Source organism: Sycon ciliatum, chromosome 7, assembly GCF_964019385.1.
Source record: "Sycon ciliatum chromosome 7, ocSycCili1.1, whole genome shotgun sequence".
NCBI lineage: Eukaryota > Metazoa > Porifera > Calcarea > Leucosolenida > Sycettidae > Sycon > Sycon ciliatum.
In genome coordinates, this window is record NC_088649.1 from 16,036,845 (window position 1) to 16,161,551 (window position 124,707).

General features: G+C 46.9%; 3 protein-coding genes across 3 annotated transcripts; 1 reads left to right on the plus strand and 2 right to left on the minus strand.

Annotated features, from left to right (window-relative positions):
• Positions 1 to 6,856: 6,856 nt before the first annotated feature.
• Positions 6,857 to 14,812, minus strand: LOC135821647 (disintegrin and metalloproteinase domain-containing protein 9-like). The gene is made up of 5 exons (XM_065334646.1): positions 14,692 to 14,812; positions 12,783 to 12,872; positions 12,368 to 12,457; positions 10,436 to 11,143; positions 6,857 to 7,598 (listed from the first exon to the last, which is right to left on the minus strand). The coding sequence occupies exons 1-5, from the start codon at positions 14,810 to 14,812 to the stop codon at positions 7,489 to 7,491; spliced, it is 1,119 nt and encodes a 372-aa protein (XP_065190718.1). The 3' UTR covers positions 6,857 to 7,488.
• Positions 14,813 to 29,793: 14,981 nt separating this feature from the next.
• LOC135821648 (uncharacterized) lies at positions 29,794 to 77,340 on the minus strand. Its single transcript, XM_065334647.1, has 22 exons — positions 77,248 to 77,340; positions 65,349 to 65,435; positions 63,435 to 63,554; positions 58,757 to 58,837; positions 58,300 to 58,386; positions 56,190 to 56,582; positions 54,743 to 55,069; positions 53,059 to 53,142; positions 50,458 to 50,544; positions 49,759 to 49,839; positions 49,082 to 49,168; positions 47,272 to 48,033; positions 45,684 to 45,998; positions 42,862 to 42,948; positions 40,167 to 40,247; positions 39,688 to 39,774; positions 37,016 to 37,387; positions 35,383 to 35,706; positions 33,741 to 33,824; positions 32,379 to 32,465; positions 30,250 to 30,330; positions 29,794 to 29,900 (listed from the first exon to the last, which is right to left on the minus strand). The coding sequence occupies exons 3-22, from the start codon at positions 63,481 to 63,483 to the stop codon at positions 29,794 to 29,796; spliced, it is 3,663 nt and encodes a 1,220-aa protein (XP_065190719.1). The 5' UTR covers positions 63,484 to 63,554; positions 65,349 to 65,435; positions 77,248 to 77,340.
• LOC135821650 (uncharacterized) lies at positions 70,625 to 75,733 on the plus strand. Its single transcript, XM_065334648.1, has 2 exons — positions 70,625 to 73,516; positions 75,641 to 75,733. Exons 1-2 carry the CDS (start codon positions 70,625 to 70,627, stop codon positions 75,731 to 75,733), a joined length of 2,985 nt encoding a protein of 994 aa, XP_065190720.1.
• Positions 77,341 to 124,707: the final 47,367 nt, after the last annotated feature.

Genomic DNA, 124,707 nt, shown 5'->3' on the forward strand with positions numbered 1-124,707 from the left:
AGGTAGGTTTTCAGCGGAATAATAGCGTTTCCTGCTTCATCGCTTCACTGGTAGCAAGAGGATGGTTTTTCTTTTCGTCATGTTCGGGCTATGCGCAGTGGCCGCATTAGTCGCCTATGGTATATTCGAGATTCAGAAGCGTCTGAATCACCTTATCGCACTCGGTCAGTGCGATGGATCAGATCAAACGCCAAGACGTGCTCAAGCTCCCAGCGGAGAGAGGCCACGCATGCGCCATGTTAAGTCTCCGCCTGTGTTTCGTGGAGATACAAGAGAGTTCAAGGAGTGGGCCTTCGCCATCGAACTCGCCATGAAGTCCCTGCAGCTGGACAACGCGGAGGAGCGCTTGAGCTACGCGGCGAGTTTTCTGGAGGGCAACGCTCGTCTTTGGTTTACCGCCTCTCAGGAGGCAAACACGCTGTTTTCCGACTGGCCAGACCTGAAGAGCAAGCTGGGAGAAGTGTACGGCCCGGTTTATGACAGGGAACAGGCGCGCATCGACTTATTCGCTCTTCACCAAGATGAGACTCTTGACGAATACATCAACAAATTTTCGCGGCTTAGCTTACAAGTTCCCGAGCTTGATGACCACTCAAGAGCTAATCTGTACGCATTCGGGGCCACTTTCTTCTGCACCTTGAACGGCCCATACCACTTGAGCCTTAATGCGTACAGATTAGCTCTTCCAAGAATCATTCGGGCCCATCCAGTGTTCAATATTGCTGCCCTCAAGCTGTACCATGGCAATGAGATACCGGGCCGTACTCAGCCGGCACCTCCACCCCTAACCGATGCGGATGGCCATACGCGGTACATTGTCGAAAAGGTGTTGTCGCACAAGAAGAGAGGACGGCGCACGCAGTACCTAGTGAAATGGAAGGGCTACCGAGATGCCACCTGGGATCCGGAGGAATACTTGATGGATGAAGCAGGAAACGCTATTATTCCGCTGAAAACCTACCTGGACCGTTTTTCATAAAATTGCTATTAAAATTATTGGCAGCCACAGTTGTATTGCTAGTTTCTACGTGTTGCAATAGAAATGTAGCATTCTGCATGATTAGGATAGTGCTTCCCTGCCAGCCAGGCGTTATTTGCAGAGGACAGGCACTGGATCTTGAGTTCATCAGTGTTGTTTTCGGCTACCATGCATTCCACATATCCATGCATGATCATTAGTTACCATAACTGTTCCTTCGAATTGGTACTGTTCTGACAGTTGAGAGGGGGGAATGGTGTAACAGATTCACTGTTACTACTAACATTAGGAATAGGATACACTTATCACCTGCTATTATCACGCTGCTGCTGTTAGGTGTTAAGTCCATCATTGCTTGTTCATGTATATAAGAATGCATTATGGCAAGGATCATTGCTTATTCCAAGAATGACTACTGAAGTTAGTTGGACTGTTACAACGCCCAAGATTGAAAAAATCGTCAAAAGGAGACCAAAGTTATGACCAGAGAATTATGGAATTTGAGGTGAGTCGAGATCAAATTCAGTCTGCGTACATTTTTCCGTACATAAAGGGCTAAATATAAGGTCTATAAGCTAGTAGTGCGTTGCTGTTGGATACCTGACATGCCATGTGACTGACCGCCAGATAAACGACATGCGATTGTACCGGTCACAGTGTAGCTGGGTTTTCACGAAAAAATGAAACTTATACGATTGTGAGAAAAATTCAGAAACCACACTTACACACACACACACACACACACATGCGCGCACGCGCGCACACACACACACCTGTCCTGTTCTGTGGAGCCACTACCACAACCTGGGACAAGGATCGCATAGGTCCCAAAGGTGCAGTAGAGCGAAAGTGAGAGGTGTTGGCTTCGAGTTCACCTATCTCTACGGTGACCTCAACCTCGATCGAAAGTCATGCCAAATGGATTTATCTACCACGCGTGCGCGTGCGCGTATACAAAACGGAGGAGGGATTACTTACTCTCCCTGTATGATGTATCTGTTGTATTCGTGAACAATGTCATTGATGTTTCCCTTGCATGTTTTTGAATATGCGAGCATAACTTCCAACATCAAGAATATTTACTATTTTTTATTATATCAGAAACCAGGGGGATGCGGGGAACAGGAACAGGTACTGCTCAAAAGAAGACTGGATGCATTGTTTCGGAAAGAATTTCTACGAGGTTAGGTTGTGATGTCGATAGGGAGTGAGTTGTAGATGGTAAGGGCACTGTTTGTATTGCTTTGTATTGCTTTTATTTTACATCGCAAGTCAAACTGGCAATCATGCCCACTGTTATGATGACGATGGAAAGGGAGAAAAGATTAAGAACAAGGTTAGTTATTTTGGTTTTTAGGGAGTGAAGAAAACGGTGCGTCTAGGTATCTCTCCTTAGATCATCAACATTGGTCATGAAAGTAGACTTTCAATGGACGTGAGAGTTGAGATGTGCTAGGTCAGGCCAACTAGAGGGAAATGCTAGGCTGTGAGATTCCGAAGTACATCCATTCTAATCATATCAAATTTTTCACCCCAGTGTCCACTTCAATCCATGCTCCCCTCGGGCGTCCGATCATGCTGTAGTTGTCTCTAACTTCCAAGCTGTAGACCCGAGGCGGGAACCTACCACCTCCCGCAAGGTTTGGCGCTATGCCTATGCCGACTGGAGCCGGCTGAGGGCACACTTCCGTAGGCTAGACTGGCATTCACTGCTATCCGATGACCCCAATCAATCGTGCGAGAGAGTGACTGCTGGCATTCTTTGCGGAATGGAGCAGGTTATTCCCTCCAAGGTACTCGTTACCCGGCCATCCGACCCGTCTTGGTGGACACCAGAATGCAGCTCCGCTGTCGAGGCCAAGGAGAGATGTTGGAAAGCATGGAGGAGGAACCTTGCCAATAACGTCCTGAAGGCCTCCTTTATTGCCTCTGTCGGCAATGCTGTTCACACCTTGCAGTCAGACCGCACTGCCAGTGACGACCGTGTTCGGCGGCAACTAAGCTCCCGGTCCCTCAGTGACAAGCAATGGTGGTCCAATGCTAAGAAAGCAGCATGAATCTCCCGATCTTCAAACATACCCCTGCTGATCGATAGCGACGGAACATAGTATCACTCAAGCAAGGACAAAGCTAACGGCTTTGCACGATATTTTGCCGACAAATGCAGCCTCGGTCTAACCGATCTACGTCCCGAAGATCTACCTGACATGCAACACCCTGCGTACGAGGCTCTATCCAACATTTGCTCCCGTGTTCCAGAGGTTCGCCGCCGCCACGCCAAGTTGGATACCTCCAAAGCAACGGGCCCAGACGGGATACCAGCTCAAGTCTTGAAGCATTGTTCCATCGAACTGTCATCCATTGTCGCGCAATTGTTCTCACTTTGTTATCGCCATGGTGTCCAACCAACAATCTGGAAGCTACCACACGTTTTCCCTGTTTACAAGAAGGCCGCGCGGTCAGCACCAGCCAACTATCGCCCAGTCTCTCTCTTATCCGTACTATCCAAGGTAATGGAGGCTATTATCAACAGTCAAATCACCAACTACTTGGAGAGACACTCCGTACTTGCTGACACCCAGTATGGTTTCCGTCCGAACGGGGGCGCTGCTGATGTCCTCACGGCGCTGCACAATTAATGGGTCCGCACAGTTGCTGCTGAGGGCCATGCCCAGGTGATATTGTTTATTTTATTTTATTCGTGTTCGATATTGAATTTTAATTTTAATTTTTTTTTTACAAATATTGTTTTTATTCCATTTCACATTTTTCGGTCGGTTATTAATCCCTGCCTATTGAGGAAGCTGGTGAGGTGCTCGGCGATGATGGCGTCCAGAATCTTGGCTACGGCCGGCAGCAGGGAGATTGTATTGTATGTTTTTTATTTGAATTCGCAAGTACACATGGGCTACAAGCTCAATTACATGGAAGCGAATGTGATATTTAATGGGGTGTAGGAAGGAGGAGGAATGTTGCAAAGTAACAAGGAGGACACTTCAGGAGCAAAATTAACAAATGCGCATACAAACATACAAAACCATAAAAATTCAACTGGATGAAGAATGTGAAGAAGAGGTTGGTGCTACCTCGGCGACAATTGGGGAATTGTGTGTTGCTCCATACGTGGGAGCTTGCGCTATTCCTGCCGACTTGAATTCTCACTTGACTAACTCACGACTACCATGCAGAGCGCACGAGAAGTCCATCGAACCGCCCACTTGGCAAACCTGCAAGAAAGCACCACTCCCTGCTCAAAAAACAGTGTTTTGGGGAATTCATCCCTCATCATTTGCCTAGTGGACGGTTCGATGGATTTCTCGTGTGCTCTGGACTGGATGGCAGTCGTGAGGATGCCGAAGTCGCACCAACCTCTTCTTCACAGAGTTGTCCCCGGCGCGGGCATGCGAATTAGATGGTTTGGAGGCAACAACGTTGTGAATGGCAAACGGTCCTCAGCGTCTGTTCAGCACCTCCAAGAGCGACACTGACTCACGCTGCTATCTGGTGTTCACGAGATGTTTTTCGCGCTGGAAACGGAGCGTCTCTGTAAGTTTGTATCCCTGGTGATGTCGTTGCCTAGAGAGCACTATATAAGTCGTGCTCTTCAGGCACAATCTTCCTCAGCCTACTCAAGCTCAACTGATGAGGGGTGAATTCCCCGAAACACTGTGTATTGAGTAGGAAGTGGTGCTTTCTTGCAGGTTTGCCGAGTGGACGGTTCGATGGACTTCTCGTGTGCTCTGGATGGCAGCCGTGAGTCAGTCATGTGACAATTGAAGTCGGTTGGTTGAAGAATGGCACAAGCAAACATTTCCTGACAACGAGAGGGACTGTAACGACAGCCACGGCAGTAGCACCAGCAGCAGCAGCAGCAACAACAACAACAACATCATCATAAAGAGATAGGCCTGCAGGCTGTAGTTAGCTGGCCACGCATGTTTGCCGTTCTCTTTGTAGATAGGTAAGACTGTAGCCAACTTCCAGTCACTAGGTAGCTTCCCGAGCCGGAAACTAGTGTTGGCACAGGGACTGCATGATCATGGGTGCCACTTCTCTCAATGTGCCGTTCGTGATATGCATACCCCCGCCCACAGAATTGTGCTTGAGCAGAGCGCGCAGCTTGCAGAAGACTCCCGTGCTGGGTTGTTTGGAAATTGAAACTGGAGACCTGGGGTAAATTTTGCTGGCTTATAACAATAAAATGTTCTCATACTTTCTGCCTTTCTTGTCATTCTTGCTTCTTGAATTTGTTTGTTTTCCTCTAGTTTTCTTGTGTTCGCGGAGAAGGCGGAGAGCCGGAGCGCAGAACCATTTTGTTTAAAATGATTTAACGGAGAAGGCGGAGATACCGAACGTGCCGTAATGCGGTCAAGCACAATATGTGTTTGGGTAGCTCAGGGGGAACGCCAAATATATGGGTACATGTGACTGTTTTTTTCTCTCTTTTGTTCTTTTTTTGGTGTTTATTGGAATTCGGATACATGTAGCTCAACATGAAACAGTACAGAAGTACAACTACAAAGAGCACCGAATAGAAGGCCCCGGGAACGGGAAACCAAAAAGAAAAAAGAAAAAAAGAAAAAAGAAAAACAGCAACATCAATTTACTGATTATGATTCTCCATGGCAGCATGAATCCCAGCACCATTGCTGGTTTGTGGCACGGGTGGTCGAGGCAAGGCTTCGGCTTTTCTCAAGCGCATTGCATCTTTGCTTCCCAAAACCGTTCTCCGTGGCGAGGGCTCATCTCCTGTTACATGGTATTCTTGTCGCAGTATTAGTTAGTTAGTTTTTTGGTTTGTTTGTTATATTATGATAACTGTCCACCAACGTAACCAGATCTTTATACAGTCAGCGTGTGCGACAAAATGGCACAAAACTGACAAGGCCGGGAGTACTGAGACATTCAGCGACCTGACACCTAGGTCCAACACTTCTCCAAGGCGCAAACCAACAACCTTCCAACTTGGAAAACTCGGGTTCCGAAAGGTCCCCTGTGTAGGCTTTCCCCAAACCGGCCCGTTTTTTCCGCTTGTTCGGCTTTTCGCTCGGGTCAAAAATACATCAGATTCGACTGCAAAATCAGTTGATTGTTTGACAATTGGCTGCAAAACTGGAATATATTGGAAAATCGGCTAAAAGAACTGTTGGCATGTTGGCCTCAAAATTTGTGAAATAATTTATTATTAGAAGATTTGGTCGATTTTCGACGATTGTCAAAGGAACCCTCCAAAATCGGCGAAAAGCGTAGCGATTTTCGATCAGCCTCATTTTCGGCGAATTTTTCGCAGCCTGATTAAAAGGGATTTTACTACAGTCCATTCATCGGAAACAGTCCCGCTGGCTTTTGCAAGTCCAATTTGGGCCGAATTGAGGATCAAAAACCCACTTTAAATCTCCAAAACCTGGGTTTGGGATCTGCTTCTCCACACATTTTGACATGGTATACCTGTCCTAATTTTGTAAAACCTGGCTCAACCAAGACCCTATCAGTATCAGCAAGAGTCCATAACCCCCAGGGGGTTATGGACTCTTGGTATCAGGGACTATGCAGGGCTGGAACAGGCGTTGCACACTCTGGGGGGCTATGTACTTTTGCTAAGCTTTGTTACAAACAGCAATCTGTGTCAAATTTAGCGCGTGCGACACCTTCGAGTACTTATTTGTTGACCCCGCCAATCAAAGTGAATGGCATGTAGGCTGGTACGCGCCTGATACGCGCTGCAAATTCCAACATGCTGGAATTTCCATTTGGGCGCGTTTCCGTATGCATGGCGCACCAAAAGCCAGCAAAATACGCACAAACGCGTGGTTTCACGCGGACACGCACCAGTTGTGACCAGAGCTTAAGTCCGAAGATTGAGAACTTTTCCTCAACTTAGAAACAAGAGTTAGAAATGAAAAAAGAAAAAAAACTGGAGCCAAATGACTTGAGCCCAAACTGCCAGATTCTCAGTCAAAGAACTTGGGGAACACATTAAAAGACTAAGTAACAACTGAGAACATCTGTTTATAAATAAGTAATGTAGACGACTTATGTATATACTATGTGCTAGTACAATACACAACAACAAAGCTAAACCAGTTAAGGTATGCTATGTCGGGATCAATCTATTATTGCCCTCATCATCTTGCAAATAATAGATGCATAATTACTAATTAAAATACGACATAATTACTCAGCCGTTGTGGGTTATGGGATATCAGTCTGCCTCAGATTTTCACTGATCTGAAATTGCAGATTTGAAATTTACAATGGGAGGAAATTATCAGGACTGGAAACACACTTGGTTAGCCAGGCTCTTCACGTCCTGGAAACGTTCCGTTGGAGTAACACCGATTGCATGTGCCTGTCGAGTTTCCTGGACCGAATTGTGGATGCTATGGAAGATGGGTGGGTAAGTGGAAGGGCACCAGGTTAGTCCTGTCGGTAGTATTCCCCCGGTTTATGCGTGACTAGTTACAATTACTGACACTTCATGCACTGCACTGTTCATCACCATCACTCTATTAGACGACTTCGGTTGGAGTAGTTGTGGCTGGGTCGCTCGTTGGTTTGGTTATTGAGTAACTGGTCGTGGGTGTAGCAGCCTGGGTAGTGTTAGCGGACTCGTTGCTCTCTGTAGCGGAGAAACAGAGATGACCCACACAAGCATCTCAGCAAAGCAGTCAACAGCATACCATCCCCTCTTCGCAAAATCTGATTTCAAAAATTACTATGGAAACCCACCAACATTTTGACTTTAGATCTTCACTTTTTTTGTTCCATATTGCTCTCCTGAACTCATAGTGCTCAGGGTGATATTTGAAAGGGGAACACTTAGGGCCCGGTCCCATGTGCACTGGGGTTCGCTTCAGCGTGGAGGTTCTGCAACAGCGAGCCTGGTGTCGCTCCAGCGAAACCACGTGTGTATGGTCACGCATACAAACAGGGCAAACTCCTACTTCGGCGGAAAATGAGAGTAAAGTGGGCTGTGGTGCATACGGTACGGACAATAGGCGAGGTCAATGACCATCTTGCACGCATTTTGTTGCATGGGCATCATACGCATACAAATTTCTTGTAGTAAGTCCTTATACAGCAGACCGTGGTGCTTTCCGCTGAAGCGAAACCGCAGAAGCGACAGTCTTGGTTCGAAAATTTTGGAGGAAGCGGATTGGAGTTTCCACCGAGGCGGAAGTTCTGCTTTTCGCCGTTGCCATGGTTTTGTTCGCTCCTGCGACGTCGCTTCAGCGGATCCACTACTTCCGAGTGCATGTGTGACCGGGCCCTAACAAATTACGATACAGATGGCACCGAAAATTAGGAATTTCCTCAACTCTGAGGTCACCGGTGCTCCTGCCTATGCAGTCAGCTCAAAACCCGGAAGGTTGTCCCGAGCTCGGTCCGCTTGCCATCAAGAGTAGATAAACAAGTGTGTGCAACTCGCGGATGGGTAGGCCCACGGCAGATTTTTTTGTTGACGTAATCTTGTCGACGACGCTCGCGCTGGGAGTCTTTCGGAAAGTTTTCCCTCGTGCTCTTGGCCGGACTTACACTACAAGCCCAGTGCCCAGCACGTGCCCCAGACTAGGCATAGCCCGATTTTGCTAGCAATTATGCTAGCAAAATATCGAAGAATTCTGAAAGGGAATTTGCTAGCAAAACGGAGCAAAATATCGGTGTGTTCGCTGGAAATTTGAAGATTTTACACTTACACGGTGCACGTGACTCAATTTCGCACAGTTTTAGCAAAACGTGACTCACTTTTTCTCATTTTTGCCAACACTTGACCCACTTTCGGTCACTTTTCCCACATGTGACACCATTTTTTTTTTTGGGGGCAAAAAGGGAGCAAAAATATCGAGTGGTCTGGCAAAATGAAAGCAAAATATTAACGATGAGAAAGCAAAATGTTGCGGCAAAATATCGAAGCTTCACTGGCAAAATCGGGCTTTGCCTACTCTACCCTGCTCTGCGGCAAAATGGTGACGCCCACAAAAATTCTGCAGTGGGCGGGGGTATTTGCAGATTGTGCAGGAGAGATCCGGAGTTGCGCACTCTTGTTTATCTACTCTTGCTAGTAACTAGCAGCTACCACCATTTCTCTGGTTATTAAAGGTATGTCTTCGCCACCGTATCATTATTACTCAAAAAACTCTTTTCAGGAGCTGTACTGAGGCTTTTAAAACTCTTGTGAAATTGCAAAATCTGGGTTTGCGTTAGGGCTGAAAACCCCTCAATATTCGAACCTCTGTTCTTCTGCCTTCCCAGCTCGAACATCCGCGATGTGAGGAAAATTCAAACTGGAAAACGTGATCCAATCCGCACACAACTTCCGGTCCTTCTGCGCTCGCACTGCACATGAACCATCCTGACAAACAGTCCTACAGCGCAGTACCACAGGACGTGCTACGAAGTTGTTTTGCGAATTCCGTGTATCCACACGTAACCATATCCAAAGCTCAGTGGTTAGTATACCTGGCAACCATACCGCTTTTGGCCGGGCCTGTTTCAATTGCGAGGACAGTAATAGCGCGAAAGAGCGAACCACAGATACGACCATTTTTTTTACAAATTGCGTGTGAGGCGAGCACGTCTGTGAACAGCATGCCCAAGAAAGGGGACGTTCCCTGTAGGTCATAGTTGCATGGCTCGTGCAAAGTAGAGGTCAGAATAGCTTGAGCCTCAGGAATCTGAGGACTTTGAATGACCATTCTACGTTGAGCACGTGAGCCGATGAAAATTTTGGTTGGAGGATACAGAGTTTTGCTCACACGCAGTAAGGCAGCTCTCAAAAAGGCGTGACGGCTATTTTGTTGCTTGTACATTGCATGTAGCAGCAATAGTTTGAGAGCCAAGATCTGTAGCACATCGCATCCATATGCCAACTGGGGGCGCATTTGGTTGGTACGAGCTAGAACAGGATTCACCAGAACAGCGCGTTTGGTTGGCACTGCACCTGTTCTGGGTCGGCCAGAACATGTTCTGCTTGCTAAGGCCTCAAGGCCAGAGCCAACCGAGCAGTTTCACTTTTTCACTGTGAAACCTGGCGGGAACATCGATTTTGGTCCCAAATGATCACGTGCACACACTTTGGGGTTGGACTCTTCGTACTGTACACAGTCACCATGGTGACACATACACATTTTGAAGTATGTACTAAGTTTGGCATATTTTTTCACAAAAATGAGCTCTGTTTCTGGAGCACCGTGTAGTTGGCATGGGGCTGCGCCATGTGCACCAGCTGTTCGATCCTGTTCTTGATCATACCAACCAAACGCACCGTGGACGTACAGAAACTATAAATGAATTGAAAACGCACACTATGAGGGTAACTTAGTAAAAATGATTCGGAGACCTTTGGTTGGAGGAGTTACTTTTGCCCCGCCCCCACTTCCATCCAATATGTCACCGCCCCCGCTGTGCAGCATCTGATGGTTCTGTGGTATTCAGTGAAAAAATAAAAAAACTTACCAGGTGTGGGTTGGTAAAGGCAGGTTGTTACATTTGTACAGACACCGACTCCACCACACTCTTTGCCGCTGTCAGCATCGACCGAACACTGACTGGTGACTCGAGACTGGTCCACGCAGCGTTGCTTGTGGCACACAAGGTCCTTGTTAGCGCCGCTGGCATCACAGCGTGTTCCGTCCTTCACGAGCGATGGGTCATCGTGGTTTCTTGGCGGGGACGCGTACAAACCATTGCACCTGAGTACACCGCCAACACCGCGTACGGGAATAGTTTGGGACAGAACGCCACTACTGGGTTGGTTCTTTCGAGCAACTGGAAGGCAGAACAAACTACCACATAGGGCATCTCCAGCCGCACAGGCTGCATAGGTTCCTGGGGTGGAATTGGACGATTTGAAACCACAGTTACCCGTACGTTCTCCAAAAACGTTCATGATCGCGAAGCAATCCTCAGGAGCTGACCCTTGATCCATATCGTTCCAGACACTCTGACACTGGCCAGTTCGTGATTGGCAAACTCCACTCCAGCAGGATGCTTGACTATTGGAGCAAGGCCAGCCGTTGCGTGCGGTCAGGTCCTGTGGACATGTGGCATTCTCGCCGTCGCAGTACTCCGCCACGTCACAGTCGCTGGTGGCGGCGCGGCAGACCTGATCCCGGCGTGTCACGATGCGCTTGTTCACGCAGCATGGGTCCGTGTCCGCACACCCTACATTAAACCAACACACAACAACAACATTGGTCAGTATGCCAGACATTGGCATAACAGTAAGAAATCAGTCTACGAACCTCCCAAAGAAAAACGTGTGCAGCATGCAAATTATGCCCGCAGCAGACATCGAGAAAAAAAAGATGTGAGGTACTATTTAGGGACTTTCACAGTCTTTGAGGGGCACGGCATGACAGATGGAGCAGACTTTTGGCTTGTAAATCCACGGCCAATACTGGTCTTTATGTCGAGATGCTGGACGGGCTTGAGTAGGAGCTGATTATTTCAATCCATTGGACCAGAACACATCCCATCCAACATCTACAACGGCCTGGCAACCCGTTCTATGGGGTCTGGTGATGGCGAAAACTCACATCAGGCGATGTAGTGTGCCTGTAGTTCCAACCTGTTCTAGTGACCACTGGGGAAAGCTTAATTTCTTCACTCCACTCGGCTTACATCATCGACAAACCATTCACGGCGGCTGCAAGGAAGGTCAAACCATTATATCAAGAATCCATAATCCTCCGGAGTGCGCAACTTCACTGATCAGATCTGGGACGAAATCCGTGTTGAACGTCATAGTGTGACATCATGAGTAGGGAAAGTGTGAACCGTGGTTGACCGCGTCGACGCAATGACGCAAGTCCGACCCAAACATGACGTAAATCACGGATTACGCCGTCCCACAACCCCATCCTAGTTGCGCACTCTGCGGGATTATGGACTCTTGATGATATTAATGAGGCAGGGACACTCCACTTCTCAAAATCCACTGTGATCAAGTCCCGCTTATGTTTCCCGGGTGACACAAAATGGGCATTTTGCAACAAGCCAGGAGACCAGAAGTTGCTGGGGCCGATGACCGGCATTCATGCATGCAAATTGGCTCAACTAGTCCAACCGACGACAGGCAAATCAACTACTACAATGTACCATACTTTCCAGAGTAATCGCCGTACCTGAGTATTATCCGTGCCCAGATTATACCCATCCACCCTTTACATCGCGGTGTATTTAACCACTGGAGTGTGAGCAGCACAGACCTTTTATTTTTTTAGGGGGGTGTAAATTAGGAGTGTGTGTAAAATGCGTACTGTAATCCGAACACATGGCATTACTTTCACTGGACATAGATTTACAAAGCGAAAGAAATGTAACTGCAACATGCAGTATGCACGCCGAAGGAATGCAGCGTATTCGCTTCATTAAGTAGACACTTACGAGTCTGGCACCGGTCACCAATCCATCCTTCAGCGCAGGTGCAGGTGCCGTCTTCATTACAGCGACCCTGGTTCAGACATGTTCTGCACTCTGCACCAGTTATTGTGTGCAGTGCATGACGCACATATTGTTTCAGTGCACAACAAAAATAGCAACAGAACAGCACAGCATGGTTAGTACATGATTCATGATCATCATCGGGTGCGACACGTCAAAGCAGTTTTTTTAAACATCCACATTACACAACACCCCAGGTGCACTGGGGGGAGATCCACCACATTCAAACGGAATGATTATAGTAGTAGTGGGTCTGGATCTGTATCAGGGTATGAAGAAACTATCACAACCTCAGCCTTATATGCAATGAGTGAAAATAACTGTTTGCATTGACAAAAATGAATATCTTGTTACCTACCGAGTTGGCAATGTTCTCCGTAGAATCTTGTCGGGCAGATGCATTTACCCTCGTTGTCACACTGACCCTGGTTCAAGCACTTGCAGTCGTCTGTAGAGATACGATATGTTCATGCATGCGCAACAAGAGCAGGGAATGGCAAGGAAAAGCATCACGGCATGCTATGCAATGAGAAGCATGACGGGAGCAATTGAACCACAAACAAGTTACCAGTGGTTGAGCCAGACTGTCCAAGCACCAGATTTCCCAGAGTATAAAAGACACACATCACTAGTTCAACCAAAAAAAATTAGGGGTGAGGCCTATTCTGCGTCAAATTAATTAACGGCGATAGATAGGGTAGTAAAAGTGGGGAGGCTTCCTGTATTTTCATAAACAGTTGAGAGTAGAGCCCACACGCTCTCTTCCATTAACACTGCAATAGTTCAACTCATTTCACAACAATTATTCCAACGTTTCGGCAAATTGCCTTCATCAGGTTCACAATGATGTGCAAGCTTCCAAACTATAGGGTAGGTAGCTGCAATTCGTGGCAAAAAATCTGGGTGTGGAAATACGGTCGTGATATCAGCACATGGTTATGTACAGTATTTTCCAGAGTAAAATCCACATTCGAGTATAAAGGCCGATTCACAATACAACTTCTAGCAACGCGACATGCGACTTGTGACACCTGCGACGAGCTGCGACAAGCCGTGACAGCGACACACAGTTCACAATCTTTTTTTCATGTATGCGAAATCCTTATGCACTAGTGTGCAGAGGCCACTCGTCAAGATGGCAGCAAATCCGAGAGTACAAAAATTTCGACTCTGGCTATGTGCGCGGCGGATGCGAATCTCGCACGTGCATGCAAAATCTAGCCTACTACAGGTAGAGCAAGTGTGTTGGAACGATGACCTTTTCCGAGAGAGAATGTGGCTCTTTTTATCCTAACATTTTACTGGCCACGCTCTCCCTCCCAGCTTATTGATACGAGTATCTGCTACCGAGTAGAAGTCTCCATCTTCACAGCAGGCCAGGCAAAAGCGAAACATTGAAGTACTTTGCTCACTTGGTTTTTTGGTTCTTTGAGGTGTTGATGTGGTTGTTGTGTACAACTCAAAGTGACAAACTTGAGACCCCCGCGCCACAAAGTTTCGTTTGGCTGTTCAATGAAAGGACATATGGAACCAGGGATAAAAACTATCGTGGCTGCCGGCCAAACTCCTAGTAATGTAATAAACGGGGGTGTGACATTGGTAATTCCAAGGAGAATGTACGCACGGCCATTCCACAACGAAGACGAAACTACGAGCTCAAAAACACTAAGATTTTCAAACAAAAGACGCAGGAAAGAAGACATGGCCGCAGCGTTCCCGTGTAGCCTTCAAAATGCCTAATTTTACTTCGATAGCGGCTGGTTCAGGGCAAATTCAGGCCCAATTCGACCGCGTTGTACCTCTCAGATTCGCCCAAAACACGAGGAAATGTACGGTAGATCCGAATGCGTACGCATTTTGCGTACGGGGACGACTGGCCAGAGTTCATGCACTGCAAACACCCGTGTAGTAGTACTATGCACGTGCACTGCATGAGCATCCAGGGTAGAAACTGTACTCCATTTGTGCATGTCGAACGTCACATGTCGCAAAAGTTGAACTTTCTTCAACTTCTGCGACAGGTGCCTTGCGACTGTACACGACAGCTCGGGACAGACAGTTTCTAGTCGCAACTGTCGCAAGTCGCGTCGCAGAAAGTGGTGTTGTGAATCGGCCTTAATTAAGCTGCACTTGAGTATAAGCCACACGCGGATTTTGTTGGTCCTTAAATATAGACATCAGTATACCCCGTTCACCAGCGGGTTATTTCCATTGTAGTACATGTATAATCCACACAGACTTAGACAGTTTTTAACCTGCAGTCTTACCCTTTTCACAGTATTCTCCATAGAAGACAGTGCGGTTGCACTTGCAACTCAGGTCCTGGGCCAGAACGCCATTAGCACAGTGCTCTGCGCAGAAAAGACAACACAAAAGGCTCCATTGCATCACTCGCTCACAGTTCGCTACACTTGAATGTTCGCAGCATCACAACACACTGAATTGAGTGGAAAGTCCGGTTAAAAAATTATATCAGGGCATGTCGGACTGTGGGTGTTGATTTGAATGGTCCATATCAGTGGAAGCTGCAGGTCCATCGCTAATCGGATATTCCTTATCCAACGTCAGCACCCAGTCAGCTCGGCAAGCATTCGGCAAGGACACTAAAATTAATATGTTGCCACTTCTTCCACCACCGAATGTAAAGCAGTTTGTACAGTGGTCCATGCTTCATGTGCGTGACGAGGTATCTTGTCATTGTCGATTTAAGCTCATTTGCTGCTAAGCCAGCGCTGTAGGTGATGCCAATGTATATGATACTCTCGGTAAGGCTCTCAGCCCCATACTATCACATAATTCTACGTCTGCAGGGTGAATAGCACAGAAATGTTTTCTCCCAGAAACAAAAACACAACCTAAATCTCCTTTCATGAAGTAGTGCCAAAGTTTGAATATATTGCTGGGACAGTCAGACCTCGCTTATCCGGTCCTCTTTTATCCGGATCCCTTGCCATCCGGAAGAAAATCGTTGGTTACCGATTTACAGCATATGCAGTGCATACATACAGTAGGTGTGTTCGATTATCCGGTTCCCTCGCCTTGTTTGCAACTATTCTACGCACATACGAAAGTCTACATGCCTCCGGACAAGCAAGACAAAACAGGCTTCGAGGATAACCAGTTTTGAAACTGTCTTAGGGCATGTTCGTTTGGTAGGATCGGGATCCCGATCCACCGGATCCACTGGACTCGCACCCTTTCGATTGGTCGAATCCGGATCCGGATCCTTTGGATTTGGATCCGGTCAACCCACCTCGGGGAGCAGGGTTGACCGGATCCAACGGATCCTTTTTCGCCAATAAACCTTTCTTGGCACGACAACTGCACATTTGGCAGGACCCAACCCGCGGGAATGCCTTTCCTCACGCCTTACACAGCATAAGTTTGGTTGTTTCATTCCTTTGTTATTTTTTGGTTTACCGTTTCAACCATTGAGTATCCTTTGCTGGCAAACAGCCCTGAGTGGCAGCGAAATTCAACATATGGAGATGCGGAACCCGTTGGATCCATGTAGCTCTTTTCCCTCGGGCCACCAACAGTCGACGGGGAAGTTTTCTTCCATTTGTGCCTCGTTCCAATTCAACTCACTCCAATTTTGGCTGTTATTGCGGCTTCTACCACTGCGGCTCATTATGCGGCAACTAGCCCACGTTTGAAGCGGAATTCAACACATATGGACATGGAGATACGGAACCCGTGGGATCGGGAGCCCTTTTCACTCGGGCCATCAACACGTGGAGGTTTCACATTATTCCGTTTATGCTTCGTTCCGATTCAACTCACTCCAATTTTGGCTGTTGCTGCTTCTACAACTGCGGCTCATTGGGCGAAAAATAGCTCACATGTACAACGAAATTCAACATATGGAGATACGGAGCCTGTGAGCGCCCTTTTCACTTGGGCCATCAACACGTGGAGCTTTCACTTTCTTCCATTTGTGCTTCCTTCCAATTCAACTCACTCCAATGTTTGCTGTTACTGCTTCTACAACTGCGGCTCATTGGGCGGCAAATTGCCCAGATTGGCACCGAAATTGCAAACATGGCCGGACCAGACCGGAGAGATGATCCTAGTATGGCGAGAATGACGTGAGGGACAACTTTTCCTCGCATATAAAAAGCATTCAGCAGGAGTAGTATTCACTATCTCCCTCATCTTTCTCGTTCCTGACAATGGCAGCTGAAAGTCTTGCGTCAAAGCCCCCTCAGCCCAGTGGCCAAGATCGTAGGCCTGGCTTCAAGTGGACAAGACGGCTGACGCTGGAACTAATTTCGGCACGGTCTGAAAACGACGGCTTGTTTCAAGACATCAACTGGAGGAAAAAGAGTGTGTGGAACCGGATTTCCCAGCAAATTGCAGTAACATTCCCGGACGAGGAACTACATCCGTCCGCAGAACAATGTGAAAACAGATGGAAAAACCTGATGAAAGCGTACAAAGCCTATGTGGATTCGCAGCAAAAAACTGGGGCTGACCGTAAACAGCCGCCTGCTTTCTATGATGAAATTAATGCTACGTTTGGTTGGAAGCCCAACATCCACCCAAAATGCTGGTTCCTGTCACCAGACCCCCAAAGCGTCCAGTTGAATTGTCGGATTCGGAGGACGATCAGGATGGTGAAGCAAGAGTATCATCCGCTCCGACCACACCGCAAGCTACTCCAGTCCGTCTCAATGCTACAGCAGGTGCATCAGCAGCCGTGGCAACCCCTGCCGCTAATGATGAGGAGAAGGGCGTTTTTGTGCACACGCACATGTTGTCCAGGCGTCAGGGGCCCAGCCTCCCTGCCCATCCGACCCGCCACACACAACAACGAAACTGAACTAAGAGTTCTGCATACTTTCTTGACAAGACGGAGACGGACAGACAAGAAGACCGGACACGACGAGGCAAACTGAAAACTGAAGAAAAAGACTAACATTTATGGCAGCATATGAGCATGCGTGCAACAAAACACAACGTATGACAATGACGTAACCGTTACTTGGATCATGTACAAACTATACATGCAACCAAAACCAGTCAAAGCAGAACGCAAAACAAACCAAAATAAACGAAAGGACCACAACAAAAAGAGCCACGAAAAGTCTTTCTACCGATACACAACAGGCGTAAAGAAGAGGAGAAAGCGGTCTGGAGGGCAGTCCAGTGACGCCCTGGAATGGCTCAAGCAGAAGAAATGTGAAGATCAAACCTGGCAAGAGCATAAGCACAACGACCAGATGGCAACACTTGGCGACCTTACTGCAGCTGTCAATAGGCTTGCAAAGCAGTAGAGGCATACTTCGAAGTACTATTTATTTATGTATCTATTGTGAGTTTGTGAAGAATACAGCATGTGTTTCTACATAACATCCAATGCTACATGCACAGACACACACACACACACACACACACCCACCCACCCCCCCCCCCCCCCACACACACACACACACACACACACACACACCAATGAATCGGTGATGATACTTTGCATCTACAATTATTATGTATCCCTCTCTCAATGATGTATCATTCAAGATACTCGAGTTTGTGCTTATTTTACAGTCTATAATGAGAAAGTACTACCTACGCAATATCGAGTATCATCTTCCGGTTGCGTGTTTGTGTGACGCGGTTTGCGTTAAAGCATGGGGTGGCAGGGAAGACTACCAATCACACACTACTGCCTACTTGCACGACACTATTCCTTGCCATTCTCTGCAGTCAGTAGCTGGCACCCAAAAGCTTTTCACACATGCTTTGATTTGAGAACAGTTGCATGGAAGGTAGAGTGTGGAAAGAAATGAGGACCCTACTCAAATACAGCAGAATTATGCGAAGTGAGTAGTAGAAAGTCAATAATTGTGAAAGTCTGCCTTCCTCTGTTAAGCAATGAGATCCACAATTCGGTTGCGCTTGTCTGCGGCACCGGTGTTTGGTTGAAAATACTACGTTGGATTAGGTACATCACCATCAGGTAGGTCTTGAAGAAAGTCACTGACATCGTCTTCGTGCATGATGGCCATATTGTGAAACACACAGGCGGCAATGGTGATATGGGTCGCGTTCTCAACATTCACAATATTTAGATACTTGAGTTGCCTCCATCTTCCTTTCAGCAATGCGAAAGCTCTTTCAATACACATCCGTGTTGACGAGTGCCTGAAGTTATAATTGGTCTGACTTGCTGTGAGGTGACCATCATCCCTGAAGGGAGTCATCAGCAACGGCTGTAATGGGTACGCAGAATCTCCAACGATAAAGGCTTCTCCAGAAAAGAAACGATGAGCATCTTCAGTGACCAACTGCTTCAGGGGACTGTTTTCGAATACTCTGGCATCATGCACAGAGCCAGGCCAGCCACAATACGCACCCGTAAATAGCAGGTTCCTGTCGCAGACTGCTTGTAGAATAACGGAATGGAATTTTTCCTGTTCAGGTATGTCTCAGGTGCCTCATTTGGTGCTGCAATCGGGATATGGCAACCATCAATCGCCCCCATGACGCCGTGGATGTGCTGAGCTGAATGAAATTCTGCTTGCGTCCTCTCTGCACCTTGCCCCTGGGGCCATTATATCAGTAACGGAGCCATGTCCTGCAAGCCAAAACACACACGCCGTACGCTGTGCCATACTGTCGATTTGGATAGACCAAACTTGTCTGCCAGCTCTCTGATGGTGCTCTTACTGCCAAGCCACCAAAGAGTAACCAAAAGCTGCTTGCGCACGGGTATAGGCTTTCCGACCTCCATTGCCCTGCACAGCCATGTGGACAGAATGGGATAGCTTTGTGCATACAATTTCTACTGTTGCACAGTGCAAACGGAAGTGTCCACGAAAATCTGCATCAGACTGCAGAGGCACAACAACTTCGACGTAGACCCTCTGCCGCGGAACTGATACACGTCGAGGTGTTCGAAATCCAAGGACTCCATTGAAGCCAGGTTGGTGCGACAGTACACAAATCTCATCAAACAAATCAGACGGTATCTCCTCACTTTGCAGGATTCTGGCAACTACCACAGCTACAAAGCCAACTACGACACAGATTTTCCGTCGGCGAATCTCATTATCTCCTTCGTCCATGATGCTTGCTACCGAAAAATGGAACTGCACAAGACCTCACGAGGAAGGAGAACAACAGCTAACTTCACAAGCTACACGCGGAATGGAATGGAAGTGGAACAGCGGCTTTTTATGGACTTGAAATGGTCCTATTATGGAGGCGACAACATGATCCCAGAACCCTGCTTGCTCACGCTTTTAGATTTGAATTTCAAAATATATTACAAAAATTGATCTGTACCTTGACAACCTTGGCAACTTTCAATCGCCATTTTTGTACGTCATCATTACGACGACCAACTGTGCTAGCTATCGTTCGATTGGAGCTGGGAGGATCCGAGTGATCCAAAATCGGGATCGGGAACCGGATCACATCAGTCGAACATGCCCTTGTTGATAAAATATTTTAGGATATTAATACTACATTAGAACAACAACTCTGCAAAAGACTCAGCTCGGAAGCCGAACTTCCAGGCCAGACGAGTATGCGCAATCAGCTGGTAACACTGCTCGTACAACAAAACACGTGATATAATCACGACACCCGTATCCATAAATTATATTACATGGATGCGGGAGTGGTGCCATCACACGAATAAGAGCAAGAAAAGAACCATTTAGCACGTGTCGCACACAGCAGACACTACTGTACAGTGTAATGCAATGCAAAGAAGTGAATCATGCCATGACAATACAAATTAATATAAATTCAGAGAGTGCAACATACATTCTGAACACGCCTATCCGGATATATTTTTGTGGAAAACGGGTGTGGCACAGTTCACGTTGGCACATATATGTTTGCACAGGACATGTTGGCACAGGACATGCTGGGACAGGACGTGTTGGCACAGGACATGTTGGCGCAGGACATGTTGGGACAGGACATGTTGGGACAGGACATGAGGGGACCGGACATGTGGGGACCGGACATGTTGACGCAGGATAATTATGTTGGTGAAGGACGTGTCGGCACAGTTGTTGTTGACTTATATTTTACTTCACCAATTGCACAGGCATGATTGCCTTCTTACCGCCCTATGGGTTCGGTTCTCACACAAAGATGAAGGAAATTATATGATATTAACTGGTTTGAGGGAAAGAGACTATATGAGGAAATGTATAGAGATAAAGACATGCAAGCGGTATAATTATTATTATAGAAATGTTTGTTATGACATTGTGTGTATGCTGACACTCAATTTTTGTGAATTTTTTAAATTGTGATAACAAATAAAATGTAGTGGAAGCATTTCATAAGAATATATGTGTGAACAGTGGCAGACTTAGAGTTTACAAGTTACTGTAAGACATGTATATATAACGAGGAAGCAAATCTAACGTTTTAACGGATGACATTTCTTCGTTATAATAAGATCCGTTGAGGCCGTACTGCTTCATATCTGGTGTGTGTGGATATGGCAGAATACTGCAAGATCGTTAACATATCTTCTCGTTAACCTGTGAATTTTGGACAATCGTTAAATTTGCGACTCATTATAATAACATGTCTTACCGTAAGTACGTCAATATCAGATAGGGCTCTCTTGAATTGATCGGCAGCAGTTATCAATCTTACATCAGCCGAGAGGGCGTTCCATGCAATACTGCCGTGAAACATCATACTCGAGCGACCAGCAGGCCCGCGAAGGAAAGGGACTTGGAGCAAGTTGGAAACTTGGCCCCTAGTGATGCGCTGATCGTTTAGCAAGGTGTTTGGAGCAGTCGTTGTAAAGAGTTGCTATAGGAGTGGGCTACAATATCCATTGATACAGCGGTGTACAAAAATTAGAACTTTCTGAGTGTATGTGTGTGTCAGGCTGACAATAATAAGAAGTGCCAGAAGCGGTGCGGTGGGGGTGAGAAAGCGCTGTTGCAAGGTTGCACGAATGCCTGCTTTGAAACTCTTCTCCAGACGTCCAAGCAACTTGGCAGAAAGCCCAGGAACAAAACTATTAGAACCATAGCATAGCTGAGAGAGGACCATGCTAAGGAACCAAGTGCGTCGTGCGCGCAAACTGAGTCATTGACCATGCCTCCAGAGCTGGCCAATGGTCCTAGCAGTCTTGCGGCTCAGGTGTGCAATGTGGGGCTTCCAGGACAGCTCCTCATCGAGTATTACCCCGAGATACTTAGCCGAAGGTGTGACAGCAAGTTTGTCAGCATGGCAGAACACCTCAGGCTGTGTGTCATCTGCGCCACGGGGCTTTATGAAGAGAAGCTGAGTTTTTGCTGCATTCAGCAGCAAACCAATATCTTCTAGCCACGTGGCAAGGCTTGTGATGCCGTGGCTGAGGGTTCGGCATACTTCAGTGGGGTCGGTGTCTGAGCAGTCGAGAGTAATGTCGTCCGCAAATTCTTGGTGGTTTACCGCCGGTGGCAGGATCGTGCTCAATGTGCTAGTGTACAAGACAAATAGTAGGGGACCAAGAACGCTGCCCTGTGGGACACCACGAGAACAATAAACGGCAGAGGAGAGATGTCCTTGAACTCTGATCTGCTGGAAGCGGCCTGAGAGGTTATCGGCAAGCCAAGTGAGTGGGGTACCAGATATGCCAAGAGAGAAGAGTTCAGTCAGAAGACGCTCGTGCTGAACTCGATCAAACGCTTTCGACATATCTACGAACACAACTCCGGTGTACTCTCGTCGAGATTTGGCTAGAGACCATCTGTTGACTGCAAGGACAAGTGCATCCTCTGTGGAGCGTTGTTTACGATAGGCAAATTGGCCGGTGGGTAGAAGCAGGGCTGATTCGAGATAGGTGGTGAGCTGTTTCTTTACAAATGCCTCCAGAATACGGGAGATGATGGGTAGCAGGGAAACTGGGCGATAGTTTGTAGGTGAGGTTGGGTCGCCATCCTTAAACAGAGGGGTGACATGTGAGGATTGGAAGGTGGAAGGAAGTTGGCCTGTTCTGAGCGAATAGTTGATAATTTTGGTGAGATTGGGTGCCAATATTGAGGAGAACTTGTGTAGAAGTAGGCCAGGCACACAATCACTGCCAGTCACCTTACTTGGGTCCACAGAACTCAAACAGGACTCGACGGCAGAAACTGCGACTGGCTGGAAAGCAGAGAAACCACATTGTTGGGTTGGTCCCAAGGGAGCTTGAAGAGTGGTGGGACGCGCTGGGTCATGTACGACACTACCAAATGTTTCACTGAGATCCTGTAGGGATGCCTGTGGGACCTGGGCTTTCTTTTGACGGCCAGTTACAACATTCAACACTCTCCATAGTTTGCGCTGGTCGCTCGTTCGGCATTGTTCAGTGAAGAACTGGTTGCGCAGTTTCCTGTCGAGTCGACGGGCCATGGCCCGAGCTTCTCTATGCTGATCACGCAATTGTACATTCGCTTGATCTCTCATGAGGAGCCGGTGTAAATGATTACGTTTACGAACTGCAAAAACTAGCTCATCAGTCAGCCAGGGGCAAGGGCGGCGTGCGCGTTTACGCTGGGGTACCAATGGTGCATACTGGTCTAGTGTGGACATGATAGAAGAAGTGAAAGAATGAACCATATCATGGATATTGCTGTGGCTTCAAAGTCTTGCTGCTGTTTCCTCTGGAGGTCGATACTGAAACTGCCCCAGTTTACTCGATGGAGACCTCTGGTGGTTTTTACTGACGATGACACGTGGTGGTGTGTGTGAATGCTCAACCGGGCCAGCACAGCAAAGTGATCACTTATGTCTAAGTGTTTTGCTTCACAGGTACCATCCAATGGGGAGGATGAGAGGAACAAATCTAGCATCGTGGATGATGTTGCCGTGACTCGGGTTGGAGATGTAACATCATTGCAGAGATTGTAGTGGGAAAGTATGTTGTACAAAGGGGATGCAGATGGAGAAGTTGGATTGCTAAAATCAACATTGAAGTCGCCAAGTACCACAGTGGACTGCTGACATCCCTGAACAGCTTGCCCAATGTTCTGAGCCAGTGTGGTCCAGTAGGCAGCAGAACTATTTGGCGGCCGATAACAGCAGCCGAGGAGCGTTCCATGTCGACCAGGGGCTAGAATCTCCAGCCACAGCATCTCTAGCTCGCACTCTAAATCGGCCCATTGTTGAACAGCCAGTGACTCCTGACAATACACAGCAACTCCGCCACCTCGCTGATCAGGTCTGTCTCTTCTGTATAGCTCCAAGTACGGGATGGACAACTCCTGATCGGAAACATCCGGGGTCAACCATGTCTCGGCTATCGCGAGAACGTGAATGCCTCGTGTTGAGATGAACGTTTGAACTTCTGCTACCTTCCGCCGAACACTACACACATTCAGAAATCCCACACTGAGTGACTGGGTCGAGGAGGTAGGTGGTGCTGTGGGTGTTACATCATAGTTATATTTCGGCACAGCAGACATTGGCATAGCAGATGTTGGCATATGATATACTGGCACAATTACTGTTGTCCCAATCTGCATTGCCACAATGCATGTTGGTATAAGTCATGATGGCACAGATATGTTTGGACAAAACCTGTTGACACTCAAGGCATTTTCATAAGGACAGATTGCATGCCTTTTCACCGGCCGGTTGTGCCCAATAAATCGCTCTGCAAAAGTGATTTAGGTTGGGAATCTTCTTGAAATATTTGTTGGGATGAGGTCTTTCATTTATAAGGCAAATCAAAGGCGCAAATGAAGCAATGTTTTATTCCTCTGTGTCCGCAACCAACATGATATGCTATTTCGTTATGTTGGTTGCAGACAGAGTAGAATAAAATATTGCTTCCACAGGGGCAGCCATTGATAAACCCACTCTAAAATATAATTATCACTTACTGACACAGAAGATGTTGGCGTGGCGATTGATTGTGGAATTTTGAAATGGATTACTGCGATTTCTAAACGTTACAGTTATGTAATGGGAGTTGCCATTCACTCGGATTGGTTTGACGTGGTAAGGTGCGTGCCGAAGAGCCAATCTATCTAGCCAGCGCTCTCTTAATACATGGCCATGTGCTTGCAGCCAGTCATAGGTTATGAGGTGAAGTCCGTACTCCTGACATGCCTCCTCTGCAAACTGCTCAGTCACGTTGGGTTTCAGTGATGGCGTGGCTGCGGCGTATACCGAGTCATTGTAATGGAGCCACTTGGCTGCAGGACAAGGGCACATACAGTAGTGGGCAGATAATAGGTACATTAGTAATGAAATATACTCGAATAACGGGTGCCCTGGACTCTATAGTCGTACTCAATGAAACCTTGTCTGATGGCAGTGTCAGTGCAATGAACTAACAAAAGAAGGTAATCGATAACCGCTTTGCAGTGATCGTTTCAGCCCTACCCTGAGTATTAGCCGGGCACACACACACACACACACACACACACACACACACACACACACACACACACACACACACACACACACACACACACACACACACACACACACACACACACACACACACACACACACACACACACACACACACACACACACACACACACACACACACACACACACACACACACACACACACACACACACACACACACACACACACACACACACACACACACACACACACACACACACACACACACACACACACACACACACACACACACACACACACACACACACACACACACACACACACACACACACACACACACACACACACACACACACACACACACACACACACACACACACACACCCAAGGAGAACGATGTCGAAAGAAGAAGAATGAAGGTTGCTGCTACTCAAACATCCCGATGAGCAGTATGCTTGCTATACCTAAAGCTGCATGTGGCTGGGAAGACCTCAGTGACCAGCAGTACGCCACTGTTGCAAACCACTCAGTGGTTCTACCTAGTACAGTTGCTCTCGGTGAGACCCGGCCCAGCGTGCAGATTTAGTGCCTTCAACTTGCGCGGCCATTGACGCTGTGGAAGTGGGACAAATGCGGCCGCGTACGCATGTACAATACAATGATGTAATCGGAACTGGTCCAGGGCAGCCAGCTTTGCACCTTGGGTCTATTTTCACCGAGCGCAACTACACTTAAAGCAGTGCCGGAGAAAGAAGTTTTAACCAAGCTATGAATAAACCGTACGATGCCGACATAATAATGTGATGAACAAATTAACTTTGTATCTTTATAGTTGTAGTCTCTTGGGGCGCGTTTGATTGGTCGGATCCAGAACAGGGGCGTTTAGAACAGGGCCGTTTGATTGGTCTGCACTGGTCTGCTCTAGGTGTTGTGAACCCTCTGGTTCTCTAAAGTGTCAGGAACGAACGACCCCACACGGCACGAGGACAACTATTTATTCTCAACAATATCTTTCACTTCCATCGACTAATAACAATGAACAATGAATGGAACAACTGAATGAACTGAATAACTAACACTAAAACCACCAGGTAGTTATAGCGTGAAAATGACAGCGTATATGAGAAAAGCATACACATACAACATACAACTACAGCGCACTCAGCAAACCGCACATAGCGCATGTAGCGTATACTACGTCGTAAACATCAACGGTACGGCGGAGTCGGAATACAACTGCATTGGAACGAACACAATGTCACAAGCGAGAAGGCCTTTCACTCTCGAGAACTTGTGGTTTCACAACATTCTCCCCACCAAGGGGCTTCTCACCGCCGTACAACAACTCACAAGTCAAACGATTTGGGGCTTACAACGCGTCATCTTCTGCTGCGGTGGTGGCCATGGTAGAATATCACTAATGCCCACCAATTCAGAAAACTCGACATCGCGAAGCTTGCCGCTGGGGACTGTCGCACACGACACTGTCACCGATCCACTTCGACATGGGGTAGACGCTGGACCAGACAACACACAACCGATAATGTCATAAAGCTCGACGATGTGGGCTGTCACACACGACATGGTCACCGGTACACTGCTTCGACCCGGGGCGGGCGCGGAATCCGAGGACACACATCGGATCTCTGTGTTCCACACAGTCTCGCCGCTTACTTCTTCCGTGCTAACCAGTATCGCCCTTCTCATTTTCTCGGCTTCTACGCCTTGCGCTTCTAAGTCTTGCGCCTCTAAGTCTTGCGCCTCCAACTCTTGCGCCTCCAACTCTTGCGCCTCCAACTCTTGCGCCTTCAACTCTTGCGCCTCCAACTCTTGCGCCTCCAACTCTTGCGCCTCCAACTCGTTCGGCCGAGACTCCAGCTGCTTCTGAGCGTCTCCGACCGATGTCGCCATGCTCTGTACCGACGCAGTGGGCCTTGGATCTGATCCTCCCGCTGGCTTCAAGTACTCTTCTGACCGCTGCTTGTCTGTAAGCAAAGTCTTACACGCCTTGTTCGGCGTCCTTCCGGGCGAGGCAAGCAAATCTGGCTTTGCTTCCTCATAATATGTACTGACGGCGATGCGCTCGGCCATCTCCTTGAGTTTTTCGTTAAACTCTGGGCGGAGCGTACACTCTTGCCGTCTAGCACTGCGCTCTTCAAACTCCTCGCTCTGTCGGAGCCTCTTCTCCACGTATTCTCTCAACCTATCGACTTCAAATCCATACCGAATTCCGTTGGCGATAAAGCTGGCTTCAATGATCCATAGTTCGTGTGCCATGCTCGCTTCGTATCCTGGCGTGGTCGCCAAATGTTGTGAACCCTCTGGTTCTCTAAAGTGTCAGGAACGAACGACCCCACACAGCACGAGGACAACTATTTATTCTCAACAATATCTTTAACTTCCATCGACTAATAACAATGAACAATGAATGGAACAACTGAATGAACTGAATAACTAACACTAAAACCACCAGGTAGTTATAGCGTGAAAATGACAGCGTATATGAGAAAAGCATACACATACAACATACAACTACAGCGCACTCAGCAAACCGCACATAGCACATGTAGCGTATACTACGTCGTAAACATCAACGGTACGGCGGAGTCGGAATACAACTGCATTGGAACGAACACAATGTCACAAGCGAGAAGGCCTTTCACTCTCGAGAACTTGTGGTTTCACAACACTAGGTTTGGAGTGTTCAGAACATGTTCTGACCACTCCGACCCCAGAGGCTGGAGCAGCCAGAACTTGTTGCAAAGCCCAATGAGAACCTTACAGGACTACGCAATGAGTTTCGTTTTTTGTTTTGATTCGAATAGATTTTGGCATGTCAGTGATTACGAAAGGGCGTGGTGATGTACATGGAGGTCTAAGTATGATTTTGCACATTACACGGCGGTCCCCACGTCCATGATTGATTTTTTGGCTGTCTTCGAAGCTTCTTCTCCGGTTGTAGTTGCCTTTCAAGTTTGTTTTGCCTTCGCATGTTGAGCAATGTAAACATCTTTGAACTCTGTGGAAATTTTGAAGTTCGCGGCATGGTGAGCTATCATGAGTTCTACAATATTTCAGGAAAAATTTTCGCCGTTCTGTTTGATTGGTAACTGGTGGTCTGACTGCTCCAGTGACTCTAATCTGAATCCGGATTCACCAATCAAACATGCCCTTAGTTTATTTCCTTCTTATCCTGTAGTGTTTTGAGAAGAAGGGAACGAAACTGGCTGATGGTATGTTCCCGCGTAGATGCATACGACGACATGTTATTTTTCTAACGAACAAATGGAATAAAATATGCAAAGAATATTTCATGAACGTCCCAGTTGTCACCGTTATGCCGGGTTATGACACAAGCATAGACATGAACTGTTTCTTAGCAGATGGGGTGAATTGGTAACTCGCGTCTGGGTCCGACGCCGGCTAGATCGGTAGGTTTTCCCATTGGAGTGGGAAACCTAAATGTAGGTTGTAATCACTCTTGGCATCGCCTCTCTGTGTCAGTCCTCTAGCCCTGTCAATAGACATGTATAGCATTTTACCGTTCACGTTCACTTTGACCGTACGTCGGCCTGTACCATTTTGTGTGTGTTTTCAAGACACTGGTTAGCATTTCGGTTTCTGACACAACGATCGACTTGTGACATACCCTAGTTGGAATCTTACCGTTTCGCTCTTCCGCTAAACACAGCTTTCTATCGTCGAAACGGTACCAAACCAACGGTATTTTGGGTGTTGGGTACGAGTACGGTTGGATTTAGAGTGAACGGTTAAATGCTAACCATGTCTACACACACAACAAACCGGTACAGGCCGACCGTCGCAAATCGCGTGAATGGTAAAATGCTAACCATGCATAGTATTACTTTCTACCCTATGGTTGCTGGCTACTGAGCATCTCTCTCACGGGTTCATTTGATCACAATCCAACAGCCTACCTTCGCAGATGACATCATGATGGCTTGTTCCATCACTATCATACAATTCTTTAGTCAAACTGTTCTTGCCCTGCTGGTATATGAGATGTTGGTCATCCTTCTCGAAAGATGTCCATATTGAAGTAGGGTTGCTGTAACCGCTCGTCACCATCTCGTTGAGCAATGCTCCCATGCAGTCGCGCACGCCAAGCGTCTGATTGGTGAAGGAATCATGGTCTACCACGTTGTATCCTCTTCTTGTGCACATCTGGCGGGCATGCATCAAGTTCGTTTTCTTCTGGCAGCTGTCACCGTCGAGGTGTGAATGACACGGCAAGCTGGCGAGAGCCATCCAGGTGTACGTTGCGTTATCTGTTCCCAGGCACTTTGTCTTGAAAGCTGAACATAACACAGTACACATGCAAGGCACAGTCAGGTGAAGTAGAAAGCACACATAAACAAGATGTACACTTCCTAGGTAGCGGTACCATAGTTCAATTGAAAATTATATACCTATGCAAATACCACTCACCCATTTAGCTCCATTTCCTCCAGCAAACTGACTTTCCAGCGCACTTTCTCTCCGGGTATCGTTTGACCCACAGTTCAAGACGAAACATTTCATTTTGTCCTCTCATTTCACCTAGATAGACTTTCATCATCTTGACCTTGTTGGAAGGATCAGACCTTAGCATATCCATTCTAATAGCTCTCAGCTAAAAACTGCGTTCGATTTTAGCTACGTGGTAATGTAGAGTCACTCTACCGATAGAGGAAGAAGGTAGAGGTAAGTGGACGAACGCTATTCTACCGGATTTATTAGTTTACACGATATGTACGTGAAATGTTTCTATTTTGTATGGAGGTGTACAAATCCTTGATCTTGCCGGAAATCCCGTAGCTCTACCAATTTCTACCGGTTTCCACCAACTTTTTCCTGGTAGAGCCGGTAGAGGAAAGTAGAATCCACACTTTTGACTTGAAGTTTTGACTAGAAGAAACGAACGCCTCTACCGAAAGAAATAGTTTCTACCCAAACCTGTAGATAAAAAAACCAACGTCTCTTTAATGTGTACAGGTATTCCCACATTTCACAGAAATATGCCAGCAAACTGGAATTCACTTCATACAGCATAATACTCACTATGCTGACACTTGTCTCCATGGAAACCGTTCCGGCAGTTGCAACTGCCATCGTCAGTGCACTGACCCTCATTCAAGCAATTACATGCTGCAGCAGTGATTGGGAATATTCACGCATTTTCCAAAAAAGCACAAAGAGAGGAACAGAAAAGCGGGTTCTTGACATGTCCTTGAACATGATAACATGGAGACGTTAAATTAACTCTTGACAACAAAATAGCTCAACTCATGAGAGTGACCAACTCCCCATAAATATGCATTATTTATTCCACATGAATAGAATAAAGAGGTAGAATTGGTTGGAGGAACTGGCATGAGGACACGGAAGTTATTTTCTTCTTCTCGACTCCGAATACAACATTCCAGCATGCATGAACCCATGGATCATACATTATTTGACACGCAGGCATATTACAGTAGCTTTCTTTAGCCCTTACCTTCTGTGCAGTTGGGTCCATCTAGTCCCGGTTGACATTCACACACTTTGCTCTTTTTCACCCAGGGTTCCTCGCACACAACTGCATCCATCACATAGCACACACCGAAGAGGAAGAACACGAGAGAGTGAATCAGCCGGAAACGGAGTCAGGCAGACTAAAGACAATTATAAAGTAAAAGAGGCTGGACCAGGGAAACTTGGATAAATCTGGGTTTCCATCATAATGGCCTTCTTCCAAAAGATAGAATTGCTGCTGGAAGGTAAGCACTCTTAAAGCAGGAATGACAAGCAGCAGTTTACAAATCAATGCTATCAGTAGATAGCGTCAATTATCATCACTGCTCTGCGGCACACTCAGACAATTGAAACTTAGCTAACAAACAAAATGACGACAGAAGCACAACGTGACATGACCAACTTAAGACAGAGGGTGGTAATAGGTTTTTCATTTGACAAGACCAGACCAAACCAGAGCACTTGCAGACGACAGCACGAACAGTTCACAGTTCAGGAGTAGCACAAATTGCTATTTTGGAGTGTGGCCGGAGAACTGTTCGTGCTTTTTTGTTGTGTCATTTAGGAGTGAAACGAATTCTGAATATTCTGGAATTGTTCCTTTGGATAACAATTCCAAGCATTCGGTTCAGATCTGAATACATAGTGTTTTGGTTTTGGACATTTTGCATGTGCAAGTAAGGCTGCATTTACACGACAAAGCTGGGGGTGAAAACGCAACAAAATCCTTTCGGATGCGTGGTTCATTTACACGGTTCGAAGAGCATAACGTAAAAGTTGTAGACCAAAATGGAAGAAAACCAAAACGCTGGCCAAGGTGGAAGAATTTGAAAACGGAAATGTTCTGAAGGATAAATTTGAGTGTGTAAACAGTCGAAACGGTATGCTGGCCTCGTTTTCCATCACGTTTTTTTCGTTTTCGGCCGTTTACACGGATCCGGCAATCCAAAATATTGTTTTTACAATTTTCGTCATGTGACGAGTGTTGTTTTGTGGCCTATTCCTGGAGTGTGATTGGTGCTTCCACGACAACACTTGGCACATGACGAACGTTTGCGGATCCTTTGCTCCCGTGTAGACGCGCGAAAACGATACAAACGGAGACCACCTCGGATCAGCTTTGATCATGTAAACGCACGAAAACGAAAGAAGAAATGCGGGACCGAAAATGGAAAACTGGCCGTGCATTTTCATGTAAACGCAGCCTAATATTGCAGTCATTGACTTGGTCCGTGTGAGGTTATAGCTTACAACATTAGAGAGGTTCCGCGCAACATAATTAGTCGATGAATGGAGAGTCCCACTGCATGCGGACCTGTGTTCCGCCTGATGGAGTTTTCGAATCACGTACCTGCCCTTGGCAGCTTGGAACGCGGCAGTTTTTGACCGGGTCGACCTGGCTAGAGAGTCCTAAATATGTACCACTAACGTAAAGTTGCTCAGCTTTACGTAGTGCCGAACTTCTCTATTAGGGTGCTGTAATTTCACAAATTTTCTGTGTACTTTTATTTTCGGAACTTTCGGTGCGTCTGTTTCATACATAAAATTTCAAGACACCAAACAAACACTAACACACATAATCCAATAGGGAACTGCTTCTCTGGACCGAAAATTTCTGTCCACCTAACCTAGCCTGTTGCCCTCATGCCGAAAATATTGAGAACCGAAAATTTCTGAAATTTTGAGTAACCTCGAGTACATGGCAGTAGAATGCGGTGGTTGGCATGCTGGGAAAGGGAACTATGGCTCACAAGGCTGAACCAGACAGAACTGTCTACATATTCTTCAGTGATGTGAGAACAAACAAACTATAGAATATCCGGTATCCAATTTGAAGAAAGGGTTGGTGCTACTTCGGCGATACTTATTCAATTCTTTTACAGAATATTCGGTACGCTTTAGAATATTCGTTTCACCCCAACACTCCTATTTCAAGCGAGCACTCAAAAAGACCAGTATACATGTCCTAGTTCTCTGTCACCCCTGTTAAAACTACCATGAAGCCTACTCGTACACGTAAGGTAAAGGGGAGCCCACTTTTACATGGATGTACGCTCTAAAAATCCCACGCCAGCCATATGAAATGAGTAAAACGAATTCACTTCTACTTACCGAGTTGGCAATGGTGGCCGGTGAATCCCCTAGGGCAGCTGCATTCACCTTTGTTATCACACTCACCTTGGTTCAAGCACTTGCATGCTGCGACAGGCAGGGAAAAAAGCACATGCATGGAGTGAGTGACGCAGAAATAATGCACGGGAGGTCACTGTGTAGTAAGTGGCCCCCGGAGGCAATCACGCACAAACTCAAGTCAAAGCACTCACTTTCTAGCTTTACAAGTAATCGTCACAGAAGAAATATTATATACACACTTGGAAAGCAAAGAGAGTAAAGAAGCAACAATAAAGAAGAAAGGAAGGGAACAAAAGTTCGACAACCTGCAACCATGTTCTAGGTCCTTAACCAATAAGCAATCTACGAAAACCGGTTGCCAACAAAATTCTAGAACCTTCTGGAACATTAGTATAAGTAGCCAATCACATTTCACAGCTCAAGAACACAAACAAGACACAGGGGATGTAGGGATGGCTTCTTGTTAGTGTTCATCCCTTTCTCTGGAAGGTGTGTGTTCTGATAAAAACAACAAAAACCTAATGCAGGGCGGTAGCGACCACTTTTGGACTGGTCTCAGTTGGACATTTTACCTTTTAAAACTTGCAGTTAAGATGATATGACCTAAACTTGGAGAAAGTACTTTTTTCTCGTCCGTCTTGATGATACTGCAAAACCATTAGATGATGGAGACGGCCTTGTGACGTCTTCAGGTGGCGAAATGCACGGAAAAACCTCTCTAATGTGGAGTTTGTGGCCGGAAGAATAGACAGTCGTGTGGCAAAGCACTGAACCTGCACCCTTATCATAATCCAGGAAAGCCAAGATTGTGAACCGTTAGAGCTTAGAAGCGCACATTTCAGGCTTCGTTTCCTCGCACAATTGTTTTGGAAACTAAAAACATTGCTGGCTATGGGAATATAAGAAATCTCAGGAACAGATGCCTTCAGGGTTTTCGCAGCCATCTCCGACTCTCGATCAACATGAAGCAAAAAAAAACCCTGTGCCGCCAGTCTGTCCCTGAGAGCCCTACATATAAGGCACAGTACATGCAGGTCTCCCTAGACGGTGCTGTGTACATAATGCACATGGCACTGCGCCCAATCGATCGCTGAACTCCCATCAGCTCTCTAGAAAGAGAAAAGGAAACATCGGCCCGAAAAGTGGTCCGGTGAAAGCAGGACCAACCGGACAGGTGGCTTTGCCCCCTGTAATCGCTTACACACACATACACGCACCTACACACACATACACACACAAGCACGCACATACACGCACATTCAGATATGCATATGCGCACATACAGACACATACACACATATACACACACATGCACACAAACCTAATGGCTTGCTGTCTTACCCTTTTCACATTCTTCACCGTAGGACATAGTGCGGTTACATGCACAACTCATGTTCGGTGCAAGAACACCGCTCCCACAGGACTCTGTGCAGAAAAAGACAATAAAAGTCAATATTGGATTACTCTTATGCAGTCTATAACAGAGCTGCCACACTTGGAGGGAGAAAAATCTGACGGGGGTCTGGGGGTCCCCCGGGTGAAAATATTTAGGAAAATGGCTTGCTGTTGGGGTCCCAGAACACATTGTTAACGGTCAACACATTTGCATTTTACAGCTACATGTACATGTACATGTACAATGACTGGACAAACGCGACCTGGAAGCGCCGAATGGCCAACTGGACTAAAAAGTGCTCAAAATAAAATGGGTCGGTTTGTCCAACAGGGGATCAAAAATCGGACGATTTCCAAAAAATCGGAGCAAGTGGCAGCCCTGCTATAACACTAGAATGGGGATAATAGCTTATCTAAAAAAAAACTGTCACGCAGTATTGAAGGAACAAGACGAGTTGTTCTTGGGCTTTTACACCCACGGTACCATAGACCGGGATGCATGACAGCAAGGCACGGTACTATAGAACGGGGTGCATGACAGCAAGGTACGGTACCATAGAACGGGATGCATGGCAGCAAGGCACAGTACCATAGACCGGGATGCATGACAGCAAGGCTCAGTACCATAGAACGGAAGCATGACAGCAAGGCACAGCACCATAGACCGGGATGCATGACAGCAAGGCACGGTACCATAGACCGGGATGCATGACAGCAAGGCACGGTACCATAGACCGGGATGCATGACAGCAAGGCACAGTACCATAGAACGGAAGCATGACAGCAAGGCACAGTACCATAGAACGGAAGCATGACAGGCACGGTACCATAGACCGGGATGCATGACACCATAACACTTCCAACACGGTTTCTGAGCTCTTGCTGTACGATAGATACATCCGTATTACTGTGCAGTGCATACTGCAGATGCTCAAATGTTCGGAACTTGGCTTTCCCTGAATGGAATTGAGCAATCGAAAGGTCTATTTGCAAAGGAAAGTTCTCAGCTCCGTCGGCAAATAGTAGGGTTACAGCCCTCGCCGGGGATTTCACGTCAAGTAGTAAACTTTCACCTCCTCATGTGGTGACAGTCATGGGAATTCCCCCTGTTTCTTGACAACAAAAAAAGTTGTCTGTAAATTCTCTCAACCCTGGTGGCATGTCGAACTTCAGCTTGTCATGCTTTTTGATTCCTCGCAATTGGAATCCAGGGAGTAAATTCTCCCCCGTCTCTGCCACAAACTGATATTGCGCCAAACAAAACCTTAGAATCAAAACATGCTGTAATGACTTCGGAGTTACCCTGGGAAGACACCGAAGAAACACAGCCTGAATCTCAGTTCTGGGAGTGTTCTCAATGTTGTGATTCACCGTGGGTGCAAGAAAGGCTGGGAGACGACATGTTTGCACATTGCAAGTGGGCACATTGTTGGCATAAGCCCTGTTCATACAGTGCACGTAGCGACGGGACACATTTACACAAACGCACAACTATATTCATCACGTTAGCGGCACAAACAGGGACCAAACACAGCTTGTGCATGGACAGCCATTGCAGAAGACAGTCACTTATTATTCTCTCACTTACTGACACAGAGAATCTTTGCATCCTCATGGCTTGTTTCGTTCTTAAACGTCACATGTTGTCTGCTAAATTTTACTGTTCTGTAAAGGGACTGACCATTGACCAGGATTGGCGCGACGTGGTAACCTAATCCGTCGGACTTATCTAAAGCCAATCTCTCTAGCCAGCGTTCTCTTAACACATGGCCATGTTCTTGTAACCAGTCTTTGGTTATGAGGCGAAGTCCGTACTGCTGACATGCGTCCTCTGCGTACTGCTCAGTCACGCTGGGTCCGAGTGCTGGAGTTGCTGCGGCGTATACAGAATCGTTGGCATGGAGCCATTGAGCTGCAACACAAGGGCATATACAGTTGCGGGTAGAAACAAAAATAGGCGGAAGAGAACTAAGACAAGCGGCATCATTATTGCTTTAACGCTGCGTTTCGTGCAAATAGCAAGGCCAAAGCTGTGTTCGTTTTTAGCTACCTAGTAGAGTAGAGTCACTTTACCGATAGGCCACACGTTTTTATTTCTAGTTTTCTCGTCACCTGAAAATCTAAAAATGTTTGCGAGAGGTGGAAAAATAAAAAAAGTTTATTAGACCTTTGTTCACACTAAAATCCACCAATACACCATGCAAAATAGCATCCATAGTTAGCAACTAGTATGTGGTAGGCGCTTCTATCACAAGCTGTGCATGTGCAGCTAGATTGCGCACAACAAATGCCGACCTCGCATCATGTGTCGCGCAGGCCACGCCACATGATGTACATGTGCATGTGTGTGCTGGTCCCCACATGCACAGTCAGTGCAGCACAGTTTTTTTCTTTTTTTCTTCAAGACTCCTAAATCGTATGCGCGTGCGTGACGAGAAACATAGAAATAAAAATGTGTGGCCATAGAGGTAGATGGTAGAGGCAAGTGTACGAACGCTGTTCTACCAGATCTAGTAGTTTACACAATGTGTACGTGAAATGTTTCTTTTTTGTATGGAGTTTTGTACAAATCCTTGATCTTGCTGGAAATCCCGTGGCTCTACCAACTTCTACCGGATTCAACCAACTTCTTCCCGGTAGAGCCGGTAGAAGAAAGTAGAATTTACCCTTTTGAGTCGAATTTCTTTTCAAAAACGAAAAACTCTACCGAAAGAAGTAGTTTCTACCCAAACCTGTAGATCAAAAACGAACGCCCCCTAAAGCAATCCTCAGACAACTGAAATTCTCGCTATTGTGAATTTAATATCGTGCTTGATGACACCCGATCTCTTGGATACGGAAGTGCCCAGAGCTAGTGAGTAGTTCAATGTTCACAGGCCTGGGGCTCGCCAGACTTCATAGAGCAGTACCGTGTCACATTTGCAAACCATTCAGCGGTTCTACCAAGGGAGTAGTATAACACCGGGTTATGACACAAGCATACGCATGAAATGCTTCTTCGCAGGTGAAATCAATTGGTTACGCATGTGTGGGTCTGACTCTGGCTGTAACGGTAGGTGTGCCATTGATGTGAGAAACCCACGTGGCTGCACTCTTGTTGTCTCTTTGTTTCATACTTTCCTGTCCCGTCATTATCATTGGACATAATGCACTGTGTGCTACTCAGCATTCTCACCATTTGCCCGCCCAATGATATCGCTTTAAAACAAGCAATTGTTTACCTTCGCAGATGACATTGTGACGGCCGAACCCATGAACACTAAATATCGCACCACTCGATTTGTTCTTGTCCTGCTTGTAAATAATACGCCGACGATTGTACTCGGATGATGTCCATATCGTGATCGGGCTGCTGTTACTGTTCACCATCATCTCGTGCAGCAATGACTTTACGCAGCCACGCACACCAAGCTTTGAGCCGAGCAAGGTGAAGGTTTTAAAGTCGACCAGCTGATATCCCCTATCACTGCATGCGTCTCTGGCTTTCGTCCAACTGGTTATCTTCGGGCAGCTGCCTGAATAACACGGCAAGCCGGCGAGAGCCGTCCAGGTGTACATCACCTTGTCCGTACCCAGGCACTTTGTCCTGAAATCTGAACACAGCACAGCACACAGACATGTACAACATACTCAGGTACAGGAGAAAAATATTACGATGGCCAAAAAACCCTTTCTGTCCGACTTGTTTTCAAATTTTCAAGGTTGAAGCACTATAAGGACAAGCTGTTAATCCCATTATTTTGCTAGTGGGTAACGAATCCTAATCTATATTTGGGGCCTGTGAAAGTCACACACATTCTCATTTATGCGCTTTTACCAACAGGATGAAGGCTTGTACTAATTATGATATACCGTAGTGCCTTGTATTAAAGCCTATCTCATATAGAAGCAAACGGCGAGGAGACAATAATTTGATAACCGCAATCAAAAAAATTAGCTGAAACGACATTTGTGTATTATATTCACTGAAACTAGTTACAAGTGTTGGAAGCTATGTATCAGCGTCTGTATAAGCCAAATTTGTGTGTACAGAAAGATAGTATAATTGGGTTGAAATTGTTCAAGTAACGTGTCGTGTTTGGTTCAGCCAAGCTTGGACGTCAATGTTCTAAGTGAAATCAAGAGTACATGAAAACCAGAGTGTGCAGCTTGGGGCCTTTTCTGCTATGGATGTCTGTCACGGAGAAAATTCCGTGATTACATCATATTTAGCCCAGATCTGAGGCGGGAAGTGCGTACAGCTGAGCTGCAGTTGTGCAGAAAGAGACCTGCTTGAATCCTGCTACATCACTAAAATGATGTAATCACGGAATTCTGCAGTGACAGCCACCCATCCGAGCTGCACACTCTGGTTTTCATGAACTCTTGGTGAAATGTACCGCTGTTATGTGTTATCACTTTGTCCTTCCTTCTTTCTTTCTCTTGTTTGTTAATGTCTCGCTTTGATTGTTAAAATTCACACTTGTAAATTTAAGTAGAAAGGAAAAGGACATATGGAAACGAGTTAAGAGTAACTCTCCACCACTGTAACTAGATACTATATACAGTCAGAAAGTGCAACAACTAGGCACAAAACTGACAGAGTACTGAGACATTCGACGTCCTGACACAGTTGTTGCACTTTCTGACTGTATATAGTATCTAGTTCCAGTGGTGGAGAGTTACTCTTAACTCGTTTCCATATGTCCTTTTCCTTTCTACTTTTATTATTGGCTCAATACCCGAGTTTCAACTTGTAAATTTCATTGCTGTTGTTCTTAGTGTTATTTCTCTAACCTAAATTTTCTATAATAGTTCAATTTTGTTTCAGTGTCCTTTAGTACAACGACGAATCCTGATGAGTGTTGTACGAAAACTTGTTTGAATCCATTTTTTCTCCACACCATTTCTTCATATTTTCATCGTTTTATTGCACATCGTCTCCACCGTATTTTTTACATTGCATGAATAAAATACACAAATGTCGGTTCAGCTAATTTTATTGATAGCGGTTATCATATAGAAGCCTGTTGTGAATAGAGGTCTGATTTTCAGAATACACTTTTGGCACACAAGCCTGGTGTTAGTGTTGACGCACATAGAAATACCTGGTTTGAATAGAAGTCTGATGTGAATAGAAGCCTAGCCCTGAAATCGGCTTCCACAGGAATACGCTCGGCGGTAATACACGACACTACGGTGAGTACATTTCAATTCTCTTTCTGGAATTCCGGACCACTATGATCAAATGCTGTGGAGACAAATGCACTGGAATCAGTTAATCCCATTTTTCTGTAAACAGTAGGTAAGTGGGTAAATGAGTCCAATAACGTCACATCATTTTAGCATAACTCTATGATACTAACTGTGTGGAATATGAAGTGCCTACAATGGAGTCTGCATGCCCTTAGGAAGGAACCTTTTGCTCCAAGCATCTACAGAGAGGTGCCAAAGCCATTGTTCTTAAAAAAAAGTAGAAACCGGCTTTGACTGTGAGTTTGCTGAAAAGCATTACTTGTAGTCCAGCACTACTGCTCTGCTCGGGTAGAGTAATTGTGCATGTGCATGTGCCGGTGTGTATTTGTGTGTGTGTGTGTGTGTGTGTGTGTGTGTGTGTGTGCGTGTGTGTGTGTGTGTGTGTATGTGTGTGTGTGTGTGTTTTTTTTTTAGTGAATGTGTGCAGGTGTGGTGTTACATACTCACTTCACATTGCAGATACCCTCATTGATTTGTTTCCGTCTTCTCTTTGGGCTTTGTTCATGATGGCATTTTCCTCTTTCTCTTTTTCTTATCATTATCACTATCTTCATCATTTTGCGAGAACTGTGGCAACACGCCCAGTGAGAAGGCAGATTTTGCCTGTACTTCTGGTGAAGAAAAATATAGCTAAACAAAACCAAACAGAGACACTTACTGTCCTGACATTGGTCTCCCCGGAATCCAGTCGGACAGACGCAGGTGCCGTCTTCAGTACACTGACCATTATTCAGGCAATTGCATGCTGCAGCAGTGATTGGATGCACGTATTTTCCAAAAACAAACGAATAGTGGCAGAACAACATAGCATATGGGATTCTCGAGACATTGTTACATGTATCTTGATCATCATGACACTGTACCCACCAGTACATAGCTACATGAACAGCCAGATTACAACACTCCCACGTATATCCAACTGATGCCCATATGACTGTATCATTTATTGCACGTGGATAGGACAAGATTCCACCCACTTTTAAGGTCACAGTACGTTGGGCAATCCGGCATACAAACTCGGAAGTGTATCTTTGGCTTCAAATACAATATAACGGCATGTATGTTCCCATGGGTCATACATTCTTTGACACGCTGGCACATACTATAATTATTACAGCAGCTTTCTTCAGCCCTTACCTTCTGTGCAGTTAGGTCCATTTAGTCTGGGTTTACATTCGCATACTTTGTTCTTTTTCACCCAGGGATGTGTGCACATAACTGCATCGCATATCACAAGAAAGAGGGAGAACAGCCAGAGATTAGCCAGACACAAGAAGGACAGACAAGTGGACAGAGGGAAATACAATCTATTATTATTTATTTTGAACAAACGACGAGGAGACAACAATTTGATAACCGCAATCAGCAATAAAAGCCTGGATCGACATTTGTGTACACTTTATTCATGTAATGTAAAACTGCGGAGACAATGTGCAATAAAACGATGAAAATGTGAAGAAATTGTGGAGAGAAAAAAAAGGAAAGGGATTCAAACAAGTTTTCGTACAACACTCATCAGGAATCTTCGTTGTACTAAAGGATACTGAAAACAAAATTGAATTTTTATAGAAAATCTAAGTTAGAGAAATAACACTAAGAAGAACAGCAGTGAAATTTACAAAAGTGAATTTTAACAATGGAAGCGAGAGCAATAACGAATGTGTGTACCAACACTAAACTTGCAGCTGAAATATGAACAAAGAAGAGAAAGAAAGAAGGAAGGACAAAATGATAACAAATAACAGCAGTACATTACACCTAGAACATTAACGGCCAAGCTTGACTGCACCAAACATGACACATTACTTGAACAATTTCTACCCAATTATACTATCTTTCTGTACACACAAATAAGGCTTATACAGACGCTGACAGATGGCTTCCAAAACTTTTAACTGTAGTCCATAACCATGACGACCACGGCACAATACAGTGAAAGAAGAGTCGGAATACGAATTGTAACAATCAGGACTAGCCAACAGATGATTGTACACTGAAGACTTGCTACCACGAAACCTACGCACAACACTAACATTCTCACCGGCACTCTCACGATCACTACAATAGTTGCTCTCCGACTCTCTGCTCCCTTCACCGTCCGTCCCATCATCCGCTTCCTCTGCGCTCTCTCTGTTATCCCGCCTGACTTGGTCCATTGAACGGGACTCGGCCGTCACCCTGCTGTCACGTCCCTCCTTACGCCCTTGTCCGTTGAGTGCGTAGCTTTTGTTGTAGTTGGCTGTTGATCGTCTTGGTCTTTCAATAGTGGGCTTGGATGGTGGATTAGTTGTGGTTGCTATAGATTGCAATGTTGGTGATGGTGTGGGAGCTGCTGATACGCAAGGTGGGATTTTTGGGGTTGGCAATTGTAGTGGTAACGCCACTGCCGGTGTTGCTCGCGGTCTGTCACTGGCAAGCTCCACCGCAGCAAGAGCCGACGGCGGAGCATCAGGAGGAGGCAGTGGGACCGGGACCGCAAGCGGCACCTCCCCAGCCAAAGCCGCCGGGTGCACCGACGAAGGAACCACCGACGGCAGTAGCAAAGGCGGCGACACAAGCCGGCCCGATGAGCCACCACGACCACCCTCCTCCACCACAGCCACCAGCCACGGCGGAGCAAGCACAGTCTGTGAGCCAGGATCCGCAAGTTGTGTAGGTAACGGTTGTTTTCTAGGTCGCCCTCGCTTCGGTCTTTGTTGTTGTTGTAAATTTCACTGCTGTTGTTCTTAGTGTTATTTCTCTAACTTAGATTTTCTATTATAAGTTCAATTTAGTTTTCAGTGTCCTTTAGTACAACGAAGATTCCTGATGAGTGTTGTACGAAAACTTGTTTGAATCCCTTTCCATTTTTTTCTCTGCACAATTTCTTCACATGTTCATCGTTTTATTGCACATTGTCTCCACAGTTTTACATTGCATGAATAAAGTGTACACAAATGTCGATCCAGCTTGTATTGCTGATTGCGGTTATCAAATTATTTATTTTACTAGTATAAGAGGAAAACATGTACAGTTTGCGTGCGACTCGGCTGGAGGCCGAGTTTTCCACATCTATTGGAATACCCCACCCCTCAAGGGTCAAGGCTCCTATTCAGCTCCAAGAGGCAAGAGACTGGACAATTGACCAGGAAATTGTAACTCATTGCGGACGAATGAGCGTTTCGACCGCACAAAAATAGCAGGTTTGGTGATGCACATGTTCTTATTCCTAGCAAGAGCTTGATGAAACGGAATACTTGTTCTGTCGACTTTCACTCAAAATAGAAACTAGAACAAGGCCTGCATAATCAGGGCCAACCGGAACCACTCCAAAGCCTACACACAGTCAGGGGAGGCCATGTTCACACGAAAGGTATACTTTGAGAATTGCATACAATGTAAAGGAAACACTTGAAGTAAACAAATTCAAAGCATTTCGGAGACAGCAACTTTAATATGCCAACCAAGAGTACTAACCATGCATTATTACAATAGTGACAAACATGCGAGAGAAATGTGAATGTGAATGTGCATGTAAAAAGAAGCAGAAGTGTTCAGATCGGTAAGGAAATTCACTTCTACCAAAAGTCCATAACCCCAAGGGTGTGCAACTGGTTGTCTGGCTGCTGTAGGCCCACTACGCGGCGAAATTCCAACATAACGTCATGACACTGAGGCACAGAGGACAAAAATCTGCATTCCGCGGTGCTTGGATTTTTTGTTTGGCACCAGGGAGTAGTACAAGCGCAACGAACGTGTACGTCATTTTAGACGTAATATTGGAATTCCGCCGCGCGGACCCCATGTACAGAGTTGCAAACTCTTGGGGGTATGGACGCCTGCTTCTACTTACCCTTCTGGCAATTGTCTCCGGTGAATCCCTTCGGGCAGATGCATTTGCCTTTGTCGTCACACTGACCCTGGTTCAAACACTTGCACACTGCAGCAGCCACCGCATACACGCAACATGGCGTGAAACAGAGAAAATACACGGTTTGGTTACGCAATGAGCAGTGGAGATAGAGAAAGTAGACTACACAAAGTTACCAAGCAACTTCCGCTTGCAAGCAAACTGGGGCGTGAACACTGTTGAAGCACTGAAGCCAGCACTCGAAAATAGTACTAGGACAAAAACACATGTAACCGTTAGTAGATCTACTCGTAACAGCCATTCATAAACAAATATGATACAATTCGCCTGTGGGGATTGCCCATTTAAAAATTTAAATAATAAGAATAATAATAATTAAAAAGCTTACGTGGAGATAAAAATGTAATCAACGCAATAAATAGAGTAAGCTGCGCACTCAGTACAAACACCATAAGCAAAACTTGTTTTCATGTAAATAAAGAAGCTTGTTCCTAAACGTTTTCGTCGCCATCTCATCAGAGGAATACTGGCAAATCAACAAAAGCTCTTAACTCAATATATATACGCACAATGCAAGTAATAATTTAGACCCTAACTAGCGCGATAAAATGAGAGCTGAAGAAACATTACACCATTCAACGATATCAGGTATATATATTGAGTTAAGAGCTTTTGTTGATTTGCCAGTAATCCTCTGATGAGATGGCGACGAAAACGTTTAGGAACAAGCTTCTTTATTTACATGAAAACAAGTTTTGCTTATGGTGTTTGTACTGAGTGCGCAGCTTACTCTATTTATTCCATTGAATAATAATAATAATAATAATAATAATAATAATGTAAATAGGCGTCGAGGCGACAATAGTTTTAGAATTGCGATCAACAGAACGAGCTGAACCGACATTTCACAAAGGCTTTTATTGTTTTCAAAAAACGAGTGGATACGAAGGCAGTGAAGAACGTGGAAGAAAGAAAAAATGTGATATGGAAAAAATGATGAACAAAAAATTTGTACTTCGAACTAGTTTTCGCACAACACTCCTCAGGAAGCTACGTTGTACTAATGAAAAACAATCCAGAAAGATACTAATAAAGAGAAATGGAGTGAGAAGAAACAACACCTATGAAAATGATAATCCTAGCACTAAGGTAATAACAGGAAAAACTGCGAAAGCAATTAACGAACTTGTAAGGACTACTAGTATACTGTGACACAAGATATGACACCATGGCCAACCAGAGCCAAACCGACAGAACAAGCTGCCACTAAAACAATTTCAAACGAATAATGCTGTCCTTCTGGACACACAGATCAGGCTTATGAATACGTTGACAAACAGCTTCTAACACACTCAACTGCAACTTATAACCATGACGAGCACGGCACAAAACAGAAAAAGAAGAATCAGAATACACCTTGCAACAATCAGGACGATATGCAAGATGCTTATACACTGATGACTTCCTACTAGAAAACACACGCTCGCACCCACTCTTACTCACACAATCATTCTCGCTCTCACACTCACCGGAATCACTGGACTCACTGGCCGAATCCTCCTCAACGACGTCCTGCCTCGGAGCAATCAGGTCCCGTCTCCTCCCATCCCTCGTCTCACGTTCCTGTTGTGTATTACGTTGGCTCGGTACTTCCGTACTGAAATAGGTCATGGTGTAATTAGCCGTTGTTCTTCTGGGTCTCGTTGATATTGAGGTAGGTATTTTTGTCGTCTCTGCCGGTGATGCAGCAAGCGATGCTGATGCAAACGTGTCTGCATGCAACACACGTGGCGTCGCCGAAGCCACATCCACCTCCGCTGGTGGAGGGAGTGACTTGGTCATGGCCACGGGAGCCAATGGTGGACTTGCCGAGTGGGACGCTAGGTCCTGTGTTGGCGGAGGTAGTGGTTGTTTACGGGGTCTTCCCCGCGTGGGACGCTCCAGTTGTGCGCTACGTGTTTTGTGCCGTGCTCGTCATGGTTATAAGTTGCAGTTGAGTGTGTTAGAAGCTGTTTGTCAACGTATTCATAAGCCTGATCTGTGTGTCCAGAAGGACAGCATTATTCGTTTGAAATTGTTTTAGTGGCAGCTTGTTCTGTCGGTTTGGCTCTGGTTGGCCATGGTGTCATATCTTGTGTCACAGTATACTAGTAGTCCTTACAAGTTCGTTAATTGCTTTCGCAGTTTTTCCTGTTATTACCTTAGTGCTAGGATTATCATTTTCATAGGTGTTGTTTCTTCTCACTCCATTTCTCTTTATTAGTATCTTTCTGGATTGTTTTTCATTAGTACAACGTAGCTTCCTGAGGAGTGTTGTGCGAAAACTAGTTCGAAGTACAAATTTTTTGTTCATCATTTTTTCCATATCACATTTTTTCTTTCTTCCACGTTCTTCACTGCCTTCGTATCCACTCGTTTTTTGAAAACAATAAAAGCCTTTGTGAAATGTCGGTTCAGCTCGTTCTGTTGATCGCAATTCTAAAATAATAATAATAATAATAATAATAATAATAGGTCAGACTCGGATGTAAAGGCAAGGATTAAAATAGAGAGGACACAAGGTTTACAAGTTATGCGTTTTGTGCCAAACACTAACGACAAGTTTACATAAACCAGAGTGTGCAACTCAGGGTGGTTCCTGTGGGAGCGTAATTCGTGCAGTACGTCATTTCTGACCTCATGGTAAGCCACAGGTACGGTGAAAAATTGCATAAACAGTCACAGTGGTGCAGGTTGCCGAGTTTGTTAGGCACATGCTATAATTTTATCGTATTGCTTTTAAAAGTTCAAGACATCTCACTTACTGACACAGAGGATTTGGGCTCGGTGATTGCTTGTGGTGTTCACAAACCTCTGTTTTCCCTCGCTAAACATTACGGTTCTGAAAAGGGAGTTGCCGTTCACCACGATTGGTTTGACGTGGTAAGGTGCTTGCCGAATAGCCAATCTCTCTAGGAAGCTCTCTCTTAATACATGGCCATGTGCTTGCAGCCAGGCCCCGGTTATGAGGTGAAGTCCGTACTGCTCACATGCCTCCTCTGCGAATTGCTCAGTGACGTTGGGCCTCAGCGCTGGCGTTGCTGTGGTGTATACTGAGGAGTTGGCGTGAAGCCACTTGGCTGAAAAACAAGGGCACATACAGTAGGCAATAGGGAATACAGTCGTCCCTCTCTAATCCGGCACTTGTTTATCCAGCACCCTTGCAAACCAGCACACTTTCTGGCAAAACGGATTTTTTCAGTTCTTTTTCTACCCTTTAATCCGGCACTTGAATTCCGCCTCCAGCAGCGATTTTCTGCAACAAATCACTCAAACTGAACATAATTTGATTTTCTAATTCAGCAGTTGTACATCGCATACTGTCAGGGACCATTGTAACATACACAACACATGTAACATACATTTGGGAATAAATATCCTATGCTAGTACATAAGATATTCCCAAGTGTATGTTATAGACATGCATTCCATGATTCCACAAAGTACTTGGTTTGACACAGAAGATCCCTATGTTTTGACATACGACACAAACATGTATGGTAACATGTGGGCCGGGTTGGAGGGCAGGATTTGATAATCCACTCGCGGCACCCTTGTTTATCCAGCAGAAAATTCCATTGCAAAAGGTGCCGGATTAGAGAGGAACGACTGTATGTATAACAAACGCAATGACAACAGTGAGCATTCCCAGATGGCTTAGAGTACTCAACACCACCAGGATGGAGCGATCCAACAAAGGACTGCCTTAGCTCCACTTTGTGCATGAAACGAAGCATTACAACAATTATTTAACCGATTCTCTCTGGTCTCTTCTGCCTTTTTGACAAAAGTCACGAAATAAATCTAAATAACGGGTGCCCACAATCTAGTCATGCTCAATAAAACCCGGTCTAACGGAAAGGTCAATGCTACCATTTCACCCCATTTCTGAGACAGGTTCAGGTGTCGGCCTATATTTGCAGGCATGGGGCTGGGTGGACTTCATTGAGCAGCACCGTGCCATAGTTGGGAATCACCCAGCGGTTATACCAAGAGTACATAACCCCCAGAGTGTGCAACTTCCACATACCCTGCTCTCCCGACAGACTTTCAAGTTGACGTCATTAATTATGGGGCTGGGGAGACTTCATTGAGCAGAACCATGCCATAGTTGCGGATTACTCGGTGGTCAAACGAAGGGAGTAGTATGATGCCGGGTTACATAAGCATATGACAGAAGTGTTTTGATTGCTTCCGTGTGTGTGGGTCTGAATCTGGCTATACCGATCAGTTTCCAATTGAACTCAGAAACCACGGTTGTAAAAATCTTGCCGTGCCTACCCTATCCATTCGTCCCTGGCTACTCAACATTTTTCTCTCACTCGTTCATATGATCACAATGCAACAGCCTACCTTCGCAGATGACATCATGATGGCTTGCTCCGTTACTATCAAGTAACTCTTCTCTTAACTGGTTCTTGCGCTGCTGGTACATGATATTTTGGTCATCCTCCTCGAGCGATGCCGATATTGAGATAGAGTTGCTGTCACCGCTCGCCATCATCTTGACATCAAGATGGCTTGCTCCACTACCATCATCATGTAACTCTTCTCTCAACTTGTTCTTAACTTGTCCTTGCCCTGACGATAGGGAGATAGGGTTGCTGTCACCGCTCGCCATCATCTTGACATCAAGATGGCTTGCTCCACTACCATCATCATGTAACTCTTCTCTCAACTTGTTCTTAACTTGTCCTTGCCCTGACGATAGGGAGATAGGGTTGCTGTCACCGCTCGCCATCATCTCAAAATCAAGATGGCTTGCTCCACTACTATCATGTAACTCTTCTCTTAAGTTGTTCTTGCCCTCCTTGTAAATTACATGCTTGCCATCCCTCAAGAAAGATGTCCATATTGTGATAGGGTTGTTGAAATTGCTTGCCATCATCTTGTTGAGCAATGCTTCCATGCAGTCCCGCACGCCCAGAGACAGGGTTGTGAAGGCATTATAGTCTACCACGTCGTATCCTCTTCTCTTGCACATCTGTCGGGCATGCGTCAAGTTCGTCTTCTTCTGGCAGCTGTCACCGTCGAGGTGTGGATGACACGGCAAGCCAGCAAGAGCCATCCAGGTGTACATTGCCTTATCTGTACCCAGGCACTTTGTCTTGAAACCTTAACATAACACAGTGCACATGCAAGACACGGTCAGGTGAACTAGAACACAACTGGACCACAGCCTAACAAGACGTACACTTGCTCAGTAGGGATACCGCAGTCCATTTCAGAATTTGTTTACTAAAATGATCCCAAATATCATCGGACCATCACAGCTATACAGTAAAACCTGGTGTAAGCGACCTCTGGGTTTAGCGACCACCTGCTCTTAACACGGACCATCTTTTCCATGGACTGACAGTTCTACACAGACACTGTGGGACCTGGTTCTAAAGACCACCTGGCTTTAACGACCGCTTTTGCTTGCACCTTGGAGTGGTCGCTGAAACCAAGTTTCACGGTAGTTCTGGTGATGGCAGTCAATTTTTTAATCAGACTTTTCCGCCCTCAACTTTCCTCAAACTTCCGAACAAAACACCTACGTCAGGCGCTATTTGCTTTGTTCCTTGCCCTAAACTGTTACAGTACATATCGGTTATAGTGCGGTCGTGTACAAGAATATGCTGCCTACAAGAATGAACTCTAATATCTTCATAATCGAACTTGCATTGGTTCGTAACGCTGCAAGTGCACCTGACGTGGCCAGGTATCTTGTTGCAGAGCCACATGGACAGACCTATGGGACTATGAACAGCCGCACGTACAAACGCACTACGAATGCATGTCCAATGATCTTCCCCGCCTGCAGGTCCATGAAGCTAGCTGTCCTGTTGTATGGTGCCCGTGGGCCTAGTAAACTCGGACACTGGCGTGTACATAGTGCGGACGGAGAATGCCACAAATGTAAAGACCCACCAAGCGCAGCTCACAGCCAACAGCAGCCGCGCTTTCGACTACAGTAAATCGCCCAATATCCGTGTCACTAAATTTTCGCGATTTCTTAGAACCAACAAGTTTGCGATGGCAAAAGGTCGCGAAGCACAGTGGACACCTACATACACCCACTGTTGAAGCTTGATTTCACGATGGTTAATATTTCCGTCATTTTACAGTATTCCAGAAACATGAACAAAACACGGGTTTACTTCATACGGCATATACTTACTGTGCTGACACTGATCTCCATGGAAACGTTTCCGGCAGATGCAGGTGCCATCTTCGGTGCACTGGCCGTCATTCAAGCATTTGCATGCTGCAGCAGTGATTGGGAATATTCACGCATTTCCAAAGCACACAAAAAGGAATAGAATACCGGACTGTCGAGAAATTGTTCACATGTCCTTGCCCATCATCATTGACGCCTCAAACCAGCTTTTTTAACCACTTACGAGGGTGTCCAACTCCCCATATCAATATTTTTGCCGAAGGGGTAGGGGCGCAGCATTGACTTCCGTGCACGCTGCTTTGCACACTTCACGCTTTACACTTCAAGTGCAGAGATGTATTAATTTGTAGCTTCTTCTTTTCTTATTTTTTAGATCAGTTTTTTTACAAGGCAACACAATATTTTAGCTTCTTCGCCCCTTTTGGTGTATTCTAGTTGCAGTGTTCAGATTAGCCAGAATTCTTGTAGCCGACATATGCTCTCCCAATCAGTTTAAAATAATTACATCCCGGCTACAAACTGAGCATATGTTGCAGAATAGGTCGGAGAAGCCCGCATGAGGACTCTGGAGTTGTTTTCTTGTCTTCAAAATACAACATTCAAGCATGTGTGAGAGCATAGGTCATACATTCTCTGACATGCCTACATACATTACAGCAGCTTTCTTCAGCCCTTACCTTCTGTGCAGTTAGGTCCATCTAGTCTGGTCGCACATTCGCATAATTTGTTCTTTTTCACCCAGGGATGTGTACACACAACTGCATCACACATGGCAAGGAAGGGGAAGAAGAGGAAGAGAGTAAATCAGCCAGACACGAAGTCAGACAGACTAAAGTTGCATTTAGTTGGGCAATTCCAGAATGATATTGACCACCCGTGATTCTGGATTGTTAATGATTGCTAGCATGCCGTCCTACCGGTAAGACCACGGGTCCTACCGGTAGAACCCAAGAAATTGCGCTGCAAAAGTGCTGTTGCTTGAGAATCTTGTTGAAACAATGGGTGAGATGAGGTTCTTGTAGTACAAAGTAATGACGCAAAAGGCAAGACTACATCCAGGGCATTGCATATGTGCAATTTTATCAATTTTCAAAATGGGCGCCCATGTTCCTGTCGAAGCGCTTGCAACTGCGTCCAAAGTGAATTTCGACCATGGCATATTGATTGCCATGGCAGTGGAATGCAAAATTCCACACTCTGTTTCCATGGCTACCATGGACTGTTGACATAGAATTTCTTATTATGCCTCGTACGATCATGTCCAATAAGCGTGGACTCCTTCATTAGCGAGTCAAAGTACTTGTCAGTGCATGATTAAAAAATCCCAAGGGAACTGAAAAAGAATACTTGAAGAAAACTAAATCTCTTCTACTTACCGAGTTGGCACTTGTCTCCGGTGAATCCTTTCGGGCAGCTGCATTCACCTTTGTTGTCACACTGACCCTGATTCAAGCACTTGCATGCTGCAACGCCCATCAATAAACGCATGCACGGAGTGGCATAGAAAAATGCACGGGGTGTTACTCTATGCTTAGTGGAAATCGAGACATTTATCATTTTAGTCTTGTCTCCGCTGACCTGGTGAGAAGGCAGAAATGCCTGTTCACTTGGTGAAGTAAAATAAAAATAAACAACAACAACAACAACGAATTCTTCATTTCACAGAGCAAGCTGTCCGTGGCCAATGCGGATGAGCAAACTTCAGCCATCAACACCACCCCTGACATCCTCAGTCCCCTTCAAGAAATCTCGACTTCCCAAGCTGAGGTCGAAAAACTCCTCCGCGGAGTTGATACCAACAAAAGCCCCGGGCTCGACTCTATTCCAAACCGCCTACTCAAAGAAGCGGCTAAGGAACTTGCACCGTCGTTATCGTACCTCTTTAATATATCGTTCCAAACCGGAGATATCCCACAGGAGTGGAAAGATGCCACCATTACTCCAGTACTCAAGCCTGGTGACCCAACCCAACCAACAAATTATAGACCCATCTCTCTCTTGAGCACTACATCAAAAATCCAAGAAAAAAATTGCACGTCAACTCCTCTACAAGCACATCACACCCCACCTGCCAAACCAGCAGTCCGGATTCCGCGAGAAAGACGGCACTGCGCAGCAGATCGCCCGTCTCGTCCATACCCTCTCCACTGCGAGAGACGACGGGAAACACGTCAATGCCTGCTTTTTTGATCTAAGCAAGGCCTTCGATCGTGTGTGGCATGCCGGCCTTCCAGCAAAACTCTCCCACTATGGTGTCCAGGGCAACGCCCTGAAGTGGTTCCGACGGTACCTGTTGGGGCGTCGGCAGAGGGTCCAGGTGGATGGCGACCTATCGCCTTTCCTCGAGATCCCTGTCGGCGTCCCTCAGGGATTTATTCTTGAGCCGCTTCTATTCCTTGTCTACAACATAGACCTTCCACACGCAAGTGAGAATCCCGGCACCACCTGTAGCCAATTTGCAGATGACACCGCTCTGATTTCCAAAGCGAGAAATCTTCAAGACTGCACCCGAAACTACAGAGTGTCACAGCAGCTGGAGACTGGCTTCAAAGATGGCACCTGCTGGTTAACACAAAGAAAACAGTCATCCTCCCGTTCTACCACAATAACCGCCCCCCTGAACAGCTACCCCAGATCACCCTCAGGAATATTCCGCTTACCGTAGCACAAAAACACAAACACCTCGGAATAATCTTTAAGCATGACCTCCGTTGGACGGAGCATGTTGAATACATAGTCAAAAAATCACTCAAGTCTTTCAATATTCTTTTTAGACTAAGGTCTACACTCACCAGTGATTCTTTATCTCACATCTATCAGACATACATACTACCTATATTCTCATATGCGAGCAATGCTCTCACACCGTTGTCACACACTTCCCTTGACAGGCTAGAACGACTCCAGCGGAAAGCCGCCAGAATATGTCTCCACCTTCCCCTTTACACACACTTAGAACACTCCCACCTTTTGCATCGCATCAAATGGCCAACATTATTTTCACACTTTTAAGTTAAACATACACTCTTCGCGCATTCTTTGCGCCACAATTATGCCCCACCACATATACTCTCGCCGCATACTGTTAGCAACGTGCAACCTTCGTATAATTTACGTCGCTCTCATACTTGGCATTGCCGACTCCGCGGACTGACCGCTGTCTCCATTCTCCCCTGTACAAAGCCCTTCATTACTTTAATTGCTTGCCCACCCAGCTTCGCGAAATCCCTTCTCGTTTTCCCTTCAAATCCGAGATATCCCTGCTGTTGCACAACTCTGTATGCTCGTGTGGCGACCACCCCTGCCCGTACACTTAAGTAGTCATTAACCCCTACGCCTTGCCCACCCAATTCTTCCTCACTCTTTCTCCTTTCTTACACTATTATCTCTTATTGGCCACTGGCTATCGTGAGAATAAAGATTTGAAACAACAACAACATTTGACTGGGATGGGCATGATCGATAGGGCGAATCCAGAGCAAGTGCGTTCCGAGCAAGTGCGTGATCAATTGGCCTAATCTGGCCGAATCCGGAGTAGGTGTACTTGGAGTGGAATCCGACCACACCGGCCCCCAACCCGGGAGTCGCTGGAGTGGAAATGGACGTTGACGTTTTTTGGAAGCCTTCACAGAATCTTTGTACGACATGCGTGCATTTTGCGTACTACACCCTTGCTTTGTTAGATTTGGCCAGCGTTGTTCGAATGTCACTGCCTGCTCGCACTCAATCCAGTTTCGCCAATCGATGAGACCCTTGAGCACGAGTTAATTAACCATTTAGCCGTGGCAATGTCAGCCATCTCCAGCAAATACTTCATCCGAGGTACAAGGCTCTCCATGACTTTCACATTAACTAAGTGGTCTAGGTAAATTGGGCCGGTCTCTCCGCTTGCATAGATCATGATACTGGATGATCTCCAGCAGTCTTGCTGCGTGTTCTTAGATAAACCAAAAAAAAAGAATGGCTCGGTGTCTTACCCTTTTCACAATATTGACCATAGGTTGAGGTGCGGTTACACACACAACTCAGGTTTGGTCCAAGAACACCGGTCTCACATGTCTCTGTGCAGAACAGGACAACAAAAAGTCAATTGCATTACACTCTAAAGGTCGATTCACAGTACAACTTTCTGCGACGTGACACACGATTTGCGACAGTTGCGACAAGAATCTGCCTGTCGCGAGCTGTCGCAAGCTGTTGCAAAGCACCTGTCGCAGAAGTTGAAGAATGTTGTACGACATACACAAAATGGAGTACTGTTTTGACCCTGGGTGCACATGCAGTGCACGTGCATAGTACTACTAGCGCATAAGGATGTCGCAAACATGAAAACGATAGATGATATGCCATATAACGTGCAACTAGACTTGGGAGGGCATTGCAGAGTAAGTAGTTGCATACAAAGTTCAAAGTTGTACAGTTACCTGTGACTTGTCCTCATGCAGAGCTCAGGGCCTACCGTGTACACATTGTAGTATAATTTGTATGCAACTTGTGTGCAATGCCCCCTCAAGTCTAGTAGCACGTTATTTGGGATATCATCTATTGTGAACTGTGTGTCGCTGTCGCAGCTCGTCGCAGGTGTTGTAAAGTTGGATGTCGCGTCGCAAGAATTTGTATTGTGAATCGGCCTTTACAGTCCCTAACACTTGACATTTTTGATAATCCAAAATGATGGTCCAAGAAACCTTATCATTCAGCAAAACATTATAGGAACTGATGCGTGAGAGCAGGGATTTTTTCAGTATTTACCCTCATAGGATCTGCCAAGGAGCTAAAGCATAGTGCATTTGACAGTTGCCGTTAAAATACAGCAGGGTGCCAATTGTCAGCCACCCTTCGGGGCACTGGCCATTTCCACGGTGATCAGAGGAGAAGAATGGTCGGTTATGGGACCACTCATACATCTATCACATGCATATTCCAGCAAATTTTCACCATTTTGAATTCTCTTCGGTAGTACAACAGGACCTAGGTGCACTCCAGCTTCTCATCGTTGTACATTTTGACTGAACAACCTGCTGTAAAACATCTTGGGCATCGCTTGAGTGGTGCTCCGAGTGGCAAAAATCAGCAAAACTTCAAAAAAAAAGCTACCAATTTTGTATGTTGTCCAGCCCGACCAGGAGATCCGGATAACCGATTGTCCGGATAGTTAACGTCCGCACAATCGGTGTTTGACTGTAAAATAATATCCCATCATACCCCTCATGCGAACACCTAGATAATATGGCCTGCGCTCCCAGGGTTGTGGACAATCGCCACGCTACACTGCATAGACTTTCTTCCAACAAATAAAGTTGCTTGCGCCAAACAAGCAAGTCGCAATCAAAACTTCGAAATTACAAAAAAAAACACAACCTGATCCTCAGTTCAGGAAGGGCTCTCTATATTGGGATCCATTGTGCGTGCAAGGAATGCTTGGATACGACATGTTTGCACGTTGCAAGGTCACATCGTACATAGTGGCACATTATTAGCACAAGCCCTGTTCACACAGTTAACGGTGGCACAGGACACATGTTACACAAATGCACAAATGCACAACAGTATACTCATCGTGCTGAGGTCACACACAAGGGCAGAGCACTACTTGTGCATGGTAAGAGCACTACTTGCGCATGGTCAGCCTTTTAAGTTAAGGAGCCTTGTCTCACTTACTGACACAGAGAATCTGGGCTTGAGTTTTGCTTGTGGCGTTCTGAAACGTCTGCTTTTGTGCGCTAAACATTACGGTTCTGTAAAGGGAACGGCCATTGACTCGGATTGACGCGACGTGGTAAGGTGCTTGCTGGTGCTTATGCAATAAGGCCAACTTCTCTAGCCAGCGCTCTGTTAACACATAGCCATGTTCTTCTAGCCACTCCTTGGTAATGAGATGATATCCGTACTCCTGGCATGCGTCCTCTGCGAACTGCTCAGTCACGCTGGGTCTGTGTGCTGGAGTTGCTGCGGCGTGTACAGAATCGTTGGCCTGGAGCCATTTGGCTGCAAATCAAGGGAAAATACAGTTGCGGGTAGAAACACATCATGAAACAAATCTACGAATAAGGGAGGCTTGAAATCAAATGCCCCGCTCCATGACACGTGATCTCATGGATACGGAAGTGCCCAGAGCTAGTGAGTAGTTCAATGTTCACAGGCCTGGGGCTCGGCAGACTTCATAGAGCAGCACCGTGTCACATTTGCAAATCATTCAGCGGTTCTACCAAAGGAGTAGTATAACACCGGGTTATGGCACAAGCATACACATGAAATGTTTCTTCGCAGATGAAACTAATTGGTTACTCATGTGTGGATATGACCCTGGCTAGAGCGGTAGGTTTCTCATTGAAGAGGGAAACCTCGGTAGCATTCACTACTCTCGCCGTCTCTGTTTCATTCCTCCTGTCCCACTACTATCACTGGACACACCCTTTAACCCACTAACCGCTATATATATATACATCATTGAAAATGATGCCCAGGGGCTGAGGACGTATATAATAGTGGTTGCTCCCAAGCTTCCTAACTATATATAGAGAATTAGAAAAGTTGCCTGACGATTGAAAAAAAACTCAAGAAACTCGGAGTACCAGATATGGATTGATCGAAGAAGGATAGATTGACCATCACTGTGGATAAGAGTCATACTGTAGCTCAGTTGGTTAGAGCATTGCTCGCGAATAGCAAGATCCCTAGTTCGAGTCTCGGTGGCGTGACTGATGATTTTCTTTCTTTCTTTCATATCTGGCTTGCAAGTGTTGAGAGAAAAGAGCAGTACGTGGCATGTGGCCTCTGGTTTCCCAATGCGCTTATAATGTGAACACTATTGGTGAAACACCCGGGAGCTGAATATACTGCTAAGCATTGTGATAACACCGTTGTTTAGAACACAGACAAACCTTTATTGCACATAATATAAGCGTATGGGCTTCTACCCGGACATGTTCACACAGCAAAAACTCTTTTTTTGCAGCAAATTTTCACATATATGCCCATGGGCGTATATGTGGGGAAGTATGGTATATACCGGTATAGATTATACATCTTTTTCATTGCCAAAAAAAGTGCAGAGCCTGGGTGCCATGGTCTATAGCCTTAAAGGGGTTAAAACGCAACAGCCTACCTTCACAGATGACATCATGATTGCCTCTTCCATCCCTGTCAAATAGTGCGTCGCTCGAGTTGTCCTTGCCTTGCTTGTAAATAACATGCTGACCAAAGTACATGTACGATGTCCATATCTTGAGAGGGGTGCTGTAGCTGCTGTTACTTCTAGCCATCATCTCGCTCAGCAATGATTTTATGCAGTCGCTAACACCCAGCTTCAAGCCAAGCTCAGTGAAGGAATTATAGTCTACGAAGTTGTATCCTCTTCTCACGCACATCTCGCGGGCGTGCACGAAGTTCGTTTTCTTCTGGCAGCTGCCATAGTCGAGATGTGGATAACACGGCAAGCTGGCAAGAGCCATCCAGGTGTATATTGCATTATTTGTGCCCAGGCACTTTGTCTTGAAAGCTGAACATAACACAGTACACATGCAAGACACAGTCAGGCGAAGTAGAACACAACTGCAGCACACTCTAACACGACATACACCGACTTTCTCAGATGGATACCGGAATCCAGTTCAAATAATAGATAGGTTAAGATGCATGTTATTTCCGATAAAATATTGGTTGGGGATTGTCTGAAGCATATTCAAGCAAGGTACAGTCGGGCTTGATGACTGATCAAAGCCCTCGGGCTGGTCCCTTGGGCTTCGATCAGCCATCAAGCCCTCCGTATCTCGCTTGCCGATTATCTACTTTAGTAACGTTACTCTGATTAGGCGTATATGCAAGCAGGCCATTGAATAATTTCGCGGTGACCGTCTTTGCACCGGGTTTGGAGAGCTGAGCCATGGTTAATTCATAGATAGTGAGGGAAGGAGGTGCGGGGGGGGGGGGGGGGGAGGGGAGCGGGGGGGGGGGGATACCAATAACGAGAGAGCTTGGAAGCTCAGGGCCCTACGCTATGCTTTTTTGCCTTGATGACCTAGACAAAAAAAAAGCGTAGGGATGTTATAAATTCTTTAAAAAATTCCTTTTTTTTAGACATAACCTGGGATTCGAACCCGCACTATCGCGCGCCCTGCATTCATCCCCCGATGCACTTCGCATACATACTAATTCTTCCAAGTTGTTTCACATTGTGATCTTGCATTTGAAAGCCCTATTTGAGTTATATGCATTGTGGCCAGCCGTCTTTGATGGCACGGTACGGTAGGGGATAGGGACGGGACAGGTACGATCGAGGGTAATACGACACCGTCTCCCGTACCGTACCATCAAACACAGCTGGCCACATACAGCTTCCCGCAATATTCAAATAGGGCTTTCAAACGCAAGATAATAACGTAACGCAACTTGGAAGAATGGGTATGAATGCGAAGTGTATGGGGGATTGCATGTAGGGCGATAGTGCGGGTTCGAATCCCAGGATATGCCTGAAAAAAAAGGAGAATTGAAAAATTTATAACATCCTATGCTTTTTTGCCGTAAGATACGGATAGCGCCAGGCGTGACACAAACAAACAAACACACAAACAAACACCAAATTAAAGCTGTGTGGACCCTGGCTAGCGCCAGACGTTACTGAAGTAACGTCTTCTGCATAGCTACGGGAATTAAACTTCCGAGGCACTTCTTTTGGCACTTGAGACAATTTCTGTAACAATCAAGTGCTTTAGAGGTGATTTACACGACGGCAGGACTCATCCCATGCCTGATGCTACCATGGAGATCTAGTCACATGTGCTCATATTTCGGCGCGAACGGATCCCGGTACGGTCCCGGTGCCATGAGGGGCTGGGGGAGGGGGAGGGGGGGGGGTGGTTGGAAATGCATATCGTGACATTCCGTGGTCTGTTTTGCAAGCTCTCGGGATCACGTGCTTCTCTTCCCGGCGGGATGCACTGCCGTCACGTAAATCGCCTCTTAGGAAGTCAGAGAGATCTCGAGCTGGTCTCCAGAAAAGCATGCTGTCTTCAAGCACTAGCTTCCTGTGTCCGAAAGAAGGGGGGGGGGGGTGGTAAAACACAGGTATGAATCGGTTCGGAACCCAAATTTGGTTCCGAACCGATTTATAACTTAAGAATAATTGTTGATGTATGCATGTACATGTATGGTCACAATTCCCAGGAGCATGTGAATCAAAGAAACACGAGTATTCACTTCATTTAGCAGTTACTTACCATGTTGACACTGGTCTCCATGGAAACCTTTCCGGCAGTTGCAGGTGCCGTCTTCAGTACACTGACCATCATTCAAGCAATTGCACACTGCAGTAGAGATTGGGTGCATTCACATATTTCCCAAAACACACAAATAGGGATAGAACTTGAATAACCTATTGGATTCTCAAGTCGTTGTCGCATGTATCTTGATCATCATGACATTGTATAGACCTCAACATCACCACAAACACTAACACTAACACCCATTCACCAATCCCAGGTATAACCAACTTATAATCATGCCTTGCACTTGAATAGAACACACTTTCAGCTAATAAAGCTGGAGAACCAGGCATAAACGCCGGGAAGTACTTTTTCTTGTCTTCAAAAACAACAGTCCAGCACGCGGGTATGCATGGGTCATATATTCTTTGACACGCGGGCTAAAATGGCAGCAGCCTTCTTTAGCCCTTACCTTCTGTGCAGATGGGTCCGTCTGGTCTCGGTTTACATTCACATGCTTTGTTCTTTTTCACCCAGGGATTTGTGCACACAGCTGCATTACATATCACACACAGAGAAGACAAAATGAGAGAGCGGATCAGCCATACACAAAATGGACAGACAAAACGAGAGTGTTGTGGAATTATCCACCACCAGACCAGCGCAAGGATATAAGTTGGACTATAATTATTAATTTCAATTCCAAAATGCACAAGAAGTGTACAGAAGAAAAAAGCACGAACTCGACCAGGCCAGAAGCAAGAAGAACTGAACACAAGATATTGAAAACCCTTCTCCTCAACAAGCTGCATCACGTACAACGCAAAACAACTGGCTGCACCAGTGTGTGCATCAGCGCGTGCACCAGCGCGTGCACCAGCGCTGCACCAACGTGTGCACCAGCGAAATCAATATCGAAAGTACGTATCAATCATTACATTACATACAACATGCGCAAGAGGGTTACTCTACTTCACGACGTAGAAGAACGGCATCACCAACGGCGAACAGACAGTTATCAGCTTCAGACTCAACAAAGTCCTTGGAGGACAGCTCAGCTTCCACAAAATCACGGATCCGAGCAGCCTGGCGTTCAAGATCAGATGGAGCCAGGAGTAGCCGACAAGAGAACACCGGAGGGCTCCCAGCCAAGCATCGCACACATAGGAGAAATCTTGAGGACAGAGTGCGGACGAATACGGTCGAAATACAGTAACACGTCCAGCTCAGATCGCCAATCATCAGCCTCATCCAACACCTTCCGAATTAAGGTGAGGAGAGTGCGGTTAAATCGCTCAACAGATCCCTGTAATAGGGGATGACTCACGGCACCGTTGAGCACTGTCACACCAAACGTGTCAAACAGCGATGACATCACGGCGTTGATGAATTCCGTGCCATTATCACAGCAGACCACTCGGGGCGGGCCCCACCGCGTACACAGGCCGACAAATGCCTCGGCCACTGATGCCGCGTCATGTTGACGGAGCAGAACCACTTCCACCCACATGGTGAAAGTATCCATGCAGACGAGAACACAATGGTACTCTCCACTCTGATCGCCGCCCAGTTCCAGAGTATCTATTACTACAACACTCCATTGGGCCATTAGCCACCACAGGGCGACTGGCATCCGCCGAAACGCCCTTGGTTGGGCTGGCAGCAGCACACGGCGAACAGTGGCGCACAAAAAAACTGCTGACATTGGGCAGCCATGTTCGGGAAATAGCACTTCGAGCGGAGGAAGCGCCATGTACCCTCCCAAGACGCATGACCACAGTTCACATGAGCAGCACGAACGACATCGGACTCGAGTGAACTAGGAATAACAGGAATGACGACGGCATCATTGGGCGGCAACTTCACACTTCGACACAGCATACCATCATGGACTACGAGCTGTGACTTGACCTTGACAAACGCAGGATCAGTAACTGGGTCACCATCGATGACTTGCTGGCGAGTCGCAACAATCCGAGGATCTGCATTCTGAGCAGCACATACTCTGTCCAATGAGAATGGACTAACGGTCACCACCGCAGCGGTGACGGACGGTGCAATCCGAGAAAGGAGCGTCTTGCCACATCGGATCCAGCTGCTGGGAACACGGGTCAATTGATCCGCCTTGTTCTGCTGACTGCTGATCCACTGGACCTTGACTGTCAAACCCGTGACAGCGACGAGATCAGTGATAATCTGGAGACGGCGCTGTACAAGTACCTGCTGCAGGCCGCTGACGCGAACACGAGACACCTTGCCAAGCACCGATTGCAACCTAGCAGCCACAGTCTTGGAATCGGTGAATAGCGTGAGCTCCTTCACTTGCCACTGCATGGCAAGGTGCAACCCCTTGATCACGGCGTCACGCTCAGCGATGTTAATGTGTCGCCGGTCGTCCTTCTGCCGCAGCCAGCAGCCATCCTCGACAATCATACTATCGGCCTGAATGACAGCACCATGTGCGATGTCCGAAGCATCACACCACAACGACCACTGTGCGTCTTCAGGAACTGACCACACACCTTGCGCAGGGTCATCGGTCTGCAGACGGTGAATGACTTCCGCACAACAAGCGACGACTTCATGAGACACTGGATCGTCCCATCCAGGCTGAAGGCTAGACCGACGCTTCAGATAACTGCACGCCAGGCGCAGCCAGGAGCCGACAGAATAGTGGCTGGTCAGCTTGCCACACCACTTGAAAATCTCGCGCCTTGTGACGGCATCGGGCTGACAGGTCGGCATGACGTCACCACGACACATCCACCTCACTTGGCCATCTGCAGACTCTGACAGCAGCAGGCCGAGTACCCTAGCAGAGACGACTGGCTCCGCTGGCTTGGTGGGCAACCCGTACTGCGACAACTGATCGGTGACAGCACGTAGACGAGGCTTCGGAGCATACAAATCGTCGACATAGTTATCCACATCAGCATACGCACGGAGGACCCACTTGACGATTATGTCCATGAATTTGGGCGCAATCGATAGACCGAAGCCCATCCTCTCCATTGCGAACAGCTGGCCCTTCCAGACGATCGTTTGGAACTTGGCGAGAGCTGGCGCGATGCGGATGTTGAGGTAAGTCTTGCTGATGTCCAGCAACACGTGGCTGTCGGCGTTGCCAATAGACCTCCACTGACGCAATTTCCCTAGCAAACAGGCACGTCCAAACCTCGATGCGACACAATCAAATTGTTGAGTTGCCGGTAGTCCAAACACGGGCGGACAGGGGTGGACTCCTTGTGCGTCTGGGCCACCGCCAACAAGGGAAACACAGCACCAGGCTCACCATGGACTGCTTGGTCATGGGGTACCAACCATCCATTGCGGATCAACATGTCCACTTCCTCGCAGAACTGTGACTCCTACCCTCTGTCCCCCTCTAAGTCTAACAAATGGTGACTGAGACCTGTACACCAGGGTTTTTACGCCTGAAAGCAGGTGCATGATTTAACAAGCAGGTTGTCAGTCTAGATTTTATGCGCAGATGGAGAAAAAATGCGCAATTTTTTTGTAATGTGATGAAAAGCAGAAATAATAAGAAAAGATGAAATGAAAGCCTGCTCCGCACAACCCCGTCCAGCCTTGCGAACTGGGTATGGTGGATTAAGAACCTGGGTCAACGCTCGAGCAAGCGCTCTCCACTCCAGGTGTTCACAGCAACTGTTAGGGAAATTATAGAAAAGAAATAATAAGATGAAGTCAAGCTCATTTGAATTTTCGGTTTGTACGGTGTTTGCAGCAGCGCGGATTCGAATCTCCTCACGCATGTTCCTGTCGATGACCCCGAGTACGTTGTCGTGCCTCCAGGTGTATACGTGTAACGTCCTGGTCCAGCGCTACGCGACAAGCGCCAAACACGTGACGCGTAGTACAGGCCCAGCAGAAAGAGAGAGGGGGAGAGAGAGAGAGAGAGAGAGAGAGAGAGAGAGAGAGAGAGAGAGAGGAGAGAGAGCGAGATGGAGGGAGCACGAACGCACGTACCGGAATGCTAGCATAGCGCAGCTACCTTGGATCGTGATGGCGTACTTATCCAGGCGCTGTTGGGTTGGTTCCTCACCGAACGACTTCACCTGTACATTTACAACACCAACGTGTGTTGTTGACACCAACGCTGCAGTCACAAATGACGCCTCAGCACCGGAGTCCAGGAACACGCGAAACTTCGCCTTTCGAGTTCTTCCCTCAACTCGTGCAACTCCGCTCATCAGCCGCACACTTGCTGAGTGTAGACAGCACGATCCAACATTCTTCTCTTTTACTACCTAAGTCGGTTTCTCCCGGCTGTAACCTGCTCCATTCAACACATCATGTATTAGCAGATGGTGCTTCCCCTGGCATTTTGTGCACCTCAAGCCTGACCGATAGTCCCTTGCCACATGGCCATACTTGAGGCAGTTCCAGCAGAGTCTCCCTCGCTGCAGAAAAACTTTTCTCCCTTCCTGTGGCAGCGACTTTAGCTGCTTCTCTGCATGTGCGACTAGGTGAGAAAGTACTCATTAAGTACAGTAACATTGAGTGCCGAAGAACAGCTCTCCTTTGCCTAGCTTGAACTTTCACCTGACGACGGACAAAAGCGAAAAATAGCTTTCAATGTTTTGCCGAGAGTAGGTAACAAGCTCATCAGCTCAAACGCCTTACTCTTGAAGAACAAAAAGATTACAATTTTTGTGATGAAACAGGCCGAACACTAAACTCAGGAATAACGGAGTTTCATGTAAAGTTACTTTGTACAGTTCACATCTACTCTCGGACACTAGCGGAATACAATAAGAACAAGAAGCTGAAATCTGGAAAACAAGAACATTGCTGGTCTGAAGCCGAGACCCCATCCTAGGTACCTGTATGCTATTGCATGGTTTTAATTGGCATGAGTAGACTGTAAACAGACTCTAAACACACCCTGATAGATGCAGGACTAGATGAAAAAACACAAGCTAACAGCTGGATCTTGAGTACCTAGCCGGAAAATATAAAGACGCTCCGTAACGCATGACAATGGCAGGCCTCTATCAGCCACATGTAAAGTGCTGCCAACAAAATTGGTCTCTGGAAATTGGCGCAATGAGCATAAATTTTGAGTGTCCACATCACGAACAATTTGACTGTGCCGACACCTCTGTACTCATTACAAATTGCTGACTGACCTTGACATTGAGTTCCATTTCCGTGGTAACCTGACTTGCACAGACACATGTATCCGCCTTCATTATCAATGCAGATAGCATCCACATGGCATGGGCTAGCCGGCAAACATTCATCAATGTCTGAACAACAGTAGGTAAGCAGAATGCAAGGGGTTACTAACTGATTACATACTGCATTGTAACCATGGCCAGCGTCATAATAGGCACAACAAAAACAATTCAAATTCATCAGACAGCTCTAATAGCCTCAATCTCAATTGCTGTGAAAACAATTTGATCTGTTCTCGAGATTATAAACACTTGTGTCGCTGTCGATTGATTCTACAAACTCTGCTATAATCTATACTTGTCCAAATTCTGAAATCAGCAGAACATGTGCACAGATAAATCATGCTAACTGCTGCTGCACAGATCATTTCAGCGGACAGAGGGGTGTTATGGCAGAAGCAGCAGAGAATGCGGCAAAAAACGAACAAACACAAAAAGGCACTCTGACCAGCTTTCAATACCACACAAGAAAACAGGAAATGGTTTGGTTTGCAAACACTGCACACCATCATCAAGTAGAGCATGAGACTCTTAATCTCAGAGTTGTGGGTTCCAGCCCCACGTTGGGCGCCAATGTTGCGAAATTTCCCCCGCTCCCCGCCAAACAACGACTCTCTGACTCATTCACGTGGGCAAGAGGACGACACAGTTACTTGAACAATATCTCTTGGAATAAATAAATAACTGGTGGGCGGGATAACGGGGGAGAAAAGACAAAGAAATAATAAACAACCAACAGAGAAAAGGGCGAACACATCGAAACGACCAATCAGGGACTAATACGTACAGAACACATGACCCGACCAAGACAACCAGACCACGGACGAATCACACATGACTCTCATTCCCAGACCAAACTAGCACTGCGCATGTACAGCATTCATTTGACAGTCACTCTCACACAGACGGAAGTACATCCTCACTCTCTGACAACGCGTATTCTTGCATGCACCACATACCATAAACGTCACACATCACACCATATTCGCGCGTACACTTAGACCATATATGACATCAGACACTGGACTCCACCAGCCAAGAGCCAAATACAACAACATGCGTAAATCATAGTCGATCAGAAATCCGCAACAGTATGGTTGAACTGTGTGCCATAATCATCGACTCGAGTGGTATTTGAGAAAACTAGCGAGTATTCAAACGAATACGAGTATTCTATTGACCAGACATAAAACAATGCACGCCTACACACTTGCAAAACCAAACGCAGTACACCTGGTACGCATGATTGTAGTCTTGCTAGCAGCCTAGTTCTGGAAATACTCGCAACTACTGTGTTATGCTGCTAAGTAGGGACAAATAATATTACATGTTGGGGGTCATACTACTGACAGTAGTTTTTGCGAAACAACGACTCGCTCATTTCAAATTTTCAAGAGAGGGATTGAGTATTGGACATACTCATGTTACCCTAACAGTAAAGGGTGTGTTTGGTTTGTACAAACTAGAAAAGGATCGGACAGCTGGTGCACATGGAGCAGCCTCATGCCAACCAAACGGTACTCCAGAAACAGAGCACATTTTTTTGTGAAAAATGTGCCAAACTTTGTTCATTCTTCAAAATGTTTATGAGTCACCATGGTCATTTTGTACGGTACAACGAGTTCAACCCAAAAAAGCGTATGCACGTGATCATTTTGGGACCAAAATCGATGTATCTGCCAGGTTTTACTGTGAACAAGTGAAACTGCTCGGTCTTCTCCGGCCTCGAGGCCGGAGCTAGCAGAACATGTTCTGGTCGACCCAGAACAGGTGCAGTCCCAACCAAACACGCTGTTCTGGTGAATCCTGTTCTAGGTCATACCAACCAAACGCACCCTAAGAAGCATGCGTATTCACTTCACTTACTATGCTGACACTTGTCTCCGTGGAATCCTTTCTGGCAGTTGCAGGTGCCATCTTCAGTACACTGACCGTGATTCAAGCAATTGCATACTGCAGCAGTGATTGGGTGTATACACGTATTATCCAAAGCACACAAATGGAAATAGAACATAGTATATTGGATTCTCAAGAAGTTGCTGCATATATTTTGATCATCAGGAGATTGTCTAGACCTCAAAATACCTATTTAAAACACTCATTCACCAATCCCAGGTATATCCGAATCATACTCATTCGAATCTTTTCTTGTACAGTGCGGATCGGCTATAGGGTTATCGGCTATAGTAATATGCCTCTTATAGTGATCGTATTCTCAAATTCATTTTCGTAAACCACCCCTTTCTATACATATCGGATCGGCTATAGTAATAATCGGCTATAGTAATAATCGGCTATAGTAATAATCGGCTATAGTAATATATCGGCTATAATGATACGATTTCTTTGTCAAAATGATCTTATTGCAAACATTTTTCATCGGCTATAGTGATGATCATAAACAATTATACATCGTACATGGCGAGATCTGATCGCGGCAGTCAGGAAGCGCTGGTACGACTATGATATCCCTCGGAGGAAATAATTCGAAATCTTTGGCGTGGGCTGTGCTTGTTGTTCCCGGGCATCCTCGAGCGAGATCGGAGGCAGTAATGAGTACCAGCGCTGAAGCGCTACCGTGGTCTCCGTCGAGATGTTGGAGAAGGCATTCAGGTAACAGCGAAGACAATCAAGGACGCCGAGAAGCTTCTCCGTGAAATACGATCGACCTGCTACTTGGAACGGTTTCAGCGGTGATGAGTCGAGCGATGGCGACCCAGACTGAGACTCTACTCCCACTAATCGATCCTGTAGATATTGTTATGTCGATTGAATGTGTTGAAGTGTTTCTCTTCCAAAAGAACACATTTGTTGAGCACAGCAACTCCATGAAAACTCATGTCAAAAAATCATGAAGTTTTTGTTTCCGCAGGAAGTAGCTCTGCACGTTGCACTGATTCGAATGACACCATACACGCATTTGTCAGGCATACCTAAGTATGCATATCGCCTATAGTAATATATCGCCTATAGTGATATTTTCACGAAAATCAAACACCAACGCTATAGCCGATCCGTACTGTACATAAATGGAACAAATTTTCACCCACTTGAAGTCGGATTATGCTGGAAACCCTGGCATGGAAACTGGGAAGTACTTGTCTTGTCTGGAATTATAACTTTCCATCGTCCATGTACCCATGAGTCTTAGTGTGTTGAACTGCTCTGGTGGTGGCACACACAAACAATGCTATCAATACCTTCGGAGATAACACACCACGTCAAACGTACAACGAACCAGCATAGTCGATGCCGGTAGTTGCGAACGGCCTCTCGTGAACAACTCGGTCTGTTGGCAGCGGCGGGCAGACTTCTGAGGCAGCCTTAGCCTTGTAGCGGCGGCATATAACACATCACTGAGTAATTTTGCGTAGCGCTCGTCGACCGCCGATAATCCAGAATTTCTGACGGATGTACAACAAGACCCCTTCTACACCTTGGTACATGCTTTCGACGTGCGTTTTCTCCAACAGCTACTCGGTCAGATGATGTTTACCTATTAGAACTGGGTGCTTGGCTCCATACGCCAACTCGCTGTAGTGGAGTCGTCCCCCGGCTCTGAGCTACCCATGCTCATCCAGAAACGGTGCAAGATGATACACCTTCGACCCAGCCTTCAATGGTTGACCTTGCTTCATCAGCTCAAGGTCCTCAGCGAAACATTTGGCTTGAACGATGCAGTACAATACGTTGTCAGCTGCAAAATAGTTTAGCAAGAGGCTCAGTGTGCTTCCACTGCAACATTCGAGTCGCCATGCCCTGTGCCCACGACCACTTACTGAATCGGAGCCACCATTCATTATCAGTGTCTCGACTACAGGTGGTGGGTGACACTCGCACTTCTACACTGGACTCATCAGTACCAGCGGTTGAGGATGTGGTGGGCCAGTCATTGGGCTCCGTGATCCAGGTTGGCCCGCCCAACAAGAACAGACTACGGATCTGCTGTGCATTACTCCCACGTGACGGAAAATCTGCCGGGTTGTGAAGGCCCGGGCAATGGTTCCACACAAAGCCGACCTTCTTCGATATCTCTTGGTCTTGACGGACGCGGTTCACCACAAATGTGTTCCATTTGTACGATGGATTACCGATCCAATAAACGGTAGTGAGACTGTCAGTCCAGCCATAGACTTGCGTGAACGTCACACGCAGGTGCTTCACCACAAACTCAGCATAGCAAGCCGCTAGACATACTGCATGTAACTCAAGGCGGGCTAACGTCGGCGGAGACACCCTTGCCACTTTGGCCTTGGCAAATACCAAGTGTGACTGTCCATTGATGACTGCATACAAAGAGCATCGAAACGCTTTCTCACTAGCGTCCGCGAAGGCATGAAGCGCAATAGGCATGTCAAGATTTCAGCAAAACCAACGTGGTATGTCAAAGCCTACCACTTCAGCCAAGTCTCCCCGCCATTGCGCACATGCGGCTGCGATGCCATCAGGCAACTTATTATCCCAGTCGCCACCGAATTTCCAGGCTTGCTGTAGCAGCATCTTTACCGGCACAACTGTAGGTGCTGCTGGACCTAGCGGATCAAACACTGACGCAACACACTTAGGAGGGATCGCCGTGTTCAAACAGGTGGTCTATCGGACTCATCACTGGATTTCCATTTCAGACTGAGGACTTTCTCTCCAGCCTCTGGATCGCATTGGTAATTCGTCGCCTCACCACTTGCGGAACTCCATGCCAGCATCTGTAAGCACACGCACGCTGAACTCTTGCATCTTCTTGGCTTCCGGGGCATTTGAGACACGAGAGACCAAATGGTCAACGTAGAAACTCGTGTCACTTCGACCGGTCCACAGGAAACGCAGGTACGGACGGTCTTCGGGATTAACCACGACCATGAAGAAAGCCTTGCGGATGTCCACTTGCAGCGCGCTCTTATATTCACGGAACCTTAATTGCATACCCGCGAGACTTGGCAATAAGGACGTTTAGCAAAGCAAAAGTTCGAAAGAAAATTCGAGTCTGGGAATGAGTACAGAAACAAACTTCGAAACTTCCAAAACTTGGACGCGAAGTTGCAGTGGTTTGCGAAAGTTACTTTCTACTTCCTCAGTACGTGATGCACTCTCATTTATGGTAGAACTCCCGTAGATCTACCCCGTATGCGCGCGCCAGAGCTCATGCTTCCTTTTGTGTTCGTACACACTTTCCTTTTGTGTTTAGAATGAAGCTTTCATCGTCTCCCTGCCCGATATGAAATAAATTCTGCCGGACACCACATGGCACAGCAGTACAGTGAACAGAAGTGATCGTGACTGGTTGACGTTCAGTTTCCTTTCCTTTTCATACGTGTTTCTTCTTCGCAATGGCTGGCCAGTGGACCCTTGCGTCTTCATCCACCGCAGCACCGGTGTCTGCTGAGCCTGCGATGACGACTACCCCACCAAGCCCCACATCGCCCTCAACACCGTCCCAAGTGAGGTTCGATCTCCAAATGGATTTGTGTATGCTACGCCAGCTCCGTGCACAGGACGCCCCAATCAAGTGTGGCTCCTCTGCGTTTGAGACTGTGGCGGCGGAGCTGCCAGCTCCCAGGAAATTTGGGTTGGTGTCGAAGAAAGCGGTTAGGGATCGCGTGCTGAAGTGCATGGAGCAGCACACGAAGAAGGAGAACTGGGCAAAACGGCTGTAAGTTTTCAGGTGCCCTCCGTACATGTACCAGTAATGTATCACTAGTGAGGAAAACATTCATTGCAAAATCAAAAAAACAGTGCTGTGGTTGATTTAAGTTTTGTACTTGTCTTTTACAAATTCCATTCTACTGACTTTTGACATGACTGCTGTCTGCAGATTCTGTATAACAGAATCCACGCAGCATCATAGTTCAGCATTAAACTGTGCATGTAAAACAAAATGTGTATGGCTACATCATGCTTATGCCCTGACCATATGTGTACAATGTGTTATTTTCCTTTCGTGCAGGTGTGGTTCAGCTGATGAGTTTGCAGAAAAGGAGACCCTCCTGAATGAACTGGTGGAGTTGCAGCGTGAAAAGGAGCAGGTCATGTACAAGGACAACCAAGCTGCGAAACAGCAACGAGAGCAAGCTGCTCAGCTACGTGAGGATGCCTGCGCCACACTTGGGGAAAAAGTGGAGAGAGGAGCAGAAGGACAGTCGGCGGAGCCACCAGCAAAACGGAGCAGGCTGAGCCAGCCAGACTCCGTGTTATCTTACCTCCAAACAAAGAACGATGCCTCAGTACTGCTGGAGAGGGCGCGGCTGGCACTGGAGAAGGAAAAGCTCGAAGTGCAGAGAGAGGAGCAGCGCCCAGCTTCGGAGAATTTGGATGTGGAGAAGGCAGAAAAGGAAGACAAGGCTCAGGATGACGGGCAGAAGAAGGAAGATGATAGAAAAGAACAACAGTTGTTTATGCAAATGATGGCTCGTGTTATTGAGAAAATGTAAATGAAATATGTCCAGTCCTTGTTTCTGTGTTGTATACGAGTGCCGCTGTGCCTATAAGTGAGCTTGTGTGTGTGTGCGCACGTGTGTGTGTGTGTGTGTGTGTGTGTGTGTGTGTGTGTGAGTGTGTGTGTGTGTGTGTGTGTGTGTGTGTGTGTCCGTCCTTTGGCAGTTTTTCGTCCAAAGTTCTTTCTCCGTGGGACGACTCTGGGCTTCCAGGGTCGTCCCAAGGGCGGTGGCCCTTGACTGCGCGCGTGGGAGCTCACGACGTCAAGACTGGGTGGTTTCCTGTTGCCACCACTTGTCGTCGTCCTGCGCGCGCCCGTTCGTGTAGATTGGCTCTCTACTCGGACGTCTATCTAGTAAGTCCTTAGTGCAATGGCGAGAAAGGAGACGAGGAGAAAGAGGAGACGGAGGTCGTGGATAAAATTTGGCTCGTGGAATGTCCGCAGTCTGGTGAATTGTGATGGCCCAGTTGAGACGGCGACAACTCGAAATTTGAATTTGAAAAATTCAAACCAAGTGAATTGCATCGTGGAAGATAGGAAGATCAACATCGTCGTTCGCGAAGCTCGACGACTTGGTATCGAGACCCTTGGACTCCAAGAGACGAAGTGGTTTGGCAACAATGTATACAATGTTGAGGATGCTGTTGTTGTTGCTTCTGGTCGACCGACACCCGTGGAAAATTTCGCTCGTGGCGAGGGAGTCGCGCTCGTGATGCGGGGCCGCTCAGCGCTGGCGTTTGCAGCAGGCGGCCGACAGTGGACAGCTGTGTCTTCTCGTGTGATGGTCGTAAAGTTGCAGTTTGCTCTGGAGTCTGGCAAGTCGCAGTGGGTTCATGTTCTTGTTTGCTACGCTCCCACTTTCCGCAGTAGTCGTGATGAAAAATTCAAATTTTTCAATTCGCTTGAACACGTGCTTCTGTCAATTCCGGTCTCTGATAAACTCATCGTACTCGGAGACTTCAATGCTCGAGTTGGTTCAGGGCAGCGTGATGGCGAGTGGCACAGAGTTCGCGGTCCTTTTGGTACTGGAGCTATGAATGAGTCTGGTGAACGTTTACTCTTGTTCTTGGCTCTGCATGGTCTGCAAATCTGTAACACCTGGTTCAAGAAGCGGGACGCAGAACTGCACACATGGCAACACCCACGCTCGCAGGCATGGCACTGTATCGACTTTGTCTTCACTAGGCGCGCGGATCGTACCAACTGCATGGACTGTCATGTTGTTCGCCGTGCAGAGTGTAGCACTGATCACAGATTGGTGTGTCTGACCTATCGCCTTCCGGCACCAGTCCACCGCCAGCGCCTGCCACCGCGAAACCCTGGGAAATGTAGCGTGTTCGATGTAAGCCAATTGAAGACGTGTACGGGTATGAGTGAGGGGGAGCGGGAAGTTGTTGAGTGCAACGGGGCAGTGTACCGAAGTGCTCTTGGTGATCGGCTGAAATCGTGTCACGTCACCCATGAAGACACCTGGCAGCCTATCAAGTCGGCGATTGTAGATGCTGCCGAAGCTTCCATCCCTGCACGGAAATCTCGACGTCAGCCTGACTGGTTTGCAGACAGCGCAACAATCCTTGAACCCAAGCTGCAACATCGAAACCGTGCCTATGCCCAGTGGCTTCAGTCTGCTGATCCCGCTGACCTTTCAGCTTTCCGCAAGGCCCGTAGTGCAGCGCGTACTGCAGTTCGAACGGCAAAGCGTGTCTGGTTGCAAAGAAAGGCGGATATGGCACAGTCTGGCAAGTTCAGTGGGGAGCGCGTCTGGTCAGCCATCCGGGACATCCAGCGCTGCTACAATGGTATGAAACCTGTGGCCTCTCATTCCATTCGCAAATCCGATGGAACCCTGTGTGTGTCAGCGGAGGAAGAGCGTGTTTGCTGGCAGCAACATTTCACCCGTGTTCTCAATGTCATTAGTGTGTTCGATGTCTCTGTCTTCCAGCAGTTGTCCTGCCGGGAAGTTGACGACAGCCTGGCATGCCCTCCAACGGCTGTGGATATTGAGTGCGCTCTCCATCATCTGGCCAACGGCAAGTCGGCTGGTTCGTCTCTCATCGTTGCGGAGCTGTTGAAGCACGGCTTTACTGTTCTTCGGCCACACCTGGATGCACTCTTCTCCACATGCTGGTCAGCGTCATCTGTGCCTCAGGAGTGGAAAGATGCTGTGCTCGTCCCTATTCCAAAAAAAGGTGACTTGAGCAAGTGTGACAACTGGAGGGGAATAGCCTTAATGGTCGTCGTCGGGAAGCTTCTCGCACGTGTTATTCAGGACCGGCTGCAACCTCTTGCTGAGGCACATCTCCCTGAAAGCCAATGTGGTTTTCGGCGCGGGCGATCCTGCACAGATGCCATCTTTTGCGTGCGACAGGTAGTCGAGAAGGCATTCGAGCACCGCTGTAAGGCCTTTCTCGTTTTCATCGATCTCCGCAAGGAGTACGACTCGGTACCGCGCGCTGCACTGTTGCTGGCCCTTGAGGTGTATGGTGTGCCTGGGTCACTCATCCAGCTGATTGACGGCTTCCATTCAGGCATGCAGGCTGCTGTTCGGGTTGATGGTGATGTGTCTTGGAACATCTCGGTTGAGAATGGTTTGCGGCAAGGGTGCGTTATGGCCCCACTGTTGTTTAACCTGTACTTTGGTCTTGTGCTGGAAGCATGGCGTTCAGCTATAGCAGCAGCTGGTGTTAACGGTGTGTCCCTGATATCTTCAATCCATGGAAGTGGCAATCTATTTCCCAAGCGAACCCGTCAAACTGGCACGACATCGGTCAACGACCTGGAGTTTGCAGATGATGCAGCACTACTTGCACCATCCCGTGAGTCAGCTCAACTGGCTTTGGAGCTGTTCAGCAGCGTTGCTTCTTCCTTCGGCTTGACTCTGAGTACAGCGAAGACCAAGTTCATGGCCGTTGGTGCAAATTTATCATGTGCTGACCGCCTCCCGCTCTTTGTTGGTCCGGAGGAGATCGAAAGTGTCAAATCCTTTGTGTATCTTGGCTCTGTGATAACTGCTGACACCCGCTCATCTGCAGATGTGGCCAGAAGACTCGGTAAGGCAGCGGCAGCTTTCGACCTTATGCGCCGTGTCTTTCTTGACCGAAACCTTTCCATCGCCACCAAGCGCCATCTTTACGATGTTTGCGTTCTGTCCACATTGCTCTATGCCTGTGAGTGCTGGACTCCGCTGAAGAGAGACATGGTTGCCATCAACAACTTCCACCACCGCTCCCTCAGGTTCATTCTGGGTGTATCCCGGCTCGATCAACAGCTGCAGCATGTCAACAACCAGGAGCTGCGAAGACGCTGGGGTGATATGGCTCTGCCATCTGATACCGTCAGACACCGCCGTCTGCAGTGGCTTGGGCATGTCGCCAGAATGCCAGATAACCGGCTTCCGAAGCTGATACTGTTTAGCTTCTTCTCAGATCCACGCCCAGCCTGTGGGCCACGACTGCGATGGAAAGACCTCGTCGCACGTGATCTTCGTTTCGGTGGCATAGTGAATTGGCTCACTTTGGCTCAGGATCGCCCAGCATGGCGCGAGGCAATTGCAAAGACTCCGGATGATCTCGTGGAGTGTAACAACAACAAAGTCACCTGCAAGGTTTGCAACCGATCATTCACTGCTCGTGGGATTCACCGTCACAAGTGCTCAGCTGTACGGTCCTTACCTGTTGCCCAGCAGCCTGGGGCCCATCACTGTGGAGTTTGTGACCGCTGGTTTCAAAGCGCTGGCGGTTTTGCAGTTCATCGTTGTGTGGAGCGTCAGACATCGGACGAAATACCAGCTGTTTCAACGAGATGCAGCCTGATTTTGGACTGCTGCCAGCACCATTGCTCGATCTGTGATCGCTGCATGAAGAGTCAGGCTGGTTTTAACCGCCATAATTGTACTCGAGGCAAACGACTGCGAAAGGACCAGAGGACTAATCTGCCCATTCAATGCAGCCTATGTAACGGACGATTCTCCCGCCCGCAGGACCTCACCCGCCACCGAAGACAGAAACACTAGCTATGTGTAGAACGGCCCCCTTTCACCTCCTTGTTTCTTTTTTCTCGCTGTTGTCTCCCGCTTCTGGGAGCGACGTGGCCATTTTGTGGCAGTTGTACATAGTAGTAGTAGTGTGTGTGTGTGTGTGTGTGTGTGTGTGTGTGTGTGTGTGTGTGTGTGTGTGTGTGTGTGTGTGTGTGTGTGTGTGTGTGTGTGTGTGTGTGTGTGTGTGTGTGTGTGTGTGTGTGTGTGTGTGTGTGTGTGTGTGTGTGTGTGTGTGTGTGTGTGTGTGTGTGTGTGTGTGTGTGTGTGTGTGTGTGTGTGTGTGTGTGTGTGTGTGTGTGTGTGTGTGTGTGTGTGTGTGTGTGTGTGTGTGTGTGTGTGTGTGTGTGTGTGTGTGTGTGTGTGTGTGTGTGTGTGTGTGTGTGTGTGTGTGTGTGTGTGTGTGTGTGTGTGTGTGTGTGTGTGTGTGTGTGTGTGTGTGTGTGTGTGTGTGTGTGTGTGTGTGTGTGTGTGTGTGTGTGTGTGTGTGTGTGTGTGTGATCTAGCCTATCTTTGCTATAAGAGAAAATATATGGGTGTATATATGGGTGTATATCATTTAGAGTACTCTTGGCGGGGTTTGCAGCTCTTTATAAAAATGCTTTGCTTCATGGAAATATATTTCATTGCGAAGAGCTGCGCTTCGGTCCTTTGAGCTGTGCTGATGAGCTCTAACAGAGCGAAACAGTTGCTGTCCACAGACTTGGGTGTATATCATGTACATTTGGAGATTTTCATGCTTCTCTTGTGACCTGTCTGTGTGTGTGTGTGTGTGTTTGTGTGTGTGTGTGTGTGTGTGCGCGTGCGTGCGCACGCTTATGCATTCATTCAATGGAATCACTCCTGGTACCTATCCATTAGACGCCAACGCCCTTTGACTGCTACAAGTTCACTTACTTGAGAATGCACTTAAACTTTATTCACAAAGGGCTAATTGCGTGAAACCATGGGAACAAAAGCAAAAAGACAACCCATTTCGCCATGGTTTTTTTATTCTCGACTAGAAACTAACAACTCAGCTGCCAACACCACGTCTTCTCCGTGAAACAAAAATATAAAAGGAAAAAGGAAAAAAAGTACAGAGTAAATTATCGTGTGCCTTCCCGAAGGGAACTCACGACAGCCGCTATCACTTTAAAACAACAGAAATGTTAATAAGAGAGGGAACAAAAAATAATTATCATAAAACGTGGATGACGTGGCCATAAATAGAACACACAATTCAAGTTTAAGATGGAACAACAAAGCTTGGCATGGTACAGTCACCCAAATGGACTACAGGCGAAGGCACACTCATCTAGCAGCTGCCATAATCTCTGCTAATTCATTTTTGCACACAGCCAGCATCATAGATGTACACCACCATACATTCCTGCAATCCATCTACTCCGAATCCAACTCATTCGCAACCTAAGAATCTTCTGAATCTTTGAGGTACCCACAAAACGCACAAGAAGGTTAAGAAACTCCCCAGCTTCGTAAATCAAGCACAGATATGATTTCAAAGCCTGCGTATCTTTATCTCTTCGGTATGTAACTTCTCGCATAGCTTATCGTAACTATAGCCTCATTATACCACACCGCTGCACTCCATAAACTTTTAATTGGTATCGTTGCGATTTAGAATGCAGTGTTTTTTTACATATTTTTTATTTGATTCCGTATCTGTGTTCCTTCTGCTCTCTGTGACCACAGGTTATTACGAAAATAAAAATGAAAGATTCCAAAAACGATACCGACAACATCAGCAACATCTACGACAAGTCATGGTTATGGGAGCGGAAATAAAAGACAATGTTGATGGAGGAGTTACTATGTATGTACCACATACAATTGGGCTCGGTGAAACCCAACCCAAAGTGAAAACCTGGCGCCCTTTACCAGTTCTGATTGCGTCATAGTAATTTGAACATGTGCACGTCTTGGGTCCAGCGGATAAAGCTACGAAAACTTTTGTATAATGCTAGCAAAAATGCTCCAATAATTGCCTTATTATGCTGATAATGACGCTTATGAAAGGGATGTAATGATCTTGGTTTGAGACAGAAAAGGAAGAATGGCTGTGAATTGTTAAGAGAGTATGTCTGAGAATACCAAAGTATATACCAAAGTATATGTGCAAGTGGATCTCTCTGATTTCGCTCGAAAAATGCAGGTAGGTTCCCTTTGGGGTGTGGATCGATTGTGCAAAGCCCTTGAAAAAGTTTCTGAAGGGAACCTTGAAATTTGGATACCCCTCAGAAATGGCCGAAATATCACATTATTTATAGGTCTAGAAACGAGTCACGCCACAGCGTATACGAACAAGCTATGAACAAAACTCCATCAAGCCAACATTGCCTCACCTTAGAAGAATTCATGGAGCAGTACCGCTTAGCCACGCCAGGATCCCAGAAGACAAGGTCCATCACCCCCTGATGCCACAAATGATCGTCTTGAAAATAGCCAATTTACAAACGCTGGCAAAACAGCCAGCTACGTCCTCAATTGGCCAGAACTATACACCGGCAGATAGTAGAACACCTCTTCTAGCGCTGAGGACATGTCCCCCATCTTCCTTTTGGGGTTTTCTTGAAATAAACTTTTTTGAATGTTTCCACTCGACCATGCTGAAATACGGCCAAAGTCATACCTGCGCAGGAAAGCTCGCCCCTCCGCGACGTATCCTCAGCAATTTCTACTCCAAGGCCGCAGAACAAAGTGTATTGTTGGCTCTGACAAGGAAAAGCAGCGGTGATCACTTGTCACTCCAAACGACAAGCTTCTCCTTGCGCCACCAATAATTTTTTGTGCGACTGTTGATGCAAAAGTGACTGAAGGAATGAGCGCAATTCTTGAATTTTACTACAAGAGGCACGGTGAAATCACGTGCCTTGTGACGCAAGAATGCCAAGTCGCGTGGATCACGGCTCACGAGATTTCAGAGTCACCTTCGTCAAGTGCGCTTGTTACTCGCCTTGAACGCCCGTTGGTCTGGAAGTAATCACACTTGTGTTGTTACTGCGCTCAAGAACACGCTGACCGTGTTGTAAGCCTGCGAACCGGGACTTTCCCTGACCATACCTATATATACTTCAAAGACGTATATAAATAGAGAGAGAGTGATGGGGAAGCTGTGTTCAGGCATTTCCAAAATCGGCCCGATTGGTTCTGCCTGATCGGCTTTTCGATCGGCTAAGACAATGTCCAAATTCGGCCATATTATTAGCCCCAAAGTCAGAATTTGGCTCAAAGCGGTACTTGAACTCTTGAAGTCACCTCATACAGTATACTGTACGTACTAATCGAATACCACTACTCACCTATGCAAGTGTAGTTGTACAGATAACCGGTACACAAATCGCATTTGTCCAGGTCGGAAATGATGCTACAGTTTTGCCGGCAAATGGTCTCATTCAAACCTATGTGAAAGAAGACAAAACCATCAGTTATTATCTCGTCCGGACCGTTTGGGTGAAGCTTAATTCTCTGTTCTTTCTCGTGCTAGTTATGTGAGGCAGTTGAATGTTCTAGAAGCTGTCCGTTTCCGTATAAGCCTGTTCTTTTAAACAGAAGAAGCCAGTTGTTGATCTGAAGTTGTTTTCGTAGGTCTGCAGATCACTCATCAACATCATATCACTTGGAATAACCAATAATATGTTTTACATGTTCATGATGTATATCAGGTGGCAACCACACTAGGTACAGGTACAAAATCCGGAACAAACGGCGTTACAATAGAAATCGACTTGGCAACGAGAAAGAAAAGCAACAAGCAACCAGCGCATCCCTTTTGAAAGCCACTTTTGTTGTTTTCGCGTTCCATCTCCTGTTCACGGCTAGCTGGTCGTCGTTCTGTTTGTTTTTGAATGATTTGCCGTTCTTGGCCTTTGTACAATTGTTCGCCTTTGTGATCAAATACAGTACTGAGAGCAGTTTCTTGTGAAACTCCTCCGGATTCATTCCGCTCAGTGACTTTGATCTTATGACGAATAATATGGGTGTCCTCTGCTTATGAACCGAATGAACCGTGGTTTTTACTGACGATGACACGTGCTGGTGTGTGTGAATGCTCAGCCCGGCCGGCACAGCAAAGTGATCACTTATGTCTAAGTGTATTGCTTCACAGGTACCATCCAATGGGGAGGATGAGAGGAACAAATCTAGCATCGTGGATGATGTTGCCGTGACTCGTGTTGGAGATGTAACATAATTGCAGAGATTGTAGTGGGAAAGTATGTTGTACAAAGCGGATGCAGATGGAGAAGTTGGATTGCTAAAATCAACATTGAAGTCGCCAAGTAGCACAGCGGACTGCTGACATCCCTGAACAGCTTCCTCAATGTTCTGATCCAGTGCTGTCCAGTAGGCAGCAGAACTATTTGGCGGCCGATAACAACAGCCGAGGAGCGTTTCATGTCGACCCGGGGCTAGAATGTCCAGCCACAGCATCTCTAGCTCGCACTCTAAATCGGCCCGTTGTCAAACAGCCAGTGACTCATGACCGTACACAGCAACTCCGCCACCTCGCTGATCGGGTCTGTCTCTTCTGCATAGTTTGAAGTGCGGGATGGACAACTCCTTATCGGACACATCCGGGGTCAACCATGTCTCGGCTATTGCGAGAACATGAATGCCTCGTGTTGAGATGAACGTTTGAACTTCTGCTACCCTCCGCCGAACACTACACACATTCAGAAATCCCACACTGAGTGACTGGACCGAGGGGGTAGGTGGTGCTGTGGGTGTGACATTATAGTTATAGTTCTGCATTTATTTTATTTCATTTTTTAAGTCACGATCAGACTCTGGCAAGCGGACTAAATCGTGAGCCTGGAGCTAGATTTGTTAGTTTCCGGGAATCCTTCTTCTTCACCCCAGTTGCCAACTCTGGTGAGGACTCAGTGCTGGCATTCCTGCCTCGACGTTCAGGCCTGAACCAAGTGTGGATCGCTTCGGTGTTGATGTTTGATGCCACTTTTGATAGGAGTCGCTCTGTCCGTTCTAGATCTTGCTCTGCAGTGTCTACTTCGACGTCCGCGAGGGGAGTTCTGGGGTGTGCAGTCATGCTTGACAGCGATCCCTGTGCAGACGACATGTCTGGCTCAGTATCGGTCAGGTTTTTCAACGCTGAAGTAACCTCCGTAGTCCCCTCATCGACTTTCGTAGTTTTCAAATTCAAATCCGTTTCGAACACTTCAGTGCTGACTGCGGGTTCTCCAACATTTTACCCCACAGGAGTTGCACTCGTACTACATCCAATACTCGAGAGAGTACTCGGGCTGGTGCTGGGCCTGCTGCTGCCTGGCTACTGGAGCGTGCCGAGTCGGGCGACTCATTTTGGATTCCGGTCTGTACTGTAAGGCTGTGTTTACATGAGAAATTTCAACCCGGGTCGAGTTCAGCCCGGGTTGAAAGTCTGTACGATAAACAAAAGAGGTGAGCGTTTACATGAAGACAGTTGACCCGGGTCAAATACTGATATGCCGCCAAAAGTCCACTTCTACAGTCCAGTATGGTCACGTGAATCCGTTCGCGCGAAATTTGCTTCTGCAGCGCCGTTCAAACCTGGCACGAGATACGCACAGAAGTACGTTTGTACGATTTTCTTGACCCGGGTTGAATCAACCCGGGGCGAAATTTCAACTCGGGTCAAGCGCAATGCGTCATGTAAACGCGCCATTCATTTTATGCACATGGCGGGTTGAAATCTGACCCGGGTTGAAACGCCTCATGTAAACACCGCCTAAGTTCACCAGGTTGCACTCCGACAGTTGCAGTTGCGCTTGTTCTGGTGTGCGCGGTTTGCTTGGCGTATGTCGTTCCTGTGGCGAGTTTGCAAGCTGCAGCGGTGTGTCCCGGTTGGGAGCATTTACGTAATTACGACAGGTTGCAGGCTGGCCTTCGTAGCGTACACGAAAAAAGTTGTTCGTAGATGTTTTCACATACGCCGGAATCTGCATGTTGGGGCGAAGAGAGATTAGGGACCTTTCGCACCCCGCGTACGGATACGAAACGAATGCTGATTCGCCACCTGGGTTCGAGGATTCGTCAGAGTCCCTGCGGAGAGCTCGTTTTCACGAATGGAAGCCTCTTCGTTCGTGGCGCGCTCCGAATCCGCCAAGTACACATTTATTTGGCCAGGTACACATTTATTTGGCCAGATACAAATGTTTTGCCAGGTACGTACAGGTTCCTGCACGAGTACGAGGGCAGTACCGCGGAATCCAGCCCACACCGCGATAGCGGCAAGAGCTGGATGAACAGCGGTACTGGCCAAGTATGTCTATGAGTGATTGGAACGTTTTCCCGTGTGCACCCAAGCCAAATAAAGAGATACATGACAGACTAGACACACCTGCATGCATTGTGTTTTGTGTCTTGTGATTGTTTTCTGGTAGATCTACAGTTTTTTGTAGTAGCCCATTTTGCTTTTTTTCTCGTGGTGCCATTGACATTGTCGACTGTGCATCGGGCATTCTGACAGTTCTGTTCCTACGGATTTTTCTAAGGTCTTGATCGGAAACCTCGGCAAATTGCGCGGGTCCTGCAGGTTGCTGAGCATTGTGCGCTTTGGTTGAGGCTCATCCGGCTCGTGCAAGATCTCCTTCAACTTTTCGGAGGAGCTCATTCACATCGCCAATATCGTTCAACAAAGGGGCTTCTTTTCTCCCAGTTCCAGATCAATTGTTGGAGCCCCATGATGACAGTTGTGGTTGCAAACAGTCGCTCTTCTGCTTTAGACTTTTGTAGTTACCGTAAAAGTCCGTAAATAAGTACGTATTTACTTTCGAATTTAGTGACCACACCCGTACTAACTTTCGGGCGGGTACTGACTTTCGGGCACGAACTAACTTTCGGACCTGACTTGTGTGTAGTGGAGAAGTCATTTTCATGTCGATGTACATGCTACGTGCTGCATGTACGCACCGTACCGGTACTTATTTCGGGCAGTATGTTTATCGGGCTCGACTTGACTTCAACAGACAGAGCCAAAAGAATGAAGGGGGTATTTCTTTCGGGCAGGTACTTATTTACGAACTTTTACGGTATGTTATTAGTAACCAATGAAAGACCATGAAGTAGAGAGTCAGTCCAGTGGCTACTGCCCGTCGTCACTTGCAGTGGAATCCCTTCCTGCCTGTCGTCAAGTGACGACGGGCAGTGGAATCCGTTCCTGCCCGTCGTCAAGTGACGACGGGCAGTGGAATCCGTTCCTGACCGTCGTCACTTGACGACGGGCAGCGGATCCAGTTCCATCATTACTTTGAGCAGGCAGGACCGCGCTTTCCAGCCCACGCTGTTTGATCTGTCATTGGTCAACTCCAAGGCGACAATCACGTGACATACGGGAAACCTTTTTCCCTTGATTCCATGATCCATGCACGTGTGTGTGTAAACACCCGTACGCCAAGCTACTGGCCATATTCGTAGTTGCCATGCACATTTGCATGACGACTTGCGAAACCTGAATCCTGTTTTCAACGAAACGATACGAGCCGAATCAAACTTTCGTTTCGCATTCGATTCGTAGCAAATGCGAAAGGTCCCTAATGTGGCGAAGCGGATACCAGTGGCTAGCCATTGGCGGACTATGCTCGGCCAATCGTCAAATTATGCTTTTGATTATGCCACAATTATGCCAACATATATGCTGAATTATGCTGAATTATGCTCGGTTCCACTATGTATTCACGCTGTACATAGAGGATTGTGAAACCACGCATACACACACGGCCATGCCCTAAGCATAATTTTTGTCTAAACCGAAAGATTATGCCGACCTTACACGTTGGAATCCGTATAATATGCCGGAGCATAATTTTTGGACGAAATTCCAAGATTATGCCAAATATTATGCCGGCATAATCCGCCAAGGGCTACCAGTGGCAATGGCGAGCCCTGACTTCGTAATTGTTGTCTAAACCGAAAGATTATGCCGACCTTACACGTTGGAATCCGTATATGAGTCGAGCCAAGCTAAAAGGTGGCTTAGGCATAATTTTTGGAAATTTCTTTTTTCATGCCAAAGTGATGTCTATATATCCAACTTCCATCATTTTGGTGCCAATCTGAAATGTTTATGTGCCATAAATAAGCATACATTGTGCACATGTCACAGAATGGCTGGTATCAATGCCACTAAGGATTCCAAGACCTTCCCAAACTCCAAGAAAACATGGGACACAAAGTAGAGACAAAGCTTAGCAGGTGTGCAAGCAATAAAAGAAGAATGGGCACTTGTGTTCTAATGAGAAGATCCAAGAAAGAAGAAATAACAGATCTACATTAAATTTTCATCATGACTCATGTCATTTTATTACGCAATACAAATTTTCATATCATTCAACATGATGTTGTTGTGACTAGATATTTCGCTGCGTTGGGGAACGTCGCATCTTACCAAGACAGTCCGTCATACTCTCTCCAATCACCTATGCCAGGATGAATTAATCCTTTCATTTAGCTCGTAGTGCTGTGCCAGAGATCTAGCTCCATTGGTGTACTGCCCTCGCACCTGTATAGGTCCAGTAGACTGCACATCGCTAACAAGCGGCACTGATCCTTTGTCCGTCCTAGTCCATGTCATTCTCCTTCCCTGCCAAGGATACTAGTAGAAGGCGCCACGGAACAATATGCTAGCAGGTAGAGTCAATGCATCGCTTCGTCGTGTGGCACTATTTCCTTGAAACGAGGAAATTTTGGAATTCAGTACGCCACGTCATGAACACTAAATTGAAGGTAGCCGAAACAAAGTGAAACATCGCAGCAAAAGCCAACTCACCAGGTCGCTTGTCAGAATGATAGTCGGAAGGCTTGTAGACGTATCCCCATAGCTACACTCGCCACTCTAGTCGTGGCCATGATAAGAAACACAGCCACTATGAATGAGCGACTCTTCCTCGTCAAGTAGATTTTGGCTCACACGGATACAGAATGTCATCCTGCTCACCTCCACAGTCTCTAGAAGCTCCATTACGATCTCTGGCAGCACTGAGGAATCCCCACAACGATGAAAGAGGGAACACTGAAGAAGTGTTGCTCAAACATAAAAAAAGGCTTCTCTCTTCATCCGCTTGCAAACTGGAAAGTGAATATTTTCGCGATCGCGCTCGAGTAGAATTATGCCAACTGTGACGTTTTGGTGATTTTCTCGATTTGTTGGCAAAACACGAAGCCACTTTTTAGCTTGGCGCGGCTCATATTATGCCGGAGCATAATTTTTTGACGAAATCCCAAGATTATGCCAAATATTATGCCGGCATAATCCGCCAAGGGCTATGACAAGGAGTCTTGGACTGGGGTATTCAAAAAAACAAACATCTGCAGGCTTTCTGACAAAGCTGTATTATGCCACTATGCATAATTTTTGTCTGAACCGAAAGATTATGCCGACCTTACACGTTGGAATCCGTATATTGTGCCGGAGCATAATTTTTTGATGAAATTCCCAGATTAGGCCAAATATTATGCCGGCATAATCCGCCAAGGGCTACCAGTGGCAATGGCGAGCCCTGACTTCGTCTTGACAAATCCATGGCAAAGAGGCCCAACGGCCGATCCAAAGACACCCAGGCTTTCGATAATAATGTCGTCTTGGACCCAGATGGGCACAACGTGGATTTGGATTTCCAGGGAATCAGGCACCAGTTGAGTGACGTGCACTTCCACTGACATGAGATGGAAACCGTTTCGGCAAAGTCGTGTCAGAGTGTCTCGGGAATGAAACGTGGCCTTGCAGCTCAAGTTACTGTAGACAGCTGCACGGATATCAGGTCGGGGTAGCCATGTTCAATCAGGGCCTCAGCAACTTCGAGGGTTTTCGTGTGCAGTGGAACGTGGAAAGTCCCCGTGTTCCTCTTTAGAACTTTTGGAGAGACCGAATTCCAACTGCGATTTTCACCGGACGTGGGCATTTTGGAACGCTCTAACTATCTACTACCTAATTTTAAACTATCCAGTCCCTACCCTGCTCCAGACCGGCCTGCTGCCGGCTGGCTCCTACAAAACCTGCGAAAAACTACGGAGCTCAAAAAAAGCAAACTGCCCTGTCAGCTTCAGTACGTGGTAGTTACCACAAAGAAAACACTCATCCTCCCGTCCACCACAATAACCGTCATCCCACATCACCCTCAGGAATAGTTGGCTTACCGGAGCACAAAAACACAAACCCCTCAGAATAATCTTTCAGCATGACCTCCATTGGTCGGAGCATGTTCAATACATAGTCTAAGGTCTACACTCACCAGTGATTCTTTATCTCACATCTATCAGACATACATACTACCTGTATTCTCACATGCGAGCAATGCTCCCACACCGTTGTCACACACTTCCCTTGACAGACTAGAACGACTCCTGCGGAAAATCGCCAGAATATGTCCCCACCTTTCCATTTACACACACTTGGAACACTCCCACCTTTTGCATCGCATCAAATGGACAACATTATGTTCACGCTTTAAAGTTAAACATATACTCCTCGCACATTCTCTGCGCCACAAGTATGCCCAATCACATGATTATACTCTCGCTGCATACTGCTAGCAGCGTACAATATTCGTATAATTTACGTCGCTCTCGTACTTGGCACTTGCCAACACCGCGGCCTGCTTGCTGTCTCCATTCTCCCCTGAACAAAGCCCTTCATTACCTTTTTAAAATTGCTTGCCCACCCAGCTTTACGAAATCTCTTCTCCTACTCTCTTCAAATCCCAGATGTCCCTGCTGTTGCACAACTCTGTGTGCTCCTGTAGCGACCACCTCTGCCCGTAAACTAAAGTAGTCATTAATCCCTAGGCCGTGCCCACCCAATTCTTCCTCACTCTTTCTCCTCTCTCACACTTTTGGCCACTGACTTATTGGCCACCGGTAAGCCCTGGAATGTATGATGTGGTATAAAAGGGTTACTTACTTGAAGCAATATAATTCTTTACACCACCTGAATTTAAGATGTTGCCATTTGAAAAATCCGTAGGAAACTTGAGAGCGCACAAGCGAAGATTGTGTGAAACTCCGTTGTTAAGAAGACTGTGCATGCAAAGCACACAAAATATAATGAAAAGTGAGATATAGCCGTCTGCGATCTTGACAGACAGACACGCACTACCGTTGACGGCATTACTTTTGACAAACTACCGCCTCCACTCAATAGACACCCTTAACAAACAACGGTAACACTATTTTTTACGGTACTCGTACCTTGATCACCCAAATAGCGTTGAAGCTGCAGCGTAAAAACGTTATGGGGGATGATTTATCGTTGTGACCAAAGGTACGTGTTTTGGCCAAATATTGCATAGTCCGAACGAATTTCACCTTGTATCGCGTATATGATGACATAAATGGTTGTACCGCGCGAAGTAAAAGCTATTCTCGTGGCAACAGCGTACTAAAAACAGTGTGCATCTTGCTAAAAGGTCGAGCCCAAATCACGGTATTTTCCCCCTTACGATAATACCGTTACAACATAACCTTGTTAACTGGTTTGAGGGAACGTAACCTTGTTTGCTAAGGGTGTCTAATAAGTCTATACTTCCACACATTTACGACAAAGTCAATTCTACGGTTCCTTTGCGACCCGTCGTATCCACATGCGGCTCGTCGACAAGCAATATCTCCCTGCTGTTGGAGAGGAATGTCTCCAAGAGTCGAGAACCCTTGGTAGTCTTCCGTCCGACTGTGTTGTTGCTTACTGCTGTATTGTTGCATGTGATAACATTGCACGACACTGCACCAGTATTATGGTAATGTAGAGAAACAGAACATAGAAAGGTACCACATAAAATCTTCGATCACTTTGTGCATAAATTTCTCCAAATTGGGCGTCTGTTATCCAATCGTTAAGAAACTATATGAGAGTAATTGTGGAGCGGACCTGAGCAATATTCCGAAAACTATTCTCAAAAAGCTCCAGCCAAATTTGAAATATTTCAAAAAACCTACGCGTCTATAGTTTTGAAATGGAGTTGATTACCCCATCTTTCCACTTCCCGATATTGTTTTGGAAAACACGAAAAATCGAAAAATAAGTAGGGGGCGGCAATTTTTCACAGGAGGGGGGGGGGGCGCAAACAGCGGAGGGGACACTGTGCCCCCTTACCCCCTTTGGCTAGAACCCTGCCAAAGTATGTATGTGTGAAAGTCGATCTCTCAGATTTCGCTCAAAATTTACAGGCACGTTCCCTTTGGGGGTTTAAATTGACTGTGCAATCCTGCGAAAAAGTTTCAGAGGAGAATAATTCTCAATTCATTCAGTCATATACCTCTTTAAGAAACACAAACCACACATTTCCATCTTTCTCCTTGATGTTGCACAGATCAGTCCTATTGCAAAGGGTTTGTTGTACTGAGGTACTCCCAATTTAACGTTCCTGTAACCTAAGGGAAGCTAAAAGGGAAAACCCCCCAATGCATTTCATGTTTCTCTGCAAGGATCGCTACAATGGTATTATATAAAGCACTGTTGAAATGGTGAAATTCTATGGACGACAAAGGGATTGTCATTTTTGCACGCTGTTGATATGTCCCTTGGTTCATCCTTTCCGGGTCAGTTCCTCTGTCCAGGGTCGAAAAGCATGAGCTGACAGGTACTCGGCCACATCCAAAATATCTATAGGCAGCTGAGCTGGGTGTCCGAAATACCTCCTGGTTGGACCACCACTGGAGAACTGCCAGCGAAAACACTGTCCATATCTGTAGATGGCCGAAGAAGTTTGCACTCCACGTCCTCTCCATCACACTCCACCTGTACTTTCAGATATACAGTATACACTGCTGCACACAGTCTTCCTCAACATACTCAACGTCGCACTCATATTCCCCACACAAAAGCCCATCTGCACACGTTTTTCTCCGCTCGCCAGAGAGTACTGCTTTCGCTGCCTACTGCTCGTGCTAGCGATGTTCCACATAAGGGTACTCAAATTATTGACTTGAGCAAGTTGAGGGAGCAGCAAAGTTCATTGATGTTTTTGCACTTGCAATCAATACTGGCATTGTCCCGGATATGTGCAGCGATGTCCATTCTGGTCAATTCATCGGCCGACTCACCTCCCAAGTCAGTGTCGATGCCAATCGCTTGCCAGGTTGTCATCAGAGTAGAATTCCTCGTCACTGCAGATCGCGGGACTACCAGCATCAATTCTTTTACGCTCGATGAAAGTGTTGCCCTCAAATGAATCGTCGCTGTAGCCATCATCGTCTTCCTTCTGTTTCCGACCCAAATCCTCAAAATAATTCATCCTGCGCATGGAGTGCGAGATTGTCGTCTTCTTCCGCTCCGCAGTACAGTACTACCACTAGGCTCTTCCGTCGATACATCGATGACGATCAGTTTTAGGCGACTCAGCACAACATGGAATACAAACTCAAATTGAAAAACTTACTTGCAACAAAGAAAATGCATCCGGAACAGTCCAGTCGACCGAGGAGAAAAACAACAGCGACTCGCGTTGCACTGCACTTCGTATTCTTTGCTGCGGAATTCAAATCGCGATTTTCTCGACTTTTTCCAAAAAAGCTGTGGTCATGTTTTAGCACGCTCTGGCTCATGTATTCCCCCCCCCCCCTTCGCTATCATATTATTGGGCAACGATCCCATTTGACTTTGCGAAGTAAAATAAAGAATACACACTTACATACATACATACATTCTCTCTTTCACTTCAGTTCAGTCAGGGCAGTCGATGCTCGGGTCTCAGCTCTTAGTCTTGGTTTTCCTTTGAGCTCGGATTTCTATACTACTCACAACAGGCTTTGACAACATCCAAACTCGGCTCCTGAAAGAAACTGCAAAGGAAATCTCCCCATCTCTCACTAGTCTCTACAATCTGTCCTTCAGAACCGGAGAAATACCACAGGATTGGAAAGACGCAACTATTACACCCATCCCCAAGTCGGGCAACCCCTCCCATCCTACCAACTACCGACCCATCTCCCTGCTCAGTATAATATCAAAACACAAGAAAAAATAGTCCACTCTCGTCTGTACAATCACATAGCACCGCACTTACGCTCCAACCAATCCGGCTTCAGGAAACAAGACGGGACGAACTGCAACTCGCACGGATCGTCCACCAGATATCCACAGCTAGGGATGCGGGGAAGCATGTTGTAACGTGTTTCTTCGATCTCAGTAAAGCCTTTGATCGTGTATGGCATCAAGGCTTGCTGAAAAAGCTGAGCCACTACGGTGTCGCCGGCAAGGCTCACAATTGGCTCGAAGCCTACTTGACAGGACGCAGACAGCGGGTGCAGGTTGAAGGCACAACATCCGCCTTCATACCAATACCAGCGGGAGTGCCCCAGGGCTCGGTCCTGGGACCACTTCTGTTCCTGGAGTACACCATTGACCTGCCCACTGCCTGTGAAAATACTACAACCTCGTGTAGCCAGTTCGCGGACGACACCGCACTGATTGCCATTGCAGGCAGCTACATTGAGTGTGAGGCTGGGCTACAAAGAAGCGTCGATGCTGCAGCAGAATGGCTAGAGCGCTGGCACCTGCTAGTCAATAAAACGAAAACCGTCATCCTCCCGTTCTACCATGCTAACCGACCCCCACCACGACTACCCGAAATAAAACTGGGCCAAACCCTACTAGAAACAGTAACACAACATCGTCACCTCGGCATCATCTTTCAGCACGACCTAAGATGGTCAGCCCACCTTGACTTTGTGCTGAAGAAAGCCGTAAAATCTTATAATATTCTCTTTAGGCTCAAATCAACTCTACACACTAAATCACTCTCTCTCATTTACAAAACGTATATCCTGCCTATAATTGAATATGCATGCATTGCTGTCACCCCGCTCTCAATCGCAGCCCTTGACCGTCTTGAGCGAATCCAGCGCAAGGCGGCCAGAATCTGCCTCCGTCTCCCCCTCCACACTCCTCTGGATCATTCAACACTCGGCTCAAATGGCCGACAATGTTCTCTCGCCGCAAAGTGAAGCTCACCCTTCTTGCTCACTCCATAAAATACCAATATGCCCCACAACACATACGCTTGCTCAACACAACACCCCCGCTCAAGTTACGGCCCAGTACAGCCTTCGACACGCACGCACTTGGCACCTCCCACCCTCCAGAACCGATCGCTGTAAAGACTCCCCACTGTACAAGTCCCTAGAATGCTACAATGCCCTCCCTGCTAGCATTCGTGACGTCTCCTCCCGACCTGCTTTCAAACAAGAAATCTGCTCACTGCTGATTAACTCAATCTGCTCCTGCAGCGCTCACTCTCTCCCATACTTGTAAAGTTCAAAGTGATGGAAATCACTTTCCAACTGTTTAACCCACAATCTCACCTTCTCATAAATTTATCTCTTATTGGCGATGGTGCCATCGTGAGAATAAAGAATTCAAACGTGAAGCTAACAATCCTTATATGTTGATCGTGTGGGGTTCAACTTGGACCAAGCCAGCTATATTGGTTGGCCCCTGGTTTGTGCTGGGCTCGTCGTGAGGCCACACGTCTGTTTGGTTGCCGCTCGTAGTGATTTCTGGGTCCGGTTTACTGAGCGTGGGGATGCGACAGAGCTATTACCGCAGAAAGTATAAACGAATTATGAAGCAGCTATCCACGAATGTAGCAAGATAATAAGTGATAATAAGTGGTCAGTACGTGCAATGATAGGGCACAAAACTGACAGGCTACTGAGACCTTCAGCGACCTAAGACTTAGCTATAACACATTTCCAGTACGCAAACCAACAGCCTTCCAACTTGGAAGGTTCAAGGTTGGGTAGAACCAAAGAGTGGAAGGTGGGCGCAGCGGAAATGAGCACTAGCTTGGTCCCACGGCAACAAAGAATGCCGACTGTTACAGCACGATGACGAGACCAGTTAATAACATGACAATTACATGACAATAGCATGACAACTACAATTATTCCCGTAGCTATGCAAAGCAACATACCACGCAACTTGGGTGGGTCAGCAATATCAAAGATAAAAACAGAACTCGATTTCCGTGTTTTCTTCTAGTTTTCAAATCATACTGGCTCATTATCCGAGTTCAATTTTCCACACCTGGTGAGCCGTCACAAACAGTACGGCGAAACGTACGTCGAGTGAAACTACTTGTTATGGTAGTCGGGCGTTGAGTTTTCATTTGGCAACATTATGTATAAACAAATAGATGGCGTTGCCATGGGCTCGCCGCTTGGTCCTGTATTGGCTAATATATTTGTAGGATTCTGTGAAGCGTCCATTAGTCCACCATTGTGGCCCTCTATGTACTGTCGTTTTGTAGACGATGTGTACTGTCACGATGAGGATGAGGATGTCTGTGGAACTTTTCTATTGACTCTGAATAGCCTCCACCCCGGCGTTGAGATTCACGTCGAAAGCAGAACAAAACGGCAGCTTATCCTTCTTGGATGTACAAATATCACGGAATAAAGCGGTCTAACTACAATTCGAAGCAGCAAAGCAGCACACCACCCAACTTGTGTCGGTCATAAATATCAAAGATAAGTAAAAGTTGGAAGGTTGTCGGTTAGCGCTACGGAGATGTGTTGAAGCTACTTCCTCCGCGTCATCGAAATTGTCGCAGTTTGACTAGTGACTTGTCATTTGTTACTGACAACTCCATAAGCTAAGCCATTCAAAATTCCACAGTTTGATAGTCTGAAGACTAGAGTAACGTTCCAGGACAGTTGGACTGAAAGTTTTCATGCAGAGATGAAGTCCTCATCGTCGCTGATGTCAATGGACGCAAAAATATCGTTCCGAAATATTTCAAGGAAGGTTGAAAGTTGGTTGCGCCTCATCCCAAACGCTTTGACTATCTCCACAGGACAAGAGCTGCTATGCTTGTCGTCTACTAGCTCTGGATGATTTCTACTTCACCACCAACAAAGCCTAGTAAGAATACACGATCGTTGCGAGGTCGGTTGATTACCGTCGGCGAAATCACCTCGATCTTGAAATGAACTTTTTTTAGCCGTGGCATGCCCATATATTTTAGCTGTGTGGTCACAGCTCATGCAGGTAAGTGTACTATCACGTCCAGCGCGCCCTCTTTTTCAGCATCACTGGTATACCATGGTATGGCACCTGCGCGTGCATCACTAGCACTACGTGTAGAGTCTAAACGGCTCTTGCAGGTACAATCATGTACCATGTGTACTGAGTGTGTAAGCCAGAGCGACAAATTTTATCGCTGTTGCAGGCATCTAGTTTGCTGACCCCTCGATGTTTCTCCAAGCGCTGCCACTTGTTCCACAAAGTCATTCTCACTCCAGCTCAGGTAAAACAGTGATGAGGCTTGAGTGAATGGCCATAAGCACGAGAAATGTGCAGTCTGCAACGCCTGACTGATCTCAGCGAGTCGAAATTACCATCGCAGCGACATCAGCGAAGAAATTGCGTCTAGTTCAAAAATTCCAGCTTCCAATAACAGAAAATAGAACTTTGCCGTCACCTTATACTGATGACTATCGCCTATGTCCGATTCCTTGCCTCTGGTACGAGTGCTGGTGAGTAAATACCCCGTTTTATATCAAAAGTCAAACTGCGACACTTTCGATGACGCGGAGGAAGTAGGTGTCAGGATGTCGAATGTCTCAGTACTCTTGTCAGTTGTGTGCCTAGTTACTGCACTTTCTGACTGTATTATAGTATCCAGTTACAGTGATGGAGAGTTACTCTTAACTCGTATCCTTATGTCCTTTCCTTTCTACATTTATTTATGGCTCAACATCCGAGTTTCAAATTGCAAACCTGATAAGCCGTCACGAACCATACGGCGAAACGTACGTCGTGTGAAACAACTTGTTTTGTAGTCAACTAGTCCATCACAATGTCATGCATGAGGAGTACTGTAGGAGTTTGGCTTTCGGCTTGTACAATTCGTTTCGCAAAGCTTCCCCTTTCTTTGCTTATCTTTGATATTTATGACCCACCCAAGTTGGGTGGTGTGCTGCTTTGCTGCTTCGAATTGTAGTTAGGCCGCTTTGTCAAATATCGTACTGGTCTCGTCATCGTCCAGTAAGAATCGACATTCTTTGTTCCGTTGGAACTGTAGCTTTTGCTCGTTTTCGTTGCGCTTGCCTTCCCCTCTTTGGTCTTTCCATAACCTTGAACCTTCCAAGTTGGAAGGCTGTCGGTTAGCGCTACGGAGATGTGTTGAAGCTAGGTGTCAGAACGTCGAATGCCTGAGTACTCTTGTCAGTTGTGTGCCTGGTAATTGCACTTTCTGACTTTATTATAGTATGCAGTCACAGTGATGGAGAGTTACTCTTAACTCGTATCCTTATGTCCTTATGTCAAGCTGTACGTCATATTTGGGACAGTGCGTGCGTTCAGTGTGAAGAAGGATGTTCTACCTACCCTTAGTAAAAGTAACCTTATCTATTTCTTTCAATGCCGACAATGTGAAGATCGGTATTTAGGTAGAACCCTCCAGCACCTGGGCGCACGCACTCGTCAACATGTGCCGTTAAGTTGTGTTCCACTTGATGTGCGCGATTGTCATCCTCGCCGTGGTCGTCCTCCATAATGTGCTGTCCTGTCCATCAGTGGATCTTCCTCTTCCCGTGATGATGTGACTGCATGCCCGTCCTCCTCTGCATGTGTAGGACAGGGGCCAGCAGAGAACAGCGTGAAAGATGGTGAAAGACCGACATGTAAACCACCGTCAGCGTCGGGAAGGGTGACGCGAAGCCAAATAAAAATACGGACTGGTGAGGACACGTACAATGACAACAGAAGTGACAACACCAGTCAGTATTCAATAACGTGGTAGACCGCGAAAACCAACCTCAATACCGGACACCGGACAAGTTAGAGTAAGAAGCTCAATAGAAATCCGCAATGGAGGAGACGAAACTGAAAGGACACTGGGCATCGCGCACCAAACGGCTAGTGTCAAGAAATGTGGAAGGCCGCGGAAACGCGAAGAGACGGATAGCGGTGATGCCACGAAGAGGCGAGATGACGGAATATTGGAGGAGACAACACTCAACGGAGCTAAGAATCGCACTTCGTCAATCAAGCAACATCTGTCAGCCCGTACCAATTGTCGTGAGTTGTACAGTGATAATGTGTTCTCAATATTGTCACGTGGTAGATGCATTTGGTTGTGTTAGAAGTTTTGTATATCCGTAAGTTAGATCCTGAACTTTGCGTACAGAAAGAAAATGTGTTGTCGCTACAATTGTTTGGTGTTACTCCTCGTCGAGGTGTTAACAATGTAACTAAATTTTTTCATATGATTTTTCTTTCTTTCATATCTGGCTTCCAAGTGTTGAGTTTTGGAGAGAAAAGATCAGTACGTGGCATGTGGCCTCTAATTTCATAAAACTTTGATATTCTCCGTGAAGTCCAAATTTGAAATTGCAATTTGTATTTGCTCGCAGTGGACATAGTTTGATGCGCTCCCCATGATATCAAGCAAATGGCCGAGGGCCCTCTTGATTGGTGCGAGTTGCCAGTATGATGCAAGCCAGATATGGATTGATCGAAGAAGGATAGATTTACCATCACTAGTGAGATTTTGAATTCCGATTTTGGGTTCGGCGTTCCTCGGTCATTTGTCGAACATCAAAATGTCGAATTTTCGCACCAACGTTTGTTTTGCAAGTCGAAAATGATGTGTTTTCATTTCGTGAGCCCCAACATCAGCAATGTCCTGTCCCGTGCTCCCTTTCTTGCTGATTCCAACGAACTTTAATCGCCCAAAGAGTCGAGGGCTGATCTGTTTTCATTTCGTGAGCCCCAGCATCAGCAACATCCTGTCCCGTGCTCCTTTTCTTGCTGATTCCAACGAACTTTAATCGCCCAAAGAGTCGAAGTTGCTGTGACAAAAACTGAGCCGTGGATGGTGAAGGAGACGGAGACTGTTCTCCATTTCATTTCGGTTGTTATTGTTTCCTTCCGAGTGGACTATTTCGCGAGCATTATTGGGCTCGTCGGCCGAATTCTTCATTCAGACTGTCCACACACTGAGTCCTGCGAGGAGTAGCCCCGAGCAGATTCCTGCAGGCGTTAAACACGAAAGAGTTCAACATCTACGGCCCGGCAGCTACGCCGCTATAATATATATAATGCACAGGCGCCGGTGACGGGATCGGGAGAGTACAAGCACTCCTTGATGTTGATGGCATGGAGCAATGACTCACGTAGTGTTCTAGATTTAGTTTCTCCGCCGTGAAGTCCTGTTGTGCACACGCCTGGTCTGCGAAGAGCCGCGCAACGCAGTAGTGTAGTTACTATGTGGAGTTGTGAATTATTTGATTCGCCCCTCCGAGAACAAGTCCAATGGCTTCGTCGTTGTGCTGGCCATGTATTTCTCCGGTCGGCCATAACTCCTGAAGGACACAGCGATGAAGCGCCAGGCGAGTAGCAAAAACATTTCGAAAATTCGCCTTGCTGTAGTGTTGTTTCCGCATTCACAACAGGTCCAGCGCGCCGTTCTTCCTCGCGGCTGAACTGCAGATAGGGTCGCCTTCGAAATGTTCGTTTGTACCCGTCTCTTGCACGATTTTGATGGCCAATAGCTTAAAATTTAAAATTAGAAGAATTTGTCGGAGAGAAATTTCAATTTTAGGACAATAATTCATGACAGTAGAATTACGCCTGCACCAACTGATACTTTGGCTCCGTTTGTACACCAAACCGTATCGATTAAAACAAAGTTCTCCCAATCCTTTCCAAAAATTTAATCACTTTCTTTCACCTCTGGTAGTTTCCAGAAACTGACCGTGGTTGGTCCCCTGGGGGAGGGAAAAAGACCCAAGTGCCATCAGTATGTGTGGCACGTGTTGTGAGCTGCCTTTGGAATGAAAAACTTGTCAGCGCCTTCTAGGTTCAGCCTGGTCCCATAGCTCAGTGGTTAGAGCATTGCTCATGACAAGCAGGGTCCCAGGTTGGAGTCCTGGTGGGTCTGGCGTTTTTTTCTCTTTTCAGGCAGTTCACTTCCCCGACTGATCCTTTGAAATTGAAGTTCTCCCAATCCTTTCCAAAAATTTAATCACTTTCTTTCACCTCTGGTAGTTTCCAGAAACTGACCGTGGTTGGTCCCCTGGGGGAGGGAAAAAGACCCAAGTGCCATCAGTATGTGTGGCACGTGTTGTGAGCTGCCTTTCGAATGAAAAACTTGTCAGCGCCTTCTAGGTTCAGCCTGGTCCCATAGCTCAGTGGTTAGAGCATTGCTCATGACAAGCAGGGTCCCAGGTTCGAGTCCTGGTGGGTCTGGCGTTTTTTTCTCTTTTCAGGCAGTTCACTTCCCCGACTGATCCTTTGAATTTGAAGTTCTCCCAATCCTTTCCAAAAATTTAATCACTTTCTTTCACCTCTGGTAGTTTCCAGAAACTGACCGTGGTTGGTCCCCTGGGGGAGGGAAAAAGACCCAAGTGCCATCAGTATGTGTGGCACGTGTTGTGAGCTGCCTTTCGAATGAAAAACTTGTCAGCGCCTTCTAGGTTCAGCCTGGTCCCATAGCTCAGTGGTTAGAGCATTGCTCATGACAAGCAGGGTCCCAGGTTGGAGTCCTGGTGGGTCTGGCGTTTTTTTCTCTTTTCAGGCAGTTCACTTCCCCGACTGATCCTTTGAATTTGAAGTTCTCCCAATCCTTTCCAAAAATTTAATCACTTTCTTTCACCTCTGGTAGTTTCCAGAAACTGACCGTGGTTGGTCCCCTGGGGGAGGGAAAAAGACCCAAGTGCCATCAGTATGTGTGGCACGTGTTGTGAGCTGCCTTTGGAATGAAAAACTTGTCAGCGCCTTCTAGGTTCAGCCTGGTCCCATAGCTCAGTGGTTAGAGCATTGCTCATGACAAGCAGGGTCCCAGGTTCGAGTCCTGGTGGGTCTGGCGTTTTTTTCTCTTTTCAGGCAGTTCACTTCCCCGACTGATCCTTTGAATAATAATAATAATAATAATTAACTGGTTTTGAGGGAAACAGAATAATAATAATAATAATAATAATGATGATTCGAACAAGTTTTCGTACAACACTCTTCAGGAATCACCGTTGTACTAAAGAACAAAATGAGAACAAAGGAAATAATATAGCAATCAAGGTAGGGTGACACGATACAATGACAGCACTAGAATATCGAGGTGCGATTTCTCACAAAAGTGTGCAGAAAACAAGGGTATACAAGTAAGAACTAAGCGTGACAAGTGTGTATCAGCAACAAAAAACAAAAAAAAACAAAAAGTGAGAACGAATGATAATAATAACAATAATAAACAAGAAGGTGACAAAACACATTTAGGCACAAGTGGCAACAACGTTGCCACACTACACAACAGAACATTATTTGAACAATTTTAGGGTAATAACACTATCTTTCTGGACACACAAATTCGGCTTATGAATGCGCTGACAAACAGCTTCCAAAACTTGTAACTGCAAAAGATAACCATGACGAGCACGGCACAAAACAGAAAAACAGGAATCAGAATAAGTACGACAACAGTCAGTACTAGAAACCAAATGATTGTATACTGAAGACTTGTTATTACGAGACGGACGCACACAATCTCGACTCACGCGCACACCCTCACACTCCCTCTCACCCTCACTCAGCTCACCTTCTCCCTCACTGTCCGAATCAGAACCTGCTCCGTCATCCACCGCGGTTTGACTCTCCTCCTCACTTGCATCGTCCTGCGTCTCACCTTCACCACCCACGCCAAACGGCATTCAGGGTTGGCGTGGGTGGTGAAGGTGAGACGCAGGACGATGCAAGTGAGGAGGAGAGTCAAACCGCGGTGGATGACGGAGCAGGTTCTGATTCGGACAGTGAGGGAGAAGGTGAGCTGAGTGAGGGTGAGAGGGAGTGTGAGGGTGTGCGCGTGAGTCGAGATTGTGTGCGTCCGTCTCGTAATAACAAGTCTTCAGTATACAATCATTTGGTTTCTAGTACTGACTGTTGTCGTACTTATTCTGATTCCTGTTTTTCTGTTTTGTGCCGTGCTCGTCATGGTTATCTTTTGCAGTTACAAGTTTTGGAAGCTGTTTGTCAGCGCATTCATAAGCCGAATTTGTGTGTCCAGAAAGATAGTGTTATTACCCTAAAATTGTTCAAATAATGTTCTGTTGTGTAGTGTGGCAACGTTGTTGCCACTTGTGCCTAAATGTGTTTTGTCACCTTCTTGTTTATTATTGTTATTATTATCATTCGTTCTCACTTTTTGTTTTTTTTGTTTTTTGTTGCTGATACACACTTGTCACGCTTAGTTCTTACTTGTATACCCTTGTTTTCTGCACACTTTTGTGAGAAATCGCACCTCGATATTCTAGTGCTGTCATTGTATCGTGTCACCCTACCTTGATTGCTATATTATTTCCTTTGTTCTCATTTTGTTCTTTAGTACAACGGTGATTCCTGAATAATAATAATAATAATAATATTGACTGGTTTGAGGGAAAGAGACAAACGGGAAAAGTCTGAAGAAAAAATTGACTGTCACCACCAGGACTCGAACCAGGGACCCTCGCTTGTAGCCAGCGATGCTCTAACCACTGAGCTATGGTGTAGTCGTCATCCCAGCAGAGGCCGTTCAACATTTTCTTCAGACTTCGTAACTCACACTTCCTGTGAATCCACACAGGCGGGTGGGACGCAGCCCTCACTGTAACCCACACACTTCACGTACAAACTAGCACGCGGGGAGCCCCAAGTCGTAAAATATTGACTGGTTTGAGGGAAAGAGACAAACGGGAAAAGTCTGAAGAAAAAATTGACTGTCACCACCAGGACTCGAACCAGGGACCCTCGCTTGTAGCCAGCGATGCTCTAACCACTGAGCTAATAATAATAATAATAATAATAATTTGGAAAGGATGGGAGAACTTCAAATTCAAAGGATCAGTCGGGGAAGTGAACTGCCTGAAAAGAGAAAAAAACGCCAGACCCACCAGGACTCGAACCTGGGACCCTGCTTGTCATGAGCAATGCTGCCTTTACTACACAAAAGAACATTATTTGAACAATTTTAGGGTATATTTCTGGACACACAAATTCGGCTTATCTATGGCCTTCCTAAAATCCATAAACCTACATGCCCTGTTAGACCAATAGTATCCATGACCGCCTCCCCTCAATACTCTATCTCGAAATGGCTGTGCATCTACCTACAGCCTGTTCAAGATTACTATTGCAAACGCACTGTGAAGGATAGCTTCGACTTTGTTGCGAGGCTTCGTGATAGTCCGGTCCCTCTCAATGCACACATGTGTTCCTTCGATGTTGTAAGTCTCTTTACGAATGTTCCTCTTGATGAGACTGTTGACATCTGTATGGATGTATTGTACCGTAACGATGATGTTGATACTCCATGGGTATCGGCAGCGGCGTTTCGTCATTTGATGCTGTCAGTTACAACTGGTGTTGAATTTTCGTTCAACGATGTGATGTACAAGCAAGTGGATAGTGTGGCGATGGGATCTCCTCTTGGTCCCGTCCTCGCCAATATATTCGTTGGTTATTGTGAGTGCAAGATTGATGAGTCGCTTTGGCCCGCGTTCTACGTGCGTTTTATTGACGATTCGTTCACGCATTTTGACAGTGTTGAGAGCAGTGAATTGTTTCTCGATGTGCTCAACAGCCTACATCCTTCCCTCCGCTTTACTTGTGAGCACGAGCAGTCTAGTAAGTTGTCATTTCTAGACGTGCTTGTAGAGAAGACTGGCTGTGAAATGTTGACTTCTGTGTATCGTAAGCCTACGTTCACCGGTCAGTACATTGCCTTCGATTCATATTGTTCGTCTCAATACAAGTTCAACTTAGTTCGTAACCTCGTGGACCGTGCGAAACGTATTTGTTCGCCCAGTAAGCTGCAGGCCAAGCTCGATTTTCTTCGATCTGTTTTCTTGAAGAATGGCTATCCGGAATTCTTGTTGCTTAAGTTTCAGTCCATGAAGCGGAAACCGAAATCGGTGCTGATTGGTCCACCTCGCTGTCCCGTCTATCTATGTTTGCCATGGAAGGGGCAGGAATCGATCAAAGTGTGTCACGAAGTCAAGTCTATCGTCCGTCGTACTTATTATGCAGTAAATTTTGTGCCAGTCTTCACAACAATGCGTGCGTTCACGGTGCGGAAGGACGTCCTACCTACCCTCCACCTCAGTCATGTTATCTACAACTTCGAATGCCGACATTGTGCTAGTCGGTATGTTGGTAGGACTGTTCAGCACCTGAACGCACGTATCAAACAACACACTCCACTTCACATCCTTCCACCCAGTGCGCAATCTGAGAGGCCCAAACGCGGGAGGCCTAGGAAAAACCCATCACCTACACGGCAGGATAGTTCCCTGCCGCTGTCTGCCGCTCCCCCTCTGACATCTGTGTTGGACGGGCTTGAGCTTGGCAGCTCTTTGGAGGTGCGTGCGGAACCGCCATTGGTGCAGCCCTCGGGTGTGCCTAAGTCTGTACCTCTGGGTGCTTTGCATGGGGCTGTGCCTCGAGTGGTGACAGCACCTCTGCCTCCCCCTTACCCTCCTCCTTCGAGGTCTGTGTTGGTGGGGAGCACCCGCGGCGGTCGATTTGTCCCACCGGAACTAGAGCTGGATTCAACAGAAAGACCAACAACCATGGCTGCAACAACAACACCAGCTTCACATCCAACAACAACACCAGGTTCACATCCAACAACAACAACAACTAATCCACAAAACAAAGCAGCAAATGACAGACCACGGAGATCTACAGCAGATTACAACCGGACCTATGAATTGACGGTAAAAATACAAAGGAAACAATCGGAAAGGACGACGACTGACATGAAGGCAACGGCATTCACGGTTGGCGTGGGTGGTGAATGTGAGACCCAGGACGATGCAAGTGAGGAGGAGAGTCAAACCGCTGTGGATGACGGAGCAGGTTCTGATTCGGACAGTGAGGGAGAAGGTGAGGCTGTAGCTGTACTGATGAGGCCTTTTATGGCCGAAACAGTTTGCTGTCTACAGCATTCGGTATACACACACCTATGGATATATGCACACACACACACATGTCCACACGCACACACGCATACACAGGCATCTGCGTTCGTATGACAAATCTAAGCGCACACAAACTCCTGCAATCACGCGCCAAAAAACCCGCAGCGGTCATAGCTGTCTATGTTATAGGGGTGGCCAGCAGATGTGCTTGGACAACTTAGTCGATGCGGCGTACTTTTCATGGCGGAAGTCCGAAGTGTGTTTGTTGTAGCGCTGCTTGAACGTGGTAGCTGTCATGCCGGCATAGGTCTTAACTTCGTTGGATGCTATTGCCGCCGTCTAACAACAATGACTTCCGTGCATGCAGTATCGTCTCAATGTACTTCTTGGACATTGGAACGTGCGGCAAAGGATGGATGAAGAAACAGAATGACGGGTCATTTGACGTAACAATGGGGTCGTACAATGGCGCAGACGGCTGCGAGCTTGTTTGGGCTTTCATCTTCAGCAAACTCCGTCCACTCCTGGGCGACCAGTGCGTGCGTCTTTACCGTGACAACGGACTAGCGATAATGAAGGACGCAACGGGTCATGATGCCGACCGCACGCGCAAACAGCTCATACAGATATTCCAAGCACACGGCTTAAAAATAACAATCGAAACCAACAAGAAGGTCGTCGACTACTTGGATGTGACCCTGAATCTCGCCACCGGAACATTCCAACCATACGGGAAACCGAATAGTACACCCCCTGTACGTCCATGTGCGGTCCTGTCACCCTCCGCAGGTGCTGAGACAAATACCCATCGGCATCAACAAGAGGCTGCAACGTATCCCATGCAATGAGGAAGTGTTCAACGATGCTAAAACGTTATACGAGGACGCACTGGCCTCAAGTGGCCACCCGAAAACCATGACATACAAGGAGGAACCGAGCAACAAGAAGAAAAAAAGCGAAGAAAGGGCGCAGCCGCGACGTCATCTGGTTAAACCCACCGTACAGTACCACGATCAAAACCAACGTTGGGGCAAAGTTTCTATACCTCGTCAAGAAACAATTCCCTGAAGGGTCGGCGCTACACAAGGTGTTTAACAAGAACACAACAAAAGTAAGCTACAGCTGTATGAAGAACGTAGCGTCGATTATCAAAGGGCACAATCCTGCCAAACCTCACTCGTGACCGCCAGTTGTGCCATGCAATTGTCGGGTCAAGGCGTCGTGCCGCCTCAACGGTGACTGCCAGTCTTCCGACGTCGTGTACGAGGTGCATGTAGCATCCAACGAAGTTAAGACCTACGTCGGCATGACAGCTACCACATTCAAGCAGCGCTACAACAAACACACTTCGGACTTCCGCCATGAAAAGTATGCCGCATCGACTAAGTTGTCCAAGCACATCTGGGATCTGAAAAACGAGAACCGCGGATTCGACATCAGATGGGAGATCAAGGATAGAGCACCTTCATACAGTAACATCAGCAAGAAGTGTGGCCTATGCCTCACCGAAAGGTTCCACATCCTGAAAGCTTCAAAAGCTACTTCCCTAAACAAGAGAAGTGAGCTGGTATCTAAATGCCCTCACCAGAGGAAGTTTCTGCTGGCCACCCCTGTAACATAGACAGCTATGACCGCTGCGGGATTTTTGACGCGTGATTGCAGGAGTTTGTGTGCGCTTAGATTTGTCATACGAACGCAGATGCCTGTGTATGCATGTGTGCGTGTTGACATGTGTGTGTGTATGTGTGTGTGTGTGCATATATCTATTGGTGTGTGTATGTGCGTGTGTGCGTGTGTGCGTGTGTTTGCCCGTGTGTGTGTTAGGGTGTTGTGGGTGGGTGGGTGTCTGTGTGTGCGTGCGTGCGCCCGTGTGCAAGTTATGGTGTTGTGGGTGGGTGTATGTGTGTGTGTGTTAGTGTGTGCGTGTTAGTGTGTGTGTGTGTATGTGTGTGCGTGTATGTGTGTGCGTGTATGTGTGTGCGTGTTGCTATGTTTGTGCGTGTTGGTATGTGTGTGAGTGTGTGCGTGTGGGTGGGTGTGGGGTGTGAGCGAGATTAAGCGCGTGCTTTTTAGTGCTAGACCTGCGCCTACTGCATCTGCCTCTGAAATAGCCTGTCCCTGTATACATTCACGCGATTACTCCTCTCGCTATTGTTTTATCACACCTCTCTCCACTTAGATATACCAGCGCTGCCTTCAGCCATGAAACTCTGAGTCAGAACGGAATTAATTTGCCAAGGTTTTCATTGTGTGCCTTTGTGTAATAATAATAATAATAAATTGGTTGTGGGCAACACCGGCTCACACTCAATCACTGCTTTTCACCAGAAAAATATTTTATTCCCGTAGCTATGCAGACGACGTTACTTCAGTAACGTCTGGCGCTAGCCAGGGTCCACACAGCTTTAATTTGGTATTTGTGTGTTTGTTTGTTTGTTTGTTTGTGTCACGCCTGGCGCTATCCGTATCTGACGGCAAAAAAGCATAGGATGTTATAAAAATTTTAATTCTTCTATTTTTTTTTTTCAGGCATATCCTGGGATTCGAACCCGCACTATCGCCCTATATGCATTCCCACATACACTTCGCATTCATACCCACTCTTCCAAGTTGCTTCACGTTATTATCTTGCGTTTGAAAGCCCTATTTGAATATTGCGGGCAGCTGTATGTGGCCAGCTGTGTTTGATGGTACGGTACGGTGCGGGAGACGGTGTCGTATTACCCTCGATCGTACCTGTCCCGTACCTATCCCTACCGTACCGTGCCATCAAAGACGGCTGGCCGCAATGCATATTCAAATAGGGCTTTCAAATGCAAGATCACAATGTGAAACAACTTGGAAGAATTAGTATGTATGCGAAGTGTATCGGGGGATGCATGCAGGGCGCGCGATCGTGCGGGTTCGAATCCCAGGTTATGTCTTTAAAAAAAGAGGAATTGTTTAAAGAATTTATAACATCCCTATGCTTTTTTTGTCTAGGTCATCAAGGAAAAAAGCATAGCGTAGGGCCCTGAGCTTCCAAGCTCTCTCGTTTCAACATTTCGTTCATGAAATAACCATGGTCAGGAATGAAGTTGGCACACTGGTTAGGCTGTGTTAATAAATGAGGAGCGCTGCGAACTTATAATATAATTATCACACCTTCATGCACTATTACGAGAGAGAAAAAAAGACAAAACTGAACATCACAAAAAAACCTGGTATAGAAATAACGCAATACACAGCAACTCTAAATATGGCACGGGTACAGGCACCAAACAGAATGTACATGTACACTAGGTGCGTGCAGACATGTAATTGCAGGCGCTAGCAACAACAGTAGTAGTGACAGTGCATGGGGTGCAAAACCACCACTATCCAGGAAAAGCGAGTGTCAGGGCCAGAAATACCGTATATTCTCTATTATAAGCGCCGTGCTTATATTTTTTCAACACCCCTCTACCCCGTGCTTATATTGGAGACCGCGCTTATATTGGAGAGTGCGCTTATATTTTTTCAACCAATACATCCATACAGAGCAAGAAGAAATACATGCTAGATATTATGCATGCAGCATTGATTTCCACCAAGACCGTGCTAATAATAGAGACTGTGCTTATAATGTTTCGAAAGGTGCTCACAGTGTGCTAGTATTAGAGACTGTGCTAGTAATGGAGACCTGTGCTTATAATAGAGAATATACGTGAATGTACAAGGCATTACCTCACAAGAGACTTCATAGGAGGTCCCACCCTGCGTTAATGTTTATGCTGGGGCTCATGTCGCGAATTTGCATTGCTTCGCGTATCCTCCTCCTGGCCCGATCCGACTCAGTGGCAAGGACGCGAACCTCTTTGAATGCCGACTCACCAAGCGGCAGTACCTCGCCACCATGGTGAAGTTGGTAGTGCTCGCCCAGGGCTTTTCCAGACGTCTTGTTGCGTGAGTTAGCATTGTGTTCTTTTGTTCGCGTTGCCACACTACGGCCAGTCTCTCCAAAATACTTCTGCGAGCATTTGCAGGTCAGACGATAAACCATGCATCCTACCTCGCTCGATTGGCATGCAACCCAGGCGGCTTTAGGCCTTCCTCGTCGCATTGGGGCAGCTGGATCCACCCACTTATGGCTGCAAGGTCCAGTGAGGCTGGACTTAGTGACGCTGTTGGAAAGCCTTGCATTCCTGTAGATTATCTGAACATTGAGGTTGTATTTGTTTAGAAGACTGTAGTGGATGGCATCCGTTTTGAATGGTAACTTCAACGTGGATCGATAGTCTTTCTTGTGTTTAGCAGTTCGTCTGGCTCGTTCATGAGCAGTCGCGATAACTTTGTCAGGAAAGTTGTTGAATTTTAATGTGTCAATAACCTTTTGCTCCCTTCGCTGGCGGGCTGCAGGATCAGAGGACAGGCGGGCCGCACAGAGGAATTCTGAAGATGTGATGGCGAGTTTTTGCTGCTGCGGAACACACGAATGGTAACTTCAACGTGGATCGATAGTCTTTCTTGTGTTTAGCAGTTCGTCTGGCTCGTTCATGAGCAGTCGCGATAACTTTGTCAGGAAAGTTGTTGAATTTTAATGTGTCAATAACCTTTTGCTCCCTTCGCTGGCGGGCTGCAGGATCAGAGGACAGGCGGGCCGCACAGAGGAATTCTGAAGATGTGATGGCGAGTTTTTGCTGCTGCGGAACACACGAGTTGAAGTCTGAGACGAGGCCACTGTGGCAAGCTTTGCGGAACAGCTCAAATGATATTGCGCCCTCGAAGGAGACATGCATAGTCGTGTCCATAAAGTCAACCGACCCAGTTTCCTCCGAAGTTTGATACGTGAACTTGATGCTTGCATTGGCAGTATTGAAGAATGCAATAAGCTGGCGGAGAAGTGCGGCCCCCAGTGTCCACAGCAAAATGATATCATTAATATAACGCTTGAAGAGTACAGGAGCACCAGTTGCGTTATGCAACAGCGAGGTTTCAAGGTCATGCATGAAGATAATGGTAACTTCAACGTGGATCGATAGTCTTTCTTGTGTTTAGCAGTTCGTCTGGCTCGTTCATGAGCAGTCGCGATAAATTTGTCAGGAAAGTTGTTGAATTTTAATGTGTCAATAACCTTTTGCTCCCTTCGCTGGCGGGCTGCAGGATCAGAGGACAGGCGGGCCGCACAGAGGAATTCTGAAGATGTGATGGCGAGTTTTTGCTGCTGCGGAACACACGAGTTGAAGTCTGAGACGAGGCCACTGTGGCAAGCTTTGCGGAACAGCTCAAATGATATTGCGCCCTCGAAGGAGACATGCATAGTCGTGTCCATAAAGTCAACCGACCCAGTTTCCTCCGAAGTTTGATACGTGAACTTGATGCTTGCATTGGCAGTATTGAAGAATGCAATAAGCTGGCGGAGAAGTGCGGCCCCCAGTGTCCACAGCAAAATGATATCATTAATATAACGCTTGAAGAGTACAGGAGCACCAGTTGCGTTATGCAACAGCGAGGTTTCAAGGTCATGCATGAAGATAATCGCAAACGGTGGTGCTAGGTTGTTACCCATGGAGATGCCTTCCCTCTGGTGGTAGACCTTCTCACCAAATCTGGGATAATTGGATCTTAGAACGAAGTTTAACAGCTCTTCGATCTGCTCCATGCTTAAACCAAAATAATGTGTCAACAGACTCGATGTGCTGCTGCAGGACTTAAGCGACCGCCTCCACCACTTCAGCGATAAGGATACTTGGGTGAAGAGCGACCACGTCCATTGTAACGATGATGGTCCCCGCTGGGGCTGTGGTGTATAGTATTTATTTAACATCGAACAACTCAACAGTGTTGACAAACAAATTTAAAGAGCGGCGATGAGGCAAAAAGGAAGAAGAAAAGTTAAAAGATGAGGCTATAGCCAATGTGAAGACACAGTAAAGGTAAAGATAATGAAGAACATACATGAGGTGTGACTTGCACCAATGAAAAAGAAGTAAATAAGGATATACAACGGTCACTCAAGGATAAACAACGTTCACCACACATTGGTAACGCGGCCAAAAAGGAAGTTAAGAAAGTGGTTAACGCGCATTGGGTCCTTCAAAAACTTGTTGAATTTCTGCATGAAATGCTGAGTGTGCGAAGAACTGCGGAGTTTAGAGGGTAGCTCATTAAAGAACAACGCAGCACGGTTCGAAAAAGAATTGACACCATCAGAAGTACGAAATCTGTACACTGCAATGGATGGGGTGGTTTGGCTCCTCGTACAACGGGCCGCACGAGGCTTAGGGAAGAAGGAGGAGAGCGAAGGTAGAGGGTGAGAGACAAAATTGCGATGTAGGGGTGGTTGCACAACTGTTAATATATCATGGCTGCACTGGGGTTCTTGAGTAGGAATTTGTTGGCGAGTCATTTACATACAAGCTCACTCCTACAATGCAGTAGCGTTGTCTTGTCTGCAGCCATGATCTGCAGGTTTTCTTCTAGGCGGAGGTTGCACATCTTGCTGATGTGCCTATCGATTTCCAACTTAGATGTATAAGAGATGTATAAACTTACTTCGAAGTAGATGTATGAAAATACGGTGTGGGTATGAGCCGAAAGAAGCTATGCGTCCTCCTACAGGAATTTGCAACACACTGCAAAGTCTTGATCTGCTTATGATAAAACTGCATCATAAACTGAGCAAATCACACTCATACTCCTCATCATCGACAGTAGTATCCTTTGTTACTTATCTTGCATACTCGATAGTCACAATAGTAGGGCCACTTCCGATGGCGTTCCTAAACAGCATCCCCAGCCTACCCACTATCCCAGGTCTGCAGAGATCCTTAGAGGAAGAGCAAACGGCTGAATCATGAAATACTGGTAATGTCTGTATTCTTGCCGAGTCTCACGCAAACCGTGACAATTTTGTTTTCTGTATTCTTGTTCGTCAGGCAAGACTTACAGTTTAATTAATTGAGGTGTGTCATGAGGCAGTCCACCGGGAAGATAGCGGAGATTATTATTTTCCAAATACCTGAACAAGGAAAGAGTATGAAGGAATGTTGGAAATTGTGTGACAGGGAAATTTAAGGTTTTCATCTTGAAGCATTTTTTTAAAGAGAGCATAATTATCTGAGAAAACCAGAAACGCTGGGCGGGCCATCTCTCTGATTTCACTCAAAATTTGCAAGTAGGTTTCCTTTTGGGTCTACAACAATCATGCAAAAGGGCTCGTAACACCTTGGCTAAAATGGGCCCAAAATACGACTGAATATTGGGTCCAAAACGAGCGCTGGTACAGCGTACGCAATGGAGCTAAGAACAAACCACCACCATGCCAACATTACCTCACCTGAGCAGTCTTCACATCACCACCACATAGAGCCATGGCTACATCCAGGAAAGCAATGGCCATCATCTCCAAATATCACTAAATTGCATCGCTAGAATAGCCAAATGTCAAGGGCCATAGCGGGAGCCATTTACGCGGTCTATTTTTCTGAATCATGCACTGCAGGATAGTGGACTAACTCCACTACCACCCAGGACATGTCTCGTAAAAAAAGGGTTCCAGATTTTCTGGAAATAAACAAATTCAAATATTTTCACTTCACCACATTGCAACATTGCCAATTTCATACCCGACGACGGAAAGAGCCTTCTCAAGCTCAAACACCAGGCACTGCTCCAGACACCAGCACGCCAAACACTGCAGCGTGCTCACCTCTACCGAGTCTGACAAGAAAATTCGAAATGACAACCCTTGTCACTCCAAACAACAACCATTTCCTTTCCTGACTAACTCGAATTTCACTAGCAGCAAAGCTCTGCAGAAGTGCAAACATATTGAACAAATCTCGATTTGTGCGATCCAAGCACGATATTTTTGCGTCCTGAAACTGGCCTTGTGCCGACCACCGCGTGACATAGCAGATCGACGGATTTGATCGATTTGATCGACAATCAAGACCAGAATCAAAATCTAGATGATCAGGTTGATCAGCAACATGATATTTTGCTATGCTACTACTGTGATGTATGATGGAATGCTGCTTGAGTGAAACCATGAAGAGGCACGATGCCCTGCACTTCATGATTTGGGATCTAGCTGCAACCTGTTTTCCAGGAATATCATTTGAAATTTCGACCACGTAGCATACTGACCAACCACCAAAATCTCAATCCCTTGACAATACATGCAGAATCCCTGGATTTTTCGCAAAATCCCTGGATGGCACAAAAACAAGTGAAAAGGGCTTTTCCCGCCAAAAAAAAGTTCAACTCTGCAGATCTGCGTACGGCACAGTTCAACCCTGCACTGCAGTTCGATCAGTCGGCGCGTCGGCGCCCAACTATAGCGCCTGTCAGTGCAGATCTTGTGGTCAGGTCTTGAAAGTGCCGTTTACAGTACGAAGTGCAAGTGCGCACCGTACATATTTTTGAAAAAACCGGGACATTCAAACCAAATCCATGGAGTTTTCAGGAAAATCCTGTATCAGACGAAACTGTGACTTGTCCGGGATTTTCCTTGAAATCCCCAGGACCCCGGGAGTAGTGTTGATTTCCTCGATTTTCCCAGGAAAACCGGGAGGGTTGGCCAGTATGACAGGTATGACAGGTTCGAGCACTTGCTTTTCGGGTGCACCCCGGAGAGATCGACTTGTTGGGTACGGAAATGCATCCACGGCTATTTCGTGTATCTGGTAAGTTGGTCGTGTGTTTCGTGCATTTTTTTAGGATGCCAACAGAAATTTTGTGTTTCACGCATGGATGACATCTGTTGCCGGAGCGACATAGCTCGACAAAGAGAATAAAGTTGATTCCTATCGACATAATGTCTCTATTCCCACCTGATCTATATTCCTGCAACCAGATAACGTGATGAGCTCACTGATTAGAGTGTCGACCTTTTTGAGACAAATGGTTGCTCGACAAGAAAATTACAACAAGCAGACGTAGGCTCGCTCCTCACCGAACCTGAGGAAAACCCACACCTTGCTGCATGCTGCGAACTCCGGCAACTCGGGTAAATGTATGCAAACATCGTGTTGCTGATCAGCCTTCATCGTCCAGATTTTAATTCTGATCTTGATTGTCGATCAACTCGATCAAATCCGTCGATCTGTTCCAGAGTGCAGATCCTGCGACTTACGGCCGAGAAACGCCAGAGCAAGTGGAGGATGGCCCGGCTGAGTGCTTTCGATTTCACACTTGGATTGATTCATAAATCCATTCGCATGCATTCAAGTCGTTCGATTTCCATGTCGTGAGCCCTGGAATCGATTCGGAATCGATTCCACGGATCCACATGGGGTGATGTGAAAAAAAGAAAGAAAAGAAGCCACGTGTTGAAAAAGTCATGACGGTACTAAAATGGTCCGCCACATGCACATGCACACAACTCCATCAAACCTCTTCCAGCAACAAAATAGGGGAAAGGCAAAATAAAGGAGGGAGAAGAAAATGCTGGCAAAAAATGTTCATAGAATAACTAGGCACAGTTGCTTCAGCACAATTTGTTACTCTTGGCACTGCTGTGCTCCAGTAACAAACAAGGAACATCATAAACGGAGCAATATCGCACCGAGCAGGGAACAGCATTTCTTCTGTCTCGTCATCATCAAACACCGTCGAGATCGGGAATGCCACATCATTGTCCATTTTTCAGGCAACACTTAGCATCAAAGTAAACATGGAATATTCTACATGCGAAAGTGACTACATCATGTACAAGTACATGTGAAAGAAAAGCGATGAGGAGAAAGTCAGTATCAAACAGCAGTTTTTTCGTGAAATCTATGACTTATGGCCCTTTTCCTGAAATTTTTTGGCAGTGTCAATATATTGACACTATATATTGACACTGCCAAAAATAAGTCTGTACACATTACCAGACAGATATAATGTACAAACTGGGCTTGCATGCTTTTTCATGTACAACATACAACTTGTTCAAAATTACAAAGCATGTTCCATATAAGCATTCATCCATATTGGAATTCAAGCCCACATTATTACACATATGTCATAACAGAATTGCAGCACTTCCAAATTAGGAACTCCAAATGCTCTTGGGGCCCCTAGCATTTTGGCGGCCTACTTGTATCTATGCATAATTTAGTGCCACTCTCGCCTGCATAAATTCTGTTGTGTTTTTACATTTCTCTTCACTCCGATGAGCTGCCTTAGACAGCGAAACTGGTCAGTCCTTTAAAAAGATTTGTAAAACCGAAAATATGTGTTCTGTGAAACAACTTCTGTCGGGGATGTTTCCCTCTTCAGTAAATTAATGATTGTTGTTTGGAGTGACAAGGGTTGTTGGTTCAAATTTCTTTTCAGACTCGGTGGAGGTGACCACGCTGCAGTGTTTGGCGTGCTGGCGTCTGGAGCGGTGCCTGGTGTTGGAGCTTGAGGGGGCGCTTTCCGTCGTCCTCACCGATTTGAATGAGTTCGGGTCAGTTCGCCCGACTGGTTTGCTATGGAGCGAGTATTAAATACTGTAAGTCGGTGAGTGGCAACATGTATAGACTAGAATCATTCGGTTCCGAACGCCAATATCTGTACACCGCCGGGCGTTTTCCAAAAGCGGCCAGATAGATTTTCTTCATTTCTTCAAGAAGTACTGCCAGCTATATGGTTCATGCAATAAACATTAGCTATTCGGTATTGAATCAATGTTAACGACCTACAGTCCGTTTCAAAAAGATGAGCAATCCTGGCGATCGCCCGCGGAGTTTGCCGTCTTACCGTATGAGCACTCGAGAGCTGCCTGGAAAAACTCACTGTGAACTGGAAGAAATATTCCGTGCGAAAGCAGGAAGAATGACAACTCACTCACGTCGATACAGTCATGCACGTCTCGTTTACAACAGAGTTCTTCCTCGTATCTATAATGGATTCAGAGAGAACTTGTCGAAACGAAAGTGTTGTAAATGTTGACGAGCGGTATGGGTCCCACTTCGTTTTGCGATCAAATAGTTTCTTTGAGCTGCGATGCAATTTTATTAGTGGTGAAACGAATATTCGAATATTCGAACATTCGTTCGGTTTGTCACATTCGAATATTCGTTACGTCACATTCGAGTATTCGTTACGTCACTTCGAATGCAGTGCATGTACGTACATGCACGCCGAACATGGTACAGTGCAGTAGGTACAGCCTGCCTGTGACTTTGTACTGCATGCATGCACATGTATGTCCATACTGGACTGCCAATGTTGCACATAACAGGTATGAACTTCGAAGTACCCTTACGTGGCAGTACATTTTACGTGGCACTACCGTTTGTCATACCTAATAATAAATTAGTATTGACAATATCCATCAAATGACTGAGAGGAGGGCATGTGATGTCATCTGTGTTACCAAAAGAATATTCGTTCATTCGTTCGTTAAGCTGAAGAATATTCGACAAGTAGGTTTTGACATTCGTTTCACCACTAAATTATTTTATTTTATTTTTATTTATTTCACCTTACCGTCGCCAGAGAATATAGGCCAATATGGAGGGAGGGGGCAGTAGCCAGCCATGGCAGTAAACAAAAACAAAGCAGAAAAATAAATATTACACATTACTGGAGGCAAAGAGAAACAAACCTCGATAAAGAATTAGCAGTTACTGTACTTTCCGGGGTATAAGCCACACTTTTTTTCGCTAAAAATCGGACCAAAATCACCACTGCGGCTTATACACCGAATATGCTTGCGCGAATGAATGCTAAGCATACATCAGTATGCATGCTGACGTCACGTTACATGTCATTCGACCCTGTGTTGCTATCCCGGCACTTTTACTAGTTCTAGTCACGGCGCGGGCTACACCATACGGTACGCGTATACGGTGTTACGGAGGTTTATCGTCCCGTAACGGACTAAAGATCGGTTGGCTTGCACGAAACAAGGAAGACTCGAAACTCAACGAACGTCGCCATTCTTCTCTCCAAAATCTGTTCAAGCTCACAACGAGCTCCGTCGAAAACTTGATCGACAGCAAAAATAAAAGAGCGTACGTGTTCGTACGCGTGCAGAGTGCAATATTGCAATGTGCAATGCAGTGCAATGCCCAAAAACAGAAACCCGTGACGAATGCATGCGGCAAATACGGCGTCGCGTCCGGAATCGCGGTACGCGACGACGCGTTTGCGGAAATCAAGATATGAAAACGCTGCGTCAGTGCAGAAGCAAGAAAACAAGAGAAACGAAAATTCAAGTGTGAATTGTAAAGAAAAGAGAACAAAGGACTTGAAATACTTCCTGTGCAGAGAATCTGTGCTGGTGAAATATGTCTATCAATCTGCCAGTGAGTGGCAACACCCCAACGGGTGATGACAAACCCTGTCAGAAACTGCGGGGCGTAGAATAGAAAAACTATGGAACGCGGAACGAACTAAATCAGGTGAGAATCTGCACAACGATAATTATGGCAATTCCTGTGGAACGAATGTCTATTACAACCGACTAGAGAATAGATCTTGACTGCTACTTTGTAATTCATACAACTAGCGCGATACTAATAAGGAGAACTGAATTGTATCGACGCAACAATATGTCTCAACTACAAACGCTATATTAAAATACAACAATAAATTCTGAGAATAATTACGCAATTCGAAGATGTCAAGGCACATACATGAAAGCAAACTAATAACACAAATCCATGAACCACGACAAGATTACGTAGCTGCATCAGTTCACATTGTGGCGAACGTCTTCAGCACATCCTCCCCTTCTTGATCCGACTAGGATCAATCTACAAACTCTAGAGGGCATACCTTCGTAATTGGTCGGGTCATTCGCTTACCGGCGACCTGCACTTCGACGACGCGTACCTTCCCGTCAGCGCCCGGGAAGGTCTGAGTGACTCGACCCAATGGCCATTGACCACGTGGGGAATCAGGTTGGATGACTAGGACAACGTCGTCACAGCTGACGTCCTTACGCTCGGCAAGCCACTTCCGGCGCTGATTCAATGCCGGAACCCATTCTGTCAGCCAACGCTGCCAGAAGTGCTGCAGCAGCTCTTGGATACGACGCCACCGGTTCCTCGGGTGAAATGGCTGAGTGTCCACTGACTCGGGTGCATACTGACCACCGGCTTGCCCAGTCAGGAAGTGGTTGGGTGTCAAGGGACTCACATCTGCAGGGTTGGCGCTTTGGAAGGTCAGTGGGCGCGAGTTGAGTAGGGCTTCCGCACCTGTGAAGGCAGTCATCAACTCTTCATCTGTAATGTCTGCGTTCCCTAGGATCTTGGCAGTTGCTCTTTTCGCTGACTTGATCATGGCTTCGTGCGCTCCGCCGAAATGCGGGGCGAGTGGTGGGTTGAATGACCAGTCCATCTTGCGGTTTGCTGCTGACCGCTGGATGGCATCTTTGTCGAGCGCATCGACCAGCTCTCGCAGCTCCCGATTAGCGCCGATAAAGTTCGTTCCATTGTCCGACAGAACTTGCACTGGTAGTCCACGGCGATGGGCAAAACGTGAGAATGCGCGCAGGAATGAATCAGTATCAAGCCCATACGCAAGCTCCAGATGAACTGCACGACTTAACAGACAGGTGAAGAGGCACAAGTATCGCTTCTGACGTGCTCTTCCACGGCCTTGGATTGTGATATACGGCCCAGCAAAGTCCACGGCTGTCTTAGCAAATGCTCGAAGTGGTGGCTCCAGACGACTCTTCGGAAGGGGTGCCATCACTTGCTCAGCTGGCTTCGCCCTCGTGCGTATGCACCGCGCACATTCGTGTTCCCACTCCCGTATCACCTCTCGAGCAGCCACTATCCAGAATCTCTCGCATACCGATGAAAGTGTCTGGTTGGTACCGCCGTGCTGCTGCAATTCGTGGTGATGCTTAACCACTAACTTCGTGATATGGTGGTGTCGTGGCAGAATAACTGGGTAACGTACGTCGTACGGTAGCCACTCTGCGTACTTCGTTCGACCGTCGCAACGTAACAGACCATCTTCGTCGACTCTGGGACTTAGCTTGCTGAGAACTGAACTAGCTGGAAGGGCCTTGCCATTTGCTAGCGCCTGCAGCTCTTGTCCAAAGGCGTCTGCTTGTGCGCCCTTGAACAACAGACGCTCAGCGTCTTGAAGCTCTGAGACTGTCAGCTCCCCCGTGGCGCGCTGATTACTGCTCACATTACTGATGAAGCGTAACACCAATCCTGTTATTCGTACGAGACGCTGAAAATCTGAATAACGCTCTGGGGTTAATCGCCACATGGTGTCGGTGTTTGATGTGGTTACACTGGCAAATGTTGACGGAAGCGCTGCTGTCTTGCGGACTTCTGCAGCAGCTGTTGGTGATGCTGTCGTGGTAGCTGCTGGTTGTGGCCACTCTGTAGATGGCTGCAGGAGAAAGGCAGGACCTTCCCACCACAAGCTGCTCTCCGCGAGGTTCGTTACCGTTGCGCCTCGGGACACGAGATCTGCTGGATTGAGCGCTGCCGGGACATAGCGCCACTGCCCAGGTCGAGTTAGCGTCTGGATGTAGCCGATCCGATGTGCGATGAATGGCTTGTATTGCCGACTGGGTTGCCGGACCCAATGGAATACATCCATGGAATCAGTCCAGAAGACTGCATTCTGCAGCTGTAGCTGTGTTGCTGAAGCAACTGCAGATCCGAGTTCTGCTGCGGTTACTGCAGCCATCAACTCGAGCCGAGGAATGCTGATCGCTTGCAGCGGAGCGACGCGACTCTTTGCTGCCACGAACCGAGCCACGACATCACTGCTATCCTGGCTGCGCATGTATACGGCTGCGCCGTAAGCGAGACTGGATGCATCTGCAAACACATGCAGCTGCTGCTGGCTGTTAGTCAAGCTGAGGCATCTTGGGACTCTGATTGACACGAGTTGCTGTAGTTGCTGAAACCACCTGGTTGCTGAGGCTTTCAGTAGCGGATTCAGTTCTTCGTCCCAGTTTGTGCCGGACGTCCATATGTCCTGCATAATGATCTTGCCCTGCACAACTACTGGTGCAATCAGGCCTAGCGGGTCGAAGAGCTGACTGATGCGCTGCAGAAACTGGCGCTTCGTGCTGATTGTTTCACTTGAGGTTGCCGGACGGAACGAGAACACGTCTTCGGCTGCTTTCCAGAGAATGCCGAGAGCTTTAACCGCCGGTAGCTCCCCAGACTCCAGATTGATTTCGGCTGCTCGTAGCTCTGCTGGGATGGCTTCGAGCACTTCCGGTGCATTCGACAGCCACTTGCGTGCACTCATGCCGGCTCCAGCCCACATCGCTGACAGATCGTGGTACAGCTTCTTGCCGTCTGCTACAGTTTCCACCGAATCCAGCGTATCGTCCATGTAGGTGGAGTCAAGTATGGACTCGGCTGCTCGGGGGCTTTCTTCTCGGTGTCGTCTAGCGTGTTCCTGCGCAACAAATTGTGCCAGAAACGGTGACACGCAGAGGCCGAACACAACTCTCTCAAATTCATACGTATCGGGTGGCTTACTGGTGTCGAGATTTCGCCACAGGAAACGTAGGCAGGGACGGTCGGCTGGTGCTACCTTCACTTGCAGGTACATTTCTGATATGTCGCATACGATGGCGACTGGGTGCTGCCGAAAGCGAAGGAGAACATCAAAGAGACTGCGTTGCAGCTTCGGGCCCGCGTGGAGGTGTTCATTTAGTGAGTCGCCTTGGCAGCGTGCCGCCGCGTCAAACACTATCCGCAGCTTCGTTGTGCTCTTGTCCGGTCTTAGGACGGGAAAGTGTGGAAGTAACCATCGTGTTGTGCTGACTTCCGTGGGTGGCACCTTGCGAACGTAGCCCTTCTTCACGTATGACTCAATTACGTTGCTGTATGCTTCGCCGACTGCTGTGTCCTTCTTCAACCGGTGCTCTGTATTTCTGAGCCGTTTCTCCGCCATGATGGCGTTGTCTGGTAGCTCGGCTCGGTTGCCTTTCCACGGTAACGGAACCGTGTACTTGTCGTCCGACTTGGTGAGCCCAGCGCTGACGATGTCCTGTGCTGCCTTCTCGTCAGCAGTGCGTTGCGACTCAGCTACCATTGCTGCTGGTACCTCCTCGACTTCCCAGAACCGTTTCATTTGAGTGCCCAGATCATCTACCTGGCGTGTCAACAGGGTGCGTGGGAGGGTCTCACTGTCCGTTGACCCAACACAGGTCCATCCGAGTGTTGTCAGGCGGGCAATGGGCTCGCCACGTTGGCCGGCGATGTCTTTGACGGACTTGTGAAGCTCGGCGTAGTCCAGGCCAATCAGGAGATCAATGGTAGGTTTGCGGCCAAGCGGTGGAAATTCGAGATTAGCTAAATGCTGCCACGCTCGCTTCTTGTTCCGCCAATTGACGGCTCTGGCATCTCCCACTACATCAGTTATCGTGTCAGCTTCCATCTTGAGCTTCACTGTAGTGTCGGTGCTCTCAAGCTCAAACTGGACTGGCATGCTGGTGAACGTCTCTACGGTGCCGCTCAGGACGGCTACCCGAACTTCTCGCCGTTTACCCTGCAAGCCGAGCTCTTTAGCCAATACCTCATTGACGTAGGTCTTCGTGCTCCCGTCGTCGAGCAGAGCGTTGATTTCGACGGACTTGCCGTTAGCTCGCACAATCACGGGTACAGTACGTAGCGAGACAGACTCTTTATGCCGTCTAGTCTGAAGTGTCGCGGCTGCTAGATGACTTCGTTCATCTGGTTTCTCAGACGGCTTCTCCTTGTCGCATCCACCAGGTGTTGTTGTTGGTTTGTGCAGGAGGTAGTTGTGTGTGTCCTTGCAACCGTTCACATTACATGTTCGGCTCCTGGTGCAATCGTTCCCACGGTGGCCTGTGCCGAGGCAACGATAGCAAAGGTTGAGACGTTTAGCATGTACCCAACGCTTGGATGGCTCAGCGGTCTTGAACTGTTGGCAGTTCCAAATTGCATGGCTCTCTTCGCAAAGAGCGCATGTAGATGTTGATTTGGCCTTCTTGTCGGTTGCCAGATGGGTCCGTCGTGTGCCAGCTTGCGCGTTGCTGCTATTTCTGCTTCTGGTGCTGCTACTGCTGTTGCTGCTATTTCTGCTTCCGGTGCTGCTACTGCTGTTGCTGCCACTGCCGCTGACGCCGTCCACTGTCTCTGTCGCTGTAGCGATGATGGCTGCCTCTCGGTTCACCCACTCTTGTAGTGTTCTCACGGATTCGTGCTTGGAGTTTTCCAGCACCCAACGGTGATACTGTGTGAGAATTGGTGTGGCCAATTTCTGCTGCAGCCTTGTGTACATTGTGCCAATGCCGAGCTCGGACTGCAAACCGGCGTCCGTCATTTGTACGATGGCGACTTCTAGGAGGTCAGCAAACCTTTCCAGATCTGCTGCCTTTGCGGTTCGTATCTGGTTGAACTCCTCTAGTTCTTCCACGTGTACAGCGATTTGTCTTCGTTGTCCACCGTAGCGTTGTTCGAGCCGGCGTAGTGCAGCGTCGTACGAAGACGGTGAGAATCCAAGACTCTCAACAACTTTCAGTGCCTCATCATTCAAATACTGCCGCAACTGCAGTAACTTCATCTCTTTCGAGAGCGGCTGTTTGTCGACACATACTACGAACGCTGCTTTCCATCGGTCGTACTCGCGCTTATTGCCGCTGAATGTTGGGATTGACACCTTCTTCAGATTCTTAGTGATATCTGATGATGGCTGTTGGACATGCACCTGTGAACTATACCCTGATTGTGGTGGTGGATATAGCGGCGGGAGAGATGCCTGAGTGTACGGCAACGTGGGCGCTGAATACGGACTAGGATACAATGTAGGTAAGGCTTGTGGTGTGGACTGTTGCTGAGTATACTGCGGTGTGTATGACTGTGTGTACTGTGGCGTATACGGCTGTGACGGCTGTGGTGTATACGACTGTGCCGAATACTGGTATTGCGGCGCCGAATTAGAATACTGTTGCTGTGCTGGCTGCTGTACTGACAACGGTGCGTACTGCGGCTGAGTCGCTTGTACGGTAGACTGCTGCTGTGGCGGAATACACTGCTGCTGCATGACCTGTGATGCATACTGTGGCTGTGGTATCTGCAATGAATGCTGCTGCGATTGAGACGTCGGCAAATACAATTGCTGCTGTGTCGACGGCTGAAACATACTATTAGGTGCGGAAGATTGCAGAGTTATAGGTTGAGTGGCAGTCTGGCCTACTCTGGTCTTGGCTGTTGGAGGCAAGCTCATCCCAGACACTGGCAGAGTGGTATGCACAGTTGCACTTGTAGTAGGCACTGCTGGTGCATGCCTGCTGCGAGTGCTAGTCTTGGTGCCTGCTGCGAGTGCTAGTCTTGGTGCCAGTGGCAGCGCTGACTGTCACAGTGTTTCCCATACCTATCACTGGCCTGGCCTGCAGGTAACCTGGTGGTGGTGCACTGGATGCTGCCAAGTAGTTGGTACTGAAACTGGCACCTGTACTTGTGAAACTAATGCTTGTCACACTGGCCTGTGCTGGTGACAGGTTGTTTGTGGTTGCAGGTGACAACCCTGCAGTGGTGCTGGTACATGTACTACAACTACATGTAGTACTGTTACTAGTGTTAGTGGCAGAAGTACTAGCAGATCTAATGCTAGTGCTGGACTGAAGCGCTCTGTCTCCGAGACTGAGGCCCCCTACGTCTGCTCTAACTTTTACTTCACTGGCACCGGCCTGAGCCCCAGCTTCTCTGATCGCCGTGTGCTCCACAGTACTACTACTATCTGTCTGCAGCGCTAGCGACTCCACTCCGTACTCAAATTCCCGTGCTCCAGCATGTTCATCGCGTTCATCAGCGCTGTTCTCATCGACAAGAGCAGTGTGCCTATCCAGGTAAGCTCGCAGTTTGTAGATTTGAGTTTTTCTGGACGGACTTCCAAAACGTGTACTGGGCGTGACAAAACTGCTGTATTGCCGACAGAAGTCCGCACTTCGTTCCATCGCGGACGTATACTTCTCTTCTGTTTGCTCCGCATCCTCAGATAACTTGCGTAATTCTCCCAGACAGTCTGGGGTCTGCTGAACGTAACTCGCCAGGGTCCTGGTGACTCCTGCAAGTTCGTCCATGGCTCCTTGCAGCAAGGAAACTGCTTTCAGTACCGTTGCCTTGTCCGGCACAGGTCGCGTGTCGACATCTACCAAGACCAACAGCCCACGCCTCGCATTCGTAAGCTGCGTCTTCGCTGCCGACTTCCGCAGCTTCAGGAGCTCGATCTCACGCTCCAAATCCTGGCATTCCTCCGAGGATGCCATTCTCAGGCGAGGATCCTAACCTAACGACAAACCATCCTCTGCTACCAAAATGTTACGGAGGTTTATCGTCCCGTAACGGACTAAAGATCGGTTGGCTAGCACGAAACAAGGAAGACTCGAAACTCAACGAACGTCGCCATTCTTCTCTCCAAAATCTGTTCAAGCTCACAACGAGCTCCGTCGAAAACTTGATCGACAGCAAAAATAAAAGAGCGTACGTGTCCGTACGCGTGCAGAGTGCAATATTGCAATGTGCAATGCAGTGCAATGCCCAAAAACAGAAACCCGTGACGAATGCATGCGGCAAATACGGCGTCGCGTCCGGAATCGCGGTACGCGACGACGCGTTTGCGGAAATCAAGATATGAAAACGCTGCGTCAGTGCAGAAGCAAGAAAACAAGAGAAACGAAAATTCAAGTGTGAATTGTAAAGAAAAGAGAACAAAGGACTTGAAATACTTCCTGTGCAGAGAATCTGTGCTGGTGAAATATGTCTATCAATCTGCCAGTGAGTGGCAACACCCCAACGGGTGATGACAAACCCTGTCAGAAACTGCGGGGCGTAGAATAGAAAAACTATGGAACGCGGAACGAACTAAATCAGGTGAGAATCTGCACAACGATAATTATGGCAATTCCTGTGGAACGAATGTCTATTACAACCGACTAGAGAATAGATCTTGACTGCTACTTTGTAATTCATACAACTAGCGCGATACTAATAAGGAGAACTGAATTGTATCGACGCAACAATATGTCTCAACTACAAACGCTATATTAAAATACAACAATAAATTCTGAGAATAATTACGCAATTCGAAGATGTCAAGGCACATACATGAAAGCAAACTAATAACACAAATCCATGAACCACGACAAGATTACGTAGCTGCATCAGTTCACATTGTGGCGAACGTCTTCAGCACATACGGGGACTCTATTTTGCGTACTGCAAGTGCCGGTTTCCACACATCCATACATAATAAATTTGTAGAAAGGCCATTTGTCAATGAGTGTGAAAATCTTGGTTTGTGGGTGCGGCTTATACTCCGAATACCAACTTTTAGTCAATATTTTGCCTCAAAAAGGGGGGGGGGTGCGGCTTATACCCCGGTGCGGCTTATACCCCGGAAAATACGGCATTAGGGAGGTTCTGCTCTACGTTTCGGGAACGCGACGCAAAGAATCACGCAAAGTCTCTTCGCGTTCCCGTAACGTAAAGAAATCCTGTTCTGCTCTACTCTTCACGTAGAGAAGTCACGTGGAATGAGTACTGGGAATTTCCCCTTCCATGTTTGGCAGTTTTCTGCATCAGTTGATCGATACCCAGCCAATCCGTACGCATTTTCTTTGCGTGTGCCACAACGTAGAGAACGTCATCTCCGCGTAGCAATCTGGACCCAAAAACATACGAAGCAATAGACTCTTACCCAGATACCTGCTCTCTACGTGATTTCTCTATGTTTCACGTATAGCAGAACCTCTCTATTAGAACACGACCTTCATATTGGCCTTAATATCATTTAGGGTACAAGACGATTTTACTGATAGAGGCAGGGCCAGCCAGAGAGAATAGGCAGCAAAAAACGGAGATCTGGTATAAGCTGATGTTCGGGCTTTAGGTAAAGTGCAGGTATTGTGCGTAGAACGAGTGGGAAGAAACCAGTTATATTTACGCAAGTGTGGCGGGGCTTTGTCAAGACGAATAGAATGAACAACAATACACAGTTTTCGATCCGCTTGACTAGAGATAGGGAAGGTTTGCGGAAAAGGACTTTCAGTATCCTCTTATTGTGAACTTCCAGGGTACTCATTAACGATTTACTTAGTAGGGATGACCAGGTGGTTGAGCAATAGAGAAAAATGGGGAGAATATAGCAATGATAAAAAAGGCAAATGCATTCAAGCGGTAGGTGGGAGCAATGAGACACGAGGTAGCCAACAGCTTTACTGACTTTGCTACAGATATAGTCGACATGTCTACTAAACGATAAGTCTGAGTCAATGACCAAACCAAGATGCTTAAGTTGCTTTACCACTGTGAGGTCTGTTAGGGAGCCGGGAAGAGTAAATGCATAGGTTGTCTCTGAGTTCGGCAGGAATAATATCTCAGTCTTGGCGATATTAGGTCTAAATCTCCAGGTAGTCATCCATAGATGGACTTCGTTGATGCCGCCCTGGAGACTGTCTCGCAGCCTCTCTAGACACTCATTGAACCGGAGCAGTGCAGTATCGTCAGCAAATAAGGACACACCTTCAACATGACTGGGAAGTTCAATAATATACACTAGGAAAAGGAGGGGCCCTAGGATGGATCCCTGCGGCACTCCGGACAGAACAGGTGAGGCATCTGAGAGAAGTCCACCTACAAAGACAACTTGCGTTCTGTCGGATAGGTAGTCTGTAATCCACTCTAGCACTGCGCCACACACACCGAAAACTTTGGGAAGTTTAGCAAGTAATGCACAGTGCCACACGTTGTCGAAAGCTTTCTCGAGGTCGAAAAAGCACATGGCAACTTTCCGCCCCATATGACGATGGTCGGAAATGTTTTGGATCAGCTTGGTGAGCTGTAGAGCAGTCGAGTCACCACGACGAAACCCAGATTGCGAGGGATCCAGAGCAGGAGAAATATGATTATATAATTGATTGAAGAAGAGCCGTTCGCAAAGTTTAGAAATCCAGGACAGGAGGGAAATTGGGCGATAGTTACTCGCTTTGGGATTTTCTGCCTTTTCACTTGTAAATAGGCGCACATTTAGCCAGTTTCCAGTCGGTAGGGAACTTGCCTCTGGTAAAGGAGAGGTTAAAATAGGTGGCTAAGTGGAAAAGAAATCGCAGGAGCTAGTTGCTTTCTTGAAGGAATGCGCAATGGAACTTGTAAAGACACTATCTCAGCTCTTTGCTTCTAACACGGAGTTCTACCTGGAAAAGTCTTCCACGGGCGGCGTCAGCTTCGGGTCATAAAGGGTACATGAGATCAATCAACGAGATGCCATATCCCGAAATCCCATTTGCTACATCTCAAAAGAACTACGACAAAAACGCCTTTTTACGGTACATTCACAACATGACTTACAGTTTTTGTAATTTGGTTGTGGCTTTGAACAGCCCGTCAGGTAGGTGATCAAGTTGATTATCGTCCAAATCTCTGGGAAAACAAAGTAGAATTTGGATAGGATGTATGATCTTGGAAGAATATTGCGTGCTAGTTTGTAGGTGGAGTGTGTGGATTACAGTGAGGGCTGCGTCCGACCAGCCTGTATAGATTCACACAAAGTGTGAGTTTCGAAGTCTGAAGAAAATGTTGAACGGTTTCTGCTGGGATGACCACTACACCATAGCTCAGTGGTTACAGCATCGCTGGCTACAAGCGAGGGTCCCTGGTTCGAGTCTTGGTGGGGTCAGGCAATTTGTTCTTCAGACAGCTCCTGCTGCCATTGCCGTCGTTGCCGATCTTGTCATTCTTCTAGTTGATGCGGTTCCTGTCACTGCCACGCCAGTAAGTGTCTTGTCCGGTTGTTTTTCCGGTGGTCTAGTTAATTGTGAGGTGACGTTGCTTGGTGATGATGCCGCTGCGTTAGATCATCTTGTACCAGGATGATTCTTTGCTGGACGTCTCCTGTTGTCGGATGCGTGAGTCCAGATGTTGACAAGATCGGCAGCGATGGTGATGGCAGTCTAAAGCACTGACATCAACGCCAAGCAACAGCAAAGATCGGCACTGACGGTGATGGCAGCGTCTAAAGCACTGACAGCGGTAATGGCTAGGGTCCACACGACTAGCCATTTGGTATCGGATGTGTCCACCGCACATGCTGATTATTCTGATGTTAGTTCTGATAAGTATGAGTCGTCCATTGCTAGTCATTTGTTTGAGCATCCTGATTTTTGTGTTGTGTATTCAGATGATTTTGTTCGATTGTGTCATGTGTACGCAGTGCTAGATTGTTTTGAAGCCGTATACATCCACACAAAGAAACCCAACCTTTGCAAGCAAGCAAAAGCAAATTAAATTCACACTTAGGCTGTTAGGTAGGTTGTCACAACCTCGTAAGTTATGTCCAGTGATTGTCTCTTGTTGTCGCACTACATGTCACGCTGATTGAGTTTTCTCGCACTTGCATTTTTGTGTCATTATTGCTATGTGTATAGGTCACGCATTTTCGCTGTTTACTTTAGCTATCTTCTTCCTTGCGCTGCTTGACCACCTCCTTACCGTACTTAATTCAGTGTTCCTTTTCCTCTTCCTTTGCCTTTATTTCACCTGATGAGAAGGCTTCAAAGTAAAAGTATACTTGTGAAACCAAAACTTTCAAGATTTGAGTATTGTCGCATTCTTGTCTCAGAGGAAACTGTCTATATAAGCAGTAAAACAATAAGTTATGATTTTTTTTAATAGTTTTACTCGGATAGTGAGCCAAGTTAATTACGTTAAAAGAGGAGAAGGACAACCTGTCACGAGTTATGACTAGGGACCATTAGCAAGCCGTGAAACTTCTACGCGAAGGGGGAGCTGGTTTAGAGACCAGTCGTGACAATGTGAAACATGTTCGTGTCTCAGGAGTTCAGAGGGACTACTCGTCATGACCGCTACGAGTGGGTTTTGAGGTATTTCTCAAATTTCGAAAATGTCTCACCATTCTTGTTGGAATAAAGCCTAAACTGTCGCAGTGCACACACCTCCACGCATCCCGGCAGAGAAGGCAGCAGCACGGGCAGCACAGAGCGGAACAGCGGAGCTGAAACTAACTCTCACCGTACCGATTTGGCACCAAAAGCGGCCCAGAGTTTGACCCACGCCAGCGCCGTATCCGAAACCGCCTCCGACGGTGCCAACACCACTCCGAAAGCGGACCTGCTCTCCAGCTCGCACCAAATGACCCAGTCAACGACCAGTACGAACACGACATTATATCGCCCATGTCGGCAACCAGCACGACTGTGCACCCTGAAACGCCGCCAGGCCGCAGAGGTACAGGTATGACAACATCCAACCCCACTGCACACCGACACAACCACTCCTACCATCACAACATGCAATCACCCAGATTCGGCGCTTGCTGAATATCTCCTATCTTCACTGGTGTCTAACACAGACATTTCTAAACAGCCAACAAACTAGATTAACTCCGAACAACGCAGGAGAACCAGTCCCAGTGCGGAATCCTCACCTGATTTCTAAAATTCCAAAAAAAACAAAAAGAGAGCAACAACATCGACCCTGGCCACAGCCAACCCCTTGCCCCAGCACAGGGCTCACGTCTCAGCAAACTGGTATGACAGGATACTCAATCCTAGCCTACAGTGACGTTGTTCTCCACACCTTTTAGGTATTTCATTAGATTTTTAGGACCCTTAGCCATACATGTAGCCATGCACCCGCTTATGCCAAATTCCACTCCCCTTTTTAATTACCTCCTCCTGCAATGAAGTGTAGCAAGCATCTTCATATTCTCTGCACAAACGTATTTCGGCCTAGCCAGCAAACTTCCCGACCTACAGCACGCACTCCTGCCGCATCAGCCCGACGTCACAATTGTGACAGAAACGAAGTTCACTGCGGAGAAAGTGCTTCCCTCTGACATTAGTTTCCCTGGATACAGCTCACCATTTTGGTTGGACAGAACGGCACAAGGGGGAGGGGTAGCCATCTGGGTGAAGTCGTCACTCCCCTCCATGCTCATCACTGAACTCATGTCCACCGCACATG

Coding starts and splice junctions, on each gene's coding strand:
- LOC135821647 (XM_065334646.1), bottom strand. CDS start 14,812: ATGCAATGGAGCCTTTTGTGTTGTCTTTTCTGCGCAGAGCACTGTGCT. Junction 11,144..12,367: donor TGGTGACCGGTGCCAGACTC/GTAAGTGTCTAC, acceptor GGTTTAATGTAG/GGTGTGCGGACACGGACCCA. Junction 7,599..10,435: donor CCTTTACCAACCCACACCTG/GTAAGTTTTTTT, acceptor TCTCCGCTACAG/AGAGCAACGAGTCCGCTAAC.
- LOC135821648 (XM_065334647.1), bottom strand. CDS start 63,483: ATGTGTCTGTGCAAGTCAGGTTACCACGGAAATGGAACTCAATGTCAA. Junction 49,169..49,758: donor TGGACCTAACTGCACAGAAG/GTAAGGGCTGAA, acceptor TCACTGCTGCAG/CATGCAAATGCTTGAATGAC. Junction 35,707..37,015: donor TCACAATGTCATCTGCGAAG/GTAAACAATTGC, acceptor CTTGTGTTGCAG/CTCAATGGCTCCATGCCAAC.
- LOC135821650 (XM_065334648.1), top strand. CDS start 70,625: ATGCGGGGCCGCTCAGCGCTGGCGTTTGCAGCAGGCGGCCGACAGTGG. Junction 73,517..75,640: donor ACAACAAAGTCACCTGCAAG/GTTTGCAACCGA, acceptor CTGTGACCACAG/GTTATTACGAAAATAAAAAT.